General features: G+C 43.0%; 3 protein-coding genes across 4 annotated transcripts; all 3 read left to right on the top strand.

The window, feature by feature from the left end:
* Positions 1–21,397: 21,397 nt before the first annotated feature.
* On the top strand, positions 21,398–38,208 carry IL12B (interleukin 12B). Its single transcript, XM_056847907.1, has 8 exons — positions 21,398–21,479; positions 22,768–22,845; positions 26,518–26,781; positions 28,996–29,119; positions 31,363–31,559; positions 34,113–34,255; positions 34,370–34,515; positions 38,109–38,208. The coding sequence occupies exons 1-8, from the start codon at positions 21,398–21,400 to the stop codon at positions 38,206–38,208; spliced, it is 1,134 nt and encodes a 377-aa protein (XP_056703885.1).
* A 25,684-nt stretch (positions 38,209–63,892) lies between these two features.
* Positions 63,893–83,373, top strand: LOC130476057 (serine protease inhibitor Kazal-type 5-like). The gene is made up of 13 exons (XM_056847894.1): positions 63,893–63,950; positions 65,898–65,968; positions 67,161–67,217; positions 68,118–68,245; positions 69,290–69,341; positions 70,462–70,589; positions 70,866–70,917; positions 72,035–72,162; positions 73,550–73,601; positions 74,256–74,356; positions 79,301–79,449; positions 80,438–80,653; positions 83,345–83,373. The coding sequence occupies exons 1-13, from the start codon at positions 63,893–63,895 to the stop codon at positions 83,371–83,373; spliced, it is 1,221 nt and encodes a 406-aa protein (XP_056703872.1).
* A 1,695-nt stretch (positions 83,374–85,068) lies between these two features.
* On the top strand, positions 85,069–119,961 carry FBXO38 (F-box protein 38). 2 transcript variants are annotated; one of them, XM_056860483.1, is made up of 21 exons: positions 85,069–85,196; positions 88,193–88,326; positions 90,479–90,642; positions 92,055–92,220; positions 92,693–92,830; positions 94,008–94,145; positions 95,323–95,416; positions 96,256–96,386; positions 98,073–98,243; positions 99,738–99,880; positions 102,325–102,544; positions 103,234–103,353; positions 105,504–105,683; positions 108,253–108,942; positions 111,051–111,148; positions 111,694–111,796; positions 112,811–112,977; positions 113,995–114,140; positions 115,094–115,197; positions 116,791–116,904; positions 119,301–119,961. In XM_056860483.1, the coding sequence occupies exons 1-21, from the start codon at positions 85,069–85,071 to the stop codon at positions 119,477–119,479; spliced, it is 3,528 nt and encodes a 1,175-aa protein (XP_056716461.1). In that variant the 3' UTR covers positions 119,480–119,961. The 2 variants fall into 2 exon arrangements, with proteins under 2 accessions (XP_056716461.1, XP_056716453.1); XM_056860475.1 differs by having other exon boundaries at positions 111,048–111,148.
* Positions 119,962–134,522: the final 14,561 nt, after the last annotated feature.

Raw genomic sequence — 134,522 nt, 5'->3', positions numbered from 1 at the left:
TGAGGCAGAACTCAGCTCCCCTCTGCTCCTGTGTTCCCTCCGACATCTCATCCCCCTTCTCGAAGGCAATAGGATGCTGGAGCAGCACTCCTGTCAGTTCATTGTTGGGGCAGAGCCTGAGGAGGGCGGGGTTTGGGGAGGGGAGGGACTTCGATGCCATAGAGTCCAATGGCCAAAGCAGCCATTTTCTCTAGGTGAACTGATCTCTATCGGCTGGCGATCAGTTGTAATAGCAGGAGATCTCCAGCTAGTACCTGGAGGTTGGCAACCCTATTGGCTGATTTTCCCTTCAGGGGCAGGACAACCTTCTATCGGTCACTGTAACATTGTAAGTAGCCCAATTCCATGCATGCGGAGTTGCTTTCAATAAATTTACTGCAACAAGAGGACTTGCAAAAAAAAAAAAAAAACATTAACTAACCGTGGGCCTTCCAAAAGCAGAGAGACTCGCAGTATAAAATAACTAATTTATAGCCAGGGAAAGCACAACAGGCAGGGAGAAAGCAAGAGAAAGAAACATTGCTGGCTCTGAACAGTAGAGAGTATACAATACCACTCCCCCTAGAGATCAAATGGACTAAATGCACCAAATTTCAATGTTTACATTATGAAAAATGGTCACATGCAGTCACTTCTCCAGCACAATTTCATATTCCTGCACGCAGTCTACACATAGCCAACAGGATAACGTGAGAAAATGGCTCTGTCACCCTATTGTGTTCCCTTGACTTCAGAGTGAGTCATCACAGAAGAATGGGGAAGTTGCTCTCCCCATTTACGGTCTGAAAATAAAAATAGAGTTCCTTTGCCCAGTGCATATTTGAGAAGTTACTGTCACCGAAGTATATTTTGATGGGAGCACATGGAGCCCAGAAGGAATAATGTGGATGATGAAACCCAAATTCTGCTTACAACGCAAGTTAATTGGTACAATCTCTCTCTCTCTCTCTCTCTTTGAAATAAAAACAATGCCAGTGTGGTGTAGTGGTTAAGAGAGGTGGTTTGGAGCAGTGGACTCTTATCTGGAGAACCGGGTTTGATTCTCCATTCCTCCACATGAGCAATGGAGGCTAATCTGGTGAACCAGGTTGGTTTCCCCACTCCTACACGTAAGGCCTGCTGGGTGAGCTTGGGCCAGTCACAGTTCTCTTAGCGCTCTCTCGGCCCCACCTACCTCACAGGGTGTCTGTTGTGGGGAGGGGAGGGGAAGGTGATTGTAAGCCGGTTTGATTCTCCCTTACGTGGTAGAGAGAGTCAGCATATAAAAACCAACTCTTCTTCTTCTTCTGTGCCCTCATGTCAACAAATGCTTTTACTGCAGAGTGGAGAGAAAACAGAACATTATGCCACAGAGGTAGGGTTGTCAGCTCTGGGTTGAGAAATACCTGGAGATTTGGGGGGGGGGAGTCTGAGGAGGGCGGGGTTTGGAGAGTGGAGGGACTTCAATGCAATAGAGTCCAATTGCCATTTTCTCCAGGGGAACTGATTTCTATCGGTGGGAGATCAGTAGAAATAGCAAAAGATCTCCAGCCAAAACCTGGAGGTTGGCAACGCTACAAAGAGGCCATCTTCCAAACCTGTTGTTACCTCCAGGTAAACTGATCTCTGATTTCTGAAGATCAGTTGTAATTCCAGGAAAACTCTAGACCTTACCTGGAGGTTGGTAACACTTCATGTGCAGAGGGAGGGGAGAGAGTTCCAAAAGGCCAGAGCAGCTACGAAGAAGATTTTTGTATGTCCCCACCCCACCCCCCGACAAACTTCATCTATCATAGGTTCTACTCCTTGGCTGACCTCCATGTCTGACATTGAAGAATTAGTGAGTAAATACAGGTAGAAGCGTTGTTTCAAGTCCGTTTAGACTCAAAACTTGGAAGAAAAGGTGAAGAAGTTATTTTGCCAAGCAGATGTTCTATCCAGTAACTAGGGGTAAGATGGAGATCACAGATGGAGGAGGATGGGATATTTCTTGGCATTTTGTGGTTTTGGTGGCTGAAGAGAACAGCTGCATTCATTAGCATACTGGGGGTAAAAATTAACAGAAATATATAGGCTTTCCCACAGAAAAGGTTCTATTTCGGTGTAGGAAAAAAATCCTTCCTTATTCTTTGAGGTTTTCTGTGAAACTGGGGGGAGAGGTTGCACACAATAAACAAACTGATAATCCTAGATACCAAAACTGCGTTAGCCTTTTGCCACTGCATTACACTGGCTGCTCAGATTTAGCTTACAGTTCACCCATACCCCAAGAGCTTGTTGTAGAACTCCGTATTTATCCTTGTTGAATTGCATCTTGTTCACATCCAGACAACCAAAATCAGTTCCCCTGGAGAAAATGGCTGCTTTGGAGGGTGGACTTCATGGCAATGTACCCTGCTGAGGTCCCTCTCCTCCCCAAGCCCCACCCTCCCCAGGCTCCACCCCCCAAAATATCCAGGCATTCCCAACCCAGAGCTGGCAACCCTATATCCAATCAGGTACAGTAAAAGCATTGTACAGTAAAAGCATTGTTTGAAGAGTCGCTGGTGATTTCTGGCTTAACTGTATTTTTTATGGCAGATTTATAGTTTGGGGACCTGGTGCCATTTTTTGGTGTATGGTTGAAGTCTCCAGATATTTGAAAGAGGACCAAAAAAGGTCTTTAAAAACACATCTGAGTCAATGGAAGGTGAAAAGATCATTGAGTATCCTTAGCTAAAGATGTTGAGCACTAGATGTGGATTGGGGCTTGATGGACCTTGCCCTCCTCAAGCATGGTTTAGATCTTCCCACATCCCAATAGACTCTGAAAAACTATGGGTGTCACTAGGATTGTCAGCTTGCCTGCTATGGCAATGTTACCACTCCCGCCCAGCATCTGCTGGTGCTCAATAGAGCAGTGGGAGCAAAAGGAAGGGAAAACCAGTGTTGGTGTCACTGTGAAATCATTATTGGGTTCATACTTGGAAGTGACATCATGACTTCATGTGACGCTCTAGGAATTTCCCTTATCTCTGTGGTTTTGATGTCCTGGTGTCATGTAATGCCAATTTCCACAGACCCAAGGGTGGCCAGCCAAGGGATGGCTACCCTAGGTGGCACACAAGCCCCAACCCAAGCCAGGAAGCACACAGCCAATTCAGAGTCCTTTTGACCCAATGATGTGTGCCCACATATTGGATGTGTGCCCATTGACACTGCCAGTCTCCTCTAAAAGGCCTCCAGACCAGAGGTGCAATCCTGACAGTCTAGATCTTGACTATTCTTGTGTTTATCATTAATTGTCTGTCTTTAGCCAATGAATACACTGCAGCTGAAAAACAGAATTAGAGAATTTCATAGAAAATAAAGGCAGGACGAGTGACGGACAGAGCCATCATCTCTTTTCCCCTGCTGCCAGATTCTGCTGGGAGAGGGAAAGAAAACAGCACTAGCAAATCAGTATGAATGTTTCATAAGGAAAAAAGAGAGAGGGAATGTTGAGGTTTAAAAGGACAATTGGGATTGAAGGAGCAGAATCAGTTAGGTAAGGACAGAAGGTTAGAAGTTGACTGACAACAGAAGGCAAAAAAGAATAACTGGAGAGCAGCTGATTGAGAGTACGACAATACATTCTTAAGAATACTAGGGATTAAGCCCCATTGAACACACCTGAGTAGGATTCTGACTAGACTGGTTTAAGAGGGCTCTCTGAGTGCTCCTACCTCTCTGCTGATGAAGGGAGCTTCTGATGAAGGGAGCTTTGACTCTCAAAAGCTTATTCGCTGGAGATCTTGTTGGTCTTTAAGGTGCTACTGGACTCGAACCTTGTCCCTCTCTGCTGACCTTCTTAAAATGCTTTTCAGTTTTCGGGACCTGTTTCTCTTGCATTTCTAAATAGTGAGAAAACGTATGGAAATGGGGCCATAAATGGCCAGATCCCTTCACTGATATCTGCCCCACCTTTGTTCCTCATGGCATCTACTTTCCCTTCCCCGCTCTGTCTCTTGGGTCCTTTGCCTCTCAGGGTTGTGCCTCCTTATCCCTTTCCCTTCATTTCTATTCATGGTATGGAGATGAGTGTGTCCTTGAATAACAAACAGAGTGTTTTTGGATTAAGTTCTTCCCAAAACCTTGATATACCCCTACTCCTTGAAGACATGCTATGGAAGTGCTCTTCACACTCATACACTGTAACAATAGAGCACTACATAGAATCCCACAGAGGGATGCAAATAAAGAAGGCTGAACCATCATTAAAGTTGAACCATCCCATGGAACCTTTAAATATTTAAAGTCTCTCTCTCCAAGGTAAAAGGCTTAGGGCTCCTCAAAACAAAGTTACCATGTAACCTTGGCTTGGCTAAACCACAACTTTTTGCAGGAACCAAATGTACATAACCTGGAACAACAGCAGGTTCAGGATGTGGCGTCCTGATTATTGTTAGAGGCTAGCCAATGGGAACATATCTCTCCCATCTTAAAACAGTCACATTAGCTGCCAGTTTTGTCTGAATGTACAAGTTATGACCTTTAAAGCCCTTCACTACCTAGGACTCACATATCTAAAGGATCGTCTCTTCCTATATATTCCCATGTGCTGGGGTTGGCAACCAATCGGGGGTGTGGTGATAAGGGGAAATGTTTGTCTATTCTTCTCTGTCTCTGCCACTATCTAAAACTGCTCATTTCTCTCTCTCTCTCTCTCTCTCTCTCTCTCTCTCTCTCTCTCTCTCTCTCTCTCTCTCTCTCTCTCTCTCTCTCTCTCTCTCTCTCTCTTACACACACCTCTTCTCCATTCAGTTGGGAAAAGCAGGGATCTCCTCTTCCAAAGCCTGGTGGGCACTTAAACATAGTCATTTCCTTAAAAATAAGGTCCATTGAGGAGATATGTTACTAATCTGTTTGTCACAGGCTGTCCCTGGGCATGTCACTTTTGGTCAATTCCATAGAAAACAACAATTCACAGAAAACAACAATTCACAGTAACCAGATTTCAAACTCACAGGGGTATCGATGTATTCTGATTAGTTAATTTCAGCCATATTGGAACAGCAGGATGTAAATATTTAAATAAATAAATGATAAATGCACAATGGTTTCATAAAGCCCAAGTACTACTATAAATCTCATCACTGTCTCTTTTTCTTTAATAGCTTCAGTTTTCCAGTCTTTGCTTTTCAGACTTATTCCAGCCTCATAATCCTTCTATTCTGTACAATATGCTATAGTTCTTACATTGTTTCTCTTTTTTGTACTTTCTTTCACATTATTCCCTATGCCTGACTCTTCCCTCTGTCTCTATCCAATCCACAAGTTTATATGGTAAATTCACAGAGGCTAGGTCCATAAATGCCTACTAGCCATGATGGCTAAGGAGAAGTCTAATGCCAGTTGCTGGTGAGCAACAGTGGAGAAGGCCATTTCCTTCTTGCTTTTCTTGTGGGCTTCTCAGGGACATCTACATGGGAAACAGAATGCTATCTTAGATGGACATTTGGTCTCATCCAGGAGACATGATCTTATCGTAGATGGCCATATACTTATCTGTTCAGTTCTCCTCTGTTATACGTCATCCTGACAGTTGCCATTTCTTTATCAAACCTTCACCTTTGTCTTGTATGTTGCGTAGGGTGTGTACATCAAGATGCCATCCCACCAGTGTCCCAGTTTTGTAGAATGCGTTCATTGTTCTGGGAAGCTTCTGAGTCAGTCAAAGACACTCCCTGCCCAGTCCTCTGCTTTTAGATCATGACCTATATGTTGAGCATTTTTAAAGCCTACAAGAAGGGACCATATCACCCTTATGCTTTGTACAGCAACAATCACAGTTGTTGGCATTTAATAAATAATGAATAAAAAGATATTTTTTTTGTACCTGTGAAAATATTTTCCCTTATACCATAGCCAGAAATTCCCAGTTACATAATTAATATTCTCACTAACTGTCCTGGAATTTCTAGAAGTGGTAATAATAATAATGGTAATAATTAACACTGTTAAGAACTTTGGAAGAAAGTTAAGATAATTTCCCAGTAAATATTCTAATATTTTCCAGTAGAGGTTAGCTGAGAAAGATCCCTCATCATGAGAGGATCGTGGAACAGTCTGCATGTTTTGTGGAATAATTGGTAATGCCATTGAAATGAAAATCCAGTTGTGATTTTACTCTGTTGGTGTCATAAGGAAGCAGGATAAATTGATGCTTCATCTGTTGTTCTCTAAATTTCCCCTCAAAATTTATGATATCATAATGGAAAAACAGCCAGTCACATGAAAACTTTAATAAGAACTGTTTTCACATGTAAAAATTCCTTACTATGGATTACAACAAACTATCCAAGAATTTAGGAAGTTGCATTTACACAGACAAGCTTGTATTTCTTTACATGGGTTGAGAGGACATTTGGAAAATAAGCTCTATATAAGTATTAACTTTATTGTTGCATATTAAAGTAATAAAGATACCATGGGATGTGGAATGGTAGAGTATAGCCCGATCTCATCAGATCTCGGAAGCTAAGCAGGGTCAGTATTTGATGAGAGAACACCAAGGAAGACTTGGTAGAGCAGGGGTAGGGAACCTTTTTTCCGCCAAGGGTCATTTGGATATTTATAACATCATTCGCGGGCCATTCAAAATTATCAACTTAAAAATTAGCCGACCAAGCCCCAAGCAGGCAGCTGCCCCAGATGACATACACACCCCCGGCGCAGGCAAGCAGGTAGGCATCCAACCAGTGGCACACTCACCCACCTGGTGACACAGGATGGTCTGTTGCACCAGCCAGGCGTAGCCATCCAGCCACACACTGGAGTTGCTCCTGCTCCGCATAGTCGGGGACGAATTCCACAGCCGGCTCCTGCTACCTCTGCCTGCAGGGATGAAATGAAAACACACTGGCTAAGAACTCCCCTCCCCGCGCATTCTGGCCCTGCCCCCTTTAACCCCTCCATTGTTGCTACTTCTGCCCCCAGCCCTCTTGTAGTACAGAGGGAATACATTTCTCCAAGGCCCGGGTGGGAAAGGGTTAATACAGTATCTTGTGTGGTCCTAGCAGTTCCATAGCTAACGACTCTTCTGCAAGGGGGGGGGAAAGATTCCTTTTCTCGGCAAAACAAATTCACATCCGCCTTGAATAGAAGCTATTCCTGTCCGCGGGAGGGGGCGGATCACCAGTCTTAGATCCTTCTAAACTAGAGATCTGCCAGGACCCATGAATGGCCAGACCAAATGATTTTGAGGGCCTTAAACGCCCCTGGGCCTGACGTTCCCCACCCTTGTGGTAGAGGAAGGCAATGGCAAACCACCTCTGCTTAATCACTTGCCTTGAAAACCCTGTGGGGCTACCATACGTTTGCTGCAACTTGACAGCACTTTACACACACACACACACACACAAAGATTCCATATTATGTACAAATGTATGTATATGCATATGTACGTATGCGAGATGAAGATCCATAAATACATGCACGTCCTACATAAATACATGCATGTCCTTTCAGTATCAAAATGGAGGAATGTGGCAAGTTAATCAGATAACTATATTAATGGAGCATGTCTACTCAAAATCCTACTTAAGCCTATTCCGTAGAGCTTATATCCAGAAAAGTATTCTTAGGATTGCACTGCTACACATTTAAGGACACAAAGAACGACATGTCTCAAAGTATTTTTCTCTCGTTTTGGCTATTTCTCATATGTTGTAGAAAAAGGATTACATTGCCAGGTAAATCTCTGGTCTGGACAGAACTGACCATCCCTATCAAAATCAGCTGGAGTTAAATTCATTATGTTAGGCAGATTGTAAGCACTGTAGCACAGGAATTTTAGGGAGATATTAGAAGGAGCACAACATAATAGATTTGTGGGTTAATGTTATCAATTCTTTCAGGTCCAGAGAAAGTGAATGGCAGCTGTCCATTCACCAATGTACCTTATTACTTCTTTCATGGCTAACGTTTGCTTCCCAGTTGTTCATCTTTTTTATCACATCCTCATCTTACCAGTGCTAAGAACAGTAGACCATAGTTTTCCCTATCTTAAGGTAATTTATCTGTGGGTCAGGGTTTTTTTTTTTTTAGGGGGGCAAGAAGAGTAGGAAAACCTTTGCAAGGTAGATTCAATTTTGATTTCTATCAATGTGAATGTTAAAAGAACCAAATATTTGACTTTGGCAGCCCAGATAGGATATGTAAACTCCTTCACTCAGGCCGTGAATTTTTTCATTAGTAAATAATTCCCCTGCATTACCAGCATGACATCATGGTTTTTTTTGATGCTGTAATGCCCCAAAAGTCAACAGATACACTTCTAAGCACTCATCTCATTATCAGGATTTTGATGTGAGATGTGGGCTGATGAGAACGCTGCTTCTTGTTTGATGTTGACATATGATTTGAAACAGAAGCACTCCCGTTAAAAATGTACAGTTCTTTTGGCGTTGATTCAGAAGGACAAAGGCCTTATAGGGTCATTAAAAAGTGTGCACAAATATGAATGTAGAGAGGAGCAGAATTCCCCTCTCCATCATTTCTGCTTTTTGCTACTTTCCTTATCACGTTTGTGGGCATATGGGGTTTACTATCACCATGACAAAACATGGCTGAATCTGCAGATGAATTGTTGTTGGGGGTACATCCAGTGGGCATGCTCCTGCTCCCATCTATGCACACACAGTGCACTTTCATTTTTAAAATCTGCACAGTGCTCTAGACAAAGGCTTAAATGATATATTTTTGGTGTTTAGCACAGTGATTAAAGCATAAGAAAAGGACATTTTAATATTTGGATTACACATGGTACTGAGATGTTTGACGATCTACAAACAGAAGTTTTATCAGGGCCCAAATAATAAGTTTCCAATGGACCAAATCATTTTTCAATATTTCCAAACACCCAGTTTTACCCAGAACGAAGCTGGATTTGTAACACATGTCCAGAAATGTAACACCATTAGAAAATTTTATCAGAGCTGTGAAGTTAAGTTCTGATAAGAAGAAGAGTTGGTTTTTATATGCCAACTTTCTCTACCACTTAAGGGAGAATCAAACTGGCTTACAATCACCTTCCCTTCCCCTCCCCACAACAGACACCTTGTGAGGTGGGTGGGACTGAGAGAGCTCTAAGAGAGCTATGACTAGCCCAAGGTCACCCAGCTGGCTTCATATGGAGGAGTGGGAAACCCAGTTCACCAGATTAGTTTCCGCCCCTCATGTGGAGGAGTGGGGAATCAAACACAGTCCACTGCTCCAAACCATTGCCCTTAACCACTACACCATGCTGGCTCTCGTTAACCTCGGTCATGTAGCCTATATGTCTAGATGGGGGATAGTCATGGGCTTGACATTATCAGATGCGGAGTACTCAGATAATGTAATCCCTAAAGTACTGATTTCATCAAATACAGGATTTCTATTACAATGGCACTCAGCTCCACGAGAGGTTAATCAGAGACAGTGTGGTGTAGTGGCTCAAATCCTCTATTTCCGATGAAGCTGACTGGGTGACCTTGGGCCAAGTCCCTCTGTCCTGGAATAACCTACTTCACAGGTTTGGTGCAAGGTTTAGATAGAAGAGAGGAGAACCATGTATATCATCACAAGCTCCTCGGAGGAAGGGTGGGATACAAATGTACTAAATAATAAAGGACACCTTATCTCAATTCAGATCACCACTAAAAAAAGCCATGTGGACGTTGTCTGCATACAAGGCTAAAATGCCCAATTCCTCAGGGATTCTAGGCACAAGTGGGGGCAGATTTGCAACTGTTAGCTATGTCTCCCAAACATCTGTGCTTAAATATGGCATGGCACATACTAGACAGTCTTTATAAACAGCTCAAATAATATAGGCTCACAGCAATTAGAAATGTTCTTGTAAGTGACTGGGGATCCATCCACCATCAACCAGTGGCATAATAAAACATGAGCTATAGTATTCATGTAAAAGATTATTCACTGGGAAAGAAGAGCACCAGGGAAATATAAAATGAACAAATGTTTGAGCTTTGTCTTCCCTAACTAACATATGTAGAAAGAACATCTGGATTAGAAAGCCCTCTGCAACCTCATAACCTGCGTTTGTACTGATTTATTACAGAGAGTACACAAGTCTAGTTATGTCTTATCTGTACTATAAGCTGATGATGAAAGTAAGTCTGTTACATTTCACTTTGGACAGTGGCATGTTTCCTGCCTAGCATGAGTCCCTGCTATTTTAACTATTTTTAACTTGGACTGCTGGTGTTAGCCGATTTATGAGATTTTGCATGACTCAAAGAGTAAGTAAGCAAAAAGTAAGTTCATTTGTCTTGCTTCAGGAGGCGATAAGGGCTGAGATAAAGTTATAGCTTTACCGGGAATAGAGCCAAGAAGGCAGCAATTACCAGGGAGTTTGCACTCAGAGATGTGTGGGCCCTGATGATGATACTCTGGAAGCCAAATATGAGACAGCACTTACAGATCCGGAAGACGAATTAAGAAATTTTCCACATAGATGGGTCTTTAAAGTTCACCACTCAAATTATGCAGGAGTATGCTCTTAAACTAAACCTCTCTATATTAAATGGATCCTCATATGGGGATCATCCTGGGAAATATACCTATATGGCAGGTTCCAGAGCCAGTACTCTCAGTTATATGCTGGTAGGCTCTCAGCTAAGAATCTCAACGAACGTCTTCCAAATTATCCTCTATTTGGAGGGAGATCACTTCCCACTATGTCTCCAAATTTCTCTACGTAGTAGGGATTTTCATCTTAGAGCTCATCACCCAATGTCGGTATTAATCTCCGACCAAACAGGAAAGCGTATAAGACGGACAAATGATCTTCATTGTAAACTAAAAGTCCCCTTATCTGCAGAAGATGCACACTTCTATTGCTCAGCCTTTCTAAATCCAACTCCAGATCAAGATCCCTTGTCATTATATGGGAATTTTATTCAGAAGCTGAGACCTATCTGATATAACACAGGCCAGCAAAGGCCGGTGTCAGCTCCTAAATCCAAACCATGGTTCGATAGGGAATGTTGTGAGGCAAAAAAAGGCCCTCAAATGTGCTACAGCACATGGCAATCAGATTCAGGAGGCTCGGCAATCTCTTATAACACATAAAAAGACCTATAAAAAGCTAATAGCTTAGAAGAAAAGGGAGCATACTAGGGAATTGGTTCTCGTAGATTATCCGGGCTGTGCAACCGTAGTCTTGGTATTTTCTTTCCTGACGTTTCGCCAGCAGCTGTGGTCAGCATCTTCAGAGGAGTAACACTGAAGTGTTACTCCTCTGAAGATGCCGGCCACAGCTGCTGGCGAAACGTCAGGAAAGAAAATACCAAGACCACGGTTACACAGCCCGGATAACCTACGAGAACCAATGAACTCTGACCGTGAAAGCCTTCGACAATATACTAGGGAATCTTGGCAGACACTGTTTCAAGCAGCTAAAGAACATAACTTTCTGAGAGACTCATTACTGGACATATGCATATTGGGACAAAAAGTCCCAACTTCACATATACACTGATGGGATCTGTGCTGGCAGCAACAGACAAAGAAAGGGATCTTGGGGTGGTAGTGGATAGCTCAATGAAGATGTCAACCCAGTGTGCGGTTGCTGTAAAAAAGGCAAATTCCATGCTGGCTATAATTAGACGAGGAATAGAGAATAAAACTGCTGATATCATACTGCCCTTGTACAAATCTATGGTGAGACCACACTTGGAATACTGTGCACAGTTCTGGTCACCACACCTCAAAAAGGATATTACAGAGCTTGAGAAGGTGCAGAAAAGAGCAACCAAAATGATTAGGGGTCTAGAGCTACTGTCCTATGGGGAGCGGTTAAGACGCTTAGGGCTGTTTAGCTTGGAAAGAAGGCGGCTGAGGGGAGACATGATAGAGGTATGTAAAATTATGCATGGTTTGGAGAGAGTGGACAGGGAGAAGTTTTTCTCCCTCTCCCATAATACTAGAACACGGGGTCATCTGCTAAAGCTGGAGGATGAGAGATTAAAACAGATAAAAGGAAGTATTTTTTCACACAACGCATAGTTAAATTGTGGAACTCCCTGCCCCAGGATGTGGTGATAGCTGCCAGCTTGGAGGGCTTTAAGAGGGGAGTGGACATATTCATGGAGGAGAGGGGTATTCATGGCTGTTAATTAGAATGGATACTAGTCATGCTGCATACCTATTCTCTATAGTATCAGAGGAGCATGCCTATTATTTTGGGTGCGGTGGAACACAGGCAGGATGGTGCTGCTGCACTCGTCTTGTTTGTGGCTTCCTAGAGGCACCTGGTTGGCCACTGTGTGAACACACTGCTGGACTTGATGGGCCTTGGTCTGATCCAGCAGGGCCTTTCTTATGTTCTTATGACATAATTGGAAGGAGTCCTCACCATTAAGTTCCTTCATGGCCCCTGACAGATGGGTTTCTTTTTTCCAGAGCCTCTATGATGATGTATATCCTCAGTCACCACACACTCCAGACTTATCGCGTACTCCCCCTTGTCCACCAGTTATGTTAAAGGCAGTTGAGTCACTTATTAATCAGCTTCAACGGGGCAAAGCTCCTGGGTTTGTTGGAATACCCCCCGAGTTCATCAAGGAAAATATAGAATGGTGGGCACCTTTTTTATCTTCCTTATTTATGAACACTGATGCTATAGGGCAGATTCCTAGGGATTGGGGGTTAGCAAAAATTGTGCCTTTGCATAAAAAAGGCAGCAGAGAAGACCCCTCCAATTACAGGCCAATTAGCCTCCTAAATGTTTTTAGCAAAATATATGCAAGGCATTTGCTTGATAAATTCACCTGTTGGCTCGATCGAAAGAATATTCTAGCTACAGAACAGGCAAGCTTCAGGGAAGGGAGGCTGACAGTAGATCATTGCCTTACTTTGCAGCATCTTATAGAGAAATACCTTGCAATGGTTCGATCACTATGTGCTGCATTCATAGATTTCAGGATGGCTTTTGACTCAATATCTAGACCCCTACTCTGGTCCAAGCTAGAATCCTCAAATGTAGATAGAAGGCTCTTGCTGCTGATGCATGCCCTTCATGAGCAGTCAGTGCTAAGAGTTAGGTGTATCAGAGATGGGCATCTCACTGATCCTATAAACACCTATAGAGGAGTTATACAGGTCTGTCTTCTTGCTCCTATGCTGTTCACCTTCTATATAAACAACTTGGTTAGTTCTCTTAATGCACCATAACTACATCCACCCAAAATGGCGAATAGGCACATTTACGTTTTGCTTTATGCTGATGATGCTGTGATACTACCTAGGACTCCAGTGGGATTAAGGATAGTGCTCACAAGAGTGGCTGTGTTCTGTGAAAATGAACGATTAATGATCAACTATGAGAAAACAAAAAGTTATGGCTTTTGGTAAACACCCTATAAACAGGATTTGGAGTATCAATGGACAAAGATTGGAACAGATGTCTTGTTTTAAGTATCTAGGTATGATTATTCAGGTATCTGGATCTAAGATGGCCCATTATGCCTATGTTGCCAATCTAGGCACGAGAACAGCTGGCAATATAATTAAGTTCTTGTGGACAAAAGGGGCTCACTATGTCCTGGCCAGCCTTAAACTCTTCCAGGCAAAAATATTAGCTCAGATGTTCTATGGAACACACCTTAGTACTACACCTTCTTGCTTTACACCTCTTGAACTGGTGCAATCTAAGTTTCTTAGAGTTGCCCTTCAACTCCTGAGATGCATAAATTCGCTGATCTGATTGGAAACTGGTATGATGAGGGTAGAGGCAAAGGTCTGCTCTTTCTACATATGGTTTAGGATTAATCTTAATCCTAGAGGTCTTTTGCCACTGGTACTGAGTGACTCCTTCAGGTCAAGATGGATCATCGCTATAGGGGACAAATGAGATAGTTTGGGACTTGCTCCATCAGCACTTTTGCAAATGAGTATGGACCAGGCTAGACTAACTATAAATCAAAGTGTCAAAGATATCAAGCACCAAACAGTCCTCTTGAGATCTCCTGCATTTCTAGTGTCTCAATATTTCAGGTATATTCTAGCACCAGCTGCATATTTATAATCCCTGGAAAGGAACGCACATAGGAGGGCCTATACACTAGTTACATGTGCATCCCTACCATCAGACATATTAGAAGAGAGATTTAAGAAGATCCCCAGGGTGGAGAGACCTTGCCCCTGTAACGCAGGGGAGCTGGAAACCATTGAGCATGTATTTTTTAGATGTCTCCTCTATAAATTAGCCCCATTTCAATATTATTTACCCTTTGATTAGGGAAATGGGTGCTGGTTATGAGGGTGAATGGACCAAAAGGTTTTTGCTGGGAGATAACTCACCAATTACCACCCAGGTCGCAAAATACTGCACGGTAGCAATGAAGATACATCGCCTCAATGTACTCCCTTGATCTGTGGAAATGTAAAATTGGGTGATTCCTAATTTTTGTTGGCCTTGGTTGTAAACATATACATTGTATGGTCAGTTTCTGTTTTACCTGTTTTATCTGGCATACTAGCTGCAAATAAATGTATTTATTATTTATTCTTAATAACGAAGACCTTTTAGAATGCATTTATTTTGTTTCAAGGGTTCATAAAAAGTTGCCTGCCTTTCTGCTCTGGCATAGTATTTGCCCATTCATCTTTTTAAAAGAAAAAAGGGCAAAGCTTCCTCCCCTTGCAATTCAAGAACGTTTCGTCCTCTTCTAACCGGTAGTAGTAAAACTGATCAGACCAGAAGCCACCAGAAATTCAGTCCAGTCCAGTTTCACTACTCCATTAGCTCATATGGGATTACTAAGGGAAGCAGCTGCAATCAGGAATTCACAGGGTATTTTCCCCACTGTAAAGCCTTCCACCTAGCATTTATACAACTGTGCATCATACATCCAGTGTTGCACAGTGGCAATTAGGGTTGCCAGGTTCCTCTTTGCCACCGGCGGGAGGTTTTTTGGGTAGAGCCTGGGTAAAGCAGGGTTTGTGAAGGGGAGGAACTTCAATGCCATAGAGTCCAATTGCCAAAGGGCCATTTTCTCCAGGGGAACTGAACTCCATCTAGTACCTGGATGTTGGCAACCCTAGTGGCAATGCCCTAGCTGCATTAATGGTGATGTTGTTTAGAGGTGTAGATCAATTTCCACTGATTCCTCCTTCTGGCTGCAACCCTTCCTCACAACATTCAATGCTGTTCCCAAGAACCCAGTCACTTTTCAACTTTGGGGTGGGGGGGGAGAGATGTAAAATTACTGTGGTGGAGAAAGGAAAGAGGCAAAAATCACTTCCAAAATTTCACTCCATTTGTGTGTGTGTGTGTTTTAAATCCAACTCAATGTATGTACATACATTTGATTCTTACCTTTAAGGCCCTAAATAGCTTGGGGCAAGAGTACCCCCCCCCAAAAAAAACCCTCTCTGTTCCTGTGCTCTCCAGCTAGGGTTGCCAGCTCTGGGTTGGAGATTTGGGGGGTGGAGCCTAAGGAGGGCAAGGTTTGGAGAGGGGAGAGACTTCAGTGCCATAGTGTCCAATTGCCAAAGAGGCCATTTTCTTCAGGGGAACTGACCTCTGTTGCCTGGAGATCAGTTGTAATAGTGGGAGATCTCCAGCCACCACCCAGAGGCTCGCAACCCTATCTCCAGCCCACCATTTAAGATCTGCCTCTCAAGCCCTGTTGTCTGTGCCCCTGACTTCAGAGATGAAGTGGGTGGCAACTAGAGTCAGGGAATTTTCTATGGTGGAACCTTGCCCCTAGGGCACCCTCCCCCTGTTTTCTATTTTACTTTCCTTTAGGTGCCAGGCCATAACCCATCTTTTTAGCCAGGCTTAAATTGTGGGAGGGGTACCTTTTGAATGGCCTGTATCTGTTTTATGGATAGTTTTTTATGCTGTCCAAATGGATTGTTTTTAATGACTTGTTTTTAATGTGACGTTGTTTTAATTGTAAGCCTCCTTGAGCAGGACTCTGAAGCAGCAGCGTAGAAATACCTTAAAAACATACATATATCCATCTTAAATCTATTTTTATATTATCCAGACTTCCCTTGATACTTTATGTTGTATATGATTGCAGGTATTTGCCAACTGCATGCTGTTATTTCTGTTGACTTTTATTTCCTCCTGCTTCTATTATGAATCAGAAAATTCCTTCGTGGACAAATTTTCAAGATACACACATAACACTTCTGTGAGGGTCTTTGGCCAATAGGGAAGTAAAACTATTAAATTGAATGGAACTTTTCCCTTTCTATTATGCATACTATATTCTGGATTCCCAGTGAGGTCATACTAACACATGTATCCTTTTGTTTTGTATTGTATGGTATGTAGCCTGCAAGAGAATGAAGTAGGAAAGGAAATTCCGATTGCATCGCACAAATGTCAATCTAATAATCCAATTTCCTCTTAAGTGATTACTTGGGACTCCCAAACTTTTACTCAGCGGTTTCTTTTGCATTTAAATTTTACTGCTTGTAAAAAAAAAAAAAAAACAGCGGGAACTTACTCTGTGTGTTGAAACTCTGTGGCACAGTGGTCAAGTCAAGTATCTCTTTGGTTTCAGAACCCAGCATATAAAAGCAACCAATACTTAACAGCAATCAGATTTGTAAGAGCCACCTTCCCAGAAGCCAGAGCAAGCCGCAACCGGAAAAGGTAAGGAAGCCTTTAATTATACAGACACAGCAACTGGTCCAGTCAAAGTAATGTTGCTAATATCTGTCTCACATTATTAGAGCTAAGATAGTGGATGAAAGCATCCAACATATTTAAAGCAGTTAATACATTTTTGATACTATGATGGTTACTGATATTCTCAAAACTCTGTGATTTAAACTATCAGGAAAATGTACAGTGCAATTCTAAACACAGTTACTCCAGTCTAAATTTAGGATTGTCCTGTTAGAGGTGTTCTATCAGCAATACAGTGTGTGTGTGTGTGTGTGTGTGTGTGTGTGTGTGTGTGTGTGTGTGTGTGTGTGTGTGTGTAAAGAGCCATCAAGTCGCAGCCGACTTATGGCGACCCCTTTTTGGGGTTTTCATGGCAAGAGACTGACAGAGGTGGTTTGCCAGTGCCTTCTTCTGCACAGCAACCCTGGTATTCCTTGGTGGTCTCCCATCCGAATACTAAACAGGGCTGACCCTGCTTAGCTCCTGAGATCTGACGAGAGCAGGCTAGCCTGGGCCATCCAGGTCAGGACCAGCAATACAGTAGAGCTAATTATTGAGTACTAAGGAACAGCTTTTATGTAGAGGCTAGATCTAACCTGCTCAACACACTGAAAAACCAGATGACAAAAAAAAAACCTCCAAAAAAGTTACTTTTGATGTTGCTTCTCGGTTAAAAAGATTATTAAAACTAATGCTCCACTTGCTCTTACTGCCATTTATGCACACTAGTAATAATAATTTTGTTTTAATTCTCCTATAATCTATGATAACATTTTATTCTCAGATGCCAGAACAGAACTTTTATCACTACCATTTCTATTTTGTATCTGTTCTGCGTTTAGTTTTGTTTTCCTGTGAAGTATCAGGTAACCATTCACTACAAACATATGTAAAGTGGCCAATTAACATGGCTAAAACAAATATAGGACCTATTAAAACCTTACCTAGTAACTAGTAAACTCAATTTCTAAAAAGCCAGGAAAATTTAACAAAGGCCTTTTATGCAGGGATGTTTCCCCACGGTCAACCCCCTCCAACTTCTTTGTGGCTTCCTTTTGATAATGCATGCCTTTTCCGACCGTCAGAAGTCGCCTCGCTCTCCCCACACATTTTACATGCATTTTCCAGATTCTGGCTAAAAGAGCATCTGGAAAACACGGGCAAAACATGCAGGGAGAGCGAGGTGACCTCTGACGAGCGGGAAAGGCATGCATAATCAAAGGGAAGCCCCAAAGCAGTCAGCGAGGGTGACCATGGGGAAACATCCCTGCATAAAAGGATAATGATTATATAACCTCTGAAACAGGATCAGCCTTTGGCAGGAAGGAATGTCCGACAGTTGTGCCTAAGAGCATACAACAATGGCCCTGTCCTACATGTCACTACTACAACTTCTTTGCAGTTCAATTCAGTGCAATTTTACTTCTCTATTGAGCTAGCTCCCAGCCATTTGAGGCACCTAAGAATGACGCCAGCGTTGCAGTGCTGACTGCCAGATGTCCAGCAGTATCCAGAGTCATCAAGTCGGACAGCTGGAAATTTATTTATTTAATTTATTAGTCTGATAGCCCACCCTCCCCAGCCAAAGCCAGGCTCAGGGCGGCTCACACAGTAATATAGATACACAGCAAAACCGGATGAAACTTATTGAAACAATGATTAAAACCTGCCCTTTAAAATCAATAAATGGAAATCGGATATATCCAACGATGCACTTAATTGTGACATAGGGCCACAGCAGGACCTGCATGTAGTCCAATACTCCATAAGATGAAAGACATTCAGGTAGGGTAGAATAGGTAGGGTTGCCAAGTCCCTCTTCGCTACTGGCGGGAGGTTTTTGTGGCGGAGCCTGAGGAGGGCAGGGTTTGGGGAGGGGAGGGACTTAATGCCATAGAGGCCAATTGCCAAAGCAGCCATTTTCTCCAGGTGATCTGATATCTATCAGTAGGCTTGCCAACCTCCAGGTGGCACCTGGAGACCTTCTACTATTACAAGTTATCTCCAGGTGATAGAAATCAGTTCCCCTGGAGAAAATGGCTGCTTTGGCAATTAGACTCTATACCACTGAAGTCCCTTTCCTCCCCAAACCCCGACCTCCTCAGGTTCCACCCCAAAAATCTGCAGGTATTTCCCAACCTGGAGTTGGCAACCCTGTATATCAGCTGGAGATCAGTTATATTAGCAGGATGTCTCCAGCTAGTACCTGGAGGTTGGCAACCATAAGAGTAGGGTAGGGAGGCTAGCACTGATTAAAAAACCATAGCTGGCCTCAACCATAGGCCTGGTTGAATAGTTCTGTCTTGCAGGCCCAGCCAAACTCTTTAATGTCCTGCAGGGCCCTGGTCTCATTGGAGAGGCTATTTCACCAGACGGGCCAAAGCTGGACACTCGAGGCCAGCCGAACACAGAAAGCCTGGAGGCAGGCGTGTAGTTGAAGACTTGGAAAGATGGTGGCTTGAGGGGGGGGGGCTTGTTGTCTAGGTTATGCTGGTTAACTGAGCATTCCAGATAATCAAGTGCCAGATACCAAAAATTTTACTCTATGTAAAAATATATGTGTGCACAAAAGATCCCACTGGGTTATTGACGTGCCTGCGTGCCCGCACGTGGAAAGAGCCGCACTCAAGGGCTCAAAGAGCCGCATGCGGCTCGGGAGCCACACTTTTGCGACCCATGACCTAGGGGATTACCTGAGGAACTGCTTCCTCTAGGGTTGCCAGGACCCCCTTGGCCACCAGTGGGGGATGAGGGTAGGGTTGCCAGATCCAGGTTGGGAAACTGCTGGAGATTTGGGGGTGGAGCCTGGGGAGGACAGGAACCTCAGCTGGGTACAATGCCATGGAGTCCACCTTCCAAAGTATCCATTTTCTCCAGAGGAACTGATCTCTGTAGTCTGGAGATGAGCTGTAATTCTGGGGGATCCCTGGGTCCCATGTGGAGCCAGACATCCCTAGCTTCCTCCCCTACTGTCCAGCTTACCAGGTAAGCTCCTCTTCCCAAATCCTGCTCTCTGTGACCCTGCCTACCGAGGTAAGGCAAGTGACAACCAGAGACAGGGCTTTTTCAGTGGGGGGACCACATCTTTAGAGTGCCTTCCCTCATTTTACTATCTTTAAGGCACTGAAAGGTTCAATCTTTAGCTGTTCTTTTTGTGACCTGCCATTCATAGTTTTGTGAAATCTATTTTATGCTGTTGAATACTGGTTTTAGGCTATTTTATACTGTTTTATGTCTCTAGCAAGCTTTTTGTTTGCTTTATTGCTGGTTTTAATAGTGCTAATGTTTGTGCTTGTGGTTTTATGATTCTTGTACTATTTTTCCTTGTAAACTACCTCCTCTCCAGAGCATTTGAATTGTCTAAATAAATAATTTGTGATATGGGGGGTTATTAAATCATTTTCAAATAATTCAAATGGTGAAAAGATGGAGCACCATCTATGGGGGCTTTGTTTCTATAGCACCAAGAAGTCCCAGAAGGGAGTACTGAGTATTTTCAGCTCTACTTCATGGGACTTGTCTTCTTTAGTACTGCAAGTTCCCAGCTGGTTCCCAGCACTGTTGTAGACAGTGGGTGATACTGATCACAAATTGCAAGCAATCTGCTGATGACACAAACTATTTTTTAAACATCCGATTCAAGTACAACTAATGTCAGGATGTTTCTTTGGGCTAGATGGGATTAATAAATTGAAATGGAATACCAATAAGACAGAAGTGATGAAGGTCAAGAAGCATGTCAAGGAATCTGAATTTTGGGGTGTTCCCTGATCTTGATGGTATTAAAGGAGGAAGTGTGCACTCTGGAAATTTTCCTTGATTACTTGCTACTGAATTCTCAGGCGGTAGAAACTGAATTTCTTCCATTCCTTGGTTCAACTCAAACTTTTACTGTTCATGTGAGTTCTTTTAAGCTGATTTTTTTTTTTGCCTTCAAGTCACATCTGACTTATGGCGACCCCATAGGGCTTTCAAGGCAAGACATGTTCAGAGGTAGTTTGCCATTTCCAGCCTCTGTGTAGCAACCTTGGTATTCCTTGGTGGTCTCCCTTCCAAATAATGACCAGGGCAGACCATGTTTAGCTTCCAAGATTTGATGAGATTGGGCTAGCCTGGACTATCCAGGTGAGAGTTTATTTACAAACATTGAAATAATAGCCTTCAGGATTGATGCCTGTTTTTCTGGGTATTGGAATTAAGTAATTTGTCAAGTAGCTGGTAGAGTCATTATTTTCTTATGCTGATGACTCAGAATGTCTTTTGAATGTAAATGATCCAGTGATGTCTTGGATGAAGATTAGAACCTTGAAGTTTTTGTTAAGTTGCAGCCTGTTTATGGTTACTCCATAAAAAGGTTTCCAAGGCAAGAGACATGCAGAGGTCGTTTGCCATTTCCTGTGTAAGGATTCAAATGTCAGGATGGAAATGTTTGGTTTAAAGAAAAGCACTTCACAGCCAGCTTCAGCTTTCCTTCAAAACAGTTTGTCGTCATTTGCAAACTTCACTACCTCCTGAATCTTATCCCATAGATGCTTTTGATAAAGGAATCTTTGGCTTTACTATCCACTGAATAGTCAGCAAGCATGCAGATAAGGAAGTAGTAGGTACCTTCTGAGACAAGGAGATTTCTTCACATAAGCAAAGGAAGAAGGAAAGTCATTTACAGATTTTTACGCACCTTAGCTGAGCTCTGTACAGGCGTTAACAGATGCAGTAACTCTGATCCTTTCTGTGAATAATGTTTAATGTTAATTTCATTCACAGATGTCATTCCAGATTCTCATCCTATTTTCTGTACTCTGCTTTGCTGCTCATTCAGAAGCAAAATGGAAACTGCAGGACAATGGTAAGTCTGAATTATAGTAACTCAATGTTTGCAATGTATTTTCCAGCACTCCAGAGGCTGAACATGGCCTTCCATACATGATAGGAGTTTTTCATCTTCCCCTTCTGGCAGCAGACACCCTTGCCCTCTCTCATATCCCTCTAGTGCTTGGGAACCCTCCACACCAGGACTCCATGAATCACAAGGGACTACTGCTGTAGGAAAAACTGACCTCCATCACCTGGTGCACCCACAGAAGATGTTTTGGACATAGATCTCCCTGGATACCAGCCTACATAAGGGCATACCGTAGGAATACAACAGAGCAAGTTTAGCTCTGATTTAAAGACAAACATTAAGCTGTTTTAACTATTTGGTAGGAATGCCAACAACCTAGGGGGTGGGGGAATGTCCTGCCCCTTTAATGATGGCTTAAAGTGTGGGAATTGGCAGCCAAATTTTTTTCATGCAATTGAGGTCAATAATGTCACCTGCTAAACAACATCTCATCAAACCTGTACTAAGGGGAAGGACTATTTTTTTCTTCAGGTTGTTGGCAACGTGGGCCTTCTGGATTTTTGATGAATCCATGTGAGAGCCCAGAAAGTTTCTGTAAACATCTCATTCGTGCTCTAGCTGACACCAGAAACCACTCATTTCCCTATTCACAGTCCCCATATTTCATAAGTTTCAGTCTGCTTCAGCCAGAAAATAGAAAGACCACAGTGAGAAAAAATTGTGCAAATGCCAAAGCATCACAGAAATAATTTACACAACATTAGAGTGAAAGAGAGAGAGAGATTTTCAATGACATATCATTTGGTCACTATGTATGTGATAGTAATGACTTAACATGTAATACACACAACACTGAACATCCCAGTGAAAAGCCACATTAAAAGAAAAAATAAGTGTTTAGATTTGGGTTTCCAGCTCCGGGTTGAGAAATACCTGGAGATTTTTGAGGCAGAGCCTGAAGAGGGTGGGGTTTGGAGAAGGGAGGGGCTTCAATGCCATAGAGTCCAATTGGCAAAGTGGCCATTTTCTCCAGGTGAACTGATCTTGATCAACTGGAAATCAGTTATAATAGCAGGAGATCTCCAGCTACTACCTGGAGGTTGCCAATCCTAGTTTAGGTAGCAAGAGAATTTCTAAGGTTTAACATGCAGCAGCAAAGCATATTTGGAGCAATGTTCATGGATGATTTTCAAAAGGGAAATGAAAGCTAAACAGCTACTCACTGGCTGTCTCCCCACACCATCTTCTTCCAAGATATTATGAATCATTGTCTTGGTGTTCATTTTTCCAGTTTCTGTTGCTGTTACTTTGAGCTCATACAGACAACCAAATTATTTCATTGTAAGTTCTCTCTTCTATGGGAAGAATGGTATGTTACATCACCAAACTCAAGTGTTTACTGGGAAAATTAAGTGAAGCATTCATTTTTCAGGAGGAATTCGGTGGGTGTTAAAGGAAGCTTACGCCATCCCATGTCAACTGCAGCTTCTTGTGAATCCTCCTCTGAACCATTTTTCCACTATCTCCCACCCCCCACCCCCCCACCCCTGGTGGCTTGAAATAAGTAAGCTTATGGGGTGACCTGAGGGAAGAGATTGGAGGAGAGAGTGGCTAGGGTAAACACCCCCTCCCAGTTATTATTCCACAATCCTAGGACTAAGAACCCTTAGCACAATGTTTACTTTGGTTCTATATCCATCTGCTCAGTGACAAGAGAATGGCACATCAGCTGCCAATGTATGGTATAATGGTGATCTGCAATGGATCATAGGCTGTGTCTGTCGTGGTGTGGTGGTTAAGAGTGGTAGTTGGAGCGGGGTGGACTCTAATCTAGAGAAACAGGTTTGATTCCCCAGTCCTATACATAAAGCCAGCTGGGTGACTTTGGGCTAGCCACAGCTCTCTTGGAGCTCTGTCAGCCCCACCTACCTCACAGGGTGTCTGTTCTGGGGAGGGGAAAGGAAGGTGATTGTAAGCCAGTTTGATTCTCCCTTAAGTGGTAGAGAAAGTCGACATATAAAAACCAACTCTCCTTTTTCTTCTTCATCTTCTTCTTTTCACAGCAGGAAAGACAATTGACTCAAATTTGTTTGCACACAACATGTCCTACAGTTAAATACTTGGGATGCTTAGAATTATTTCAAGTATCTTCCAGGACAAGAGATGATGGGAGATGCGTTTCTGTCTGTCATTCCAGATACCTTCACATTCTGCACATGACAACCCAAGAACATCTGGGGTGCCTTCATTTGCAGCAACAGAACTCAGTTGTACCCAGCTTGCTGGGGGTAAAGTGTAGATGACTGGGGAAGGCAATGACAAACCACCCCATAAACATACACTGCTTAGTAAACGTTGTGATGTGGTATCACCCTTTGAGTCAGTAATGTCCCAGTGCTTGCCCTGGGGGATTACCTTTACCTATCAAGATTACCCTGAGATTCTCCTTGTACCTGTAAATTAGCCACTATAGCTGCCGCAGCTGCTCCTATGATTTGGTACATTACACCCCACCACACCTTGTCTATTGTGATCACTCCTTGAATCTAACATACTGTAGCCGGTAAGAGATGGGGAAATGAAAAGACCGAGCTTTGTCCAGCAAAAGAAGCTTTGTCCAGCAATTTTAAGTTAATGCCTGGCCTGCAATCTGGCAATATCTGCAGCATTACAAACTGCAGCCTACTGAGAATGAAAATACTCCAGGAGCAAGCTGATCTGAGTAGACCCTGAAGCGCTGAACGCACAAATTTACCACTCAGCTCAGACCAAGCCAATGGTGGCACAGAAGGAGGTGGCAGGTGACCCCTGTGTGGCAACCGCTGGCAGGGGCCAAGCTCAGCAGCTCCTTGAGCAATGCCTTCTAGGGCAGAGGCCCAGTGGGGAGTCTGGGGACATTCCCAGGAAGGTCAAAAGCCTGTCCATCCCTAATCAGAATATCCAGGCTGCCTTTTCCCGCTGGCCAAGACCATCAGAGGTAGGAAATGAAAGGAAGAGCAGGAACACACACTTTCCCTTCATTAGCAAATAGCAATAACTCACTCCCATAGAACAGACACTACTACAGTGAACATATGAACACCTGAAGCTGCTTTATACTGAATCAGACCCTTGGTCCATCAAAGTCAGTATTGTCTACTCCAACCGGCAGCAGCTCTCCAGGGTCTCAGGCAGAGGTCTTTCACATCACCTACTTGCCTAGTCCCTTTAACTGGAGATGCCAGGGATTGAACCTAGGACCTTCTGCATGCCAAGCAGATTCTCTACCACTGAGCCACAGTAGCACCTTAAAGACTAACAAAATGTCTGGCAGGGTATGAGCTTTTGTGAGCCACAGCTCACTTCTTCACATTCAGCTAGAATGTGTCACTATGGTGAAGTTCTTGTTGCTAAATTACTGTGAAAGTATTTAATTATTTTCTGCCTTCCTCGCTGAAACTCAAGGCATATCACAATATAAAACAATGTAATAAGAGAGCGTAAGACATCCAACAAACAATGCAGGATTACAAAAGTTACGGAAATGATACAGAAAGAAAAAGGTATCAGACATGATTTATGTAAGCAATGCAGAAAAGTAAGCGGCCATACAGTAAGAGCATGATTATACCTACAGTAAACATTGGACTAGACTAGAACCCCCTACTTTTTATAAAAAGCACCCCCCTGAACCATTCCATTTTACTTCAGCACTGTTCTTTTTATAAAAATGACTTCCTGAACATATTTTGTTTTTACACAATCTGTGGAATGATAAAAGTGTGGGAGCCTTCCTGACTTTGCCATGCAGGTCATTCCACAAAGTGGGAGCCAGAACAGTGAATGAATGCTCACGTACAGACAGTTGCAGATCTTACCTATTTGCATAGTAGCAGCTTCAGAAGTAGGGTTGCCAACCACCAGGTGGTAGCTGGAGGTCTCCTCCAGCCGACAGAGATCATTTCACCTGGAGAAAATGGCCGCTTTGGCAATTGGATTCTATGGCATTGAAGTCCCTCCCCTCCCCAACCCCCACCCTCCTCAGGCTCTGCCCCCAAAACTTCCTGCTGGTAGCGAAGAGAGATCTGGCAACCCTATTCAGAAGGCTTTGCTCAGATAAGTGAAGCTATCATGGTGGGGCATATTGCATGTCATTACTCAGTAGGCTTACGAAGTAATTTCATGCATAGGGTTGTGAACCTCCAGGCATTAGCTGGTAATCTCCTGCTATTACAACTGATCTTCAGCCGATAGAGATCAGTTCAACTGTACAAAATGGCCGCTTTGGTAATTGTACTCTGTGGTATTGAAATCCTTCCTCTCTTCAAACCCTGCCCTCCTCATACTCCACCCCAAAAACCTCCCACCAGTAGCGAAGAGGGACCTGACAACCCCATTCATACAGCCACTTGCCAAGTAGTAGGGGAAATTATATGATAAAACAGGTGCAAATGTGTGGTCAAATTAATAAATGTATTTGTCTAGCCCAAATCAGCCTTGTTATTCAAATATGCCAGTGTATGTCTGTATAGCCACGTAGCCACCAGAATTGTCTGGAAACTAACTCATTTGTCATGGAAGGTACTTAAAGATCTGTCTCCTGGCGCACATGCATGTGCTAATGTTGTCTGATGATGTCTTTACATCTTTAAGACATTATATTCAAGATAGAAATGAAGATGCAAAGTGATCAAAGTGATCAATGTTTTCAAGGAACATAATAATTCTGCACTAGAGCCAACATGATGTAGTGGTTAGTAGGATCTGGGAAACCCAGCTTCAAATCCCCACTCTGCCATGGAAACTTGGGCTAGTCACACACTCTCAGCCTCGACCCTGGCAAGTATTTGGATGGGAGACTCCAAGGAATACCAAGGACGTGAAGCAGAGGCAAGCAATGGCAAACCACTTCCAAACATCTTCTTGCCTCGAAAACCCTACGAGGTCACCATAACTCAGTTGTGACTTGATGGTGAAACACACACAATACCACACTGGAATATTAAGCTACTTGATTTGGCCAAAAAGTACTGGTTTTTTAAATTGTTTTTGCAATATTCAGTCTACATCATAGATTCAACGTGGACTTCTTCATCCCCATCTGAAAAAGTACATCTCTGCAATGTCTCTGGGAAGGACTACTGGATGAGAGACAACGAGACGGACAGACATCATGATAGCTGGGAAAGAGATGTGAAGGAGCCCCTAGATGCTGGCAATTTCACCTGTTGGAATAAAACCAATGGCCTTTTAAGTTACACTACTCTTTATGTTGCTAGGATAGGTGAAGGAAAGCTTATGCTTCATTCAGTTCTCGAAAGTGAAGGTAAGCCATATGTTTTCATTGCTGTTCACACAATGGCCAATTACCGCAATATACGTAAATAGCATGCTGCACAAATAATTGTTTTTTAAAAAATATTATCTTGCCTGTTGTTATTTCTGACTACCATATATTATCAAGCAGATTGTTATATGATAAAGATTAAAAGCTGAGTAAACCTTACATCATGGCCATCAATTTCCAGCATTCAGTGTCGAGTGTGTGTACAGCATGTAAATGGGATTGATGGCCAATCACTTTGTAAAAATAGATTCCTATGTGCTGCCGTGCACCGTGTGTGAGAAGAACACTGAAAAAAAGCAAATAACATGTTAACCCTTAAAATGAGGAGGATGCGACAAATCAGAAATGAATGGTCTTGCTACAAAAATGGCGCAAATTATGTACGATGGTAGTGAAAGAGCCCTCGATAGAACTGTTGATATTGTTAAAGTAGATAGAGAGTCAGAGGGCTTTTCTACATTTTCCTCCCTTTTAAGTTCCTGTTTCTTGTTCTGCACATTTTGCTTCCTCTAGTGGTCGATTTGATATCACACAGGTTTATGTCCAGCATAAAAACCTGTACTTTAAATCTGCAGGGAGATATGTGGACATAAACCTGTGTAATATTGAAATGAATGCTAGAGGGAGCAAAACGTGTGGAACTGACCCCCCTCCCAAAAAAAGAAACAAATTTACAAGAGAAAAAAAATAGAATGCAGAAAAGCCCAGCTTTAGTACCATTGCAAGAGTGTGACTCAGGGTCACTTCCAGGGGTAGTATTCACCCAATAGTTGTAAAGAGCTGGCCTAGTCTACCTTAGATAGGGTTTCCAGGTCTCTCTTTGCCACTGGCAGGAGGTTTTTGGGGCGGAGCCTGGGGAGGGGAGGGTTTGGGGAGGGGTGGGACTTCAATGCCATAGAGTCCAATTGCCAAAGCGGCCATTTTCTCCAGGTGAACTGATCTCTATCAGCTGGAGATCAGTTGTAATAGCAGGAGACCTCCAGCTAGTACTTGGAGGTTCTCAATCAAAAAAACAGCACCCACTTATTTTATATATCAAACACAAAGTGTAATAGCAATGAAGTGAAAAGATAATAGGAATGCCTAACTAACTAAGAGCATGCAAGAAGTATATACAAAACACATAAGGTACTGAACCAGACAGTCACAAACAGTTATATACAATATATACAAAAGCGAATCTACAGGAGTGGTCCCACAGGACATTTATGCAAGTCCGATAAATATATCATTGGAAACCTTTTAGGCACGAGATGGAACAGTCGGTCTATAGACTTGGTTTACAACAAGTGTAAAATCAGTTTCCTTTGTCTCATACGTAGTGTTGGAGCCGATGTGAATCCCTTAAAAGGATAACATAAAGCGTCTGATGGGGACCACAATATAAGTATTGTTCAGAACCTGGAGGTTGGCAACCCTAACCTTAGGGTTGTCAGTCCAGCGCTGGCAGCCAATGGGAGATTGTGGGGGATGGCAGACTACCTGAATCAGCATCGCATCGACCAAAATGTCACTTCTAGCATGAACCCAAAGGGACATCATCATGTTGGCACAACGTTCTACAATTCACTGAAAACTCTATGGTTGAACAACAGAGTTTTGGGTGAACCCTAGAGAGTCACAATAATGCAATGATGTCATTTCTGGTTCACCCCAGAAGTGGCATTGCAGTGTTGGCATAATGCTGAATTACCTACAACCCCCACCACTGCTGCCCTATAAAACAGCTGTGGGGAATAGGGGATCCAGGGAGAGAGGTTTCCCCCTGTAGTGGAAGACTTGGCTACTCTAGCCTATTTAGTTATTATTATATTGGGATCTCATTTAACAAACACCTTTGCTTGTATTAGGTTAGCAGAAAAGAATAGAAATACTCAGAAAATTAAAATTCAGAATTGTTTTAATTAATAGTGGTGGCCTCATATTGTCGGGGGGAGGGTATTATTTATAAATGATTTATGTAGAAAAAAATTATGCTGCCTCTCCAGGAACCTTCCTGGGCAGCTTACAAAAAATAAAATAATAAAAACAAAACATTAAAATATATTAATTAAAATGTAGCATTTATATTGATTAATTAATTACATATATATGTTATATATATAATTTAATATATTATATAATTATATATTATATATGTAAATTACATCCAGGTCAGGGCACTCTAAAATATACCTTTTTGTTTTATTCTAGGATCAGGCAAAAGGAACTTCAAATGTACAGCAAATAATTTTTCTGGGAATTTCACATGTTCGTGGATGATAGCTCCCCAAATCCAGAATCAGAGTCTAAAGTTTGCAGTCAGAAGTCTAAATATGTGAGACCCTGCTTTTTATATATTGTTACATGCAATTCTTTGTAGAAAATAGGTCCAGTGTGTATGGCAGAATATCGGGAATGTCTATAGGCAAATTATCGATGGGATCTCCATATTGATGGTTGATATTTTCTCTTACGTGAAAGGCTATAATACCACTGACCGTTCAGGGTAAGACTGGGGGAAGAAGAAGACATTAACATTCTGAAACTATTGCAGATAATGAAAATAGGGGCAGCCATGCCAAAATACGTGCATGCATACATTATATCTAGATCCCAACCTGGCCATTGTATGGATTGATAGAGGGAACAGGTTCAGAGGTGAGACATTTTTCTACAAACCAAGTGGAACCCCCACTTTTGCAGAAAAATCATAAACGTTTTAAAAAAACTTCTAGGGTATTAAAAGAACCTTGAAACCAGAGAAGTACTATCTGTGCAAGTGCTGACAACATCTGGTGTGACGTTTGGGCTGCTGTTGCTGCCGTTCTCTCCTCTCCCTTAATCACTAGGAGGGAATGAAGAGGGTCGCATGCTTGTCACTCAGACTCTTTCAGGAGAGGAGGGCTGCCTGTTCCAAGCCCTAATGGGCACTTTGACGGAGCTATTTCCTGATAGTTAAGGAGAAAGCTACCATTATGACACATTGCCATTCTTTGTCGCATAGGGTAGACCAGCATTTGCCAACCTGTGGGTCCACACCCAAAAGTGGATTGTGAAGTTTGAGAAGTGGCTCCCGTGCTTTTGCAGATTTATTGATTTGTGCATGCTCTATTTTTTGTTTTTAAGTGGGTCACCTTACCAAGTAACTTTGAACTTGTGCGTCATCATATCAAAATGGCAGAGAACCACTGGGGTAGACTGATCCATAGTAATGGATCAGTGATATCACCAGCATTCAGGTGCACTGGATTGCTGTGGTGCTATAGCGCTATAGCACAAATCTTAAAACATTAAAAAAAAGGGTGAAAAGAACGTGCCACAGAAAAAGGCAGGATGGAAAAGCAGCACTGTTTGAAATGGCCAGAGTGCTTCAAAGCACTTTAGAGACAGCTCATAGACGGATTCAAATGAGCTGTATGAAACGCCCATCTCTTTATCGCTTTACTCAGAAACAACCAATAAAGGATGACATTCGGTTGAGAACAGTAACCTTAAAGAGGCTTAAATCTATATACACTATAGAAACTACTGATGACAAACTATTTTATCTCTGTCCATTTCTATGTATGTCTGCCCCACTGTAACAGTTTGTTGTTAGAGCAACAATGCATGGTGTCTTGCGGTGTTTCTCAAAATCTCTTCTCTGGACTTTTCCAAGACGATGAATAAATTGGGAAATGCTCATAATAATTACTTAAGAGAAAATAACTGGAGAATCATAATTTGCCCAGTGTATGAGAAGCTACAACCCCTGTGCAATAAAAAGAATTTTCTGAAATGACAGTCTTCTAGAACCGTAAAGATTGACTTTTAATGTGACATAAGTTTATATGCACTAGAGTCCATGTCATCGAATGCACAGATTTATCCTCAGTTACCAGATACATTTACACAGACATCGCTCAAAAGTACAAGATAAGCACAGTGACCGTTCACAACTGAAATCATTGGTGATAACACAGTCTTTTATATCTATATAGATATAGATATATATGGATAATATAATATTTCACTCTGGAGGATGAGCAGGCAAACTAGACCCTAATGGTCTGACTGATGTTGTGAGATCCTGTAATAGTCTTGCCAGAGAAAATCTGCTGGCACCTTGGTTTGTTGAGGGCATAATCGCTGCCATCTCAGAATAATCTTTATGCAGCTGATGAAATGAACACAATCCTCAATCATTCATAGCACATTGGATCGTATATTGGATCGTATAGCACATTGGATCGTTCTGTGCATGCTGTACAGTCTCTGTTGCAGAGTCCCTTTCCTCTAGCACTTCTACTTCCACAAGAGCCCATTGAAAACCATTAAACTTGTGCAAACAGGAAGAGGAAGTATGCTCCATGGCAGAGACTATCTAGCATGCATGAAACTCATTCACAGAATCTAAGCCTTTGTCTTTACGGTGCCGCAAGATCTTTCATTGCTTTTGTTGCAACAGACTACCCCTTTGAAAACTATTTTCTGGATGCCTGTGACTAAAAATTCCATGTTGGAAACAGTATGAGTTTGCCAAATAGTTGGGGGGAAACTCACCATGCAATGCTGTCTCTTTTTTGAATTCATGGATAGGAATAATATTTCAGGAAGCATAACTTGTGAGGAACCCATAAGAGATACTACTACATTGAGAAAATACTCCGTTTCCTGCAAGAAAGAGAGATCCTGCCCAGCTGCTGAAGAGTACCAGCAAATTGAAATTTGTCTAGATGTTTTTGATAATAATCTATATGAAAATTACACTCTCAACTTCTTCATCAAAGATATCAGTGAGTAAAGCTGAAAGGGCCTTTTCTCAGTTTAGCAGAGTTGGAAAAAGTGCAAAAAGTATGATCCTTATTAAAGCAATAATTTCTTCTCATATTGTATTGTATATGTATTGTATTTTGGCACTATGTGCCAGTATAGACTCTTCTGTGATCCATTGTTAAGGTTTCCATAAGTGTTTGTGAAAAAGATTCTCACTTTCCAAATAATTTTTAAAAGGAAATTGGTTTTTTGAAATCATAATAATCTCTGGACAAAAGAAATCATTTTACTATATTAGTGATGCCCTGTAATGTTATCCAAGGAATCCTTTTTTTATATATCCAGGAAGACTGCTACACACTCACTTCATATAAATTAATACACACTTTCAGCCCATTTTACTCATACAGTTTCTAGCTCCTCCAGTTCAGATATATAAAGGAAAAGGTATACCTCCACAACAGAATGAGCTAGAGATTACTCATTCTGCTGTACTCATACCGCTGTGCAGGGGAGGAAACAGCCTCCATGACAGCCAAGCCTTACTAGAATTTAACTACATGGTTGTACTCTCCAAGGAAGTGGTAGAAGAGTGGAAACTTTTGTGAGATGGCATTCTGGCCAGCTGATAAGGTCCATTTTTAAAATGAATGTGGTGAGGGGAGGTGAAACAGCCCATCTGGGTAACAGTCTCTTCTGCAAGGGAATAGATCAGGGGACCCCAACCTTTTTGAGCCTGTGGGCTGCTTTGGAATTCTGATCCAGGGTGGTGGCCACGACTGCAAAATGGTTGCCATCAGAGGCACAGCCAACCGCAAAAACATCAGGTAGTGAGGTTACGCTTCAACATGTAGCTCTTCAACATGGCAAGCAGAAGCTCTGCTCAACAGGATGCCTTTTAAAATGAAGATACAAGAAATATTTTCTTGAATGGCCTTCAGTCACGAAGTGAAGATTTTTGTGCTGTGGTGGCAGCTGCTCCTGAAGCATTTCCCCCCCCCCCCAATATGTATAGCCAATCAGAAGCTCTGCTGGGCAAAATCCCCCACCTGGCCCCACTAGCGTTGCCAGGTCCCTCTTGGCAACCAGCGGGAGGTTTTAGGGGCGGAGCCTGAGGAGGTTGGGGTTTGGGGAGGGGAGGGACTTCAATGCCATAGAGTCCAATTGCCAAAGCAGCCATTTTCTCCAGGTGAATTGATCTCTGTCAGCTGGAGATCAGTTGTAATATCAGGAGATCTCCAGCTAGTACCTGAAGGTTGGCAACCCTAGGCCCCACCCAGCTTCTAAATACACTCGGTGGGCACAAGGAACAGTGTTACGTTCCATGGCACCCATGGGCACGGCATTGCAAACCCCTGGAATAGATCTTACAGCTTATTCTTACATATCTGATAGCAAATTCAAAACTTCCTTTTGCCACGTTTCCCGTCACATTTAAAATTTCTTCTTACGTTTACATTTCTAGCGAATGAACTCTCATTACTCTCATTTGCTTTGAGATCTTCATGTTTCCTTAGAAAATTGTAGTGTTAACATTCAAAAGCATTACTATGCAGTTAGAAAGATTGGCATTCAATGTAAATTCTACATGCCTTTAACTGCTAACCCCTGTAGCTTATTCCAGTATTTTTCCATTGTCATAAGCAAGTCCATATCATAATGCATTTGCATGCTTAAGCGAAATCTGTTAGCCGAAAAGCAATTCATTATGCAGTAGTGTTGGTAAAATGTGAAGGTGATAAAAGTGGTTGTGATGACACTTAATTGCTTGCAATTATTTTTCTTAAAGCACAGACTTTATGGTTGTGCTCCTTAGTATTTTAAAACATACACAAAGTGAGCAAAAGAAGAAAATATACTATGTAGTATGATGGGTAAAGCTGGATGGCTAAAGCTGGAGGGTAAGAGATTCAAAACAGATAAAAAGAAGTATTTTTTCACACAACGCATAGTTAAATTGTGGAACTCCCTGCCCCAGGATGTGGTGATGGCTGCCGGCTTGGAGGGCTTTAAGAGGGGAGTGGACATATTCATGGAGGAGAGGGGTATTCATGGCTGTTAGTTAGAATGGATACTAGTCATGCTGCATACCTATTCTCTCTAGTATCAGAGGAGCATGCCTATTATTTTGGGTGTGGTGGAACACAGGCAGGATGGTTTTGTTTGTGGCTTCCTAGAGGCACCTGGTTGGCCACTGTGTGAACAGACTGCTGGACTTGATGGGCCTTGGTCTGATCCAGCAGGGCCTTTTTTATGTTCTTATGGGGCAGTGGCTCAGTGGTAGAGCATCTGCTTGGCATGCAGACTGTCCCAGGTTCAATCCCTGGCATCTCCAGTTAAAGGGACTAGGCAAGTAGGTGATGTGAAAGACCTCTGCCTGAGACCCTGGAGAGCCGCTGTTGGTCTGAGTAGACAATACTGACTCTGATGGATAAGGGTCTGATTCAGTATAAGGCAGCTTCATGTGTTCTGTAGCAGTTAGCTAATACACATGGGCATTACAGCCCTAATTGAAATGTGGAAAGCTGAATACATTCATTTTAAACTAATGCTGATTGAATTGTGCCTTGCAGTAAAGCCTGATGTTACTGCGTGTGAAATAGCTGAGATATCCACGTCTTCCCAATTGTCTTGGAAACCCCCACAAACCTGGAGTACTCCAGTATCTTATTTTGGGCTGACATATCAGATTAAAAAAAAAGGAACCCAAGATCGGGTAATTCTTTTGTAACTATATTTTCTTCCTTTTACGGTATGTTGGTATATGTTTCATTTATGTTTATTGCCATTTTTCACATTTCATTAAAGTAAGTAATGCTTTCATTCTCAGATTTATGAGGTTGATAACCCTACACAACTGGAAAATGGAAATCTAGGCTGCAGTGATCGAATTCGTGGCAATGAAGTGTGCTATATCCGATCCAGGGACCGCTACAACAAGAATTCTGCTTGGAGTGAGTGGTCTCAGCCTTGCAGGTATAACTAATAATATTTAATAAATAGAAATTAAAAGCACTCTTGGAACATTTTGGTGGATTTGTACAAGCAAAGCGTACTTTTGGAGTATTTTGGTAACTATTTGAACTTGATTTGTTGTACATACAATGATTTTAAGAAGGATAAACCTCCCCTATGTAGTTTATTCCAGTTAACCCTTACAATATATTGTTGACTATTCTCTCATTCTTTCTTTCAACAGTAGAGGTACTTCTGTCTGATTGATACTCGGTTATTTACAGAAACAATTTTTGAAGTAATTTATTGTTATGAACAGTACCTACTTAATAATGATGCAGCCCACTCCTGAAGGGGGGTAGATCCGCAGCGGCCAGGAGGGGTGCAACTGCGTCAGGGGTTTCCCAGCCACTGCGGAGGCCAAAACAAAGGCTTTTTAAAACATAAAAATCCCCATTGCCTACAATTTGTCATACTTATACTTTGTATTTTGTTAGACTTACAATGGGGCTGCTCCAGCAAAAAAGGTGGTGCAGCACCAATGCAACTCAAGGGGATGTTCCTGGGACAAAAGAGGTGAGAAAGCTGCCTAAAGGCAGCTCCTCCCCCAGGAATCCCTGGGAATGCCCCTTCCACACACTGATGCAGGTTTTCCCTTCATGAAAAGCCCTGCCGATGTGGCTGCACTGGCGGTGGGGGCAGCACCCAGTCACCAGTGTGTTTGCCCCCACACTGGCTCCTTAAGAATTTCACACACCCCTTCAGGAATGGGCTCTTACTCTGGGGATTTCCAGCTTCTCTATGGGCGAAAACGCACAGTTGCTTTAACCTCCTTTATTCCCTGTTTCAGCCAGGATTCAGCCAGGATCAAACTCATGTTCGGCAAAACTCACACATTCGATCCTGGCTGAATCCTGGCACTTCTGAGAGCCAAGCCATCAATCAGTTTTCAGGTTCAGAAGGTCAGCGTTGCTGAGGACTACTGGAAAGAGCCAATTGGCAGGCTGGTGCCTCAGAGTCTGGGGGCTTCATTCATATCTGGGTGGCAAATGACATCCTGTGAACAGTCCTCTAACATAGTCATCAAAAATCTGATTTCAAGAGATTTACACGGTGCAGGGCGACCTTCAGTTTGACAGCAGGTTTTCATGGGGGGTGGGGTGATATTAGAGCCTGCCAAAGTCTCGACCAAGGCAGCTCTTCTGAAGGAGATTGCTCATCCATGCAGGTTAGGGAGTCTTCTTCAGAAGCCCGATCAGCAGCTGTTAAAGCTGGTGCTTTTAGTTGGAGGGTATATCCCTCTTGTGGGACTGGGTAAGCTCCAACTTTTAAATGACCCTTCTGCTATGCAAATTAGTCTTCCATTGGGTGATTGATTGGGAAAGTTGGTCAGACCAAGTTGGCTCCAATTATGCAACCTCTGCCTCAAAAGGGCCCCAACTATGGGGTCCTAACAAAACCAGTCAAAGATAGAAAAATGGGAGAAGGCACAGAGCTGTACATCTGAGCAAAGGCGAATAGCTGAAACCCAAAAAAACCAAATATCTATTCAGAAATCACCTATTTGGGTTTGGGCAGATTCCCAGGTTTTGGTATTCAGCCGAAAATAAACCCGAATATTGCTGAAACAGCTAATTTCAGATTTTCAGTTCGGGTTTACCGATATGCATAGCTCTAACTAGAAAACTGGCAGGCAATATCTCTGTTGTACGTAAGGGACAGGCAGAAAAGGAAGTAGCAATTATCCTTCATTGTCTGTAGAGGAAAATCTAGAACACTTTTATGACCGCAGAGCTTTTCTGAATCTTGCCAGAGATGCTAGTTGTTGTTGTTGGGGGGGGGGGGGTGCTGCTATTGCTTTTTTTGTTTTGTTTTTTGGAATATTGATAGTAAAATAACAGAGTCATCTTTGCTCAAGGTGTGCATACTCATTTCATAGTGTTCACAGGTTATGACAGTGTTTCCAAAACTTGCAAAATCTACTTTGTTGGAAAAGGTCTTGGGACAAAAGCAATGAGTGCATGATATCTGTGCCAAACTGTATTGTACCTGTAGTATCTCTCCAGCTTGAATATACATGTGCTTTAAATGAAAAAACAATAAATGCTCCCTGTAAGCTTCACACCCTCTGAGAAGTGTCAGACAATACTGGCAGACTGTGGGCCTTGGTTATGAACAGTCCATGATGACCTCACTTATTTTCATGTTGTCCATTTTCCACTTTCAAGTGCAAAGAGAGCCAGTGTGGTATAGTGGTTAAGAGCAGTTTGGAGTGGTGGACTCTGATCTGGAGAACTGGGTTTGATTCCCCACTCCTCCACATGAGTAGAAGAGACTAATCTGGTGAACTGGATTTGTTTCCTACACATGAAGCCAGCTGGATGACCTTGGGCTAGTCACACACTCTCAGCCCCACCTACCTCACAGGGTGTCTGTTGTGAGGAGGGGAAGGGAAGGTGATTGTAAGCTGGTTTGATTCTGCCTTAAGTGGTAGAGAAAGTTGGCATATTAAAATCAAACTCTTCTTCTTCTGTTCTTCTGTTTCTTCTCTCCTATCACTTGTCAGCTTTAGTCACAGTTTAGTATTAATTCTTCACCAGTGCCTAGGTTCTTATCTTAACCATACTTTAAATACTTTAAGGAGTACAAAAGAAGAAACTTCTATACCATTAATCATGGTTAGAATCAGTGGAGATGAAATGCTGGGCCATAGATAAAGTAAAAAAAAAAAAGGAAAAGAGGAAGAATTACATTTAGAGGAGAGAAGAAGAAACTCATAAGTACATAGAACATGGCTAAAAGATAGTAGCATTACATTGCATTAGGCTTGTATCTCTTTAAACTACCTCCTCTGTTATATGTTTGAATGTGTCTGACTCAATCTGCAGTTATATTTTACTTAGTCGCTAGTATGCTGAATATGCTATTCTAGGGTTACAAGCCCCAAGATGCTATTTCACACCACCGCTCAGTACAGTGGAGGGAGCAGGGGAAAAGCTGATGGCCCGATAGCATGACATCACTTCTGTAGAAAACTCAGAAATGGCATCATGCCTCTCAAGGAATTGCTGTAAATTCTGTGGTAAAAGCAGAAATTCCTAGAGAGGCATGATGTTATTTCCAGGTTTTCCTGGGAAGTGACATCATGCTATTGTTGATGGCCGCTGCAACCCATGTCTCACCACCCTAGTATCCTACTGGATGCCAGGCAGAGCCTGCAACCCTGTGCTGTTCGGTTGCATGCACTGATTTTACTTGGAGGGCAATCCTATGCAGAGTAACTCCAGTCTAAGTCTATTGACTTTAATGGGCCTAGCCCAATTGCACTATTAGTGTGTTTGCTACTCAACAGAATGTGTTTAGTTTTCAACCCACCCATGTGTGAGAGCCTTGAGTTACTTATATGATTAACAGCAAATATTTTACAACCTCCAGGTAAGGGGTCAGAATAGAATTCAGTAAAAGTGAGGAGCTGAATTCAAGGATAATCTAAGCAGAGAGGGGAATTTGGTTCTAGTTGCCAGGCAGAGGCAAACTCTTATCAAAGTTATCAAACATGTACATGGTGGGGATGCAGGTACCTTTTTTTGACAATGTTTCATTTTACTTTTCAGTCGTGAATCTCAAAAGAATGGCGAAAAGCGTCACACTCGTGATGTCAAAGAATACATAGTCCCATGCAATCGCAAAAGAATTAGAGCTGAAAATGCCTGAGGAAATGGGGCAGGGATTGGTTTTATAATTATTTGGTATTTATATTGGAATCAGTTGTACTTTTCATATTTTTATATATTTTATATTAGTAATTTAGTACTTCATGTTAGTAATTTATTATTATTTATGTAGTGCTATCAGTGGGCTTCTTTGTTAATTTATCGATTTTATACCGCTCTTCAATACAAATTTTCAGAATGGTGGACAATAGAAAAGAAATGCAATGTGTGAAAAGTCCTGAAGTATTTTCACAATTCTAGCTGAGAAACAGCCAGTGTCACACATTATGTACTTGCAGCAGGAAAAGACATTCTAACCAATGGCTGCTGTGCTCCACAACCATGACACAGAGAGGAAGAAAGAGCAAATACAGTAGAAAACGCTTTAATTTTTTTCACTGGCAGACCAGGCTAGCTGCTTGATCATTTAAAACTGCTCAAACTGAGTAATACACTACAGGAAATATTTCCCATATGTATATTTCTGGCCCTGCACCTGTTTCTTTCCTTCCTCTCCATGCTATGGGTTGGATCCTGCAGTACATTTCCACCAATGGAGGAGAGAGGTGTTTTCATTAGTTCTGCCTCCTCTTGCAGATTTCCTACTTCGTGCTGCTCCTGGAGAGGTCCTCTGCCCCTAGGTTTGCCAGGTCCCCCTTTGCCACCTGTGGAAGCTTCGTTGTAGTGGAGCTGGGGGAGGTAATCAGTGCAATCACGTCACATCCAGGATAGACCCAGAAGTGACAGTGATGCTCTAGCACATTCCTCCAAAACCTCTATGGATTACCCCAGAAGTGACATTAATCACACACCCCTCTTTGGCTGGCCAGCTTCCACCTGGCGGCCAGTTGAAGGGCGGCAGGAAGCCCCCTTAATTGCTGGGCAATTGCCTGCTATTACCTGGTATCTGGCAACCCATTTAATGACATTTGGGGCTGCAGCAGGAGAAGGAAGTTCTGTTCTACTGACAGCAGTCCCTTCAGTAAGTGGAGGTTTTCTGCACAATCCAAGCCATTGGTTGTCTAGGATTGCATTCAGTGTATCCCTTATGAAACAACTATATTATGTGTCAAAATATTGGCAGTTCCTAAAGATATAATTTACTTAATAAGTAGGTTTCGTTAAACACTATTGTTTTTGTTATGCATATGAATCAAGACTCGATGTTCCGTAACAGGGGAACAAAACTCAGGGAGGCTGGTGATTACCTCTGAGCTTCAAGAGGCTGTCACATAGAAGCAGCCACAGGGAATTGCTTTCTACTGTCCCTGTTAGAAAGTCTCTGCTACTGTTTTAGTTGACCTTATGTTTGTGGAGATGAATAGCCACCCGTTAGTGACAAAGAGGCCAATGGCTGCTACAATATTGCACCCATCCACAAGGGAAGTTTAGCCTAGCTTCAGCTTGGTACAAAGGCCTTTTAAAAGTTTACCCTTTTCTGCTGAGGTTGTCAAACTGACCCCCCTTCTCTGCTGAGCTGATTGTCTCCGTGCACCGAAATGAACATGTGGTGATGGCGGGGAATAGGTTGCTTACTCTGGCTTGGCAAATTCCAGGAGATACGAGGGCAGTGCCTGGGGAAGGCAGAGTTTAGTGTGAGGAGGGAACTCAGCAGGGTTGTAATGTCATAGAGTCCACCTTCCAAAGTAACCATTTTCTCCAGGGGGACAGATCTCTGTAGTCTGGAAATCAGTGGTAATTCTATGAGAATTCCAGGCCCCATGTAGAAGTTGGCAGCAGTAGGAGGGAATCAGAATCATGCTGGTTGGCTATGACCTCAGTTTCCACACATTCAAGCACACATATGTTTCTTCTTATGCTTTATCTGTACCCTGACAGATGGAAGACATCACCTTGTCCTTATCCCATCTGTACACACCACCAAGATGCAAGACTTGTGTCTTGTATTGATTTATTTGTATTGATTTATGCACAGTTGCTATTGTTATTGTTATTTACTACAAATTGGGCTTATTTTTACTGATAGGAAATATATAATATATTTTGATGGGGAGGGCTATTTTAATATTTTAAGAATAATATTTATTTTCCTTCCTGCACATGTAGGGATGTATTTTGTAACTGCATTTGTAACTTGTATTTATGTACTCTTTTATAACTTGGTAAGAAGATACAACTTTTATGAAAAATAAATGAATGCTCAGTATTAAAGGCTTCATCTGAACTGTGTTTGCTTCCATTGTTATTATTGCGCAAACATACACAACCTCCCAATTAGACATATATAAAGGTATTCTGTAGGGGAGTGCATTCAGTAAATCCAAACCAGAAAAAAACCCTGAAAAACACCTTTTCAGTATTATTTTTTTTTGGGGGGGGGGGGTTGCCAGTACAAAAATGGCAGCAATAAAAGGGAGCCAGAAAAGTGGGTCCCAAATAATACTGATTTTTGGGGCATTATTCTGGCCGCTTTGGCCCTACCACCATTTTTCCAGGTGGGGTTCTGACCTTGCAAAATGTGATATGAGGGCCCTACTCTGAGATCGCCACTGCTTGCCAGTTCCGACTGCCACGTGGAGGTTGGAGCCGGCAAGCAGTGGTGATACGCACTGCTGCATTTTTTGGGTTCAGGTTTAATAAACCCGAAAATTTTCAATTCTTTTGAAAAGCCAAATCAAGTATATTGGCTGTTCAGATTTTTCAAAAAATTCCAGGTTTATACCTGAACCTGAAAAATATCAATAAAAACCCCTAGTATTCTGTACCAATGTCCCCACTGATTTTATTCTTTATTTTTTCCCCTTGGGAAATTCTTAGAGATTTGGAGATGTACCCTGGGAGGGTGAGGTTTGAGAAGAGGAAGGAGCGAAACAGAGATGTGATGCTATGGAGTCTGCCCTCCAAAGCCATTATTTCCTGTAGGGGAACTGATCACTGTAGACTGAAGATCAGCTGTCATTCCAGGAAATGTCCTGGCCCCACATGGAGGTGTTATGGTATCCTAATAGGCCCTAAGCTACCCTGGTACACCCCACAAGGTGTTCAGGACTAGAACTAGTGTGCAAAGGATGGAACACTGCTGTACAGCCAGAGACAAAAGGGGTCTCCTGGCATCCATCTTGTTTGTGCCAGTGCTGCAGAAAGCTGACTGGGCTAAGTCCAGACTTGTTTTACCATGCTTCCTCCAAGAAGATACTGGAGTTGCAGGACAAGCAAAGGGACAATGGACAAGCATTTATCGTTTCTATACTTCTCTTGCTGTAGATTGCACACACCAAGCCAGATCTCATCAACTCCGTTCAAATGGACCTCTAATCCTGTCAGGTAGCCAGCCTAGCCTTCTGAATCACATCTTCTGGACCCCACCTCAATTTCCAATTCTAGAACTCAATGCTTGGGTTCTTAATTCTCAAGTATCCAGCCATTGTTTCTGATGACCTTACCTCTTGTTTCTATTCACTGTACCCGCTTAATCCAATCTTGAGCAATCAAGCCTTTGTCACTGGCAATGACCAGCCATTCCCAGACACTGCCAGGCATAGCCTCCAGCTACATTTAGGGGTATAAATATAGCCCCATTGGCTACAGTAAAATTGCTGCCATTTCCCCCTTGGACACAAAATGTGAGCCCTGCACTTGCGGGCAGTACCTCTTCCCCCCCTCCCCTCTTGCAGCTGCTAATCTGGACCTCGCTCTTTGGAAGGTAACTGTAACTCCCCCTGGGATCCTTTTATCCTTTTGGCCACCCCCTCAAACCTTTGCTTTCTTAGCTCTGTATGTATTGGGAATTTTTGAGTGTGCATGCAATGAAACTGATTACTTTTAATAAAATCCTTAAAATTCATAAAGCCTCTTTATTGGGAATTTTCCTCTGGTTTGCTCATATGGCATATAAAATTGTTTCAAAGATCCCCACACCAACCTCTTGCAAAAGCTCTATCAGTCTCCAGCTAATTTCCCTCAATAAAAGGAGACCCCCTGTACTTGGTGTAACAGAGGCTGATGGCCCTATGTGTATGCTAAGGCTGTTGAATTAAAAAAAATTCGGTATAGTTCGGATTCAGCCGAATTCAGCCCGTTTAGATTCGGGATATGCCGAAGTCCGAACTCCCCCACTTCGGATCCGTTCAATTCGGCGGGAATTCAAAGTTCGGGGAAAAATTCGGCCGAATAAAGCCATTAAAAACACAATCGCGCCTTTCCGCGGCTCTGGGGGGGCATTTTTGGGGTTAGAGGTCCCAAACTTTCGGCAGAGCTTCAAAGGACATTTATTGAAAGACTCCCCAAGTTTTGTAAAGATTAGGTCAGGGGGGGCTGAGATATGGGCCCTGAAAGGGGTCCCCCCACCCTTAATGTGCATCTCTCAGCAGAGCTTGCCGCCCACGCACAAAGCTCCCAGCCCCGACAACAGCTGAGAAATTTGCAAAACAACTGCAAAACAACTCAACCTTGTTAAACAACACCTTTGCAACACACAACTGAAACCTCCCCCCTCAAACCAGGGAGCGAGAGACTCGAGGGGGAACACACACCCCAGGCAGGACCGACGAAAGCCCCCTTTGGCTTCCCCCCCCCACCCACAGAAACTGCTCCCTCCCCACACACACACAGACTCTGCTTTCCCCCCACACACACACACATACACAGGAGAAAAATTATAGATTAAAGCCCCCAAAGGGGTCTTACTGTGGCTGTCTTCTGTTCCATCAAGAGGGGCTGAAGAGGACTTGTAATCCAAGATGATTCCAATTAGGCACGGAACGTTTTGCTCTGGAGAAGATGCACAGGATCGGCTGTCCCTTCATCCCAATAGGGAAAAGGGGAAAGGGGAAAGGGGAAAGCCCATATCTCGGGACCCCCTGACCCAATGTTCACAAAACTTGGGGGGTATCTTAAGAACACTGGTCTGAAACTCCGCTCAAAGTTTGGGATCTGCACCCCCAAAAATGCACCCCCTGCAGCCATGGAAAGAGAAAAGGGGGGGAGGCTATATTTCTGCCCCCACTGAACCCATCTTTACAAAACTTGGGTAGTATCTTAAGAATAATTGTCTGAAGCTATGCTAAAATTTTGGGGGCTATATCCCCAAAAAAGCGCCCCCTGCAGCCACATAAATGGAAAAGGGGGGAGGGAAAAGGGGGAGAGCCCATATCTCGAGACCCCCTGACCCAATGTTTACAAAACTTGGGGGGTATCTTAAGAACACTGGTCTGAAACTCCGCTCATAGTTTGGGGTCTGTACCCCCAAAAATGCGCCCCCTGCAGCCATGGAAAGAAAAAGGGGGGAGCCCATATCTCGGGACCCCCTGACCCAGTGTTTACAAAACTTGGGGGGTATCTTAAGAAGCTTCATCTGAAGCTCCAGTGAAAGTTTTGTGTCTGTACCCCAAAAAATACACCCCCTGCAGCCACAGAAAGGAGTGAATGTGCACAAGCACCCACACACACACACACACGAAGATTTCGCTCTCTCTCTCTCTCTCTCTCTGGCCGGGCCGCACATCAGCTGATTCCTCCAGTACTCAATCCTGACTGATTGGCCAGAAGAAGACCCAGCTTGGCCACCGATTGGCCGGGGGAGGAGAATGCTGCTTACTGACGGTTATGCTGCTTACTGATGGCCCCGAATTTGGCGAATTTATTCGTGAACTCCCGAACTCGCTGAATTCGGCCCCCCCGGTTGCCCGCCAGTTTTGAGTTCGGTTCCTCCCGAACTAAAAAACACCAAATCAGGGGAAATTCGGCTGATTTTCAGTTCGGGCCGAACCGAATCAACATCCCTAGTGTATGCACTAAGATGGTTTCTCTCAACCTCTTATCCAAAGCCATATACTACTATTGTAAATGGGTAGTGTTATTCCAAACTGAACTCTGCATATGGGTTGTAGTTTCTTGATGGGATTGGAAGTAGGCAGCCTTGGGAAGAAAACTTTCTCTGACCTCCAGAAATCAATAAGACATTAAACATAAATCGTATGAGCAAAACAGAGGAGGAGGAGATAAAATGGCTTTTGTTTGTTCTCTCTCTCCCTTTCTCTCCCCCCTCAAAGATACATATACCACAAGCACACGCACACATATGCACATACGGTTTCAAGTAGGGAGGGTGGAAGTGGAGGGAAGAAACAAAACTGAATATTGTCGAAGGCTGAATCCCAATATTTCTGGGCAAGAGACCATCAGCAGGCCCCCTTTAGCATCATCACATCCAATGCAGTATCTTAATGAGAAGCGCTCAAGGCAATGTACCTTTGAGCAAGTAGATAGCACCTTTCCTCAGGTCAGAATAAAGTTTTGTTTTTCAGGGGCAGGTTTAAGGCATAGGGTCTCTTCCCCCCAATAATACATACATTTGTGTATTTAAAACAAATGTATCCCACAATTCCAAAAGTTCAAGGAGGCATACAACCCATCATAAAAGAAAGCTATTGTAGAGCACTAGAGACAAAATCAAACCTCAGAGAACACCCACCCTCAAAGTATTTTATATATATACATAGACTCTAAGTCCACCAGTCCAGCGGTCCGTTTTCTCAGCCACAAGCTGAGCACAAGGAAATTGCTCTCACACGTAGACACTGTCAGTTTTGACAGACCTTCTGGAAGCAGGAGGAAAGGTGTGCCTGGACCCAGCCCTATTGCTGCCCAGAAAAATCACTGATATGATTACAGTTGACAGGAGAAATCATATGTTTGATGGTACATGCACAGCTCAGAACCCAATGGATGCACCTTTTGACCATGCTGCATTCTACCACTTATGGGAACACATCTAAAATGGCAACCCACGCGATGGCATTTCAAATTCTAAAAACAATTAACCTTATTTTTAAAAATTGGCCACAGAAATGGCTGAGCATTCATGAACATGAAGCTAGATGGGCTAAGAGCGACAAGAATAAAGAAAGCTGTTTGTGTTAAGGGGTATGTAGAGACCCTTTGTCGTTAACGTCCAAAGTTCTTCCCTTTCTAAAGGGACTGCAAAAGCAGGCATAAACAATTTAGAAATGCAGCCTCAGCCAATCTTTTAACTGAAATTGTTTGTCTAATTTATGGGCAGTAGCTTTTGCCATAGCAAAGGCTGTCTGTTGGATCTGTGAGAAAGGCCATTACGATTGTAATTAATTTACACTTCATGTGGCCAGTGAGCATGCTCTGCAGTGATAAGCCCTTGGAGGCACATGTTTGTAAACATGCAGGGATATGCAGTAGATGTGTGCCGGGGAGTCCTAATTAGTGGTAGCTTTCTCATAAGGGAGCCCATTCTTAGTGACACTTGATCAGGTAAGTGTAATTAATTGCAGTTGTCACAGGCTCAGCCCTTAGGTCTTGAATCTAATTTTGTCACTGGTGCATTGCTTCATTTTATTTTCTCCCCACGGTAATTGAGGTGAAAAAATAACAAGGCAAGAAATGGCCGAACTGATTTTAGTTTATTGAACAAGCAGCTTGGAACACAGTCTCCAGCATACAAGAACAAGTAAAATTGCCACAATTATTGGATGGGCCAAAGTCATCAATTCAAACCAGAAAGAAAATGTTCAGTCAGGACTTTCGACATGGCCCACTGTGTCTGTAATGAATTCTTCCACAAGATGCCCTGGAAGAGAGATCATATATATGCATTTTAAAATATTTTAATATTTTGATTGTTCGATACCTTGAGGACCCTGAGCTGGGTGGAAAGGCAGAATTAAAAAAAATTAAAAGCTGGAATTTAGCTGTATTGTTTAAGCTGTTTTCTCTGCGATATATACATGATCTTCAGAAGTAAGGTAGGGCAGTAATAAAAAGCACCATCGATGGATGATTAACCCAGCATATCACCTCATAGCTTTGCCCAACAAACAGATATTGTTGTATGTTATGTTATCTGAACCACAAACAGCTGACACGACGGGTGGGCATTGAAACACTTCATCCTGTGGCCTGTAGGAACACGGCTTCTGTAAATCAAACATGAAAATATCATTCAAATATAACATCTCTTGACTGCCTGACCTTACCTCAGCTATGAAATAAACATATCCCATTTTTCTCCTCATACTCCCCTCAACGGATGGGAGCTGAGGTCATATACCCTGTTCACTTCTACATCAGAAGAGAATTTTATATCACCAATTTCCTGAGAGAGCTGATATGATGAGGTACAGCGCCTACAGCATGGATGACCATCTACAAGCGGCACAGGCATTAGCACTTTAAGGCTAGGAATGTCCATAGACCTGGTAATGAGATAAAGTCAGGCCTGTCAGTACTACCATGTTGTGCTGTTGCTTATTCCTTGATTCACTAGATAAGAGGTAACCCATAGAAGAGTCTTTATCAAGGAGGGGTATGCAACCCCCACTATGTGTGCCAATAGTGGCACACTGGACCATTTTGCTAGGCAACCAGGGCCATGTCTCCACCCAAGCGACCAAGGCACTGGCAGTGCTGCCAGGGCAAGCAACGCAGGCAGGGGAAGGCAACAGGCATGGCTTACGCCCATCATTGCCTTTCAGATCTGCACAACCACCACAGGTCAGACCAAGATGAATCTCTGAGATGCTGGCAGTGCCACCAGGACTTGGCTTGCTCTGAATGTGTGTAGCCAAGTACCATCTTTGTCTTCTCTTCACCTCATTTTTGCTTGCCAGTGCAACATCTTCACTGGTATACACCGAATTGTTTTCACCGCTTTAGCCAAAAAGGTTGTCCACCCTTGTTATAGAGCATACCAGAGAGCACTCTAGGGATTTTGCTTGTATTACACTACCCCCCAAAAGGCACCACTGGCTTAGAGTTTTGGGAATGGGTGAGGAAAGCCTAGGTTCAGATTTCCACTTAGCTGTGAAGATTTAGAGTTTTCCTCAGAAAGCCACTAGCTCGTGTCTCAGAGCTGGTGTGAAACTTTCATGCTGCTTTGAACTTCCTCTTAGAAACAGATGACATGAGCTGATAGTGTTTCCCACATCTTGGGACAAAGCAAGTGAGCTACTGGTGTGATAAGTACCAGCTGCTACCACATGAGGGGGTGCTTACACAGGAATATTTATCATAATCTATTAAACTGACAGCCCTGACCTGGATGGCCCAGGCTAGCCTGATCTCGTCAGATCTCAGAAGCTAGGCAGGGTCAGCCCTGGTTAGTATTTGGATGGGAGACCACCAAGGAATACCAGGGTTGCTGTGCAGAGGAAGGCACTGGCAAACCACCTCTGTTAGTCTCTTGCCACGAAAACCACCAAAGGGGTCGCCATAAGTCAGCTGCGACTTGAAGGCACTTTACACACACACACATTAAACTGACAAGTCATGAAAGCAGATGCAATTGAGTTTCTGAACATTCCCCCCCCCAAGAAGGACGAAAATCAGTTGTGAATTGTTTGCAAACCTGACAAGAATTAAAACGTCTTTAAATTCTGAAAAACAACAATTTTAAAATTGAACTCGGAAGTTAACAACTGGCTAAAATTAGGCCATTAGAAAACAGTGTAACACATGCAAGGACATTGGGCATTTTAGTCAGAAATTTCTTGAAAGATGATAAAGACTTAGAAGTAGACTCACTTTCTTAACTTCAGCAGTAACATCTAGAATGAAAAGCAATGAGATGAATATAAATGGTACAGCAAAATAACATAAAGTATTTTCTAGCGCCTTGGAAAAACTAAGGATAAGGGCACAATCCTGGAAGGGGAGGGGATATGTGATATTTTATATAACTGTAAACTTAGGTGTTTCTTAATTCATGTCAATGGTCTTGGTCATTTCACCTGGATGAAAGATTATACTGGGAAGAGGGCACTCATAGGAAATACTTTACATCTAGCAAGTATGACTAGAACAGATGCTAGCCACGACATTTACATTTTATACTGACTGACAAGTAACTCCTGAAAATTCACCACTAAATATCAAGGCTGAGGCAGAGATGGCTTATGATGCCCCCCCACAACACACACACATGCCTCATTATACACATAATAGAAAATAATAAGGAATTATTTGCTAGTAAGCAGTGATTTTCAGCCCATTCTTGAGCTGACAGCATACGGAGATGGCGGGGAAGAGGTGCAGCTGCGCCTCTTCCTAAGCCGTTTCGTGTACGCCGGAAAACAAAAAGCCATCTCACGGCTTTTTTTGTTTTTGTTTTAACGGGGCCTCTCGCCCCATTGAAAACAGTGAGGCTGCGCCTGCTAAAAAGCAGGTGCAGCAACGCCGTTCTCACCGCCGGCGGCCAGGGCTGAAATGGGATAGGGATCTGCCTAACCGACGGCTCCTCCCCCGGAACGCTCCCGGAACGCCCCCATGCGCCGGCGCGGCCACTCTATGTCGTGGCCTGCACCACGGAGAGGCCGCGCCGGCGCAGGGGTGAGGTGCGCTCCCGCGGCTCTCGGCCGCCAGCGGGACTGGCCTCACCACCAGCGTAAGTGCGTGTAAATCCGTGATTACACGCACTTACGCTGGCTGCAAGGTCACGCCGCCTCCTAAGAGGTTTCAACCAGAAACCTCAGGAATGCACTGTTTGAGTGTCAGTGTAGCGAAGTGATGAACAGCAATCCTAAACAGTTTTGTGCCTTTCTATGCCCATTGACTTCAGTATACTTAGAAGGGTATATTTCAGCTGCTTTCTTCCCCCATTACATAACTTGGTTTGCCCTTCATTTTATGGTTCCCGCCTATCCCCATCTCTTTAGCAGTCTTTAACGCCAACTCTGAGACCACCTCACTGGAAATCTGCATTTCTTCTCCTTGAGGTCCTAGTTAATTTAACACACGCAAAGCATGGGTAAGATCAGAATACGCACCTGAGAAACAGAACACTGTTAGTGCAAGAAGCACAAAGTTACATGCGATCTTCATGGTCTTGCAGATTTCCTGTTTAGTGGAGTTTTCTTAAGAAATCTCCATACACTAGTATGAAGATATACAGATATACAGCCATGCACATATGTATTTATATGCAAACACAAAGGGGTGGGTGGGTGTTTGCTTGTGCCTTGTATTGTGAAATCTCTATGATAGAGTAACAAGTTCAGCACGAAACATGAGCATTCTTCTATGGCAGACCCCTTGTTCTTAAAAATGCTTCTGGAAAAGCTCATTCTTGATCTTTGCACCGTGATGATTTGAGCTTAATAAGCAAACACAAATCTATGCAACAGCCTCACCCTTCACAACAGATACCACTCAGTGTAGGACATTTGCTTTGCATGGTGAAGTTCCTAGGTCCAGTCACCAATATCTCCAGTTTTTTAAAAATATGGTAGGTGATATGAAAGATCTCTACCCATGATCCTGGAGAGCTGCTGCCAGTCAAAGTAGACAATAGTGGCCTTGATAGACCAGTAGTCTGACTCAGTATAAGGCAGCTTCATGTGCTCAAGGAGAACTGGAGACAGATAAGTACAATACGCAAATGGACAAAATTAGTAGGCTGATGACCTAAATTGTCTGTGTATTTAATGAGTTGTTTAAAGTAGAATGAATACTCCTTTATCTAATTAAAACTTTTTTAAAAAGAATTATTTCCACTTTTAAAATTTATTCCAAGTGGTTTTAAAATAATCTGAAAGAATGATTAATTGACATGTTTTTATTATTACTAACTCTCTTCTAAATTGTCCTTGGGATATTTGTAGAAGTGTAATGAAAATTTGCAAAAGGCTGTTTGAAACCAGCAGATTAGTTTTTTTGGGTTTTTTTAAATGCTAATAAAAGGCTGGCTCCACAATCCCTAAGCAGTTTCTCCATTGACCAATAGCACCTCAGTCTTGTCTGGATTGAGCTTCAATTTATTGGCCCTCATTACTTTTTCCAGGCACCTGTTCCAGACTTCCACAGACCCAACTGGCTTAGCTGTTATGGAGAAATAGACTGGATGTCATCTACATACTTATGGCACCTCACTCCACATTCCTTGATGAACTCTCCCACAGGTTTAATGTAGATGTTAAATAGCATGGGTGATATGATGGAACTCTGCGGAACCCCATAGCACAAAGGCCATGGGGCCAAGCAGCAGTCCCCCAGCACCACCGTCTGTAATCTGCTGTTGAAGTAAGAGCAGAACCACCAAAGCGTGGTGCCCCCAACTCCCAGCCCAGCCAGCTTCTCCAGAAGGATACCATGGCTGATGGTAACGAAAGTCACTGAGAGGTCCAGGAGAATCAACAGGGACATACTCACACATCACTCTTCTGGCAAAGGTCAACACTAAGGGTGACCAAGTCTGTTTCTGTCCCCAAACCAGGCCTAAATTGAGATTGAAATGGTCCAGATAACCCATGTCCTCCCAGGGTGCCTGAAGCTGTGTAGCAACCACCTTTTTCAGCACTTCAGTCATATCTAGATGACATTACTGCATTACACTCTATGGGAGGAAAGGCAGTATGGTGTAACCTGATCTCATCAGATCTTGGAAGCTAAGCAGGGTCAGCTCTGGTTAGTATTTGGATGGAAGACCACTAAGGAATACAGGGTTGCTATGCAGAGGAAGACACTGGCAAACCACCTCTGTTAGTCTCTTGCCTTGAAAACCCCATAAGGGGTCACCGTAAGTCGGCTGCGACTTGACAGCTCTTTACACACACAAACAATGCACTCTACATGCATTGAAGGCTGTTCAGAAGCTACAGTTGGTACAGAATACTGTGGACAGAATGTTGTCTGGAGTGGATTATAGGGATGATATCACTCCAGTGCTGTTCCATCTACACTGGCTCTCAGTTTGCTTCTAGACCCATTATTCAAGAGGGATTTTTCTGCACATGTAGTAGCATTATTCTGTGCTAAATGTTTCACAAACTGACTTAGATAAATGACTAGGGACTGTGGTCTATACTGCTGTGTATAGCTCACTGAAAGTAGGATCCTATTATGTAATTTTTGCACTGCTTAATGTGTCATACTTATGCTATGCTTCATTTCTTCCTTGGTGGTTCCAGATGTCTGCAATCCTAATTCATTGTTTATTGAATGTCCCATTTTGTTGAGTGTACTGACTCGCTATGTGTAATCCGTCTTGAGTCCCTGTGAAAAAGGTGGACTATAAATAATGAAAATACACGAATGAATAAATTTACAGTGCTGGTATTGACTTTTCAAGCCCTGTACAGCTTGGAGCAAGCATACTTGAAGGGATGCCTAACCCCATATGAACCAACCCACCCACTTCAGTCAACTTTGGAGGCCCTGCTTAAGGTGCCCCCACTATCTCAAGGTAGATGGATGGCAACCTGAGAAAAGGCCTTCTTGGTCATGGAACCAAACTTTGGAACGCCCTCTCCAGGGATATTGCTCTGTTTCCCTCTTTTGTCTTCCGCCAGCAGGTGAAGATATTTTTTTTGTACTACCTGCTACTCCTCCCTGTATGTTTGTGTTGATATGTGCCCTGGGGACCCTGTTTGGGTGGAAAAGCAGCATAGAAAGGTTTAAATAAATTAAATGAATGTCTTTCTGGAAATGGAGGAAGTGGGGAAGACAAAAAACTTGAGAGACTAGAAAACTAGCTCCTAGAAACTGATTTGGGGAGGGGAAACCTTATGAATGTATTGATTCATTGCAGATTATTCAGAGAAGATCTTGTGGTCAGTTATGAGTAAGAATCTGGTTTCAAAACAGCTTCAAAATTCAAGTTAATACTGAAGTGAATACTTTTCCAGAACTCATTATCAACACCCCAAGTCCATAGCTTACCGTATATACTCGTGTATAAGCCGAGTTTTTCAGCCCAAAAAAAGGGCTGAAAAAGCCGAACTCGGCTTATACACGGGTCAATACAGTAGGAGAGGGGAGGAGGGAGGGAGGAACTTACAGCTCGCAGCCTCACCCGGGAGCCTTTCTCCTGCCGGCAGGGGCCTGGAGGGGCCGACAGGAGGTCTCTGCCGGCTGCTCCGCCGCCGCCCAGGCGCCTGGGCGCCTTTCTTCTGCCGGCAGGGACCTTCCTGGGCTGGCAGGAGGCCCCTGCCGGCTGCGCCGCCGCCACCCACGCGCCCAAGCACCTTCCTCCGGCCGGCAGGGGCCTGGAAAGGCCTCCTGCTGGCCCAGGAAGGCCACGCCGCCGATTCGCCGCGTCTCCCGGTAAGTAGGGGGTTCAGGGGCTCTTCCCCCTCCCCCCCTTGGATGGCACTGGGGTCGGGGTGGGGCGGGGTGGGGCGGGAGGGCCTGGGAGGCCGGCGGGAGGGCGACCTGGGGCAGGGGCCCTGTGCTCTAAAATGGCAGCTGCCATTTTAGAGCGCAGCATTGCCGGTAAAGGGAATTTCTTATTGACCCTCGGCTTATACGCGGGTCAATAAGAAATTCCCTTTTCTGGCCTCAAATTTGGGGGGTCGGCTTATACTTGGGTCGGCTTATACCCGAGTATATACGGTATTCAGACTTGCTGTTGGAGTTGCCAGGTTCCTATACATATAAATAAACAATCTCTACTCTTCTTAACCATTCATAAAACTAAAGACTGATTAGTTCTTTCAATTTCATGCAATGTTTCACAGTAACACAATACTGCAATACAGCCATTATGAATGATATCTAGATAAATCATGACAAGAACCCTGTAAGATTGGTCAGTATTATTACATCCGTATTGTAGACAGAGGCTGAGGCAGAGGGGCTGGCCTGAAGTCACCTAGAAAATTTATGGCAAATATAGCATTTGAACAAGATATTTCCTAATTCTAAATTCAGTTTCTAAGCCAACATGCACATCTTGTGGGACACTGGCAATGCACCATGTAGTTTGTATGTCTGTGACTTTAGAGGGCTCCCATATCTGGTGTGCAAGCATGAGCCATCATGTCCAGATATCCATGCCAGTAAAGCCAACGACATCATTGCCCCCTGTTCTAGTAGGGATTTCTTGGGACCTTTCCAGATCCACTGGTTCAAAATAAAGTACTGGATCCCTCTAAGTAGGGCTGCCCTGACTTGGATGGTGCAGGCTAGCCCAATCTCATCAGATCTGGGAAGCTAAACAGGGTTGGCTCTGGTTAGTATTTTGATGGGAGACCATCAAGGAATTCCAGGATTGCTATGCAGAAGAAGGCAATGACGAACCACTTCTGTTGCCTGGAAAACCCTATGGAGTCGCCATAAGTCAGCTACTACTCGGCTCTTTACACACACATAAACACACACACAAGTACAGCTAATTCTATTTTTGTCCCTTTCCCATCCTCTTCCAATATGTGAAACTAGAGTGCCTTCCTAAGGTCTCCTGATATGTTCTGCTTCATATTCTTTTTAAGAGCTATTCAAACTTTTATAGCAAACAAAAGAACTTTATCGATGTAGCCTCAGAGTTATAGAACAGTCTCTCAAAGGATGTTCATTTATTTACCTATCTCCTAGCCATGAAAAAGAATATACAAACCATCTGTTTATGTGTGTTTGGGTTAAGGGAAACTAGGCTGAGTTATTGACTCTTGGGTTATATTTGTTACACTTACTTTTTTAGATTTCATGATATAGAATTATGTAATTAGAATATTAATATTCTTTCTTTTTTTCCTTTTTTTGTAAGCCACTCCAGGTACATGGAGAAGAACGATATACATTTTCAGAATACAGCTGAAAGTCTGTTGACATGAATGTGGGAAGGGGCATAATGCTCAGTCATGGGGCCATCATGTTTGATCATGCATAGTCATATTCACAGATATTATTTATTATACTTATATCATTTATTTATTTATTTATAAAGCACTTCTCTGTTCAAAAGATGGTGGATAACAAATATAAAACATTCTAAGATGATATAAATATCAAATAATTAACAATTAATTAACAAAACAATACCAGCTTTCAAGGTGGTTGTTTGGGGTTTTTTTGTTTTTGTTTTGTTAAAGATGGCAGGTGGGGCTGAGCAAGTGGAAAAGCCTCCATGTCAAGTTCTCCCCAGGCAAAAGGCAGCACCAGGCTGCAGCTCCCCCTCAAAGCCTGAGCAACCAGGTATGGGCCTGTGTTAAGGTTGCCATTTGCCAGCTAATCCACTCAGTTATCTACTACTGCTAATTGTTGAGCTGGGAGAAAGTGGGGGGATTATGTTTGAACCTGGAAGTGATGAGCAACAATCTAGAAATCCTAGAGTGATACCCGGAAGTGACATTACTTCCATGTTTAGAAACAATTCTGCCCTGCCATGATGAACAGCAAAACAGTGTAACAATTGTGCAGCATGTTGTCTTTGCCTGGAGGTTAAAGAGTTCCAAAAGATAGGTACGCCATTTAAATTCCAGTTTACAGACTTTACTAATTGTAACACACACAGAATTATTTATTGCCTTTTATGTCCATATAATAAGATTTATATTGGGGCTAGTACCGTATATACTCGCGTATAAGCCGAGTTTTTCAGCCCCAAAAATGGGCTGAAAAAGCCGGCCTCGGCTTATACGCGGGTCAATACGGGGGGAAGGAGGGAGGAGGGAGGAGGGAGGGGGGAAACTTACCGCCGTCGCCGCCGCCGGGCCCGTGCTGCTTCCTGCCGCCGGGAGCGGCCTGGGGCAGCCTCCTGCAGCCGCAGGAAAGCTGCCCCGGCCCCCCGGCCCCCGCCGCCATTTTTCCCGGGCGGGAGGGGCCTTGGGCAGCCTCCTGCAGCCGCAGGATGGCTGCCCAAGGCCCCCCGGCCCCCGCCGCCACTTTTCCCGGGCGGGAGGGGCCTTGGGCAGCCATCCTGTGGCTGCAGGAGGCTGCCCAAGCCCCCCCGCCCCCGCCGCCATTTTTCCCAGGCGGGAGGGGCCTTGGGCAGCCTCCTGCAGCCGCAGGATGGCTGCCCAAGGCCCCCCGGCCCCCGCCGCCACTTTTCCCGGGCGGGAGGGGCCTTGGGCAGCCATCCTGTGGCTGCAGGAGGCTGCCCAAGCCCCCCCCCGCCCCTGCCGCCATTTTTCCCAGGCGGGAGGGGCCTTGGGCAGCCTCCTGCAGCCGCAGGATGGCTGCCCCGGCCCTTCCCGCCCCCGCCGCCATTTTTCCCAGGCGGGAGGGGCCTTGGGCAGCCATCCTGCGGCTGCAGGAGGCTGCCCAAGGCCCCCCCCGCCCCCGCCGCCATTTTTTTCGGGCGGGAGGGGCCATGGGAAGCCTCCTGGAAGGCTGCCCCGGCCCTTCCCCCCCCGCCATTTTTTCCGGGCGGGAGGGGCCTTGGGCAGCCTCCTGCAGCCGCAGGAAGGCTGCTCCGGGTCCCCCTGGGCCTCGCCGCCGCTTCCTCCCGCCGGGAGCGGCCTGGGGCAGCCTCCTGCAGCCGCAGGAAGGCTGCCCAGGCCCCCCCGGGCCGCGCCGCCGCCGGACCCTCGCCGCTTGAGAGCCCTGTCAGGTAAGCCTGAGGGGGGGGAGAGGTTATAAGCCGACCCTCGGCTTATACGCGGGTGCCTAATTTCCCCCCATTTTGGGGGAGAAATTAGGCACCTCGGCTTATACGCGGGTCGGCTTATACATGGGTATATACGGTATGAGAGGGGTAAAGAGTAGAATCTTGGAATACAGGTCTAGGATCAGAGCCAGGGTGATGGATGCACCCCTGGTGGATCATTTTTGCAAGTTCGGGCACTCTGAGAACGATCTGCGTTTCTTTGTCATTTGGCATCTGAGGACAAGACAATTTGAGAAAACGGATGTGGAAAGATTATTGAGGAAGAAGGAAGCTTATTTTATACATTTATTTCAGACTATTACACCTCATGGACTGAATTTGGAGAACGATCTATCTTGTTTTATTTAGGGTAGGTTACTTTAAGAATGGATATATCTGTGTATCCACACCTGGGGCTAATTAGTAGAGCAATTGGTATAGAGCTGGACATACCAAATGGAAGACAGGGATCCTAACAAAAACAGAGAGACTATGCATTAAGCATTCATGGCAGAAGGTATTGTATTGTTTATGTAATGGTTTGTTTGTATGAAAGGTAATGTATTAGACTCTTATTACGGTGGTACATGTTTTAATGGTATTTGTATTTATATTTTTATCTTAGGCAATATGGCCTTAGCTAAATGCATTTAAAGGATGGAAACTGAGAAAGTGTATGCATGAAGCTATAGGTAATGAGTGAGTTTCTAAATTATTTTTGGAATATGCTTAGTATTGGTTTGTACATATTGAATATTTCTATTTATGAAAGGTGCCTGAAGGGGAATTGATGAAGATTAAGAACAGAAACAGCCGTCTTCCTCTTCAACCTTGAGTCTTACCTGTGACTTCAAGCTGTTTGTCCAAGCTGTGAATAGGACAGACATTGTTAGAAATATATGTTTGCTAAGATTGTATTATCTTGTAGTTAAGGCATTTTTAACTTTAGTTTGTTGTTATTTATTGCTGTATTGTATTCTTCATTGAAATTATGTGTATTATAGATTGGTATAGATAAAAAGGTAAAGGTCCCCTGTTCAAGCACCGGGTCATTCCTGACCCATGGGGTGACGTCACATCCCGACATTTACTAGACAGACTTTGTTTATGGGGTGGTGTGCCAGTGCCTTCCCCAGTCATCTTCCCTTTACCTCCAGCAAGCTGGGTACTCATTTCGCCGACCTTGGAAGGATGGAAGGCTGAGTCAACCTTGAGCCAGCTACCTGGAACCGACTTCCGTCAGGATCGAACTCAGGTCGTGAGCAGAGCTTTTGACTGCAGTACTGCAGCTTACCACTCTGCGTGCTTTTGGGTTGAACTAGTATTTGCACAGAAGTGTCTATTTGTTGCAACTACCTGGAGGATGGCAACCTTAGCCACAGAGGATCTAGCTACCTATTCTGAAGGACCCTCCCAGCAGAAAAGGTTGGTTGGAGACTACTGGAAGGGCCAGATGCAGCTTTTGGGAAGCTAGTTGACTGCTTGCAAAATCTCTTCAGTTTAAGTGGCTCCTAATCCCCTTTATGTACCCTGTTTATTCAAGTGATCATGAAGGATGACTATGAGAGATAGTGATCACAGAAGGGTAATACCCTTTGTTCTTAGAAAACTAAAAATGTGCACGTGCACTAATGGATGAATGCACTGCATGATCCTGGCATCCTGCATACCAGGGCTGGGGATGACAGCTGAAGGACTTTTCAAATTTTCTAAATTTCAAAAGCAGTTTGCTATGTACGGTGTTCAAGAAAAACAAACCCAAAGCCCTCTTAGAATCACAGAACTAGTTTCATTGTTCTTTGGGTCCTGACTTAGATTTCATCCCAAGAAGATAAGTCAGCATTCTAAAAGAAGCATGTGAACTATTACTCAGTTATACAAACCAGAAATATTGAAATATGTGGCACAGTGGAAGGATAAACTTAGCTTATCCCTCTGTTCCACTAATGCTTGAAGCAGAGTCTCTGTAATAAGTGATCTGCCTAAGTAACTTTTTAAACATCTAAAGTTAATAAAACAAATTAGTTTTTAAAATTTTGAGAAGATATTTTATATGTGTGTGGGGGGGGGGCTGTGGCTCAGTGGTAGAGCATCTGCTTGGCATGCAGAAGGTCCCAGGTTCAATCCCCGGCATCTCCAGTTAAGGGGACTAGGCAAGTAGGTGATGTGAAAGACCTCTGCCTGAGACCCTGGAGAGCCGCTGCGGGTCTGAGTAGACAATACTGACTTTGATGGACTGAGGGTCTGATTCATTATAAGGCAGTTTCAAGTGTTCATGTGAATATAAATTTCACATGCCACCTGTTTGCAGAAAGGCTTTGGGTTTATGGATTCGTTTCTCTTGTGTTAATGCTTATAACTGCATTTTTTTGTGCAGAAATGTAATATTTATACTGTATTTTCCCTCTAGATGTTACCAGCAATGGGGAACATGAGGTTTGTATTAGACTTTGCTCATTAGTGTAGGAGGCTGAAGTTGGTTCCCAGTTCCCAGTTCCTCATTCACATTTCCTACTTCCTGAATGATATTGAGGACAATTTAAAAGCTCTGCACCCCAAAATAAGGATTGGACCAGAATAAACTGAGAACTGGGAACCAACTTCAGCCTCCTCATTAGTGTTCACTTTTCCTCCAGTCAAGGGCTATTTGTCAGACCATTCAACAAAAAAACTTCTTCCTGGTAAACAATCAGTTTTCTTACTAGCATGTATAATTTCTTACAAATGCTGACAAGAGAACAACAATATACTGTTTATCCTTCTCAACTTGCCGTATGTTCTTTTTTCATCTGGCTAACTTTTGTTCAATGAGCAAATATTGAAAATAACAATAACCGTTTTAATTTTTCATGAGGAAACATCATGCTCCCCAAAGTTATCCGCATAACCAACCATCTCAGAAATTCATTGTAATAATTCTTTTAAGGGGAAAGATGGTTATTTGGAGTTTTATTTTATTTTCTGGTTTTAAATTTTGATTTGCAAGACACCTTACTACATGAAGAAAGGCAGGATAAAAATAAATTAAAAGTATGTCATAATTCAATATAGAACATTTTCCTTATTATTGTAGGATCCATGCAGTGTGTTGCCTAAAACCTTGAAGGGCTGCACAAAGGAATACGATCCAGTCTGTGGCCCAGACGGTGTGACGCATGGTAATAAATACATGCTGTGTCCAGCAAGACAGTTAAGCAAACTATTCTGAGCATTTGTTGCCAACAAAATAAATAATGGGACAATATTTACAGCGCTTTAAAATAATGGTCATTGAAAACAGGTAATAATGTATGGCTGGGATCCAGAGAGGCCCCTCCACGCGAGCAAAGCAATTACTGGGGCATACAGAGATGACTAAATTTTCCTGTTGGTGGCAGCATCTTTTATGTCATAGGGTGTTTGTTTTGGAGTAGCCTAAACTTTGCAGAGGGAGTGGTAATCTGCCACCAGCAGGAGGGAAACTGAAAAAGCCACAATGGGCACACAAAATATCACACAATGCTTAAGATCTCTGCCTATGTCTGCAGGGTTGTCAAGTGCCATCCTAGGACACCAAAGATTCCCTCTGGAGTCACCCTCCTAGAAGATTTTCACTCCTTCACGTTCAGAAGAACACAGGCAAGGTGCTTGAGTAGAACAGGTATCTTACTAATGTTCTACAGTAGCAGCACCAATCCCCATGTCATCTATCCACCTTCCTTAGCTGATACAGCTTGAATCTATGTTCTGCTGTACAGTCACAACACATGATTAAGTAATAGGCTCTACCTGTTGGTGGAAGAAGTCCCAGTGTGATGTAGTGGTTAAGACCAGTGGTTAGGAACGGTGGACTGTAATCTCGAGAACCAGGTTCGATTCCCCACTCCTCCACATGAGCGGTGGGGTCTAATCTGGTGAACCGGGTTGGTTTCCCCACTCCTCCACATGAAGCCAGCTGAGTGAACTTGGGCTAGTTACAGTTCTCTTAGAGCTCTCTCAGCCCCACCTACCTCACAGGGTGTCTGTTGTGGGGAGAGGAAGGGAAGGTGATTGTAAGCCAGTTTGATTCTCCCTTAAGTGGTAGAGAAAGTCAGCATATAAAAACCAGCTCTTCTTCTTAAAACCTCTACACTAGTGGCCATCACAAACAATTCCCTAGAACAATGAATCTCAGCTGTTTATTTTATAATGTCAGCAGATGTATTTGTTCTGAGTTCATTACAACACAATTCAGTTTCATTCGATGACCTTGAACAACATTTAAGAAGATAATAATTTCTCTGTTTACCAAAAACAATGGAAGGTGTCACAACAGTTGCAGTTTTATTTTTTATTTTATTTTACTTCCATTCTAAGGCAGAAGAAGGTTGCAATTAATATGCTTGGGGCTCCCAATGGCAACTTCTCTCCCAAGAAGAAGAAGCCATAAATAAATATCTGTAAGCAAGCAAGCCTGGGGGCAGTGGGATGTCGACTCTTTTATAAAGGTATTGAACAGGCATCTTCGGTAGCCTTTAATAGCCAAAGACTTTAAGTCTTAGGTTTCTTCTATTTAAACAAGGAGGGACCTGCAATAAACTTGCAAGGAGGATACATCCCATCCCCCCTGCATTTGCTTCCTCCCCTCTTCCCCACCCCTTCTCCATCACTCACCCTCCTCTTTCTCCTCCCACTACTTCTCTGCCATTCCCCCTTGCTGGACTGCTCCCATAGCTAGGGCCTCCACTCCTCCATCCCCAGCCCACCTCCAGCACTACCATCTGGTTAGGGTTGCCAACCTCCAGGTAGCAACTGGAGATCTCCTGTTATTACAACTGATCTCCAGCCGATAGAGATCAGTTCACCTGGAGAAAATGGCCGCTTTGTCAATTGGACTCTATGGCATTGAAGTCCCTCCCCTCCCCAAACCCTGCCCTCCTCAGGCTCCACCCCAAAAACTTCCCGCTGGTGGCGAAGAGGGACCTTGCAACCCTACATCTGGTGTCGGTGGGCAGCAGGGGCTCCCCCCTGCCCATGTCCAGCATTGCCAGCTCAGCAGGAGGATGTGATTATTTCTGCACCACGCACCTGTCTCCATTATTGCCAGCTTGGCAGGGGGGAGAGCAGCAACAACTCCAGCACCCCCTGCCCTCCCCCTTTACCCCAAACAACTAGCAGTGTGGGCTAGGGGCAGAATGGGGAGGTCAAGAGCAGGCAAGGCTGGTGGAGCAGTGGCGGTGGGGGCATGCAGTTGTTTCTTAAGCAGCAAGGAGGCCATCTTGGCCCGTTTATGGCAGGAACCATTCCAGGGCTGAAAGCGGCACTGTAACCATGCAGTGTGGCGCTTTTTGCACATGCACATTTTCACACAACCTGACTGAGTTCCATTACTGTTCCATCCTTGCTGGATAACTGCTCCACTCAGCACCCAGTTGTTAAAAAAGATAATGAAATCAGTCACAGATCATGTAAATCAATCATAAATAAATGTTGCATTTTAATAAAATTATACCCTTTCGTAGTCCTAGTGGTGCTAATGGCTGCTGATCAGTTTGAATGGATAGCATCTTTGTGCATGTGCAGTTTTGCTAAAACCCAGTACATATCTGTTTGGCAGGCATTCACAGCTGTTCAACACAAACTGAACAGGCTTGATGATTGGCTCACATCTAACCAACACCTTCAAACACAGTAAGTTTGACTTTTGAATACGTTCATGGTAATATTCAGTCCATCCTTAGTATCAAGCAAATCAGACCTCCAAATTGTGCCAGTCCTATAGTTTTAGGATTCATACCCCATAATGCTGGATTTACTGGCCAGAGGGAAATACATGTATGACTTTATTTATGAATTCAGATTCTGATCTAACTACAGTTCCCTTCCATTTGTCTATCTACTTCTGAGATAGGACATATTCTTAGTCCCCTCTCTCCTGGATTAAGTCTATCATATAATAGATATTCCACTCCTTATTGGTAACTGCATTAGAATGCTGGATCATAATTATGTCATCAAAATCTCTTTTCCTACTCCCCACTAGGGTTGTGGGGAAAAATTTGGGGGGAAATTTCGGTTTATTGGGCCCAATTTTGTTTTTGCTAAACCTGAAATAAGCTGAATACCCATACCAGTAAATTTCAGTATTCAGTATTTTCAGGTTTACCGAAAAATTCAGGCCCATTATAGTCTATGGGTTTTTTAAGCTCCTGGGGGGCATTTTTGGAGGTAGAGTCCCCAGATTTGCAACGGGGCTGCAACCTTAGATGGTCACCAAACTTTGGTGAACTTTGAAACAGGGGGTCCAATTTTATGGGCCCACAAAGAGGTCGCCTCCATCCTGCGGGCATTTGCAAGCCAAACTATCCATTGGTTTTCAGGTTCAAAAGTTTAGCATTGCCGAAGACTGGCAGAAAGAGCCAATTACAGGCTGGCACCTCAAAGTCTGGGGGCTGTCTTCGTTTCTGGGTCATTCTGCATGATGTCCATGCAAATAAGCTTCCAAATGGAGGGAAAAGGCTTAAATGCAAGAGAAAGAAGGCACAGAAAACATTTCTTTTGATGGCAAATGACATCCTGTGAGCAGTCCTTTATTGTGGTAATGAAAAATCTGATTCCAAGAGATGGTCACGGTGCAGGGAAACAATATTAGAGCCAGCCAAAGTCATGACCAAGGCAGCTCATGTTAAGGAGTTTGCTCATCTGTGCAGGTGAGGGGGTCTTCTTCAGAAGGCCCATGAGCAGCTGACAAAAACTTACGTCCTCCAGACTGGGTGAGCCTCATCTTTTAAAGTGCAGATTAGCTCACTGCTCTCAGTTGGTCAGACCAAGTTGGCTCCGATTACATGACCCCAACCTCAAAAGGGCCCCAACTATGGGGCCCTAACAAAACCATTTAAAAAAAGATAGAAAAAGGGGAGAAAGCACACAGCCGTGCCTCTGAGCAAAGGCGAATAGCTCAACCCGAAAAGCCAAATATCTATTTGGCTTTTTCAGGAATCGCCTATTCGGCTTCAGCTTTATTCCCAGGTTTTGGTATCTGGTATGAGCCCCGTGGCGCAGAGTGGTAAGCTGCAGTACTGCAGTCCAAGCTCTGCTCATGACCTGAGTTTGTTCCCGACGGAAGTCGGTTTCAGGTAGCTGGCTCAAGGTTGACTCAGCCTTCCATCCTTCCAAGGTCGGTAAAATGAGTACCCAGCTTGCTGGGGCGAAAGGGAAGATGACTGGGGAAGGCACTGACACACCACCCCATAAACAAAGTCTGTCTAGTAAGTGTTGGGATGTGACATCATCCCATGGGTCAGGAATGACCCGATGCTTGCACAAGGGACCTTTACCTTTTACCTTTTTTGGGTATCTGGTAAACCCGAATCCTGAAAATTACAGAAACAGCTAATTTCGGGTTTATTTTCAGCTTGAGTTTATTGATATACACAACCCTACTCCCCACTTCCAGTGAACAAATGGCCAAAACATCAGAAAAGGTATCAGTTATTGCTTCTTTTCCCCACAAGCCCCCTCTTATATATTATTCACAAAATCACCTGTATCAGTATTAGCCCATGATTTCATGCTGATTCCTTACTTTTTGGTTACCTTATTCTACTTACATAGCATTCCTCCCCACCTCCACATTTTATCCTCACAAGGATAAGGTAGGTTGGAGTGACTTGTACAGTGTGGTGTGGTGGTTAAGAGCAGCGGACTCGAATCTGGAGAACTGGGTTTGATTCCCCACTCCTCCACATGAGCGGCAGACTCTAATCTGGTGAACCAGGTTTGTTTCCCCACACCTTCCCATGAAGCCTGCTGGGTGACCTTGGGCTAGTCACATTTCTCTCAGAACTCTCTCAGCCCCACCTACCTCACAAGGTGTCTGTTGTGGGGAGGGGAAGGTGATTGTAAGCCGCTTTGAGACTCCTTAAAGGTAGAGAAAAGTGTGGTATAAAAATCAACACTTCTTTTTCTTCTACAAGGTCATCCAGTGAATTTATGGGTGAATGAGCATTTGAAGCTTTCTTGGTTTAGCCCAACATTTTAGCCATTATACCACACTCACTCTTGGCAGAAAGAGGGGAAAGGTGATGAATCAATAGGCAACTTTTGTGTATAAACCCAAAGACCTTACCTTAGATGTTTACCCTTGCACTGCAAATTATACATGCTTCCAAAAACAAGATTTAGGGGGAAATGAAGGCTTGAAGGGATGAAAGTGAAAAACACAATTACATGTAGTCCAAGAGAAATGAAGTAAACAAGTCTATTGTTAAAGAAGATTATTGTGCGCAACTTTGTCATAATTCTGGGAAAGAATGGTGTTTTCTATTGATGTGGGGTACTATAAATATGCACCAAAGCACATCTGCTTTCAGTAAGCTCATTTCAAGAGCAGAGCACTGGATGCATTTAAAGAGAGCAAGAGACTATTTTATTAACCATGAAGATCACAGCCACCTTGGCAATCCTTTCTCTAGCAAATTGTTGCTTCTTTTCAGGTAAGATATTACCCCGATACCTTTTTTCCCTATAAGCCACTTTTATTGTTCTGAGATATTTTGTCATCCACAGTGTCTGGTGGGGTTTCTCAATACCTCTCCTGAGACTACTGCTATTAGTTTCAGCTCAAGCCTTTGTGATATCCCTGACAATCAAGAGTTTCTCTAAAATTACATCTGCTCCTTCACATACACTATTGAATTGGTATTCTGATCTTGCAGGAGCACAAACTGTTAGTAAAGGATCCCTCCATGGTTCTTTTATCATGGACAGATCACTACCTGTAACTTCTACAAGACAAGAGATTGTATTAGGTCTACCATCCTCCAAGGCTCCAGATGGTTTCCTGAAGTCCTGCTGTATTACTGTGGTGCTCGAGCCAATCGCATCACGCTTCCAGATCACTTTCCCCCCCCCGCCCAATGGCGAACAGAGTTTGTGCCTCGCTCTCTGCCGTGAATGTGCTTTGTGTTGGTAGAGGCTGACCCATTTCTTGTATTCCCTCTTGGGCCAGCACGCTCATCCTAACTCACCTGAAGAAGCTGCATTTTTTTCGATGGCTGGAAGCCAAAAATCAACTGGTGTCCGTGGTGTTTTGTGGAGGGAATGAGAAATGCTCGATTTACTCTTCATATGGGGTGAACACAGGATGCAGCGGGCTCTGCTCAAATCGCATCGCAACATTGATGTGTTTGAGAAAATAGCCGCAGAGATGGCGTGGAAGGACCATCATCGCTCTGCGCTTGAGTGCCATACTAAAACCAAAGCGCTGCGTCGAGATTACAAGAGATTGTATGGAGAGGAGAGGCAGAAGGCTTAATTTCCCCCCCAAAAAAGCGGCGGCCCTCATCCTTTCGGAGCGGATCCGCTTCCCAGTTGGGCTGGCGTGGAAAAGGGCCAGAGGTCTCTCTGGCGGCGGATTCTCCGCCCGGCCATTGGGAGCTAGTCGAGCGAGGGAGCCACAGCAGTTCACCGACCAGCCAGGCCCTACCCACGGCCAGGAGCCCAGCTGCTCAGGAACTCCGGGGGCGGGCTGGAAAAGCAGGCCAGAGGGTGCTGAGTTGAGGAAGGGTGGGGGGATCGCAGAGGGAGGCTGGGTGGGGGTTTCCCTCATTCCCAGGGGAGGGTCGGAGGAGGAGGTCTGGTGCTCCTTGGCCATTGATGCACGAGAGGTTTTGCCTTGGGTTTGCACATTTCCAGATGCATTTTCCCCATCCAAATTCTCAGAACTCAACAGTAAGCGCCCCATGCAGGGTGTTGAGAATTCGGATGGGGGAAATGTGCATCTAGAGAGCGGAAAATCCAAGGCGAGACCTCCCAGGCATAACACACATTGGGAGGAAGGGAGCCTCCGCGTTTCAGGCAGGGACTGTTGGGGGGGTTATCTGGAGAGGAGAGGCAGCTAACTGGGCGGTGGCCCTGGGCAGCCCTCATCCTTCCCAGATGCACATTTTCCCCATCCAAATTCTCAGAACTCAACAGTAAGCGCCCCATGCAGGGTTTTGAGAATTCAGATGGGGAAAATGTGCATCTAGAGAGCAGCAAATCCAAGGCGAGACCTCCCAGGCATAACACACATTGGGAGGAAGGGAGCCTCCGGGTTTCAGGCAGGGACTGTTGGGGGGGGTTGTCTGGAGAGGAGAGGCAGCTAACCGGGCGGTGGCCCTGGGCAGCCCTTGTCCTTCCCAGATGCACATTTTCCCCATCCAAATTCTCAGAACTCAACTGTAAGCGCCCCATGCACGGTTTTGAGAATTCAGATGGGGAAAATGTGCATCTAGAGAGTAGCAAATCCAAGGCGAGACCTCCCAGGCATAAACAGCCGGCAACCTGGCTGGCCCGTTCGGTGCGTGGCTCCCTCCCTGGGTCTTATTCTGGCTTGAGGGAAGAGGAGCCGCTGCTGCCATTCTCCTTCCTCCCTGCCCTCTTCCCTACTTCTTTCCCAGCCAGCGGCATGGAAAAGCCCCAAGAGAGCCATAACGGCTTCTTGGAGCCGGGCGGCCCGGCCGAGCTGGAGGTGTGTGCAAAAGTCTGGGGGGGGGGGGCAAATGGAGCGAGGCAGGATCATGGGAAGAGTGGGCGGGATTAGGCGGATTTGGAGCAGTGAGTCATGAGCAGGAGCAGACGTAAGCAGCGCAGAGAAGTGCGCTGTTTCTCCCGTGAAAAATCAAAAATGCCTCGGGATGGGGGGGGAAGCTGCGCTGCCATGAAAAAGCTATTTAAATCGGTTTATTGTTTGCTCTGATTCGAAACCGAAACAAAATCCACCGTGAAAAATACCCCAAAGGAAATAACTTGAAATAGGCACACAATGCTGACCACTCCCGTAGCAAGCTACATCTGCTGGCAGCCGCACAAACTGAAACAAAAGGGGCGGTGTCTTCAACCAAGCACGAAACTCCCCCAGCCAGTCGCTGTTCTTGGGGGAGGGGTCATTGCCCATCATGAACCAAAGCAAAACTTCTTCATGGAATTCCGAGCCAAAAAATGTGCTGTAACAAAAAAGTACAGCGCAAAAGAGGTTTCAGTTGATGTGGGCATAATGCGGGTTTTGTTGCTCGGTTCAGGAAAACTCGGCGCTGCAATGAATAATCAAAAATTTGGAGCGCCTCAAATCAGACTTTAAACTGCAGCAAAGCTCCGTGAAAGTCTCCAAGTCTCCAAGACCATTGTTTTCTTCTTTATAAAATCTCCAAAATGCGCCTGAGTGATGGTGTTAAGGTAGGAAGAGAGAAATTGTGCCTTTCCTTGCTGGTAAATTCCCTTAGACCAAGCATTCCCTAGAAAGAACCCTGGTAACCAGCTGCCACCACTCAGTGCCTCCTGAAAACATCTAGACTGGCCCACTGAGAAGGAAGTTTTCCAGTGTAGTACTAGAGCAATCACAGAATACCTTAAAACCAACCCAGTAGCACCCATGCATTCTAGCACATGGGGAAGAGATTAAGATAAATATCTCAAAGAAACAGATTGTACTAAGTGAAGCAACAAAAAGGTCTATATAAAAAGGTTTATTGTAAAAGAGAAAAAAGGAAAGGGTGGTTGGGTTCAAAAAGGGCTGGGAAAAGGGCAAAACAAAATACAAGGGAAAGCACACAGCAACAATAGCACAAAGGTATTCAAATGAAAATCTCTAGGGGTCCAAGATCCCTGACACTCTAGGAGGCACTCTTAAGCCTTAGCAACTTTCAGGATTTCTGTCACAGAAGGTAGTTCTTAATACTTTATTAAATTATTTTTCAGGTGCTGATTATCTAAGCTGGAAGGTAAGTCCACACTTCGGTTAATAACATTTTTCAACTTTGTTATTTAGGACCTGAGCTCAACTTGTAGTGAATCCACCCATCACCTACCCATCTCTTTAAATTTGTATTTATCAACATACCTGTAGGGTTGCCAACCTCCTGGTAGGGCCTGGATATCTCTCGCTCTTACAACTGATCTCTAGACTACAGAGATCAGTTCTCCTGGAGAAAATGGCTGCTTTGGAGGGTGGACTGTATGGCATTGTATCATGCTGAGGTCCCTCCCCTTCCCAAATGCCACCCTCTCCAGGCTCCACCCCCCCCCCAAATCTCCACATATTTCCCAACCCAGAGATGGCAACTCTACTTACCTGGTATCATTGTATGCCCTGGCCAACATGATAATTCAGGAATCAGGTGTATCCAAAAAGCTAGGTATTTATACAGTTGAGCTTCTCAGGGATCAACGGGATCAAGTATGTAGCGTGGGGGTGTTTGGCTTAAAGGAACTTTTTCCGATCTTATTGTGGAGTGAATATAGATTGGTTGCAATCCCATTTTTTAGAAGATGCTGCATTACAAACTAACTGTACCGTTGTCAGTAGTCTTGGTGACTTTTGGATGAAAATATAGTGGAATAATAATGTTACATACAATTAGAAAACAAATGCTCACATAAAATATCCTGACTGTTTTTCATTTTATACTATAAGGGTGATGAGCCCTCTCTCACCACACCCACAACCTCCAAAATGCTATTTCCATTGCATCCTTATCAAGTTCACAAGTTATATGGGATAGGAGTTAATTGGTTTGCCCCTCAGTTCAGTGTAGCTCAAATGAAAACATTTCTTAATACCCAAAAAATTAATGGTTAGGTGTTAACTGTATTTGGAAATTTTTCTGTCATTTCTTTGTCAGGATATATGCAGTAAACATCCTCCACCAAAGAAGGGTGAGCCAATTATGTGCACAATGGAGTTTGATCCTATCTGTGGTAGTGATGGCCAAACGTACGGCAACAAGTGTCTTTTTTGTGCTGCCAGATGGTGAGTGGGACAACCAAACAAAAAGAACAGAACACTGTATATTATGCTAGAAATATTGATCACAGCCAGTATAGCTAAACTTAATAATAACACAAAAGGTCAGCGTCTTGTGCATGTTTACTAAAAAAGACTAACTACCAATAGTAAACTGCTAATATCAGGATTAAGTTGCACATAACAAGGCAGTGGAAATACCTCAACATCTGCAGGAAGCATAAATTGTGCCAAAGCTAGCGTACAAATTGCAACTGCAACTGATGAACACCGTTCAAAAGAACACAGAGACAATATTGAACCACAGTATAATACAGCTTAAATACACTATAACTGTAGAAACAATAAACACAGAATGACAGAAAATAAATATGCAACCAGTCCAGCAGTCAGAGATACTGTAGACCAAAACCAAAAAAGCAATTAGTCCAGAAAATTGTAGTGCTGTATAGCGAACATTAATTATTTTGTTGCACAACAACGTTGGAAAACTCTAATCAGAAAACGATGTGTGCAAATTGCCCAAAAGCAGGTCCAGTACAGCAGACGTTTCGGACGCTCCTTCTTCAGCGGAAAAGCTATACTAAAAACAAAAACGCAATCTTACACAAACATAGAAAGACAATCGACATTTGTAGAAATCAACATAAGCATGTAGACCTACCTTACTGGGGAGGCATGATAGCACACTTCCCAAGTACTACGCAAACAGCAGGTACAATGACTAATACAAAGACGAGGACTGAGAGATTAAAGCCCAACACAGGTGAACTCAATTAACAGCAGTGCTCTATGGAGGTATTGTTAAAGGAGCCAGAAGACATTACAAAAACAATCCACATTTAAAAAAAAAAAAAATTGAAGAATTGTTTGATTACATTTTGTTTTAATTTGCAAGGGCAACAGTGACTCATGTTAAAGCAGTTTAATAAGGGTACTTCATTGATCTATGTTTGGATGTTATGATGAACATGCCCACCTGTATAAATTGAATTTTCAACCATGTTCCTTGGTCTCTTGATGTCTGACCTTGTTCCATTTCTTTTCCAGGAAAAGTGGAGGCACTCTAACGATACGGTATAGAGGTGAATGTAAAGAGGATGTAAGTCTAGCAGTTATGTTTAGCTTTTATTGTATATACATATGAGCCCCAAGGCTTTCCCTGAAGTAGGTAAAAGTCCTCAATTATGTAGAAAACAGCAAAGATCTTTCAAATTAAAACACCCAGAACTGAGGACCCTGAGCTACATTAAAATTTGGTGTTAAAGCAGAATCCTTCCTACCTCTTCCCAACAACTAGCAAGTAAATTGCTACGGGGTCCATAACTTTGCAATGGGCTAGATTTGGGTTTGGAGTCTTGATGGCTCCAGAAAGTCTTGCTGTGAGATTTTAGCTCTGCTCCTTGCTATAGAGCTTTTCGGGGATCTATTTCCTCACCTCATGTTTAACATTTAGATGAAACTGCTGGATGAAGATTGTGCAGAGATCTGGAGTAAACTGCCTTCCATAGGCTGACACACAGATCTATTTCTCCCTTTGACTATGTGCTGAACATGCCAAACAGGTGTTAGACAAAAATGAACTGGATGAGGGAGAAACAATTTAAATTTAATCCACTAGAGACAGAGGTGCTCAGAAGATTATCAGGCCATACTGGATGGATTTGCACCCCTGTGTGATCAGTTCTGTAGCCTGCAAGTACTGCATACTTTTTTACCAGCTTTGGCTGGTATGTTCCTAACCCATGCAGGACATGCTTTGGCAATGTTTGTTAGATTACGGGAAACATTATGTATTGTTTGGCCTGAACACTAGTTCGAATGGAATCCTGCTTTCAAGAAGGTGCTGGGTTGCATTCTAGCTGTATAGTTGACAGTGGCCCTGGTGAAGTTCAAACATTTGGGGGAATAAACAATTTATTGTCAGGTGGTGGTGCAGTGTAGCCAGAGTAGTGTAGTGGTTAAGAGCTGTGGACTCTAATCTGGAGAACTAGATTTGATTCCCCACTCCTCCACATGAAGCCTGCTGTGTGACAGCGGGCCCGTGACAGTTCTCTCAAAACTCTCTCAGCCCCACCTACCTCACAAGGTGCCTGTAGTGGAGAGACACAAGGGAAGGCGATTGTAAGCCACTTTGAAACTCCTTACAGTAGAGAAAAGCGGGGTATAAAAAACAACTCTTCTAAATGAATGTGGACAGTTCTCCATCATTTCTTTGGCAGATAATATGCAATAAATATCCTCCACCAAACAAGGGTGAGACAGTTCTGTGCACAAAGGACTATCATCCTATCTGTGGTAGTGATGGCCATACATACGGCAATGAGTGTCTTTTTTGTGCTGCCAGATGGTGAGTAGGTAGAGGTTAACCAAGGTATGTAAATGCTTTTAACAAGGTATCGAAACTTTTGCTGGAAACAAACTACATTTTTTTAATGAAGAATGGATTGATTGCATTTCATGATAATCTGCAAAGGCAAGAGCAGCTCATATTACAGCAGTTTAATAAAGGTACTTCATTCATGTATCTTTGAATGTTACAATGGACATGCCTATCTGAATGAACAAGATTTCCAGCCATGGTCCTTAGTCTCTTGACATCTAACCTTATTCCATTCTTTTTCAGGAAGAGTGGAGGCACTCTAACAATACGGTATAGGGGTCAGTGTAAAGAGGAGGTAAATACATTGCCAATGGTTAACCTATATTGTGTGTGTGTGTGTACTTATGAGCCACAGAGGCTTTCCCTGAACTGGGAAATAGCCAACAAACATGTACAAAATAGCAAATATCTTTCAGAATAAAATACCTAGAAGTGGCCCCCTGGACTGCATGGGGGGGAAATGCATTAAAGTGAAAGTAGTATGTTCCCTAACCCTACCCAACCACTACTAACAAAATTCTTGAGGGTTGCAGGTGCCCCATAAGCTTAGAGTGGACTAGTTTAGGACTTTGAGATTTGATAGCTTCAAAAGGCGATGTTGTGCATTGTAGCTCTACTTCTTCCCGTGGACCTTTCAGGACTCTTATCCCCCCATGTATGGATGTTAATCTTCATGATGATTATTGTCCAAAGATTTGGACTGAGGTGCCCTCAATATGCTGACACCCAACTCTGTTGCTCCTTTTAATTGTGTGGTAATGTACTGAACAGGTGTTACAAGTTGGAGATTAATTTAATGAAGGAGGGGCTGTGACTCAGTAGCAGAGCATCTGCTTGGCATGCAGAAGATCCCAGGTTCAATCCCTGGCATCTCCAGTTGACGGGACCAGGCAAGTGGGTGATGTGAAAGACCTCAGCCTGAGACCCTGGAGAGCCACTGCCGGTCTGAGTGGACAATACTGACTTTGATGGACCAAGCCCCTGATTAAGCAGAAGGCAGTTTCATGTGTTCACGTGAGGGCTAAACAATTTACATTTAATACATGAAAGGCAGAGAGGCTCTTTGGGGGAGAGAAGTTCTTCCTTATCTTCTAATTCTACACAATTAATCTGGAACTTTTGTTAAATCTTGTGATAACTTTTGTTATACTGGTCAAAGACCACAATAAATTTTATATATATCTACACAATTAGAAGACAAAGACTCCTATAAAACATCCAGTCATACCAAGTGCTTTTTCCCAATCCATTCTTATCCAGTTCAACGGGACTTTATAAGATAGTTTATTGATTTGTACCTCAGGTCAATGCAGATCAACATGAAAAAATTTTCATGTACAAAAGTTTGATGCTTAAAATATTATTGAAAATGTTTAAAGGATGTGCACGTTTTTCTGTCATTTGTTTGGCAGGCTTTATGCAGCAAATATCCCATACCAACGAAGGGTGAGCCTATTTGGTGCACAGAGGAATACGATCCTATCTGTGGTAGTGATGGTGACATACACAGCAACAAATGTTATTTTTGTGTTGCCTGGAGGTGAGTTGGTTGTTGTCAAGTAATTCAGGAAAATGTTGGAAACTGTGCCAGAGCTTTTGCCGGTAACAAGCTATAGATTTAAAAAAAAATACTGAAAGGTGGATTGATTATATTTTGTGATACTTTTTATGGACAGAGATAGCTTGTATAAAAACCAACAAAATAAATAAAGATGTTTCATATATGTTAATAGATGTCTTTTGCACTTGGCATTAATATAGTGAGCCTGCTCTATAGAGATTAGGATTGCCAACCTCCAGGTACTAGGTGGAGATCTCCTGCTATTACAACTGATCTCCAGCTGATAGAGATCAGTTCACCTGGAGAAAATGGCCGCTTTGTCAATTGGATTTTATGGCATTGAAGTCTCTCCCCTCCTCAAACCCCGCCCTCCTGAACTCCACCCCAGAAACCTCCCACCGATGGCAAAGAGGGACCTGGCATCCCTAATAGAGATCCTGATGTCTCTAACCCCAGTTGTGCTTTAGGACAATCCTTAGCCCTCTGTGGATTGCAGTGAACACGCCCTTGGCAGTTCACTTGCTACCACAAGGGTAAAACCAAGTAAGCAAAACCAGGAAGGAATAGATGTGAGGCTGGGAGATGGGCTGCTTCATTTATTCCCCCAGGGGACTAACAAATGGCCAAGACACACAAACCTTTATTAGCATAATTACGATGTCATAATCATAGATCCATATCAAGTACACTTAAAGCATAATATAGATTAGACGGATACAATAAAATTCCACATAAACTAATATAAAATATACTAATTAAAAGTAGTTTTAATCTTAAGCACTTCTGCGAGATATTGGGCCACCGTCTTAGTTATTTCAGGGATCGAATTGGTCAAAAGAAACTGACATTTAAGATCATTATTCAAAAATCTTTTGGTAGCTAATAAAGTAACTAGCAATCTTTCCCGTAGACCTTCATAAAGAGGACATTCTAAAATTAAATGATCAATGGTGTCACTAGAGTTATTTTTGCAAGACCATAGACGTTTGTGCCTTGGAATCTGGGAATATCTACCAGAGAGCATCTTAGATGGAAAGGCATTTACCCTGGCCAATAGAAAAGCTCTACGTTGTAAAGGTACATTCAGAGTAGAAAAATAGCTAGCTGGCCAAGATACAACATCCGTATGCTGATTTCTCTGGCTCTTCTCTCCCATCTGGAATGCATACATGTTAAGTCCATCTCAACAAAATGACATTTTGCGCCTTACCACAAAATCACAAACAAGTGCATAATCACAAACAAGTCCATAACAAATGTACTTTTGGATGTTACAATAGAAACGCCAATCTGTTTCAGGGAGGGGGGGGAATCAGACATGTTTCTTAGTCTCTCAAAATGTAACCTTATTCCATTTCATTTTCAGAAAAAGTGGAGGCACTCTTACCATACGTCCTACACATGAATGTAAACGAAAGGTAAATCTAGTGCTTACATCTAGCCTTTATTAGATAAACATACATGCCATAAGACTTCTCCTGAAGTGAGAAATTGCTTAAAAGCATGTAGAAGTTATTTCAGACTAATTTATCTCCAAGTGAGGACGCTATGCTGGGTTAAGACCTTGTGTTAAAGGGAAAATAGTATGCTCCCTACCTACCTCTACCCAATAACTTCCATCTAAGCTGGTATTCATTGGGGTATTTTAGGGTTTAGTGACTCAAGCCCTAATCCTTCCCATAAGCACTTTTGTTAGGGATGGTAAGATGCTTTGTCTGCCACAAAAACCATTGTGTGATTGTATGAAGGAAGAGTATCATAATGCTTTTGTTGGGAAGGGGCTGCAGCATTAAGGAGCTTGCTCTGTCTCCCCTCTAGTTGCCCCAATGACAATGCCATGGGCCTCTTGTGCCAAAATATTGTAATTGTTTGTATCGGTGCTTTGGAATCTCCAGACCCAGACCAAGACATTTGCAAGTCATTGGAGCAATCACCCCAGACTCCTTTGCTTACGGCAGAGTGGGGGAGGCAGAGACCTTGCTCCCATTTCCCCTCCATTCACTAACTAGAGTAGTATGGGGCTACAGCTACACGGCTTTGCAAAGTGCTAAACCAAGGCTTGCATCCCCCAGAGCTCCGAACCACTCTTTTACAAGATGGTCACTATGTTTGTTGAGCAAGAGTATGGAGAGATGGGGAACCTGCTAGTCGCTTTCCCCCACCCGCAGCAAAGGTAGTATGGGTAATTTATCCCTCCCTCATGTAACCATGCAGTTTGAATGGAGGCAAGCCCCAAAGCTTCCATTCAGCCTGTCCATAGGCAAAGTGTTTGCTTCCTGGGATTTTCTTTTCCCTTTGAGGGCTGTATGGGGAACATTACAACTGGTCTCCAGCCAATAGAGATCAGTTCACCTGGAGAAAATAGCTGCTTTGACAATTGGATTCTATGACATCACTCCCCTCCCCAAACCCCGCCTTCCTCAGGCTCCGCCCCAAAAATCTCCAGGTATTTCTCAACCTGGAGCTGGCAACCCTACGCTTCTACCTTCATTCCCCCAGTGTAAACAACAAAAGTGATTTCTGGGAGAACCATGCCATTAGGTATGTCAGTATCATTATGTTCTGCACAGGAGTAAGCAGCTGAGATATATGAAGGAAAGGATTCCAGTGAAACATCTCTGTGTGGACTAAATACCCCTTTGCCTGTATTTCATTGTGAAAGAATCAGATGCATAATACTGAGCATTGTCAATGAAGTCCTATTAGATAGAAAATATTTGCAGGTTAAAGTTGGGCCCTTGGGTGTCTTCTGGCCTGTATCGAATGCAGAGGGGTTGATTTTTCACATTCTATTTGTAGGTGTTTAATTTTGAAAAATTTAAAAAGGAAAGGAAAATTCAACACCAACTGCCTCTCTCAACCCACACTGACAATATGTAGTTTGAGAGAGGAAGTTGGATGTTTTCCCATTTAAAAAAATAATTCAGAAATATGAAAAAGATCTGTCTATGAATAGCATAAAAGATAGCATAATACCTTTCCCTTGACACTTCCTGATCCTGTAATGGGACATCATTGGCTTAAAATAATATGTGGTGAAAAAGTGTTGGAATATCTGTCGTGGAGATATTCCTATATTTAGCAGAGTGCCTTAAGCTTAGCAGCAGCAGAAGCTACACATGCGTGCGTGTGTGAAAATAAAAGGAGCATCAGTCGTTTGCTCTAATCAAACTAAAGTACATTTATTGTTGAAATACACATTGGATAGGAAAGGACAAACAAGCGTCTCCTATCCTGATCTACCTTGCTAATTCTCTAGGTATAAAAGGGTATCTGCCTTCCACTCCACCTTGGGGTGGAAAATCCTGGACGCGCGGAGCGCCCGGCTCCTAGGTCTTGCTTGGGTGATGGGCAAAGGGCAAGAGAGAGAGAAGGGAAGTTTCCCTTTCAATACATCCTCTAAACATCAAAGGGGCAGGAAATGAGGGCAAGGTGTAACTAGAGATGACCTTCCCCTGTCCTGTCTATCTATCTGACTCTGTGGTCAGTTCCCCCTCTCAATGTGCAGGCAAGTGACACCGTCCTAGAAAGGGCAGATTTTCCAACAAAAAGGAGGCTAGGCAAGGGTTACCAACCAGAGAAATTCCTTCAATGCATGTTCCAAAGTATTCAGAGATGACAACAGCATTATTCAGAACATTTGGACTAAGAAGGTAGCTTTATGCTTAGATACTGGGGTATGTTTTCTTCTGTTATCTCATGGTGGAATCCTTGGCTTACCTGTTGATACTTTAAGCAATTTGCTGTGGTTAAAAACAGTGCTAGATTAGCTTCACAAATCAGTTCCCAGGCAGCATTTTATGTTCTGTAAGCAGCATTGTTACCAGGAGGATTTATAACCAAGACATGGCAGCGAACTCTTCAAACCCCACGAATGCTAATGATCAATGAGATCCTTATCGCTCTTGTCTCACCCTTCTTTCAATTCACAGCTTGGAACATTTCTGGTGACAAAAATCCTTCCATCAATACAGCATGAAGCCCTCACTTCTCCACTTCCACTTCAGACTGAAATGTTGTTTCTGGGAGAGGGCGGGGGGGGGGGGATCTGGGAAAACCAGCCTCCCATCACCAAAAATGATCCATAGGATCTAAGCCTATCTTGCCTTGGGTTCACAGAGAAAGGAGGGATAGAAATGAGTTTAATTAATTATAACATTAATGTTGCATATCACTCGAGTACAATCTTTACTTTGGTAAGACTGTTACCTCCAATAATGTAAAGCCTTATCTTCTTTTTAATTTTTTTTAAATGCTCTTACTCACTGATTGCTTTATTTCTGTAAGTATTTGTGCAATAACTCATTGGTATGGTAAATCTAACTCTTAATTTTCTCTTGGCATCTTTCCAGGGCAAATATCAGATACCTTATTGAAGAGAAAGAAGTATTATTCTTAAACAGAAGACCAGCTTGATGTCTTGATGCAAAATATTGTCTAAAGCAGTTTGTCTTGATTCCCTGATAGAATAAAGAAAATTCAACTAAATTATTTCTCTTTTGTTTTGTAATCAGCACAAACCCACCCTCTCTAGGTCCACCACCAAAACTCCAGGAATTTCCCAATCCAGAGTTGTCAAACTATGACTGAACTCCTGTTTGTTTTTTTCTGCTACAAACTATCCAGGATTATAATTAATCATTTTATCAAGATAATCTTTTAACCTTTTCTTCTTAATGATTTCCCCCCAATTTAATAGGTTTAGTTAAAAGACTACTGATATTACAATATTCATCAAAGCAGATACAAGATGCTTCCAAAAATTATCATAATGAATTAAAAGGCTAACTTACCTTGAAAATACAATGGAGAAGAATCATGTATGCTCTTGAAGGAAGGGCCTAATAAAATTGATAGGCTGATGTCAAAATCCATGGACAAAAGATGGGGGAAAGGTTAAGTAGCTCCTCTTCCACCACTATTATGTTGGCAAATCCCTCCAGTTAGGAAACAGAGGGGATATGTGCTAATGTGGCAAAGTAGGACACTCCCAACTTTCTTCAGTGGTCAGCAAGATCAGAAGGGAATGCATTAAATATATATGGGATGTATATATAATAGATTTTTAAAAAATATGCCCAATGCTCTATAAGTGATACAGGTTTGCAAGGTAGCTCACAATAAATAATAAAAGAAAAGCAATTAAATTAATAAACCATAAAATATTACAACCTTACAAACTTTCAGCCCAGAAGGAAACAAAATCATACTTCAATGCCAGTCAACTTGTCCTGAAACACATAACAAAATGACCTCTCCCCCGCCCCATTCCAACTAAACAAAGGCAAGGACTATAAGCAAGTATTGGCTTAGGTGCCAAGTGAGCCTCCACAGGCAGATCTACTAGTGGAGCACCGTGACAGACCCCTGTGGCCACCTATCATATTTCAGAAGGTGGGGAGCACACGGAGAAGGACCTGCCCAAAACTTTTTAGCTGTTGGGCAGAATCCTATGGAAAATTAAACAGGAGTCTAATGGCACTTCAAAAACTAACAAGATTTTATACCAACCAAAACATTTGTGGATCAAAGCCTACTTTGAGAGATGCTAATTCACAAAAAAAACATGCTAGAAGAAAAGCTAGTTAGTTTTGGGGTACCACTGGACTAGGGTTTCCAGTCTCCAGGTGGGGGCTGCAGATGTCCTGGAATTACAGCTGATCTCCAGACTACAGAGATCAGTTTGCCGGAGAAAATGGCTGCTTTGGAACGTGGGCTCTATAGCATTTATACCCCTCTGAAACCTATCTCCAATCCTACCCTCTCTAGGTCCACCACCAAAACCCCAGGAATTTCCCAATCCAGAGTTGTCAACCCTATGACTGAACTCCTGTCTGTTTTTTCTGCTACAAACTATCCAGGATATCTTTCTGGAATAATTAATATTTGTATTTACTAAAAATTCTGATAGTTTCCACCAGATTCCAGCACTAGGCAGAGGGAGAAACGTGTAGTGCCATTTGCCAGCATGTTCACCCATAAATAAGTAGGGTTGCCAGGTCCCTCTTCACTACCAGCAGGAGGTTTTTGGGGTGGAGCCTGAGGAGAGTCGGGTTTGTGGAGGGTAGGGACTTCAATGCCATAGAGTCTGATTGCCAAAGTGGCCATTTTCACCAGGTGAACTGATCTCTATCAGCTGGAGATCAGTTGCAATAGCAGGAGATCTCCAGCTAGTAATGTTTTTTAGAAGAAATAAGTAGTGAGCTAGAACATAGAATCATAGAGTTGGAAGGGGCCATACAGGCCATCTAGTCCAACCCCTAGCTTAATGCAGGATCAGCCTAGAGCATCCCTGACCAGTGTTTGTCCAGCCTCTGCTTAAAGACTGACAGTGAGGGGAAGCTCACCACCTCCCTAGGCAGCTGACTCCACTGTTGAACAACTCTTACTGTGAATTTCCCCCCCTACTATCTGTCACGGTCCTGACTGGGGTCTTCCTGTCTTGGTCAAATGCCGTGCTGTACTGCGGGTTTGTTTCTATGAGTGATGTCAAGCAGCCAGGCTCTTGACATGAGTTAGGCCTCTCGCTAATTAGTACTGCTTTATAGTTTCGTTTTCATGCACCGTACAAGCAGCTTGTTCTCCCATCCTCCCTCCCTGCTCCGACCTTGGGCCTCTAACAGGCCTCACAGTATTGTGGCTCGCCTACTCCCCTGCTTACAGCCCAGCCCTGTTATCTTTTGATTCTCAAGCTGCCTTACCCTGCACCTGGGATAGTGTCATGCTTAAAGTTATGCTTTGTAGTTCTGGCTGCCATTAGCAGCTTTGAATCCGTGTGGTGCTCATGCTGTATTCCTACGCGCTCTTCAATAAACGTTTACGGGCTTCATACTCATCTGTCTGAGCAAGTGACTTATTGGGATTGCCGAGGACAGCTGAAGAACCTCACACTATCCAGCCAATACCTTTCTGCCCGCAATTGCAACCCACTATAGTGAGGCCTATCCTCTGTTGCCAGCAGGAACAGCTCCCTTCCCTCCTCCAAGTGGCAGCCCTTCATGAAACACCAACTCTGGATTTTGCCTTTGATGGAAGACACTCACGCTGCTACCTAACGCCCTAAAGGGCTGGATTTCTGCATTGTTTACAATGAGCAGCTGCCCACTTTATTCCACAGCCGGCAAAGGGAAGCCCCGCCTCCAAGCAAGAGTCGCCTGTCAAGGTTTAGCTTTGAACGCTATAGGAAGTGGCGCATCCGCCACACAGCAAATGGCTACGGACTGAACGAGAGGGGCGGCAATGGGGTGCTGACCAAAGGGCTAGATGGTTCTGGGGCACGATTTCCGGTTCACAGTTGCAGGTCTTAGAACCATGTGCCCTGTGGGAGTGGTGGAAATACATAGGAAGGGATTCCCAGTGGGTCGCCGTGTTAGTCTGTCTGCAGAAGTAGAAAAGGGCCAGAGTCCAGTAGCACCTTAAAGACTAACAAAAACACTTTCTGGCAGGGTAGGAGCTTTCGGGAGCCACAGCTCACTTTTTCAGATACAGCTAGAATGTGAATCCACCTGTCTTTAAGTAGCAAAGCCCTTTAAATCCATCTGTCTTGTCTGAATTCACGCTCCTCTACTTAAAGACGGATGGATTCACATTCTAGCTGTATCTGAAGAAGTGAGCTGTGGCTCCCGAAAGCTCATACCCTACCAGAAAATATTTTTGTTAGTCTTTAAGGTGCTACTTTCAATTGAAAGCTCATACCCTACCAGAAAATATTTTTGTTACCCTTTAAGGTGCTACTGGACTCTTGCCCTTTTCTACTACATAGGAAGGGATTAATATTTAAAAAAAAATCAAATCAAACAGGCAGGAAGATTCCTTTCACTGGAGAGCTTTAAAACAATCATGTTCATTGCTTTTTTAAAAAAGTATTTTAAATGCTAAACAAGAATGACATTTTGCCTGGTAGCTCGTGTGTGCCTGTCGTGTGGTAGGGATGCTAGCATCCAGGAGGCACCTAGGGATCCCCCGGAATTACACCTCATCTCCAGACTACAGAGATCAGTTCCGCTGGAGAAAATAGATGCTTTGGAGAGATCCCCCGTCCTCCCCAGCCTCCACTCCCCAAACCTTCAGCTACGTAGCTGAAGAAGTGTGCTGTGGCTCACGAAAGCTCCTACCCTACCAGAAAATATTTTTGTTAGTCTTTAAGGTGCTACTGGACTCTGGCCCTTTAAAGAATATTTTCTGGCAGGGTAGGCGCTTTCGTGAGCCACAGCTCCCTTCTCCAGAGACCCTTTTCCCACTCACTCCTCCCTAGCCTCGCTCCACGCGTCAACCGGAAGTGAAGGCGGGCAGCCCACGTTGGTTTGCGTTCGTATCTCTTTGGAGGCCGGGCTCGGAAGGCCCCGGAAGCGGCCGGTGACGGAGCGGAAGCGGAAGCGCTGTGCAGCTCTGGGAGGAAGCGTCTCCGGTCGGAGCGGCGCCTCTCCTCACAGCCCCCATCACAAGAGGCCGGCTGTCGTAGGCAGGCCAGGTGAGAAGCGAGGCGCCGGTTTCCCTCCGGCCTCTCTTTCCCCCCTCCGGGGGCTGGGGCAGCTGGGCGCGTTTCCGAGCCAGGGCTGCCCTCTTCTTTTTCTCCTCGGGGGTGGGAGGCTGGAGAGACGGACGATAAACCCCCCCCCCCAATGCCCGTCTCGCCTGCTTCCCTTCTTCTGGCCCCCGGGGTATGGGGCCTTTTCCCAGCCGGGACTCAACAGTGTGGAAACAAACCCCACAGGCGTCCGAGGGGCAGTTCCCGCTGTGTTTGCTGAAGTTTGTGAAACTGGGCTTTTTATAAATATTGCCGAAGGCTTTCACGGTCAGAGTTCATTGGTTCTTGTAGGTTATCCGGGCTGTGTGACCGTGGTCTTGGAATTTTCTTTCCTGACGTTTCGCCAGCAGCTGTGGCAGGCATCTTCAGAGCAGTAACCCTGAAGGACAGTATCTCTCAGTGTCAAGTGTGTAGGAAGAGTAATATATAGTCAGAAAGGGGTTGGGTTGAGCTGAATCATTGTCCTGCACATTACCTTTGATACTTTTTGCAGGACAATGATTCAGCTCAACCCAACCCCTTTCTAACTATATGTTACTCTTCCTACACACTTGACACTGAGAGACAGTCCTTCAGTGTTACTCCTCTGAAGATGCCTGCCACAGCTGCTGGCGAAACGTCAGGAAAGAAAATACCAAGACCACGGTCACACAGCCCGGATAACCTACAAGAGCCAAGGGGCTTTTTATCTTGCTCTAGGGTGACGGGAAGCAGTGCGTGCACAGGTAAGAGTAGCTTGTCTAGGAGCGGGGAGATGTGGCTTCAACTCCCACTTAGTCGTGGGGCTCGCTGCTGACCTGGTCTCAGACTCTCTCTTCTCCTGTCTGCCTAACCTTCCTCACAGGGCTGTTGTGAAGACAAGCTGGAGCGAGAACCCGGAGCTGCTTCTGCGGAGAACTCCTTAGAGGAAGGGTGGGATACACATATCTGATAATTCACAGTGGGTAGCCGTGTTAGTCTGTCTGCAGTAGTAGAAAAGGGCAAGAGTCCCGTAGCACCTTAAAGACTAACAAAAATATTTTCTGGCAGGGTAGGAGCTTTCGGGAGCTGTGGCTCACGAAAGCTCATACCCTACCAGAAAATATTTTTGTTAGTCTTTAAGGTGCTACTGGACTCTTGCCCTTTTCCACATATCTGATAGGAAGACAGGAGAAGAGAGGCAAGCTTCCTTGTCTCTCCCAGCATATGTATTGTTTCTATTAGCTATGGACATGATACCTTCCTCTTCCTCAATCCCACCTTTTGTTACATAGCTTCAGTGGATTATAGCCTGACATTCCTTTATCTGTATAAAATGTTACAAAAGCTGATAAGCGGATTCCTTGGGTCAGGAATGGGTGTGGGTGGGGGGGAGCCTTTAGGATTATTACAGCTACTTCAGATTAAAACTGCGTTGCATACCTCTAGAATTTTGTTTGTAGCTTCCTTGTATTGTTAGTTTCTTCCCTGCTAAGACTTTGTATTTCTATTGTATTGTTGTTGTGGAGAAGCAGGTTTGAATACATTTAATAGTATAATGTAGGTCTTCTTATAAAAGCAACTCTGCCTTTCACTTTGGTGAATAATAGTGGCGAAAGAAACCATGTGTGAATGAAATAAAGCCTTTTGTTTTGCTGCGTGTATGTGAGATTTATTTAAGGTTTTTCATAAGAGGTGTCCTGCTCTGTCAGAGCAGTGGTCCATCTATTTCAACATTCCAGCAGCCAACCAGTTGCCTAAACAGGGCATAGAGACCAAGGCCTTTCCCTGAGGTTCCCTGCTAACAGTGGTATTCAGAGGCTTGCTATCTATGAATACGGAGGTTTCCTTTATTCACCATGACTAGTGGGCCTTTCCTCCAAGAGTCGGTCTAATCCCCTTATAAACATTATATATGGTTGTTATTATCACTACATCTGTTAGCAGTGAATTCTATAATTTAATCATTTGTCAAGTAAAAACTTACTTCCTTTTGTCCATCCTGGATATATTCCTTGGCTGCTGCCAAGTTCTAGTATGATGGGGGAGAGGAAAGAACTCTCCCTATCCACTTTTTCTACCTTGTGCATAATTTTATAAACCTTTGACATGTTGTGCAAGTAAACAAATTTTATTAATACAGTCAACGGCAGCTAGAAAAATACAACATATAACCTAAACCTAAAAATTACAAATTACAGTATATAAATGGAGTTTATGTGAACATCACATAACTTGGTATAACCCCCTTAATATTTAAAAATTGTAGAGTAATTCAGTTAATCTTATCCTAACGGTATGGCGTATTTTGATAGCTGCAGCACAAAACTTGATGGTCAGAAGTGAAAACAGTGGTTTTTCATCTGTTAACAGATGCTGTCAAAGATAGGACATTTTGGAGGACATTGATTCATAGGGTCACCATGAATCGGAAGCGACTTGACAGCACTTAACACACACACTCACACACACGAGCATCTTGGCCAAAAACACATCAGGTTGGCCAGGGAAATTGTTACCGGTAAGCAGAGGAGAAATAAACTTTGTGCGGACTTCCGTGTGCTAGTTGTCTTTTGTTCCTAAACTGGAAAGTCCTAGACTTTTTAACCTTTTCTTATAGGAAAGATACTCCTGTCCCTTAATAATCTTGGTTGCCCTTTTCTGTGCTTTTTCAAGCTCTTGCAATATTATTTGAGATACAGTGAGCAGAACTGTACACAGTATTCAAAGTGAGTCTGCATCATAGCTCTATACAAGGGCATAACAATATATTCAGTCCCCTTCCTAACAACCTCCAGCATGGAGTTCACCCTTTTCTATTGCTGCAATGCACTGAGTCAAAGTGTTCATTGCTTTGCCCACTACGGACTCCGGAGCTCTTTCCCTTTCAGTCTCTGCCGACTTCGGCCCCTTCAACATATATTTAAAATTATGATTTTTCCCCAGTGCAGATAGGGTTGCCAGGTCCCTCTTCACCACCGGTGGGAGGTTTTTGGGGCGGAGCCTAAGGAGTGTAGAGTTTGGGGCAGGACTTCAATGCCATAGAGTCCAATTGCCAAAGTGGCCATTTTCTCTAGGTGAACTGATCTCTGTTGGCTGGAGATCAGTTGTAATAGCAGGAGATCTCCGGCTAGTACCTGGAGGTTGGCAACCCTAAGTGCACATCACTTTACACTAGCCTACATTGAGTTTCATTTGCCACATTGTTAACTACTCACCAAGTTCAGGGAGGTCATAACATAGCAGTTCGCAATCTGCCTTGGGCTTCACTATCCTGAATAATGTGATATAATCTGCAAACTTGGCCACTACATAGCTCACCTCCAATTCCAGATCATTTATGAACAAATTAAATAGCACCAGATCAAATACTGATTCTTTTGGGATCCAATTGTTCACTTGTGTCCATTGCTAGAATTGCCCAAGTATTCCTACTCTCTGTTTCCTGCGTTTTAACCAGTTTTCAGTCCAGAAGAGGCCATTTCCTTTATCCCCTGACTATTGAGCTTTATCCGTAATCCTTGCTGAGGTACTTTGTTAAAAATATTTTGGAATTCCATGTATATAATGTCTACTGGATCACCCTTATCCAAATGATTCTAAGTCTTCCCTTTGGAAGCCTTCAATTCTGTACTCTCAATCAAACCTCCTTAAGGTAACTCAGGCTACTTATAACAGTAAATAAGAGCCAGTGTAGTGGGTAAGAGCAGCGGACTCTAATCTGGAGAACAGAGTTTGATTCCCCACTCCTCCACATGAAGCCTGCTGGGTGACCTTGAGCCAGTCACAGTTCTCTCAGAACTCTCAGCCCATGTGGAGGCAGGCAATGGCAAACCACCTCTAAATGTCCCTGTAGGGTCGCCATAAATTGGCTGTGACTTGATGGCCTTTTCACCACCACATAGCAGTAAAACAAACTAAGTGGTTGAAAAAGTAAGCGGCAGCTTTATGAAGGTATGTGGTAGACTGGATCAGATGTATAACAGGAAGATCAAGTTTCGGAGCCACCTTGTGCCTCTGTTAAAGTAAAATCAGAAGTTTGTCACAAATATTTTAGACTGTGTGTTGTCCCTTTAAATTTTTGTTCTCAAATATTGGCGGCTGATGAAAAGACTTTTAAAAACTTTTAATGGTTGTGCTCAAGATCTGATTTCCTTCTGACCAGAATGCTCCCACAGTATTTAGTTGTGACTGGTAGGTTCTGAGTGTGCTTCACATAAACATTATTTAAATTGTAGGTTCTTCGTATTTTATTATTCTTTAAATTTCATTGTTGTGTGGTGAGTCTTGTGTTTCCCTTTATATTTCATTGAAGTATTATATTCTCTCCCATTTTCTTTTTCAGATGCACACTGCCTGCCTGTGAGCACTGATCCATCTAATTGGCAAACATCAACAAAATGGGACCAAGGCGGAAAAATATGAAAATGTGTTCCACAAGCAGGGAAGTCCCTATATGTATCATAGTTGCTGAACCGAAGGACTATATGAACCAGCTTTCACATGAAGTGCTATGCCATATCTTTAGGTAGGTAAGAAGGTATTTGTTGCTTAGTTTCATTTCATGATAGTTTGATTCCCCCTCCCAATCTGCTCAAACCACAAAGTGCAACATCTAATGCCCTTTCACTTATACGGACAATTTTGGGAGACTATGTAGAAGTTAGTTTCTCCTGAAGGACTGCATGTACTGGCATTTTTGAAATTGCTCATACATATTATGAATCAGAAATAAAGGTTTTCTTGAAAGTATCGTGCTGTACCCATGAATCATTTGTGATTCTTCACATGTAGAAGCAATAAGTACTTCTTCAATATCAGCGTGATATCAAGGATCAGCTCTAAATGATTGTGCCATGACATGAAAATTAGTGTTAGAATTTATGTTGTACTGTTTGTACATCAGAGGCCTTTCAAACAGCAAGTTTACTGTAAGATTAGCCTGGAATAATGACATCTTGACGGCTGAGCAGTCCAATGATATGACATATTTGCAGACCTAAAGATATTCCTACTTGCTTACTTAGCACTGCTTTTTCTTTCCCCTCACCCTGTATGTTGATTCTTTTGACTGGAGTACACTGTGCAGCCGCATTGGAGTTTGGAAGGAATCATGTTTCTTTTTTTTTTAATTTTTTTTTTAATTTTATGTTTTAAGGGGTACAAAAAGGGAAAAAAAGGAAGGGGAAAAGATAAATCATGAATATATAAAAACATCGTTACAGTTTCGGTTAAAAAATAAGCTCATAGAGTACAACAAAGTATCGAACTAACATTGTACAGTTTATCTAATAAAATGGTATTTTAAAAATAAATATCTTTCATTTGTCAATATATCCTTTTGAAAGAAATATTAGCTGATCAATTACTTATCTGGAAGACATATAAGTATAAAATGACTCCCATTTTTCATTAAATTGTTCCATGGATTCATTAATCTTTGGATTTAGAATAAAAGTCATTTTTGCCATACTGGCGTAGTCTAAAAGCTTTTCTTTCCATTCTTCAATTTCTGGAGTAGACGTTTGTTTCCAAGTCCTTGCCAGGACCGTTCTTGCTGCTGTTGTGGCATATTTAAAAATATCATGAAGTTTCAAAGGCAAGTTTGGTGGCATGATACTGAGTAAATAATATTTGGGATCTTGTAATAGGAATCATGTTTCTTTGTTGATTTATTTAGTAGTTCAATTTCCCCCCAGCTCGTCTAGCTCAGGAGATTCCGTGCAGCTAACAAAATCCTACAAAGGCTAAGGGAACCCTGCTCTGAACACTGTCTGCCCATGAAGTGAAAGGATAGAGATCAGAACCTTCTTGAAGGTTTTCCAAATTAAAATTAAAACACAACAGGAATTCCACAACAGAAGCATGTCAGCTAAGAAAGCTCTATATCAGGGGTCCTCAAACTTTTTAAACGGGGCCAGTTCACTGTCCCTCAAACTGTTGGGGGCCGCCCCCCCTGCCCAAATGGGAAGGCAGCCAGGCCCCCAGGCAAAGAAAAGTTAACTTGCAGCAGGAGGACATGCCGCCCCTCCCCCAGGTGCCTCTCCATGGCCGACACTCCCCCCTTTGCTGGGCTGAGAGACCCCCACCGCCGCCACCCGCGCCCTCCTTTCCTGCCTCCTGGAGCGGGAGGTGGGCTGGGCTGGCCCCCTGCTTGGCAAAGAGCACCTGAGGGGAAGGGGGAAGGGCGCGGGAGGAGGCCGGCAGGAGACGGGGGTCTCTCAGCCCTCCCCTCCCCGGAAGCGCTGCTACCCAAGCCCCCAGCGCTCGCTCCCGCACTTGCTCACCCGCTCGCCTCGCTCCTGCTTGGCTTGCAGGCAGATGGGGATGTTCTTCTTCCAGCCCGGCATGGCTCCTTCAGGGCTGCGGCGGCTGCTGCGGGAGGAGGAGCAGCGGCGGCGAGGGGCACATTGCAGTCCAAGGCGGCGCCTCCTGTTCCCCGAGCCACGCGCCTGGGGAAAGGAAGGCGGCGGCGGCTCTTCAGGGCAGCCGCGGCGGGGAAGGCACAGAGGCGGCGGCTCCCGGGTAGGCGTGGGTGTCGCCGCTCTGCTGCTGCCGCTAACGCTTTATACGGCGAATGGCTGCCTTAGTTTGGGGAAAGGACGGGCGCGGCGGCGGCGGCTCCGGAGGGAGGAGGGGCCCAGGTCCAGGACCCTGACTGGTCGGATCCGGCCCGCGAGCCGTAGTTTGAGGACCCCTGCTCTATACTCTAGAGGCAGTTTTATTTCATGGGCAGATGGTGTTCAGCAAAGTAGAGTTCTGCTTGGCTTTGCCAATAAATATATTGTTGCTTTAGTGAGAAGTCATTATTAGTGAATGTGTTTTTGTGATAGGCCATTTTTCATCTTCCAGTAAATTGGACTGAGTGAAGATCTCTTATATAGTTAAAACCTAATGTTCACCATCCTCCTGTAAACGTAAGAGTTTGCCACAACAGTTATGACGACATTTTAGACCATTGGGTATTTGGAGAGTTTGCTGCTTACCTGCCTGTAAGGGGAAAATCAGACATAAATCTTATCCTGTTTTGTCAGACCTTGTCATCTTTTCAGGTTTTACCAAAGCGTTCACCGAATATTAACTGGAATTACGCCATCTCCAGCCAAGTTGCATTAGTTGTCAGTTTTTTAAAAGATTTTTACTTTATTTCAATAGAAACAGCAAATAGAAAAATATGGAAAAATAGAAAACAATGCAAAACAATACATTAAATGAAACAAGTTCTGAGTGGACATACAAAAATTTGATAAACTACAATAATTTTACTTGCAAATAAACTGTTATGTCAAGTTTCTACCCTCTTAATAATAGATCCTCTTAATTTTTTTTACTTACTTGTTCATTCTCGATATTGTTAATATTTTAACAATAATACTTGCCTTCACGTTATATTCACTGCTGAATTTGTCCTGTTATAAGTGTCTGTGGATGAATATAGCACCATATGGATTTTGTATTATGTAAGTAAAAACCTAGAAAAGATTCATTGCCGTTTCAGTCTGTCTCTCTCTCTCCCCCACCCAGGTACCTTCCCCTGCAGGATATCATGTGCATGGAATGCCTCTCCAGGAAGCTAAAAGAAGCAGTCACCCTATACTTGAGGGTGGTGAAAGTTGTGGATCTCTGTGCTGGCCGCTGGTGGGAATATATGCCTACTGGTTAGTGCTGCTCTTTCACTGGTACACTTTGATATATTGCTCGTGGCTATAATCAACTACTTTTATAAAGCACTTCTGGGGGTGGGGGGACTTTTATCTTTTTACTTTTCTGTAGTACTTTCAGCATATTGGGGGTTTTGCATTGATTTACGCATTATGCCATCTGTGGCTTGGTAGTGTGTAAATTAAGCTTGGGCTTGTTCACTCACTTCTTTGCCTTACAGACTCCAGTTGAGAGCCAGCATGGTGTAGTGGTTAAGAGTGGTGGACTCTAATCTGGAGAACCGGGTTTGATTCCCCACTCCTACGCATGAGTGGCGGACTCTAATCTGGTGAACAGGGTTGGCTTCCCCCCTCCTACACATGAAGCCTGCTGGGTGACCTTGGGCTAGTCACAGTTCTTTTCGAACTCTCTCAACCTCACCTACTTCACAAGGTGTCTGTAGTGGGGAGAGTAAGGGAAGGTGATTATAAGATGGTTTGATTCTCCTTAAAAGGTAGAGAAAATTGGTGATTTCTTTTGAACCAGAATGAACGAGGACTATCTGTCCCGTTCCTGTCCCCAGATTTTGTTACTTGAGTGGTTTGGGGAATGTGTGCGCCTTTTATTACGATGACAGAAATGATTGAGAAAAAATCAAATGGGAGTCCTGCAAAATTGGAAAGCTAGAGAAATGAGCAGCAGGTACATGGTGTGACACTTAGGAAGGACAGAATATGAGGGACAGTTGTTAAATCCACACACAGAAAATCAGGCATTCTCCAAAGTTGATACAAGAGAATTGCCAACGATAGCATAGAGTGTGCACTGTATGTTGGAGGGGAGCTTGAAGGATAATGAGTGCAGTAAATACATTTTCACTCCACATTGGTAAGGGAAAACAATTTGTACTCAGGTAGCCAAGGGCAAGACAGAAGTGATGAGGCAGGCATCCAGATTAAAATAGAAGGGAATCAATTTAAGGGTTGCCCTAGATCAGTGGTTCCCAAAGTGGGCAATACCCCCCGGGGGATGGTGGGATTACCTTGGGGGGCATTAAGAGGCAAAGAGGCAGCAGGGTAGCACTAGAGGTGGGCCCCTTCAACTGTTGTTCCCTAATTTACAGTAGATCAAGCTATGGTACCATGCTGGCAAATTTGGTGGAAACGATCAGAATTTTTTTCCAGACTTTGAAGAGTTGGTACCACTGGATCAAGTTCATCAGTTTTGTTGAAAAGTTTGTTTTATTTTGAATAAAACTAAAACTTTAGTTTTATTTTGAATAGATGTGTAATTAATTGTTACTGTTTTGAATTTTTATTGTTATCTTCTTCTTTTGTGTGTCATGCAAACCCCTATTTTGAACAATGCTTTTTATAGGGTAGGGTAGGGGGCGCTGGAGTTGAGTTTGTGGAACCAAGGGGGCTGTGGCCCCAAAGGTTTGGGAACCATAATGGGACTTTGAGTGATAGAGGCAGTGACTGGAATCTTTGCAGCATTTTTCGCATTAATCTAGGAGATGCCTGGGAGGCTGGAGCAAGTTTGTATCATTTCTAAAAAGACAATATGTGCTGTCTGTCCTTAAAAGAGGAAAGAAACCAGGCTCAAGGAATTCTAGGTTGGGTGTCTGCCTGAAAGCAGAATCTGTGTGTGAGCATGTGGGCAAGAATATAAGCCATCATAGGTTAGTGGGAGAAAAACGTGTCAAAAAACGTGTAACGTCTATTCAAATTGAACACTTTTGGTCTAATCGAACTATGTTTGCTAAGTATTAATTTCCTCATTGAAATATATGTGGTTTAAAAGTGTATGTGTTTAATGGCTAAATTAAACTTTGCCTTTTTGGCTTCAGGATTCCCTTTAAAACTTGACAAATCAGTCTTACCCTTTTCTTGTATGTAGTCAAATTGTGTGTGTGTGTGTCTGTTTGAGCTGCTGAGGAATTCTGAATTTCTGTGGCCTTACTTTTGAGGATGAGAATAACAGAGCAGAGGATATGGTATCTATCTGGTAGAGCATGTTAAACACTAAAATTAATGCAACAGGAATAGGTCTTGGCCTTGTATAGTCCCAAGGCTTGTCTTCTGTTTCTTAAAATCTGGACTGTAGGGCTTCCTTGCATGTGTAGACGCCTTGTTTTACATTCAGATAAAATATGTGTCATCTTCCCAGGCTTCACAGATTCCAGCTTCCTGACCCTCCTGAAGAAGATGCCAGACATTGAACAGCTCTATGGGCTTCACCCCAGGCATCTTGACAGGCGAAGAGTTCGTGGCTATGAAGCTTTTAGTATTCCTGGAGTCTTAGAGGCCTTGCAAGCTTGCCCAAATCTGCTAGTAAGTATTATATATTCAAAACAAAAAATGTTCATCATTGGCATTTATGATTCTTAATAATGCCTGGGGCGGTAATGAGAGGAACCGGGGAAGAAAAACTTCTATGAAAAGACAGATGGTGCCTTATTTCATTGTTAATGTTCAGTTCTTTTCAGTTAATTCCCTATGTCATCTGAGCAGCTGAGGCAATTGTAATTTTAAATTCAGCTACTACTTTACTTGGCAACTGTAGTCATCTCCTGCTTTAATCTGGAATTCTGCCCTAAAATCTCAGCTACGATAACCACAGAGCCAAAATTCCATGGCTGAGATTCATTGCACAAAGATCTGTGCTTATCTGCATAAATTTGTGTGATCTAACTTGGTTTGCGTGATCTGTGGATTACTTGCAGAATGAAGCATGGTGGGTCCAATATAATTTGGTGGCTGTAAAACTATGGGCAGCTGTTTTGTACAGGCTTAGAGAAAGATTGGGAACTATCACATGATGTTCATTCCAACTTTCACAGCTAGAAGCCTTTTTTCCCCCTTCAGGTTTATTAGCTGGCATTGCCTTTAAAAACAAAACAAAAACTAAAGCACACATATGCACGCACACCCTGATCTCTTCCTTTTTTCCCAACTATAAGGCCTGAAAATTACTGCTACTTAAAAAAAAGTTCAAATTGTGTGCACTGTGCAGCAGCTACCGCATTTTTACATTTGGTCTTTTGTGGTGTAATTGTAGCTGTGTGACACTTGCCATAGGAGTGTCTGAGCTCAAACTTGCTGTGCTTTTTTTAAATCATAGAATCATAGAGTTGGAAGGGACCACCAGGGTCACCTAGTCCAACCCCCTGCACAATGCAGGAAATTCACAACTACCTCCCCCCACATCCCCAGTGACCTCCTACTCCATGCCCAGAAAATGGCCAAGATCCCCTCCCTCTCATCATCTGCATAAGGTCATAGAAACAGCATTGCTGACAGTTGGCCATCTAGCCTCTTCTTAAAAACTTCCCAGGAAGGAGAGCTTACCACCTCCCAAGGAAGCCTGTTCCACTGAGGAACTGAGGATCTTTAAAACATGCCTTAAACTTAAAACATGGAATGGATTTATGGCACTGAATCTGTATCCTTAAGTGATGCTGGTGTTCTTGCTTCATTCTTAATTATTAGCTACCCTGGATTTATGAAAAGGCAAGGATAAAGCCACCCTCTCCCAATACAGGGCAGATCCATGAATTCTTACAGCAATAAGCCAGTAATTGCTTGAGGCACACAAGTGCAGTTTAACTTTTTTATTTGAAACAGGAGATCATATAATGAGTATTCTTGCTTCTGTGGTATAATGTAGTCATGGGAGGGCTTTTCTGGGTGGTGTTTTGCTTCGCTTCGCTTTACCTTCACTCTGTTCTATTTCTGTTGCTTAGGGTGTCGAGACTTCCCATCTAGAGCTGGTAGAAGCCATTTGGACGTACATGCCACAAGTCCACATCCTCGGGAAGTTTCGCAATCGCAACGGTGCCTTCCCGATCCCACCTGAAAACAAACTGAAAATACCAATAGGAGCAAAAATTCAGACTTTGCACCTAGTAGGTAAGAGTTTAATGAAGCACTTCTGCTCATTAGTGGATTCAGTTTTTTTTTTTTTGCAAAAGCCATAAAATTTGACTGGGATATAAGAATATAAGAGTAGCCGTGGTAAATCAGACCGATTTCCTGTTTCCAGCAGTGGCCAGTCGAATATAACAGGGAAGCCCCCAAACTCGGCCCGCAGATAACAGTCCTTGCCTGCTGATTGCTCCCCAGCACCTGGCAATCAGAGGAATTCCAATTTATTTATTCCAGTAACTTCATTTGTTCCAGGTTGTGCTTTGCCGCGTACTCATGTGATTTTGAAATGCCCGCTCTCGTATTTTCTTAGTCCCTGTGCTGTTTTGTTTGCCTTGGAGTACAAATCTGAAAATCTCTAAGAACACAGTTGCTTGGAGCGGTAGCAGAATTTTCATTCTTGAAATGTACTTTTGATCTTTGGACCTGACACTGCTTTACGTACCTGTCTTTTCAGGAGTTAATGTCCCCGACATCCCTTGTATCCCGATGCTGAGGCATCTGTATCTGAAGTGGGTGAGGCTCACCAAACCACAGCCTTTTAAAGATTTCCTTTGCATCAGCTTACGCACTTTTGTCATGAGGAATTGTGCAGGTAAAAAGAGTGAACGCCAGTCACATTTACTTGTATGGGGTTAGGGTTAGGGTTAGAAAGGCCTGTAATGCAGTGTTAACACTTGGGAAAGGACCGTGTATCAGAGCTAGCCTGTGTAGTATACTAGTCGTTAGAAGAAGAAGAAAAAGAAGAGTTGGTTTTTATATGCCGACTTTCTCTACCACTTAAAGGAGACTCAAACCGGCTTACAATCACCTTCCCCTTCCCACAACAGACACCTTGTGAGGTAGGTGGGGCTGAGAGAGCTCTAACAGAGCTGTAACTCACCCAAGGTCACCCAGCTGGCTTCATGTGTAGGAGTGGGGAAACAAATCTAGTTCACCAGATTAGCCTCCGCCGCTCACGTGGAGGAGTGGGGGATCAAACCCAGTTCTCCACATTAGAGTCCACCGTTCCAAACCACTGCTGTTAACCACTACACTACACTGGCTCGTTATTTGCTCTTCTGCCAATTTAGTGTCCTGAGAACTGAAATACGTCGTTGTTGGTGGTTTTGGAACTCCTGCCAGTTAGGGGGAGGGGAGGTTGGTGTAAAGGGAGATCAGAATTCTGGATTAATTAGTCCTCTGTGTGGTGTAAGCTTCTCCGATAGACATCCCGAATATTTGTATCCTGCCTTTTTGGTTACATAAAAATCTGTTAAACAATAATAAGTTAAAATCATGCCAGTTAAAATTCAAACGAGTGGATAACAATAAAAATGTAAACCGCCCATAGGAAGGAACATAAGCCCCCTCTAGATGGAGATATAAAGGCATGGATCCCATGGAGGATTTCCACAGACAGAAGGGATTTCCATCCTTGGAGCATGACATCCTCGCCTGCTCCCCCCTTCCTGCTACAGTCCAAAGTTCCCATCAAAATTTTTGCTTCTGGGGCATAAGGAAACCTCAGGAACAGCATGAGAGGGGAGTTGGAGGTCTACCATGGGAGGGGGAATCAGTGAAAACCATTCCTCCTCCATCCACAGAAATCCTCTGTGGGATCCAGCCCAAACACTAGCCTGTGCATGTTGTGTTTTGTGTGTTCTGGCACCTAGCCATATTCCCATGTGAATATGGCTGCTTAAAATGTCATAGAACATGCTGTGCCCTGAAATCACTGCTTATCTACCTACCGCGAGAAGGCTGACTGTTGGAAATTCTTTCTTTCATAGGACCCACAAACTCACTGAAGTACGTCCCCCTGGTCACAGGCTTGGCTTCTGCCCGAAACCTGGAACATCTAGAATTAGTTCGAGTTCCCTTCCTTGGAGGTCTTATCCAGCATGTTGTAGAAGACAGCTGGAGATCTGGTATGCAGTTTCTTGTTTGGGAATGAAAATAGCAAGCAGTTCACAAAACTGAGCTGTTTCCCATTAGTTTTTCACACTCTGTCTTATAAAAGTGAATGTTTCTTATAGGTAGTTCCAAAATGTGTCTTCATTAGTTTTTTTAATTTCTCATTTCTTCTGTTATGAATCAATATTTGAATTTTAAAATCCTGAATATTTTGCTTTAGGCTTAGGGTTGGTTCACCCGTGACTCTCTATATGCATTATACAGGCATTATTGTACAGGTGTAAAGTACACAAAGCCAAGGCTGTCCCCCCCACCCCAGTCTTGCACAATAATTGAACCATAAATTTCTTTCATACACAAGCGTGAAAGTATGCTGCTTTTCTAGGGTACAGTATGATTCTCTTTATTTATCAAGAAAGGGATGAGTAATATAGCATTGCTATTACTTTACTTAATGATACTGCTCATACAGCCAGTTCAGCTCTGAACAGTGTCACAGTAATATTAAAACTAAACGAAAGGAAAAAATAGATTTATTTATCCGTGTATTTATATGGATAAACAACAGAGGATTAAGAATTTTTAATCTTAATTGACTGGGGGGGGAAACTTGGCAAATGCCAATGTAATGTTAAAATCCACCCCTGCTAAAAGAAACCTCAGATTATCCCATTCACACATAGGGTCCCAGATAAAAGTTTTTATAGCATTGCTATTAATAATATAGTAACACTGCTTGGGAGTGTGACCCAGGAAGACTGCAGGCAACATTTGCTACTTGCAATTAATCTCTGTTAGATAAAAAGTGCATACTTCACAGTTTTAGAATATCAGTATCTGGTTTTTTTACTGCATGTACACAGTTCAGAAATAAAATAACACACCGCTGCCTTCTAGTCTGTGCTTCCATGGTAAAAAAAAAAGACACATGCTTGCATTTGAAATGTACAAAACACACAGTTCTTCCATCTCAGAGATGGGTGTTTTTTTCCAGAATAAGTAATACGTCAACACAAATCTGAGATGTTCCTGTTATCATTATTGCCATCAAGAGTTAATACAACCTAACTTAAAAGGAAGTGGATTTTTTTTGGTTTTTGTGTGTGTGTTTTTAAAAAACAATACTCTACACAGTTCTGTGGTGTGTCTTAATACTGCATAGTGTATTATTTCTCTTTCCTGTCAAATTAGGGGGGTTCAGAAATTTGCACACAATAGTTCTGGGAGCTTGCAAGAATGCTCTAGAAGTAGACCTCGGCTACCTCATCATAACTGCTGCACGAAGGTACTTGCATTATGTCACGGGTCTTCTCTTCCATTTTCTTTGCTAGTGAATCCCCTTGACGTTAGCAAATTCTACATTCCAGTTAAAACAGCTTAAGCTTCATACTAATGGTGATGGCATAAGAAAAGCCATGCTGGATCAAACCAAGGCCCATCAAGTCCAGTGGTCTGTTCACACAGTGGCCAACCAGGTGCTTCTAGGAAGCCTAGAAACAAGACCACTGCAGCAGCATTATCCTGCCTGTGTTCCAAAGCACCTAATATAATAGGCATGCTCCTCTGATTCTGGAGAGAATGGGTATGCAGCATGACTAGTATCAGTTTTGACTAGTAGCCATGGATAGCTCTATCCTCCATGAACATGTCCACTCCCCTCTTAAAGCCTTCCAAGTTGGCAGCCCTCACCATCTCCTGGGACAGGGAGTTCCACAGTCTAACTATGTGTTGTGTGAAGAACATGGCTTCTGTGCTCTGCTTCTAATTATGCCACAGTCCTTCCTTTCTTCTGAGACAAACGTGGACTCTGTCAAACAAATATAATAATATCTTTCTCAAAGAGTGCCATTGAATCATCTGTAATTTTCAAAGATAGTTGGCTGCAGTGTGTTGTCTCACAAGTGTATAATTGTACAAGCATCTGCTCCTTAGGCTTCAGTGAAGCAGCTTAAGAAAGTGCTTTTGCTATTACCTTAAGAACATTACAAGAACCCTGCTGGAATAGACCAGGGGTCAGTTTAGTCCAGCATCCTGTCTCTCACAAGATACCAATGCATATATTTTGTGTGTTCTGTGTATGGACGTTATGATTTTTTTTCATGCATTTCCCCCCCTACTTTTCAGGTTGCATGAAGTACGAATCCAGCCTTCCCTAACCAAAGATGGTGTATTCTCTGCACTAAAAATGGCAGAACTGGAGTTTCCACAGTTTGAAACCCTTCATCTGGGATACGTTGATGAGTTTTTGCTGCAGTGTATGAAAATCTTTCATTCTCTTTTGTATTACTGATCAGCTGTGGTGAAATTGGTGTGGGTTTTATCTGTTGATCTTAAGGATCACTGGAGTAAGGACAGGCAGATTTCCCTCGCTTCCATTCAGGGGGTATTCTGTTCCCTGGTTACTCTTGGATTCTTCTCTGATATTTTTTTTCATTCAGTTTCTTACTGTTTCATTTTGTACTCTGTAGTGCTGCACAGTCCTTGTCTCCTTAGTGTCCATGAAGACTGAGGACATAGAGAGGGCGGGGAGGCATGGGTGCATAATTTTGCAATTTCATAAATGGGTGTTCTAGGGGAAAGCATGTTTAGGTCTTTACGAGGTTTTATTTAAACACTTGAGTTCTGTCGAAGTGTGGATTCTTTGATGTGACTATATAAAAATTGAAAATAAGAGCAGATTGGAGATTTCACACTGTGTATAACAGCTCTCAAAAGGACAACTGATGGAAAGCAAAATTAAAGATAGAGAAACCTCAGATCTTCTCATGTGTGTGTGTGTGTGTGTGTGTATATATATATATATAATTTAATTTATATCCCACACTTTCCCAAGCAAGTCGGACTCAGGGTGGCTTCCAACAACAATATATATAATATAGGTTAAAACATAGAATTAAAACTATAATCACTAATAATATTAGAGAATAAACATATCTACATTACACAATGTGAATACATACAAACAAAAATTCTCTAGTGCCCTATACTTGGCAGACATCTGTAAAGATCCAGGTGTGTCTTTCCCTCATTCTCAGAATCACAAGATAACAGAATTGCATACTCATGTCACCCCTGCATGCCCATATAGACACACTTTCCTTGCTTGGACTTTAGGTTTAAAGGGTGGGTGTAGACACTAATAGAAGATGTGTGACATTCCAATAGATTTGGCTACCATTTCAAGAAGTGATGTGGGGGGACGGGGGACGAGTGTGGTGTAGTGGTTAAGAGCGGTGGTTTTGAGCGGTGGACTCTAATCTGGAAAACTGGGTTTGATTCTCCACTCCTACACATGAGCGGCAGATGCTAATCTGGTATACCGGGTTTCCCCACTCCTCCACATGATGCCAGCTGGGTGACCTCAGGCTAGTCAAACACTAGAGCTCTCTCAGCCCCACCTACCTTATAGCGTGTTTGTTGAGGGAGGGGAATGTGATTGTAAGCTGGTTTGATTCTTCCTTAAGTGGTAGAGAAAGTCAGCATATAAAAACCAACTCTTCTATTGGAACCCCACTAGGTAAAAAAGGCTAAGGGAAAAGACAATTTACGTTTCAATAGAAGGGTGGGGTATAGATTGAACTCCCTCCTCTCACCTTGTCCTTTTATGCTCCTAATTACATTGCCCCTCATCCCACCACTTCATAGGAAAGCAGAAGCAAGCCTAATCCTGCATGTGGAGTTGTTCACTGTCTCATCTGGTATAATGCAAGCATGGAGATTTTTTTGGGAATTGGACTATTAATTAGTGAGATCTCAAATAAAGGTTCGGTTGGTTCTGAAGCATCTTATTGTGTTTCTTTAAAGGCTTCATTCCACCTGTTTTGGCCCTGCTGTTTTCAGCAGGTCAGCCACAGGTAGCGTAATTGTAACCAGTGGCCAGACTGAATTTATATGGAAATGGTAGGAGTCCATTGCTAAAATCTCTGTTTTTCTGTATTTAGGTAAAATGATCAATGCAGATCTAGTGAAGTACGGCTTAGCTGATGTAGTTGAAAATCCAGGAATCATCACCGACATTGGAATGAAAGCGGTGAATGAAGTCTTCTCTTCCATTAAATATCTTGTCATATACAACTGTCCGCATCTACATAACCCAAGCAGTTGGATCACAGGTATTGCATCCATAAAAATGCAGCTGCATACTGGCTGACTGTAGTCCTTAATGTTATTATGGTCCGTGTGTAGTGTGTGAATATACGCCACACCTGTTAGAGACTTTGCACTGAACAACTTTCAAGGCTTTGCCTGTGAAACACTGGTCAGCCACAGAGTTCCCCAGGGTTAGAGAAACTCCTCTGCCTTTAACTCTTGATAATACAAAAATAATTTTGGGACTTGAGTCTGTTTTTTTTCTCTTTTGAGCTATCAGCAACTAAACAGGTCACCTATATAATCTTTTATCTTTTATTAAGCAAAGAAAAGATTCTTTTGGGGCAATATTCAGGATATAAAATTAATAAGCTTTAGACGAAAACAATTCTAAAGCATCTTTCGAGACAAGAAGAAGATGGGATAGAATCTATTACAGGATGCAAGGTGACAAAGTAATAAAATTCCACAAAAAATGAGGAAATGCATACTAATAATATTAGTGTTTCTAGCATTACTTATTCATATTATAACTGATGATAGTTTAAACTTAAGATTGATTTCTCATTGTCATGTGACTATTTCTAAATGTCTGATAGGTTACTCTAAATAAGAGATAAGCAACACCAGGTGCAAACAGCCAATCAGCAAGTGCATGTGAGATCATCTGAGATACCAAGATAAGAAGGCCAATCACAACCCTTAAAAAGCAATTATTCAAGCCTTTTTCTGTAATTCTTCCAACTAATTGTCCTAGACAAAGGATGCTCTAAGCCAGGGGTGGGGAACGTCAGGCCCGGGGGCCGTATAAGGCCCGCGAAATCATTTGGTCTGGCCCTTCATGGGTCCTGGCTTATCTCCAGCTCAGAAGGATGCTGCCCTGCCTGAATCTCTTGGGCCCAGCTGGGGACGGCAGAGCTCAAAAGCAAGTCGTTCTACGTGGCAGACACTTCAAGCCATCTCCAGTGGTGCCTCTTGGCTAAATGTTTGACCAAATATAGCAGGCTAATTTTTAAGTTTATAATTTTGTATGGCCCGCGAATGATGTCATAAATATCCAAATGGCCCTTGGCAGAAAAAAGGTTCCCCACCCCTGCTCTAAGCAACAGATGTGTTCATTGAACTTGCAAACTCAGCAAGAAAAAAAGATTGACATCATTGCTGCTGCAAGAAGTAGTCGTTCCAGTCCTACGATAGACACCTTCAGTATCATTATAACCCACTGATGTACATGGTCATCCAAAATGAAAGTAGTTCATTTTCGCATTTGAAGTACATAGTTACCTGAAGAAGTTTTCTCTAGTTATGTTTGAGCCTCTGTGGCTGTGCTTAAAAATGTAATTTTAATCTGAATTCAGTAATGTATGATGCATCAGAATAACAGAAAATACAGCTTTTTTAAGAGCAGTAACAGTGGAGAAACTCTTTGAAGTGGTGAGTGCATTTGGAAGGAATTGGTGGAAAATGCATTAGGTAAGGAACCTTTCATTAAGCCCACTTGTCTGCTTTTTCCATAGACCATTCAAGATGGACTCGGTTGTTTGATCTCACCTTGGTACGATGTCATGCAATAAAACTAGACTCTTTTAGTCAGTTTATTGAGTTACTGCCAAGCCTGGAGTTTATCTCTCTGGACCAGATGTTCCGGGAGCCTCCCAAGGTCAGTATTGTTGTTTTTAAATTTGCTCTGCATGTTAAAAAAAAAAAAGGCCTAAAATAACATGAAAAGACCTGTTCTGGCATGTACTTTTAAAACTTCTAATTAGTAGTTTTTCAGCTGAACTGGCTTTAAACAAATAATTAAAATAGTTGAGTGACTGGCTTGGGAACACAGTAATTCCTGAAAATGCAAACTAATTCACTTTCAGTTAATTATAATAGTAGTAAGGCAAGCATGGTGCAGATTATTAGACTACTTATCTAAAAAGAGGATGCACTGTTGCAAGGCTCTTATTTTACTAGACTTCTCATTGCCCTTTACATGTCACTTTGTCTCTGCACTTGATTTTGTTTTGATGCTTAAGAAATTATTATGCCAAGGACTCTCATAGTGTATTAAAATTGAACTGCACATACAGTGAGCAATGCTAGAAGATTATCACAAACCAGAGGGCTCTGACTAGATTGCATGTTTCTGTACATATCTTCGGTAATCAGCTCTCACACCTCTACAAGCCTGTCTGCATTTTCCTCCTTAAGTGCTTTGATGGTACTGTTTGAAGCCAGGAGGGAGGGAAGGGCAATGATATGCATTTGGGGAACCTGCAAGCCTTCTTCCTTCCTTGAAAATGGGTAGCTCTAAGCAGTGCTGTTTCTTCTTTTGGGGAGGCATCGCTGCCATTATGCCATCAGATGCTACCATTTGGTTCCTACACTCATCTCAGTCTTGTTATGCCTACCAACCAATACACCCCTGACAAGGGAAATGATTAAAGACAACCTTGGCGAACATACTGGAAATAAAACGGGAAAAAATCAAGAGTAATTGTCGAACATGCATGGATATTTATGTATTAATTTAGCATATTTATATTCTGCTTTTCTCTGCTTGTTGGGGGTAAAAGTGTAGATGACTGGGGAAGGCAATAGCAAACCACCCTGTAAACAAAGTCTTCCTAGCAAATGTCAGGACGTGACATCACTGCATGGGTCAGTAATGACCTGGTGCTTGCACAGGGCACTACCTTTACCTTTTTTCTCCTCAACAGGAGCCAAAGCAGAGCCAAAGCAGCTAACAATATACAAAGAGAAAGAACAAAAAAACAAAACAAAAAAGAGGAGAGGAGAGTCTTCTGATAATCAGTCAGGCCTTCTCTTTCCACTGGCTGGTCTTCTGCCCAGCTGTAGGCCTCATTCTCAGGCTAAGAGCTGAAGGACAAGAGTCCTTTGCCTTGTGCCTCTCTCCAGGCATGCCCGGGCTGCTAACTAGTTAGATCTTTCCCAGTCTCCCCCCCTCCCCGGATAAGAAACAATCAGCACAATTATTATCTGGAAATGTGATTGAGTGACAATATAGGACTTGGGGAAACAGGGACAGAGGAGAGGATTCCAAAAGGATGGGGATGGGGGCGGGGTGTCCAGAACCTGGGGAAAGAAAGGCAAGGCACTGCAACTGATGGGAAGAAAACGAGCTGGTATTCTCCCAAAATTTCTTTCACTTAGCTGCAAACCCTGTTCATGACCACATTTCTATACACATGCCCACCATTTGGTAGTCATCTCGTCAGCTAGCTTGTGTATATGCTTTATGAACCCATGTTGTGCTTCTGTATCCTAACAGTAATGGCTGGATAACAGCTCCCTAATCTTGACTGTAGATTGTCTCTTGACATTGAACTAAAAGTCAGTGGAGGCGCAACTTTTTGTCGAGCTACAGACAACTCGGATCAACTGGCTCGTAGGTTTCATCTCTCTAAACTGCCTTAACAGGCAGGACTTCTGGAACCTTTCTGTCCTCTGAAGACAGGAGCTTTGAGATGGCTGTGGAGAGAGATCAGAGATGGCTCACTCAGCGCTCAGGCACCATAACTGTAATTACAGCTGTGCCTATCAGTTTCAAAATGAAATAGTCCCAAATAGGATCCGGCAGCTCATTATGAGGTAAACTAGAGTAAAAAAAAGGGGGGGGACTGTGGGAAGACCTCTTAACAATACTGCTTCATGTTGGCCATCTTGGATAGCCTTCCCCAGTGCTTGTCAGTGCGGAATGGCCTGCCCTTTGAGTCTCTCTGTACAAGAAACAATATATTGGATCGATGCCAACTTCCTCCAACATCAGAACACACATGAACATACATGAAGCTGCCTTCTACTGAATCAGACCCTTGGTCCATCAAAGTCAGTATTGTCAAGTCAGACCGGCAGTGGCTCTCCAGGGTCTCAGGCTGAGGTCTTTCACATCACCTACTTGCCTAGTCCCTTTAACTGGAGGTGCTGGGGATTGAACCTGGGACCTTCTGCATGCCAAGCAGATGCTCTGTCATTGAGCCACAGCCCCTCCCCAAAAGATTTAGCAGAAGGAAGGACATTGATGATAATAGTGTGGTTTGTTTGTTTGTTTTGGAACCCTGTGTGAGTTGCCATTGCTCCTTGCTTGCGTTTCAGGGATGCGCTCGAGTAGGTCTGAGTGCCGGTACAGGGATTGGTGTTTCTTCTGCTTTGGTCAGCAATCAGAACTCCAACAATGAAAATGACAACAATAACAATCACCAGAACAACAATGCAAACATACATCATAACAACCACCAGCAGCCAAATGACCAGAATGAGGAGAATGAGTTGCGGCAGGAGGAACAGGCTGAAGAGCAGCAGATTGCAGCAGAGGGTAAATACACTTGAACGGTTTCACTTAGTGGTTTTTCACTGCTCCTTTACAATTATTGATGGTGTGTATTTAATACCTATAAACTGTTTATGGATAAATTGAGGGTTGTAAGTTTGTTTAAAGAATATTTTAATGTCAATAGGGAAAAATGAATTTTTAAAAAATTCACAGTTGCATCTCTAAAATGTCTGGTAACACATTTCTATTTCTAATATGTGCAAAGTCTTGCATAGTGTTCCTTTTCACCTGGCAACATTCTGGCTTTCTAGGCCAATACAGTGTTTTCCCACAATAATATGGCTTTAAACAAGCTCCTCATCTTTTTTCTTCTTAATAATGCCAACAAAACTTAGTGTTGCCTTTGGCACTGTAAACATCATAAATTTTCTGTAGCTAGAAAGTGAATACACATTAGTATTCTAGTGCCTTAGTTAAGATTCTTCATCTGCTTTTTGTTTGAGGGCCATACTTTATGTCCTGAAAATCCCCTGTAGATGCTTTTATAGTGCAGAGCCATCAAAAGTTAGAGCTAGATCTTCCAAATTACCCGAGAGGTGCTTTATGTGTTTTCCTGGACACAGACAGATGCTCTTCCCGGAGCTGAACTCCTTTGAAGCCTTGCAGTTTTGCGTGAATGGCTTCCGCTGACTCATCCTTCTTGTCTGGGCGGTTCTTATCTCCCTTTGCAGCACTGAATGATATGGAGGAGGTGGCACAGGAAGATGGAGTGGCTCTGGCAGAGAGCCAAAGCGAAGCCTCTGTGACAAATCAGGCACTTCTTCCCATGGAAGTTGATGAGGAGCAAGCAGGTAAGAACATCAGAAAGGCCATGCTGGATCAGACCAAGGCCCATCAAGTCCAGCAGTCTGTTCACACAGTGGCCAACCAGGTGCCTACAAACAAGACAGCTGCAGCAGCATTGTCTTGCCTGTGTTCCAAAGCATCAAATATAATAGGCATGCGCCTCTGATCATGGAGAGAATAGGCATGCATCACAACTAGTATCCATTCTGACTAATAGCCATGGATAGCCCTCACCTCCATGAACATGCCCACTCCCCTCTTAAAGCCTTCCAAGGTAACTCATGTCAGGTTCTTTCCCTTCCTCTTGCAGTTTCCATTAGCTCTCTGAATCTTTCTGCTATGGTATGTAGCAACAGATTTTATTTAGTGGAATATAAAATATTATGATGAACAATGACATAATTTTTAATCGGCAGTCATGGCTGAAATTAGTAACAGTAAGCTGTACTGAATGCTCATTTCAGATTTTCAAAGAGTTTCATTTTGAGATAGTGTAATCTTGCCTGTACTTTTGTAAGGCAGGCTCATCTCATCTCAGTATTGCTGATATGGGGACCGAGAGGATGGCATCCTTAAAGTTCATACAACATCCCTCCCTAATCCACTCAGCCACCACCTATCCTTAGTTACTACATGGCATTAGCTCTATCCAGATTGCGCAGGTTTCCCCTGTCTATTGTAAGTGTGCTGGGCAGTTGATTTTTGGGTTCTGTGTTTTATTACCAAATGCTCATATCATATAATGAGTAACTTTATTATGTGACACCTGCTCTGTTTTGGTTGGCCTTGAAAGGCCGTTTCGTCACTTTTGACAACTCACCCTTTGGTAGTGTAGAGATCCAGCAGAATGGGTGCTTGAATTATCCCAGCTATCCTTGCTGTCAACCACTTCATGTACAGCAGATGACGTTGGTCATAACGTTGCTGAAGAACAACTTATGATGTCTCTTTACTGAGAGCCAAAGCGGATATGATGCTGAGTGGAGAGAGTAGGCTAACTGGTTCCCTGCAGGCTGTTATCCCAGTCAAAATTGTGCACTTCCAGTGGCTTTTTTTCCCTGCAGGGAAAAAGAGGTGTGTCCCTGGTGGATTTACACCCCAACCCCAGAGCAGAAAAGTATCAGGGTGCAATTTAGATGTTGAACGTATGAGTAGCTCACAGGGAAAGAATTATGCATCCCTTCCCCTGCTGCTCTTCAAATCAAATTGAGGACCATTATTCCTGGACTGCAATAAAAACAGAAAAGTGGGTCTCCCTGAGAGCCACCATAGTGTAATGGTAAGATGTTGGACCAGGATCTGAGAGACCCAGGTTAGAATCCCCACCCTATCCTCATAGCTTCCTGGGTGACTTTGGGGCAGTCACACACTCTCAGCCGAACTTATCTCGCAGGGTTGTTGTTGTGAGACTGAAATGGAAGGAGAAGAGAATGATGTCATAAGCATCTTTGGGTCCCCAGTGGAGCAAAATTTAAAAAATAAAATTCATGCCCCAGTGAACCTCGAGGCTTTGCAAGTTTATTCTTTTTGTGCAAGTAAAAGTTCCATTTCTCTTTCTGTGTGTTCTAATCATAAGCAGATATGTTTGCCAGCCAAACCCTGGCTTACATCCAGCCAATGTTGTTGTTATTTGTTGTGGTGGTGTAGTGGCTAAGAGCGGTGGTTTGAAGCCGTGAACTCTGATCTGGAGAACCGAGTTTGATTCCCCACTCCTCCACATGAGCGGCGAAGGTTAATCTGGTGAACCAGGTTGGTTTCTCCACTCCTACACATGAAGCCTGCTGGTTGACCTTGGGCTAGTCACAGCTCTCTCAGCCCCACCTACCTCACAGGATGTCTGCTGTGGGGAGGGGAAGGGAAGGTAATTGGAAGCTGGTTTGATTCTTCATTAAGTGATAAAGTCAGCATATAAAAACCAACTCTTCTTCCTCTTCCTCCTCCACAATTGTTTGCCATTCTCTTGGTGGTTTCAGATAAGGATAAATGCAGTGGTTTGCCCCAGCGGGTATAACAGCAGATTGTCCAAAAGCCGGTTGGTCTGGCCCTATGCTTAGAATCCCAGGAAAAGGGAATAAGGTGCTTACTTAGCCAAGGCAAATCTGAACAGCACGGTCGCTGGCAAGAATACTGATCTATTGGTGGAACTCTTTTCCAGGGCCCAGTGGCCTTCAGCCTAATGTAAAGCTAGCACCTATTACTGTCCATGACTCAGATAGTGAAGATGAAGATGAGAACATGGCGACCTCGAGATCCTACATTACAAACAGCATTGCGCAAAGTTATTCAGATGGAGAAGAGAGAATCAGAGATCCTGTGGAAATCCGGGAACCTTCAGGTGAGCGTTTGGGTGTGTTCTCTTTCACGCGTGGAGTGAAAATAGTCCTTTTTGAGCTGTGAGCATATGACACATGAAAGGGGGATTACTATGGGATGTGGGTAAATTGACCCTATCTCTTCATTGGCAATCTTTGATATTTATGTAAAAAGACTGTGCCTGGCTTTTGTGATTGATTAAAAATCCAGCCTTAATGGAATCTTGCGGGTATCAAAAAAATGCATTTGTATCTCCTTCTTATCATGTTGGAGGAAAATACCATCAGTCCTACATCTTCCCCTTGGGCTTCTAGATCAGCCCTAGATCAGAACCTATCGAGTTCTGATGGAATCCTCTTCATGCTCTTGAGACTGTGGATCATTCAGTGAGGAATGGCAGCAGAGTACAGTTTATATCTGTTGTTTTGTAACATGCTTGAATTAGAGTGGGAATGCACAGAGAAGCTTTATACAGAAGTTTGATTGCAAATGGGTAAATGCTCTCTCAAGCTTTTCTGAGATTCACCAAGTCCATTTAAAAAAATTGAATGGTGATCTAGTGATCACAGGACATCCTCTTCAGAGATTATTGTAGTCTCCAGCTACCTTTATTGCTTCATTTGTTCTGTCTAATATGCAGCTAAAACCAGTCTGCTACTGGTTTTATATAATGTGTTTAATGATAATTCAGTATTAAAGATTTAAGGTTTTTTGTGTTGTAAAGTTAGCTCACTATCCAAACATTCTGGTAGTCCTACCTATTGTGACCAAGAGACTTTCTGTTAAAATATTACATTTCCTTTTCTTTACTACAGAATTTTTCTTCTACCTTCAATTTTTATTATTCCCACCTCTCAGATTTGCAGAAAATAAAGATACATAGAGTCCCACACTTTGCAACTCTGTCTCAAATATTGGGTGTGCTTGTAGTTGTCTTATGGAAAACAAATATATTTATATTATTAAATTCCATAAATATGACAAGTAAAACTCTTTTATATGCGAATGAGGTTATAAATGAGATGTAATTGTTAAATCAGTATATAAACCTTAGGTTTAATAGGAAAGTATCACATAATTTCAATTTCCCCCCAAAAAATGTTTCCAAATCCTCCTCGTGGCCTCAGAATTTCCAGAAATTCTACATCTCTAGTAATGTGTGGGTGTAACAAAGGGAAATAACCTATCGAAATCTGTTTGCTGTAAGCTATTCCAAGAAAGGCCCTGTGTAATTAAAATTCATATCAAATAAATGTAGGGTTGATACATGTGAACAGGGTGTTATACAGATAGGTACTCCTACAGACAGGTACTGTAGGAGACTGCTACAAATGTGATCTTCCTAAGTTTGGTTGACTGATACAGTTTGTTTTAAGAGACAGTTTCAGACTAGAGATGTGAAGGTCTAGAAAAAAACGGAAATATTCTGACCCCCCCTTTTTTTCCCTGCATTTTCCCGAGGCCTTGTTTTCAGTTTTTCCAATAGAAAAATTGGAAATTTGGGAGAGTACTAAAAAAAACCTCTGAAATAATGTCTCTTTTAGAATGAGTGAAATGCTTTTAAAGAAAAGGTGGGCGTGCTGTAGGCACATAAAGATCTTAAATATAAGATGCATTTCTGCACCTAGAAGGATACCTAACCTTCATGAGGGTATAGCCTGCAAGTCTTGCATTGCTTCCATGGCCCTTTTGACCTGATTCCTCTCTTATGGTTGATGTTTTCACTTCTCCCTCAAACCATTGTGACACATATACCTACAGATTGGGTATCAAGCAGCTTATCGCACGACCTTGCCAAGGGGGGAAAATGGTCAGAAGAGGTGGGGCAGAAACTGCACCAAAGAGCTTTTCCAAATGTTCAACTTACTCCTGATTTTCTTGGGAGACAACCCCAAATCACTGAAATCAATCTGGGCAGGGTTCTTCAGCCCTTCTGCCCTCCCGGTGCATTTTCACAAATGTGGAGTTAGTTTATTTTTTCCACATGCATCTTCAATAATGACCTCTCGCTAATTAGTAGCCACAGAAGGAATAAGACAGCATCTAGCTGGAACTGCATCTAACTGTGCAGATATTATTATTGACCCTTTGTAAGACCCTTATTTCTGACAAAATAATATATTCTGTGTTATTTAAAGCAGAACTGGTGTTTTCTGTTTAATTTCTGTTTAATTTCTATTTTTTCTACTTTTCAGATAGCAAAAAGTAAGTTTTATGGTGAACCAGCTTGTGGTTTTCTCTTAAGGACTGGTTACATTTGCAGTTTTGCTTGTAGAAAAGTAAGGTGTATATAACCTTTAAATTCCATAAATATTTCAAATATTGCAATTTTATATGCTAAGTTATAAATGATGCATTTTATGTTGTTAAAGCAGTAAAATTAGGTTTGATAGGACAGCAAATTTTACATGTATTTCAATTTTCCCCAAAATGTCCATTAACGCCCCTCCCCCCCCCCCAAAAAAAACCCAGGTTCTTTGCATGGCTTTAAAATTTCCAGAAATTTTACATCTCTGTACAGGACACTGCAAGTCTGGTTCGGGAAGTAACCTTTCTCATCACCTCCTAGTCCAATATTATTTTTGTTGCAGTGAGCGGCAAAGGTAAAGCTCCTCTGCGGAAGAGATGCAACGCCAGCCGGGTGAAGCTGTTCCTTTCGGAGGAGAGCAGCTGCGAAAAGGGCTGCCAAGTCACTAGCGAGCAGATCAAGGCCGATATGAAAGCAGCCAGCGACGTGACCGCAGAGAGGAATAAAAACAAAGACAGTTACCCTGGCAGTGGCGGTGCAGGGCCTCCAGGGACCTCGACCCCAACTGCTTCTCAGAGCCCTGATGACACAAGGACAGCTAACAGTTCCAGTGAGGCCCCCGTTGCAGAGGACCCTGGGAAGTGCCTCTGCAGAAGTGAAGGCTCCAACGAGAACGACAGTGAGGAGAGCGCTTTTTGCTCCAGGTGTTCCTGCTACGTATCCCAGAGCCAACAAAGGAGGACTAACGGGGTGTCTGATGACGAATGCCCCTCTACCAGTGGCACTGGTGGCATGAACGGACCAAACGTGGGAGGGGCAGAATTTTCACTCAGAACATTGCCGACCTGTGGCTCTTCAGGGGAGGCCAGCAATGAGAGGACTAATGAGAGAGTATCCGGGTCTGCTAATGGGCAACAGAGCACTACCCCACAGCATGGGAGGTATGAAATGGAGTTTACGGAAGATTACCCCCGCAGGCCCGTAACGAGAGCCAGAAGCAGACTTTCCCATGTGCCCCTCGTTTCTCAATCAGGTATGGCTGCGTTTACATAACTTTCATAACACGGAAGTAGTATATTTATCAGAGGAGGGGCTGGAACAAATATGGGAATGTCACTGTGAATCAAAAGGAGTAAACCATTGTCAGCTGACATGCATTTTCCCTACTATCATCCTTCCGGTTAAAAAAACCCTGCTGATTTATAGAAATAGAAAAATAATTGGTTGATGGAAGTGAACACATGAAGCTGCTTTATCCCGAATCAGACCCTCGGTCCATCAAAGTCAGTATTGTCTACCCAGACCGGCAGCAGCTCTCCAGGGTCTCAGGTAGGGGTCTTTCCCAGCACCTACTTGCCTGGTTCTTTTAACTGGAGATGCCGGGGATTGAACCTGGGACCTTCTGCATGCCAAGCAGATGTTCTACCACTGAGCTACGGGCCTTCCCATGGTGATAGGAGAGTTCTTGTTTTTTTGAGAATGCACCTGAAACTTCCCCATTAACGTAACAATCACGATCCCTGATTTTAGAAGGGTTTTCCACTTACAGAATAGAGGGTCTGTGATTTGTGTGGATTTCCTCGTTCAGCTTGCTGTGCTGTGTCCTATGCTGTTTATGAAAGTCCTCAGACCCTCAGGAGTAGCTTGTGCGGTGTGTGAGGGGGGGCATAGGGTGCTTCAGCAGGGAAGGGGGGCAGGGAAGAAAGGTGCATTCCACAAGCAGGGATGTGCTTTGGGAGCCAACAAATTAGGAATTCTGAAGAACTGTCCTTTATAAAATTAAAGTGGTGAGTCTCTCGTGCTTGCTCAACATACAGTGACTTCCTACTTCAGGCATTTCCATTCACAAATCATCTTCGCTTCATTATTGTGTGCAGACGGGATGTTTATGTAACAACCTACCCTCTTGTCTGCTTCAGTGAGCAGAATTTGGGTATGTGTCACTTTCCTGTAAATTTCAGGGGGAATGAGGTGAACCTGTGGGAGAAAAAGAACTGAGCCCAAACATGGTCCTCCCTCTTGTAGTATTGACAAGAGTACCTGTACTTCAGATTTGTTAGATCCTGCATCCCTGACATACATAACTCTGGCCTAGCAAGGCAAACTTGGCTTATGTTTGCAAGGTGTTTGATCATAGGATTACTGAGTTGGAAAGAACTCTAAAATCCTCAGATACTGGGAAATACACAGAAGCCATTGGCTTATTACTCTTTTGCCATACGTTCATATTTATAATGGTGGTGCCAGCTAAACAAGAAGGGTGTCATTCTGTTTTCAAGGATTCCACCTTCCTTCCTCTGAGCTCTGATCTAGCATTGCACGATTGGATGCATGGGCAGGTTTGCAGAATGAGTAGGTCACAAAAGTTTCTCAAGACTTCCCGATAGGACAACTCTGTTTCCACTTTGCGTCAAGTTCTGTGTCATCTGATTCAGTCTACTTCCGTTGTAGAAATCTTCTGTCCATCATCAGCACACTAAATTAATGTGATAATGCACAATACTTAAGCAAGTGTTTTGTTCTTTATGATGTTTGTTAGCTTGCTGTATTGTTTGTATTTTGCAAGCTTCAGTTCACTGCAGTGGTATGAAAATTTTCAAATTGCTGCAAGTAGATGATTGAATCCTAGAAGTTTAACACGTCGTTGGTCCTTGTTGAGCTGTGTAATCTAGCTTCTTTTGAACAGGCTTAATTTTGAATATTAGGCTTCATATTTATCTCTCTGTTAAACATATTTAGATCTGAATATGGCAGAAAGAAGAACATTATAGGCAAAGCGCATTGCTCACCTGACATTTGTTTTTCTTAAAGCCTGATGTTTAACATGTTTTGGGTGTAACGCCTCTAGAGTTAATGGGACTTGTTTTCTATTTAGGGTAGCACTTTTGGTTGGTGAGTCTACACTAGAGATTTCATGAAGTGCAGTTTTGGTGCAGTTTTAAAGAGCAAAACTACTTTCCCTTACATCAGTCATAAGTTCCTTTATCTTACTTATTCCACTATTCTGGAAGCATTCTTCGAGAAGACATTATTTTCTCCCCTAACTTCTAAACAGCCATTCAGGATATGATATTGCTATTTTGTGCAGAGATGACAAATTGACTTCAGTCTTCTTGTCACCCCCCAACCCCACCCCAGAAGCAACCAAACCAAAGCCCCGGCATTCAGTGAAACGAAAACGAACAGCAGACAAGTCCACAAGCACCAGTGATCCTGTGATTGAAGATGATCACATCCAGGTAAGGCCTCTTTTAGCTTTTTGACAATCTAAATGACTGGTTGCTCTTCAATACCACAAATTGTTTTTGTTGTGTTGACTGGCTGTATTTTTGGGGAAGGACGCCATCAAACTGAACAAAAAAATCATATTTCTATCTACAACTGACAACACTTCTGACAGCAGTTAATCTTGGAGGATTTCAGGCGTATTCTTCTATTTTTCTTTCCTGACATATTTTGTTCCTGAGCACTTTGGGCATAATGACTGTAAATACATATTTCCTTGCAATCTGAGATGATGACCGTCTCCCTTGCTGATAAGACTAATGGAAATACCAGCAGGAGAGAAGGAAGAAGAGAGGTCACAGTTCTACAGAATGTTGGATGCTCTCCATGTAGCCACTGAATTTGTGGAGTTCTGTGTTGTAGAACTTTGCCCCGTCTCTTGCAGTAAGAGAGAATAATTTTGATTGTGTTTTCACCTGACATTTACTGCCCATATTTCATTGTATGTGTATGTGGTCCATAAAGCAATCTTTAATTTTCAAAATAAATTCACTTCCAGGTCCTGACACTGAAATCCAAAAACCTTGTTGGGATCACATTGACAAACTGTGGCATAACAGACCTAGTGCTGAAAGACTGCCCTAAAATGATGTTTATTCACGGTATGTACGTTTGACTGTCAAGAGTTTGACCATTTTAATTGACTTTTTCCATCCAAGCTTGGCACATCTCCTGTCCTAAACTGTAGCGCATCATAGTTTCTCATTTAATTCTCTAAGCAGCAATGATTGGGGGAACACACAAATTCCGAGGAGATGCCCTTCTTTATCTTCATCTCCAGTTGGTACTGTCAGTCAGATAAAAGGTGGATGGTGCTCCGTAGACTGCTGCATTTCCACTGCCGCAGAAAGACTATCTGCTGTCATTTGTCAGCTGTTGAACTTTCTCCTTGACCCTGCACCTGTGGACTGTGTGCTGTTGCAGGGCGATCAGAGGTAGAGCTCCGCGAAGCAGAGCAGGGGAAGAGGCAAGAGAGCAGCGCAGACTCGAGGAATGCTTAGATTAGCTTTGTTACTCTTTCATTACAAGTTAGTTTACATTTCCTGATTCTGACCTAGCAAAGTAAGAAAGTGGAAAATTAAAGTCAACCAATATGGTGGTTTGCAAATGTTGGTAGGGACTGGCAATCCAGCAGGACAATTTTAACTTTATGCGACCAGCCTTTTGAGAGAGCCAGCGTGGTGTAGTGGTTTGGAGCAGTGGTTTGGAGCGGTGGACTCTGATCTGGAGAACTGGGCTTGATTCCCCGCTCCTCCACTTGAGTGGCGGAGGCTAATCTGGTGAACTGGATTTGTTTCCCCACTCCTACACAGGAAGCCAGCTGGGTGACCTTGGGCTAGTCACAGTTCTCTCAGCCCCACCCACCTCACAGGGTGTCTGTTATGGGGAGGGGAAGGGAAGGTGATTGTAAGCTAGTTTGAATCTTCCTTAAGTAGTAGAGAAGATCAGCATATAAAAACCAACTCTTCTTCTTTTCTTTTTCTTTTGTAATGGGGAAGATACGTTGTGGGTTAATGACATACGTATGTGGCTAAATCCAGCATTAAATCTTCACCTGCATTATCCTGTGTATGTATTGCTGAGTTACCAATGTTTTATTTCTTTGTCATTTGTAGCTACCAGGTGCCGTGTACTCAAGCACTTAATAGTAGAGAACGCGCCAATTGTCAATCGATTTGACTATGCTCAGTGCAAAAAACTTAATATGGATCAAGTGCTGGATCAAATTTTGCGGATGCCCCCCGAAAGAAACAGGATAATTTACCTTCGCCCAATGCAGCAGGTATAAAGACGGCTTTCCCTGAACTCAAACGAAGCTGCTTGTGTAGCTTCACTTCAGCCCTCTATTTCTTAATGTCAAAATTGCCTATATGGAAGTTAAGGCTGACCCTGAAAGCCAGATGACAGTGTTGCTGGCTTCATTCATTCTGAATCCCTCCCACCCGTCTTGAAGTACAGCATGCTGAGTACCTAATTCAGGGATTAGGTGTCTGTCTAATTTTGGAATTAAACTTCTTGAATTGAACAGGAACATTGTAAACATTTTGTTTCATCATGAAAAGTGTCTTTGCTGTTCAGACTAGGCTGGGTAGGATACTGTAGTGTTGCTAACACTTAGGGGCCTTATAGCACTGCCTGCAATAGTAACACAATGCAGCTTTGCACATTTATCGTAGTACTGATTCTTTGAGATGCTTGTTTCTCAGGCCGATGCCTGTACATCACTACAGGTAGAACAGCAGCTCACCTGATAAAGAAAACATTCAAACAGCCAAAACTGAACACTGCACATTTGCTGAATTTACCAAAGCATCCTTATTAATGGTGGTATTGTTAACTTCTGCCTTTTAGTTTGTGTCTGATACCGAAGGCAGCTCACATAATAATTGGCACTAAAAGATTCTAAAAATGTGAAGCACCCAAAATGTCCTGTACAACAAATAAAATAAGCAAAACTGTAGAAAGGTAGTTTATAAACCAAACCTGGTGACTCTGTCTTTATGTTACTGTAAACTAAGATTTGCTAGTTACCCTGTGCTTCTAGAAAGGTTAGCAAAGTTTTGTTAGAAAACTTGTGAAGAGCTTGTTCTATCATGCATTTGGCTCTGAAATTCTCCAGTGTGTCGGTCTTTTCACCCATTGCTTGCATTCTCTAAAGGTAGCCACATGATGGCATATTTTGTCAGGAAACTGGAATAATAAAGACCATATTATTATTATTATTATTTCATTTTATTTTTATAAATATATTTAAAAACTTTGCTCTTAGTTATAAGGCACAATGTACCTTTGTCCACAGGTTGACACACTGACTCTAGAACAGAAGATTTTTAGTGGCCCTTATCCATATCACATCTGTATAATCCATGAGTTCAGTAATCCTCCAAATGTTCGCAACAAGGTGCGCATTCGCAGCTGGATGGACACCATAGCAAACATTAATCAGTAAGTCCGTTTCTGCCTTTTTCTTTTTCTCTCTGAGTAGATATTACACAAGTGGGGACCCATGAGGAATTGTGTGTGGAGGGGGAAATCCCCTCTCCTGCGGCTCCCATCCCCCTGGCTGTTTCTGGCTAATCGCCCTGTCTGCTTACCCACTTCACCTCCCCTCCTTCCCACTTGCTAATCCTCCCTGACGGCTCAACTCCAGCTGTCGTTGTTTAGAGCCAGCGTGGCATAGTGGTTAAGAGCGGCGGGCTCTAATCTGGTGAACCTGGTTGGTTTCTCCCACTCCTCCTCATGAAGCCCACTGGGTGACCTTGGGCCAGTCACAGTTCTCTCCGAACTCTCTCAGCTCCACCTACCTCACAAGGTGCCTGTTGTGGGGAGAGGAAGGGAAGGCTTTGAAACTCCTTTAAGGTAGAGAAAATCAGGGTATAAAAACCAACTCTTCTTCTTTATGCAACACCTGCACGTACACAGGTGGGCCTATTAACTTGGGTGGGTGTACCTTAAGGTTGTTTTCCCCCCCTGCAAACCTGGGGCTTTCCAGCTTTACAAAATGCTGTATCATAGTCGAGGTTGGCCCTGTTGTGTGGAATTGCCTATCTGCGCAGGGGCTGTGGCTGTTAAATATAGGGATATTAAAAGTGCACAGAACAAAAACCTTATGTAGGTTTTGTTGAATTTTGTGGGATTGATTTCTAAGCTAGGTCTAAGGTATTGGTTGCCTGGCCCGGTATTTTTTGAGAGATGTGAATTGAAAAGATGTAATTGATGTATAATAAATGTTCCATTTGATATGTGCCAATATTTTCACCTTTACTGATGAATCCATGTGCTGTTCTGCAGAGATCAAACCAGTTTCCCACAAATAGGAAGTTGGTCTATAATCACAGCTTCTCGGGATGATGATTTTATCTCCCACTATCCTTATTGCTTCTTTCTCTTTTTCTTAGAGAGCTAATTAAATACGAGTTCTTCCCTGAAGCCACACGAACAGAAGAGGACTTGATAAAATATACCAAGTATCCCTGGGGAAGAGACATTTATACTCTTGAAGGTGAGTGTTATAGATAGAAAAGGACTGTGCATGCATTGTATAAAGAAAATTGTTTGTGTTATCTTGGATAATAAGAGAAGAGAGAGAGACATGGCCTTCTGCGTGGTAGAGTAAGAAGTTTGCCGGCAGAATGGTGGGGGCATAAGGCAACCTGTCGCCTCTCAGACAGGCGTATATCAGCTGCCAGACATGCAGATGTGAAAATGTTCCATCTGTCATTGGTATATAGCATAAATGCAAATTTGTGGTGCAACTTTTTTTTTTGAGATAGTCTGTGAAACTGGAGCTGTAGTCTTGCCTCAATGTTATGCCTGTCTTTCATTTTGATTCCATATGAAAATTCTGTAGAAACAGTGAACCTGTTTCTTCCTTGTAAGGCAACCAAGTGGTTCTGGGTTTGGACCATTGATTCACCAACAATAGCAAAGAAAGCTTTATTGAATATAAAAAAATAAGCAGAAAGGTTTAAAAACACAAGTTACAGATCTGTGGCAAATACAACATGAAAATAAGAAATCTGTCTAGCTAAGTACTTACTTAGAGATGTTACATAGCACAGCTGGTAATTAAGGCATGAGGTTTCTTAAGCATAGCATGAATCTGAATAACAGCATAACGGGAAGAAAGAAGGGGGTGGAGGAAAAAAGGTTCCCCACCCCTGACATAAACTAATTAACTGTAGCCTGGGAATACGACCTTGACTGGGCCTGCTGATGAGGCATCTGTGAATCCAAAAAACAGCACTGGGCCTCTGATGGAAATTTACAGGCTTACAAGCTAGAAAGAGACAAGATGGATTCCGTCTTGACAAATTCCTTACCTGTTCAGTTCAGGAATGTGTGATGTGTGTGGTGAGGATGCGGCTGCACCTGCTGGCCCCACCCTTCCTTGCGCCCAGGTTCCACTTATTTGAGGCGATCATCTGCTCGTGCTTTCAAATGCTCTCAGGCTATGAACACATAGCATATCTTCTGTGAAAATGCAGAGTACGGTATATCACTTGACCAGTGCCTTTGTGAACGGGCCACTGTGCAGATGCTGTCCTGAGCATGTGGTGAGAGCAGGGCTGGAAGGCACGATGCCTCCATTTCATAGGAAAAAAAAGATGGGGGAGAAACCTCTGATAGAAGACAGAAAAAATGTGCAAAGCACCAGAGGTTACAAGACATTTCTTTAATAACTTGTAGTTACTCCAAAATTGTACAGAGTAGTAGTAACACCAAAGGTTCAAATAAATTGCAAAACATGTATTACAGTATACAAACGATGAGCAAACGCAAAAAAACAAAAGTGTTGAGAATATAACACAGAACCAAACAGTGACAGGCCTGCCGGCTAGTATCCCATTTCAATACCCTTCTTCGGACTGTTAACTGTAGCTATCATCAGAAATGAGGTAATTATCCTTTATGACGCGTAGGTAATATGACACAATGAAGCCACGAATTCAATTAACACGTGCAGTGTAGACGGCTGTGAGCTGAACTCGGCCCAGGGCTTTTACTATCTGAACTAGCCTTTGAGTGAAGGCTGCGAGACAGTTGTAGGTGAAGGAGCAACAGAGCCGTGTGTTTTTTTCCTGTGCCTCTGCAGGTACCGTAGATGGGGCCCCCTACTCCATGATTACGGATTTCCCTTGGTTAAGATCTCTCAGAACAGCGGAGCCTAACGGCTACGCCAGATACGACTTTGAGGATGATGAAAAAAGTAAGTAGATATAAATATTCTACATTTAAAAAAAATGAAAATGCCTCCTTTCTGTCCAGTGGCTCGATGACTGTACATTCCTCCCTGCTCATTGGGTTTGAGAGCAAGACTTTGCTGTGTGCTCTGACAGTTAGGCAGCTTGTTCTGCCAGGGGTGTGAGCAGTTTGTTCTCTGCAGATTATTAAATGTATTAGGCTTTATTTTTTATGATTTTTTTAAATTTCGCTTTTCTTCTATAAGAGGTCCAAGGCAGCCCTTGTCTCCTGTGAGGCTCACGGGGCAACTTCACTGCTGACCTTTCAACACCAGTTGAAACAGTTTGGTTTAGAAGAGCATTTCTTGACTGCTGACCTGATATGTTAACATTGTTTGGCTGCTGAATTGGTGATTCTCTGTAATTTGTATTGGTTTTAGCTTTCGTGTGTGTTCACATGGGAAATTTGAGTGTTCTGATATGGGGAGGTGCCGTGGCTCAGTGTGTGGAGCATCTGCTTGGCATGCAGAAGGTCCCAGGTTCAATCCCCGGCATCTCCAGTTAAAGGGACCAGGCAAGTAGGTGAAGTGAAAGACCTCTGCTTGAGACCCTGAAGAGCCGCTGCCGGTCTGAGTAGACAATACTGACTTTGATGGACCAAGGGTCTGATTCATGTGAGATTTTTAATCTAGTTTATGGTTTTTGAGTGTCTGTGACACACAGCTTCCAGGTCTGCCCTCCAGACATCACTGCCAATCCTTGATCCCAGGGTGTGTATGTAAATTCCTAGAGACTCCAGCCAGTGAGTGGCCATGGATCCTCTGTGAGGAGGGAAGGAAAGGAGCTGGAGGAGGAGCGGTCAGCTCGTCATATAGGGGATAGAAATGGGGATAGGGATAGATATCCTGTGCTCGGCAAGTTAGATTGTTTCAAGGAGAAGTAGAGAAGTAATGAGGAAATAAAGGCAGAATCGGGAGATCAGCTAACTTTATCTCCTGAGCCTGAGTCCAAGGGTGAATGGGCTTGGGAAGCGTGGCGATTGAAGAGGTCAAACCCACGCTTCAGGTATTTTTGTCAGTGTGATAAAGGCAGTAGTGAAGGGACCAGATACCCCAGCATTTAGTGAGCCTTTCCCAGATAAACTCAATCTACGTCTCTCACCAGCAGAAACGTATTGCTCCTATGTTAGAAGGTGTCCATATGAGCCCAAAGGGGAGGGAGGAAGTACAAATCATCTCAGAAGCCACTGCTTTCCTCCCCAGATCCACTAGGTAACCTGAGTGAGTTTCCCAGCCACCTTTAGCTTTACTGACCACTCGCAAATAAACATTTATTAAATACTACCCTTCTCTCATCAGTCAGTCAGGATTTGGGATTCTGTTGCTGGACTGAGGGGAAAGTTTAAGAGCAGCTGTGTGGGATCTATTGATAGTTAATCCTTGATCAGCCCCTTAATTTGTCCGGGTTTCAGACTGACAGTCCCTGAGGAGCCCTCACAACCAGGAAATAAAAATCGGCCACAGCCATTGAGGATGGTGATGGGAAAAGAGGGTGGAAAAGGAACCTGGCTATCACGGTGTCAGCTGCTGCTGTATCGGCAGAGAATGTGGCAAATAGATTGCTAATAAACAAGTAAATTTAAAATACTAAAATCCACAAAAGAACTTTCTATACAGCAGCAGTAGACATGTACTTCTTGGTCATGGGCAACCTTAGTCAAACTAGTTATCACACTCCCTAGCAATAAATTGGCAGCTGAGAATAGAAGATGCGCTGGGCTCCAAAACAGACTGAGGGGAGAGACCAGAAGAGGGTTTCTGCCTATCCTTAAATCTGAATGGTGCATCTCATAGCAATGGCAGTTAAAGTCAGCATGCTTTCCAGTGAACTCCTCTTGTTTTCATTCTTTCTTGTACATCTTTCGACAACATATGTATTGGAATTTTATTTCTGCTATGCTGATTAAATTTGGCTTTCCTCACAAATTCTTAGATTAGAATTCTTTGTTCATCTCCCAGAACTAGGATTCTGACTACTGGCGTCCTTTCTACACCATTCTTTGTTGAGAGAGGCACTAGACAAAGTTGTCCCCTTTCTCCTCTTATTTTTGATCTATGTTTAGAACCTCTGACTTGTGCTGTCAGACAAAATAATAACATTCATGGCTTTGTACATAACTCTTTGGAATTTAAAATTATTCTTTATGCACACTGACATATTTTTGGATATTTGGAAGCCTTTTGTAGATGCTTAACTGTAGCCCTGCCAACATTGTTTTTATAGGGGTTTTTTTAATTTCTTTCTGTTTAGGGATTGCAATTTTTAAAAAAATATTAAAATTAAATAAATGTTATGCCTTATTTAAAAAAAGAACTTTAATAACCGCCACTTGCTTCCATTCTCTCTTCCTGCACATTATTAGCTACAATTTATGCTCCTCGGAGAAAAGGGCAGCTGTCAGCGGACATCTGCATGGAAACGATAGGCGAAGAGATCTCCGAGCTTCGTCAGATGAAGAAAGGTGTGTTCCAGAGGGTGGTAGCGATCTTCATCCATTACTGCGATGTTAATGGGGAGCCAGTAGAAGATGACTACATTTGAATGGAATCGCCTGTAGACATCCGGCCCTTCCTCCCTTTTGACTGGCACGCCAGCAGCAAAAGCGAGTGGATTTCTTCCACTGCCTTAGTGCACTGAGAGGTCTTGGAACTTGTGTGTTTCGCAATTGCCCCCAATGCCTACTGGAATAGAGTTTGTAGTACATGTATAATGAGAAGTTGCGTCAAATACTGAGGACTCTACATAGGAAAAAAAAAACCTTCCTAAAGTTGACTTTATTTCATATGTTTATATAACAAAATTTAATTTAAGTTCCATTTTAATGAAGGCGACTGATGGCAAAGGAGAAGAAAAAGTTTGTATTTCTTAGCCTGTATGATTCATAGCAGTATTTTTTTTTTTTTTTTGTCCGTCACAAGCAAGCCCCATATGCTATGTTCAGGAGTCACAGGAGTCTTTTAATCTGTGCCTTTTTTCCTCTTGAGCATCGAAGAGTCCAATCTGAGTAAATCTGTTCAACACTCCTTGAGTCTTGTGCATTTTTCAAGGGGAGCTGCTTTGGAGGAGTTAAACCAGTGCAGAATGACAGTAGTGGGAAGAGCAGCCATTGAAACGATCTGCAGAAAATTGTCACTGGTTTATTCCTTTTATTGAAAAAACACTTGAAGGCAGCCTGCTATTTCAGAATTTACCCACTTAAAAAGACGTGTGGTCCAGATTGTGCGAAATTAATAAAAAGCAATAAATTCAATGTGAGGCTGCTCATGTTAATTTTGCCTAAATTCTGCAGTGCTCATTTTGCCTCCAAGTGAACCATCTGTGGAAATTGTGTAGTAGTCATCTGTTCCCTGGATTATGGAGTAATAATTGTAGCTGTTTACAAGAGCAGCTAAGGCAAGGGGGTACAAATCACACAGGTGATAACAGTCGACACATGGACATTCTAACAACCACTGCAATGAACTAAATTCAGCAGTATTGGACATCAGCAGTCACTGACCAGTTTCTGGGCTGGATGATGCGTGTGTGTGTATATGTGTAAAATGCCATCAAGTCGCAGCCAATTTATGGTGACCCTATAGGGTTTTAAGGTAAGTGATTAAGCTGAGGTGATTTGCCATTGCCTGCCTCTGCAAAGTCTTCCTTGGTGGTCTCCCATCCACAAACCAGCCCTGCTTAGCTTCTGAGATCTGTCAAGATTAGGCTATACTATACTATCTAGGGTTGCCAACCACCAGGTAGTAGCTGGAGATCTCCTTCTATTACAACTGATCTCCAGCCGATAGAGATCAGTTCACCTGGAGAAAAATGGCCACTTTGGCGATTGGACTCTATGGCATTGAAGTCCCTCCCCAAACCCCACCCTCATCAGACTCTGCCCCAAAAATCTCCTGCCAGTGGCGAAGAGGGACCTGGCAACCTTATCCTCATTCCCTGGCTAGATGATAGGTATTAGTTCAGTGGCTCTTCTGTTAATTTTTGGGATAGGTACAAGATATAGATACCTTCACGTTGAACAAAGCTGCTGAAAAACAACAACACGCTGGCACATTAAACAAATTGGCTCTATTTGCCAATATACATCTTCAAACCAAGAACCACATTAACAATTCAATAGATATACAAAGGGCAGAACTCATGCGCAAACCAAACACTGTGTTAGCAATACAATACCAGCCAAAGGGTAGAGCTCATACCGTTCTTAAAGCTGCACACACCCCAGCTTTTCCCAGCACTGTTATCTGGATACTTCTCAGCACTGGCTTCTAATTTAAAGAAAAGAAATGTAACTAGACTCTTCTAACAAGCAACGGACTTTCATTTATATAAACACATTGCAACCCTGTTAACTATATTCTACTGTAATGGAATGTAATTCCTTTTTGGATGCATGCAGCTTTAAGAACCGTATGAGCTCTACCCCTTGGCTGGTATTGTATTGCTCACGCGGGGTGCTTGGTTTGTGCATGAACTCTACCCTTTGTATATCTATTGAATTGTTAATGTGGTGCTTGGTTTGAAGATGTATATTGGCAAATAGAGCCAATTTGTTTAATGTGCCAGCGTGTTGTTTTTTTGCAACCTTTGGGACAGGGCCATGGCTCAGTGGCAGAGCTCTCCTGAGAAAGGTCCCAGCATTGGCTAGTAGATGATATGAAAGCCCTCTGTCTGAGGGCACTTTCATACACCCTGAACAATGCACTTTCAGTCCACTTTCAATGCACTTTAATGATGGTTTGCAAGTGAATTTTGCCATTTCACGTGGTAAAATCCAGCTGCAAAGTGCATTGAAAGTGAATTGAAAGTGCATTATTCAGTATGTGCGAAAGCTCCCTCTGACTCTGGAGAGCTGCTGCTAGTTGAAGTAAATACTTACTTTGTTAGCTAGCAGCTTAATTAACTTCTTTATATTAAGATTTTTTTCATCCATTAAATTAGGTGAACTTTTTTCTTATAATGAAAGTTAGAAAGAGATGGGAATTGTTTGTGTTGCTGGGCTGTATTGTGCAAAATGAAATATAGTATAATGCATCCTTTATCTTAGCCTTGAGATATTCACAAATGCTTGCATAATTACACATCTGCATAAACATTTAAAAAGAGCTGTATGTTGATGGAGCACGGTAACAATTCAAGTTCAAATGAAAAGATGCAGTGGCTAGTAGTAATTAGATGTGAATACATTTCCTGTTCAGCAGACAAAACCAGCAAATAATTTGAGTCCAATTGTGTTGTCCATTATTTGCATTTCTAGAGTTATATGCTTTGGGGTGAGTCTGAAGCAACAGCTGTATTTTTAATGCGTGAATTAGTATGACTGAGTGGATTTCAGAGTGAGAGAGAAACCAGGCTGCAGATTGTGCCCAGAATTTAGTATCTTGCAAACCTCAGTTTTGGTTTGAATCTGAGGCCTATCCCTTCCTCCATCCCGATACTTCTTTTACAAAAGTTCAGCAAATAATTTGCAAGTTTTGCAGAGTTTTTAAAATTTCCCAAACCAAAGCCATTGTGTTTTCATTATTGGCATGATCTCCATACTACTCAACCCCCTGAGTGACCTATAATTGAATTTCAAATGTTGATTTCCTCTAAAGGATTCCATTTGTGTCAGTCTCGTTAAATGTTCATGGACCAAGCACATGTAAGACACCTTTGAACACTCACGAACACATGAAGCTGCCTTATACTAAACCAGACCCTTGGTCCATCAAAGTCAGAATTGTCTACTCAGACCAGCAGTGGCTCTCCAGGGTCTCAGGCAGAGATCTTTCACATCACCGACTTGCCTAGTCCCTTTAACTGGAGATGCTGGGGATTGAACCTGGGACCTTCTGCATGCAAAGCAGAGGCTCTCCCACTGAGCCACAGCCCCTCCTTTGCTTGAAGCTTACAAAGTTAATTCTTCCAGTTCATTGTTCCTATGCAAACAAATTACAAATAGCTTCAAGTTCAAAGCTATTAGAATCAAAAGAATTAGAGCCGCTGCTATCACAGGTTCAGTGGAAATCTGTTTTCAGCCATCAGATGTTCACACTTTGAAACTTCTTACCTTATACAACAGAAGCAGTGTTCCGGACTGTGCAAACAAGGCCCTTTGCACGCGCTGAGACATTGTGGCTGTCCAGACATGTATTTATTACGCATGCAGAGTTGCCTTGTGGTTTCCTCATTCTGGGTTCAAGTACTCGCTAGAGTTCAACAAGCATACTATTGTTGTTGTTTATTGTTGTAAACACCAAAAGTGAGCTCAAAAACCTGGTTACAATGGGCTACAAAAAGTGACAGATGCTACAGAAATCCACATAGTCAGCATCTACTGCAGAGTTGATGGATGGGCTATCTGGCCTCACGGTTTGACTGCAGGTGACCTATACCATGACTCGTCTATAATCTGAACACTTATAGATATTTTATGTTTAGACTAATGTCACTTCCTCCTTTATACCACTTCCATGTTTACCTGCAAGGCACTGAAAATCATGGATATTAGATGTGTTTGTTTATGTAGGGGAGGGCATTATCATCCCGACCACACTTGAATCTCCCTCGTATGCATTGAATCACTGGGTTGTTGTTGTTTTTCCTTTGTCTTTTCTGTGCCCCTTCTGGGCAGATTTTATAGATGTTATAAAAACTTGTTGCTAAATTATAGTAAATTTTTTAATATGTATGGCCAAGGGCTAGTAAAAGCAACTCCTTTCCCTCCACACAAAACCTGTTCGTAGGTGAGCGGGATTTCGAAATTGTGTGTTACTTTATTGGGGCAAGAAGCTATCCAGTGTGCAAGCTAATCATGCATGTGCAAATTTGCCTAGTTTAAATGATTTATAGAATGCAAAATTCAGTTTACTCCCCCTTCCAAAACATTTTGCAGGTTCCTGTTGTGAAGCTTACATTACAGTTTTAGGGCAAATCTCCAGTTAGTAAATTACATTGGTTTCAGAGATGGGATTTTGTATTTACAAACTTTGATTTGCTGTCATACACCTTTAGGAAACTAAGTTGTGTTTTCCTGAGTGTATTTAGTCTGTGTGTGTGTGCCATCAAGTCACAGCTGACTTATGGAGAGCCCATAGGGTTTTCAAGGCAAGAAAAGTTCAGAGGTGGTTTGCCATTGCCTGCCTCTGTATGGGCTGAGAGAGTTCGGAGAAAACTGTGACTAGCCCAAGGTCACCCAGGAGGCTTCATGTGGAGTGGAGAATCGAACTCGGTTCTCCTGATTAAAGTCTACCACTCGTGGAGGAGCAGGGAATCAAACCCAGTTCTCCAGATTAGGGTCTGCTGGCAGTCTTTGAGTTAATGTTATTAATGAAAACTAATAACATGGGAGATACAAAACAAACCTTGGCATGATAAAATCTGGAGAATTCACCATCTGATGACAAAATCCAAATGCTGAAAACCATTTATCAGCATTAGTGAAAATCATCTTCAACAGTTCCAAAGATAGTTTATATATTTTGTCTCATTTCAAATTAAGGAAATTGAAGACCCAGTGGGCAGGGCACATTACTTGAATTATTTCTGCTTGATTTACCATTTAAAGTGGTGTTTGTTTAATATAAATATGTTGGGTGAGAGAGAGCTTCCTACATCCCAGCCCAGTAAGTGATGGTTGAAAAATATTTCAGCATTCCCCCATGTCTGAAACGTTATGTTTCTTCCTTACACACACCCTTATTCATAAATCAGTGACAACCATGTCTTAGTCTTTGCATGTTGTGTCCCACCTTGAGGGTCGTGGCTCAGTGGTAGAACATCTGCTTGGCATGCAGGAGGTCCCAGGTTCAATCCCTGGCATCTCCTGTTACAGGGTCTAGACAAGTAGGTGATGTGAAAGACCTCTGCCTGAGACCCTGGAGAGCCGCTGCCAGTCTGAGTAGACAATACTGACTTTGATGGACCAAAGGGTCCAATTCAGTAGAAGGCAGTTTCATGCGTTCAAGTCCAAAAGGCAAGGGAGGGTCTTCATTTAATTCAACTATTAACACACTGTCCCGTCCAACCACTAGATGGAGCTGCATTATAAAATTTAATGGCTTTTAAAAATCTTTCTGATATCTGTATATACTGTTCCTATAAAAACATTTAAAACAGGGGAAAGTGAAGTATTAAAATCAGTGCAGAATGTTTTTTTCTCCCTGGAGTTGTAATATAAAAATCTCTACAAACAGCTTTTCCGTTACTATATCTTGTATTTGACAGCAAGAATGTCCTGCTCAGCAAAAGAGATTTGGTTTTTTTTGTTAGTTTGTTCTTGGTGAATGATGTTGTTATTGGTAGGTTCTGTCAGTGAAAGTAGCTATTGGGACTTCACAATTGATGCCAGTTATTTGCAGAATGAGACTGCGCAAAGAAACCCAGGCTGAAGAATTATTTTTGGTTTATCTTGGTGCTTTTATACACACAATTTTATACTCCAAGATACGTAAAGGAGAGGACATATTTTCAATGATGAGCTCCGTTGTTCTAATCCAGAGTATAAGAATTGCATTCAAAATGTTTGTTTGAACTATAGTTCCCAAACAACAGTCTGTGGTTGCTATATTCTACTAAATGTGTCACTTCGACACCTACTGGGTCCGCACAGTGGGATAACTGCTTTTCTTGAACTGCTTCGTGGGGTATGGAAGGGAAAAGTACCAGCAAAGAGCCAAGCAGGAAAGCAAGACAGGTATCCTTTAGCGATGAGCCTCTTGCCTGACCGCCCCAGCAGGGGAAATCACAGGAAAGCTGCCGGGGACGTGGCATCATCAGCCAGTCGCCCAAGAGCCCTCCACTACCAAGAGCCGTTTCCATGATTACCAAGCATGTAGCTCTGAATATCTGAGTAGGGCTGAAAGAAGGATAATAAAGAGGCAGGATAAACTCAGAAGAAGGCGACATGGCACAGCATAGACCATGAGGCCTGTATTGTTTGTTTGTTTGCCCTCAATTCCCAGCCAGGCTGGGCTCAGAGCAAATTACACTATCTAAAACACATAAACACATTAAAACATCGACCTAAAACATCCTATTAACAAACAAAGATGGCAGTTAAAAAACCCCAGTTGCCACTGTGAAGGTGGGTTGCAGCAGATCACCCCCACAGATGGCAGAATGGGGGGGGGGGTAGGATGGGAGGGCCAGCCATAGTGGATAACTCACGGCTGCCCTCAGTTATAGGCCTGGTAGAATAGTTCCATTTTACAGCGGGACTCCTGAAGGTCCTGCAGGGCCCTGATGTCATGGGGGAGACTATTCCACCAGGCCAGGGCCAGGGCCAAAAAGGACATCCGCACAAAAAGAGGACATCTGCACATCCTTCGGGCCAGGGAGTGTAACGCCCTCTGAGGGGAGTACCAAGAGAGGCGGTCCTGCAGATACTATGGTCCCAGCCCATTGTTGAACCAGACAGCCTGGGAATCGGATGTGTGATGAAAACACAGTCCAAAGGAAGGGAAGGGAAAGAAGAAGACTAGGGTTGTGCGAAAAAACAACAACAGTAAATTCTGGGTTTGGGTTTATTGGGCTCATTTTTTTCCAGTAAACCAGGAATAAGCCGAATACCCATTTCGATATTTGGCTTATTTCCGAGTTTGCTAAAAAATTCAGGCCCATTGTAGTCTATGGGGATTTTTTCCCTGACGCTCCTGTGGGGTTGTTTTCAGAGGTAGAGTTCCCAAATTTTCAGGGTAGCTTCAAGGAACTCTCCTTGCATGAACCCCAAAGTTTGGTGAAGATTGGGTCAGAGGGGCAGATTTTATGGGGTCCAGAAGGGGTCACCCCCTCCTCCATGCATTTTAAAGTTTACAATGTTTTTCTATGGGGAATGGGGGCTCCCCCTTCCAGACCCCACAAAATCAGACCCCCTGCCCCAAACAATACCAAACTTCAGGGTTCATGCAAGGAGAGTCCCTTGAAGCTACCCTGAAAAATTGGGAACTCTACTTTGAAAAATGCTCCCCCAGGAGAATTTTAAAATTACTTACTTCTCACAGTTTGTAATGGCTGCCTGCTTCAAAACTCAGTTTCCCATGAATCTTTGCAATGGTCCTGCACAATCATGCATACCCATTGCAAGGATTCACAAAAAACTGAGTTTTCAAGCAGGCGGCCATTACAGACTGTGAAAAGTAAGTAATTTAAAATTCTCCTGGGGGGCATTTTTTTGAGGTAGAGTCACCAAATTTGCAGCATAGCTGCACGGGACTCGCCTTGCATGAACCCCAAAGTTTGGTAACGTTTGGGACAGGGAATCCAATTTTATGGGGACTGGAAGGGGTAGCCCCCCTCCTCCATAGAGAAATATAGTAAAGTTTACAATTCTTCTCTATGGAGGAGGGGGGTGATCCCTTCCAGAACCCATACAATTTGACCCCTTGACCCAATAGTCACCAAACTTTGAGGTTCATGCAAGGAGAGTCTCTTGAAGCTACCATGAAAATTTGGGAACTCCACCTCCAAAAATCTCTCCCCCAGAGCTCATTTAAAAAATTCCCATAGGGAAAAGCCTAGGGAAAGCCAAAGCACTGTTTGGCAATTGCCTATTTGGCTTTGGCTTTATTCCCAGGTTTTGGTATCTGGTAAAACTAAAACCTGAATATTGCCAAAACGACTAATTTCTGGTTGATTTTCAGTTTGGGTTTATCAATACGCATAACCCTAAAGAAGACAGATGAGAGTAATATCATCACGTCAAGAGGAGGATTGATGGAAGAAGCAGTGGGCATCGAATCGAAAGTAGGACCCCACATAACAAGGAGGGGAAATTTCCGTATACTTTCCCAACGGTTGGTGGTTATTTTACTGATAATTTAATGTTTCCAATAAAATGTTTTTAAAACAGTTAAAAATTGGGGTGACGACCAAAGCAAGAATACAGGAAGCTCCCTCTGCCATCTCCACACACAACCAAGGCCAGGTGGGGCTGTGCACTACAAATTACATTTTTCTTAAATTTATAAAGTGTAACCCACTAAATCTGGATCACACAGAAACATTCACTCTGGGGTTCCTTTTTCTATGGAGTGAGCAGGTCCATGACTCCCACCTGAGGCCATACGCTGCAGAATTTGCTTGACCATAATAACAGTCACCTGCTTCACATTAGCAATAACAGAATATTGAATTTGAATTTGAATTTGATTAATTGGACATAACGACAAATAAAAACATCATCACACATTAAGCTTCCCAGGTCTCTGGCCATCCACACAACAGGGCAGTGGGGTGAAAATGGGCGAGGGATAGTCGTGGCATCATCCCAGTGAAAACCTGGAAGTGATATTATGGCATTGGCATGATGCTCTAGGATCCTCCAAAGGCTCTATAATAAAACCATCAAGTTTTTGGGGGGATCCTACAGTATCACAACAACACAGTGATGTCATGTCTGGGTTTTCACAAGTGACAGCACACCATTGGTGTGATGTCATTCCCCCCCCCCCATCTTGGCCATTTCCCTCTCCCACTGGTTGTCCACCAATGGCTGGCAAACCTACCACACATACACCCCCTCAGTTAAAAAAAAAACACTGCAAACCATCTATAGCAACCAAATCTGGACAGGAAAGCATCTCACAAAAGGAAAAAAAACACCTTGTACAATAGTGCTTAGAAAACCTACTTTGTTTCCTTACAGTTAATCCCCTTGCACAAGAATGATATTAGATATATAAATCCTGAAGTATAATTAAAACGAGCCTATGACTATTTTTTCTTTGTAGTTTGTGGCCTTCCATCTCCCCTACTGAACTGGATGTCCAGCCAGTGCTTTGCCTGGTAAGCTTTTCCTAGTGACTCCTGGGCATGAAATCCTCCTTCTCCTCTGTGATTTGTATAGTAATTAAACAAACACAACCACTTTAACATTGATTAATCCACTTTGCTTTGTAACAGCCTCTCATAACCTCCACTGATAGTTTACCAGTTAAGATAAACCACATTTATTTGCAGAGAGATTATGGAGAGAGGAATTAAGTTACCTGAAATACAACCAAGGCAAACCTGGGAATGCTCCTACATGTCTGTTAGGGCTGCCAACCTCCCCGTATGAGCTGGAGATCTCCTGCTATTACAACTGATCTCCAGCTGATAGAGAAAATGGCCACTTTGGCAATTGGACTCTATGGCATCGAAGTCCTTCCCATCTCCAAACCCGGTCCTCCTCAGGCTGCGCCCCAAAATCTCCCACCGGTGGCAAAGAGGGACCCTAATGTCTGTAGCTGCCTTCTCCCTTTCAGCAATGGGGGCCTCTTCTGGCATGCTAACAGTTCATACTGAGCCGAAAGCCCTCCTCTTCTGCAATAAAAGTGTAGCTGAGGGTGGCACAGCCATCCATCAGGACCATCAGCACAACTGGAGCTGGGCCAGTGCCCATCATTGAGGCCCAAGGAGTCCACCCACCATCAAGGCCTCTTGTTATTAGCTAACGGAGTTCTTCGCTTTTATAATGGCAACTTTTGGATGAAAGGCTGGTTGGTCTTAACCAATCACAGCCTGACAACCACAACTGTCACCAGGCAGACTTTGATGCAGTCATAGGTGAATGACTAGAACAGGGAGTTAGCAGGGAAGTTCCTTGTGGTTCTGCAAAAATCTCATAGTCACTAAAATAATCCCTACCAACTCATGCACTTCTAGGTCGAGAAGCTGGATTTATGATGTCCATTAACATTTGGGGAAAGAACATGGAAGGGGATTGTCCTATAAAAATACTGTGAGTGACCACCATATTTAAAATGCAGTCCTAACAATATTGAAGTACCTCCTCATGGCAGTTTTTTCAGTGAACCAATGCTTCTTTCTCCAACTCCGAGGGAGTTCTTGTGTCACCCCTTGGCAAATGAAGCAGCCTCCCCACAGAGGGGGAAAACCAATAACAGTGTCTGTTCTTTTTTTCCTCCGAGCTGAAGACATCTTGCTGAGACATTTTGTTTTGTTTTTTGGCTTTGCATTCTTTGGCTCTGGGACCTATTTATAACCCACTTAAAATACAATCATCCTCACATCACTCACAAAACAAAAGCTGAGGTGTGGTGTTTCAGGATGGTTCATTCGCTATTAAAGCTGATGTGCCTTAAATGTATCTGGGACTCAGAGTCAGAAGCCAGAGCATGGGCGTGCATATAGTATGGGATTGCATATAGTATCACAAACTACAGTGCAGTGATTATTGTGGTGAAGCAGGCTGCTTGGATTTTAGGCAGAAAGAGTAAAACGTGCTTCTAAATCCATAGCAGGGAAAGAATGTGAACCAAATCCCATGGGCTTTGGTGGGGGGAGTAAGAGGAAAACAGAATTTGGATTCTTGCTACCTTAGCTTCAGAAATATCCTTAAGTAGTTTTTCTTCTTCTATTTATGTATAATAGTTATAGCTAGTATAACTATTTACATACCGGTAATAGCTTTCATATCAACATATCTAATTCTGACTGTAGTTCCAGAATGTGCATTTAAAAAATCCATACAATGGGGCTATATATGGCTTGAAGGGGTTATTCTGCAAACCCAAGGGAATCACCAGGTTTGCAGATACATCCAAAAACTGTAAAATAAAAATCAGGGATTTTTTAAAAGGCTGCACACCAAAGAAGTAATGTCTACACTTGCACAGATTTTGTAACTTAAACACAACAGGTCTTGTGATATAAGGTTGTAAGATTTTGACCTCCATTTTGGGTGTTGCCTAGCAGCCCTATAACCATTGCCTGTGCAAACAATAAAAAGGCAGCCAGAGTAGGCTGAAGGAATCAGAAAAATAATGGCAAATCTGTTTCCAAAAACTTTCCTTCAGTTTCCCCTCAAAGCCACACCCGATCAGTTGGCTGGAAGCAGCAGCAGCTGGGGTAAAGAGGCAGTCTTGGACCAAAAGTACTTCGTCTCCCCACCCCTACCCCCACCCCTAGCAGATGAGGAGACTGGGCTTAGGGGGAAGTGCCTTCTGCTTTCAGCCTGCATCAGTAGGGTTGCCAACTTCCAGGTAGTAGCTGGAGATCTCCTTCTATTACAACTGATTTCCCTCCAATAGAGATCAGTTCACCTGGAAAAAATGGCTGCTTTGGCAATTGAACTCTAGTCATAGAAAAGAGCAAGAGTCCAGTAGCATCTTAAAGACTAACACAATGTCTGGCAGGGTCACAGCTCACTTCTTCAGATACTTCAGATAAGTAGTCATGTTTCCTTCAAGAATCAGTGGACATATGATTAGTGGACGTATATGGTCACAAGGCAAGGGGGGAATGGGTCTTCCTTGCCTCTTTCATGGAAGTGTTGTTCTGAGACAATTTTAGAAAATCTTATCTTTGTTCTTCTAAGTGGTTTCCCAGTGTGTTGAACTAATGGTAACTCACTGAGTATAATATTCGTGTTGAAAAAGCTGAGAAATCAGCAGCATCTTTCTTGTGGTCTTTCCTTCAGTTCTGGAATCTCCTTACATCTGTCTGCTAAAAGATCATTGAAATAGAACTTTTCCGTGTTCTTTGCAATTTTTGGCTTATGGCCTTAGATGTTTTCAGCTTGAATATCCATCTGTGGGTGATTACTGATAAGTGATTTTGGCTGTTCACAGGATCTGGAGGAGGTGATAACTGGTGAAAAGCACTGAGTAGGATCCACGCAGGGGGCTACATTTTCATCAGTAAAAGAGTAAACATCTTGCGGTACATCACAGCCTGATTATTTCAATTCAGCTGATGTAGCAGACATAGTCCTGAGCTTATTACTAGGGTTGCCGACCTCCAGGTACTAGCTGGAGATCTCCTGCTATTACAACTGATCTCCAGCCGATAGAGATCAGTTCACCTGGAGAAAATGGCCGCTTTGGCAATTGGACTCTATGGCATTGAAGAACCTCCCCTCCCCAAACCCCACCATCCTCAGGTTCCACCCAAAAAGCCTCTCGCCAGTTGCAAAGAGGGACCTGGCAACCCTACTTATTACTCGTTTTTAGATATTTCATGATAATTGATTGGGATCACTTATTGTATTGTGGATCACTTATTGTATTGTATGCCAATAAAGGTCTTGAATTGAATTGATAATTGATTGGTGTGTGTGTGTGTGGGGGGAAGCTTATAAAATGTATCTAGTGTTGGGATAGACAACTTCTGTATTATTGGAAGTCATGCTACTGTTTTTGACATTAGTTCAAAGCTAGAAGAATATCTGGCCAAACAACCAGACCCCTTTCCAGTCTTTAAAATAAAGTATTTGGTACTGAGGAGCTTTACAGTTAGAGACCTCATGCACTCAGTGAGTGGCTTGAGTACTGAATAAAAACAGGAGAAAGTATCTGGAGTCTTTCTAATGTACTTCTGGTGGTGGTGGGGGAACCCTTGTAGTAGTTAAGAGCGGTGGTTTAGAGCGGTGGACTCTGATCTGGAGAACCAGGTTTGATTCCCCACTCCTCCACATGAAGCCAGCTGGGTGACCTTGGGCTAGTCACAGCTCTCTCAGCCCCACCTACCTCACAGGGTGTCTGTTGTGGGGAGGGGAAGGTGACTGTAAGCCGGTTTGATTCTCCCTTAAGTGGTAGAGCAAGTTGGCATATAAAAACCAACTCTTCTTCTTCTTCTTCTGAAATTTAGTATGGTGGCAGGGTAGGTCAGATGCATTTGTTTTATAAGTCAGTCCCACACTGTCAGCCTAACCTACCTCACAAGGTTGTTGAGGATAAAATGAAGAAGCGGATAACAATGTAAGTTATTTTGAGTCCCCACTGGGGAGGAAGGCAGGATGTAAATGAACTAAGTAAATAAACAATAAATATTTATATGTGATCACTATTATTACCCCAGTGTTGAGGTTGGGAGTAAGCGGGTGGAGGGGAGAGAGAGGGACTACCTGGATTACAGGGTCTCTTAGCTGCTATACTTACAGTGCAGTCCTACACAGAATCATGCCATTATAAAACAACTGATTTCAATGGGTTTAGATAACTCTGCACAGGGCTACACTGTCAGTTCCCTACTTTGTGGTTGCAAATTTAGCCAAGAAAGATCCAATGGAACAAAGTCAGTTTCAGAGATTTTCCTCTTCTGACTTGTAGATGACGAACCACAATAGGTTTTGCTCGAGATAACGAGACAGATTTCTGATTTTCCCAAATTTGGCCCAAGAATGATCAGTTGTGGCAAAAATGAATGATAAAGCCCCATCCAAAAGTTATGCTAAGTTGGCAGATTCAGCAAATTTCAGACATTCCTAAGGGATCATACTACATAAGCACTAGACAATTCTATAGCCATCTTTGGCTCTTTGCTATCTTCATTGTACTTGTTTTCAATCAAAACACAACTCAGTGTATGAGATCAGCCATAAATGTGCTAAAATTAATCCACTGACTGATTACCCTAATCATTTTGTTTGCATTTTTATGCAATGAGCGTGCACTATTTTAATGCTTACTATGTTTAGTTCAAAAAAGCAGTGTGGTGTGAGTCATCGATCACTTAAGTCAACATACATGTACTTAACATCAAGTTAGCTTTAGTTAAAAGAGTACTTTTCTTACAGGAGGTGGGGAATAAGACTGCCACAATATTGCATTGGTGTTTACACTGAGTGCCACTTCTCATTTGTGTATCATTAGGCTCTTGTACCATTAAACAAGATTGCAGCAGTGACCGATCCATTTCCAGGAAAGAGATACATCAGCTAGTGGGAGTTTGTTCCAGCCCAGGATGAGGACAGTGGGGTAATGGGTACACATCACGTACACAGAGTAGTATGAGGGTAGAGCCAACAGGAAATGCTCTATTTATCTTAGGTGCAGAACTCTTCAGTGTTATCTAAATTAACCAACATATAAAAGTATTTTTATTTTCCAGTCATGATTAATCTGGTAACCTTGACTGTTTTCCCTAGCATTGCACTGACACATGACATCACTTCCAGTGCAAAACCAGAAGTGATGTCGTAACACTGTAGGATTTGACCAAAACTCAATGGTTAAACCATAGAGTTTGGGGCAAATCCTAGAACATCACCTCAATTCAGTTGAGCACTGGAAGTGATATTGTGTGTTGGCATGATGCTGGGACGCCCCCCCCCCCATTTTCCCATGCTGTCCTGTGAAGCAGCAGTGGGGAATAGTGGGACAATGCAAGAAGGTCTCCCACTGTAGTGGGAGACCTCCCTTCAATGAGGAACTCAGCATATGATTTGTCATCCCTCACAGCTTCCACAGAGGCTTGTGATAATGTTATTGCAAGCTTTTTAAAATGATGCCTCAAAACGCATAAGTGTGGAATTTTTTTTAGCTAAGACAAATTTTAATGAAAACAGCAATTAGTCTCCAAATAGCTGTTGCGTAGGGTGGCCAGGTGCCTGGTGGTGCCGGGCAACCCCCCGGCAATTTGCCCCTTTGCCCGCCGCCCAGCTAACAGTCAGTGGGCAAACATGCACGCGTGTACACGCTGCTGCAGGTCACTTCTGGTTAACAACTGTGCCTTAAAAGTCTCCCACCGGAGGAGAGGTAGGACCTGGCAACCCTACTGTTGCTCTATGCTTCCTCTGTCTGCTGATGAGCCCCAGAACTGCTTCCTTCCAGTCACACAACCCTTTGGTTCCTACTCAGGTTGACTAACTCATATTGCTTTC

Source organism: Euleptes europaea, chromosome 1 (assembly GCF_029931775.1).
Source record: "Euleptes europaea isolate rEulEur1 chromosome 1, rEulEur1.hap1, whole genome shotgun sequence".
Lineage (NCBI taxonomy): Eukaryota > Metazoa > Chordata > Lepidosauria > Squamata > Sphaerodactylidae > Euleptes > Euleptes europaea.
This window is presented reverse-complemented; position numbering and strand designations above follow the sequence as displayed.

What these genes read in the sequence shown, in the direction of transcription:
- IL12B (XM_056847907.1), top strand. Translation starts at nt 21,398, where the DNA reads ATGTCATTCCAGATTCTCATCCTATTTTCTGTACTCTGCTTTGCTGCT. An exon ending in TTCAGTTCTCGAAAGTGAAG is followed by an intron (nt 26,782 to 28,995) that starts GTAAGCCATATG and finishes GTTTTATTCTAG; the next exon opens with GATCAGGCAAAAGGAACTTC. An exon ending in GCAGTCAGAAGTCTAAATAT is followed by an intron (nt 29,120 to 31,362) that starts GTGAGACCCTGC and finishes ATTCATGGATAG; the next exon opens with GAATAATATTTCAGGAAGCA.
- LOC130476057 (XM_056847894.1), top strand. Translation starts at nt 63,893, where the DNA reads ATGAAGATCACAGCCACCTTGGCAATCCTTTCTCTAGCAAATTGTTGC. An exon ending in TATTTTTGTGTTGCCTGGAG is followed by an intron (nt 72,163 to 73,549) that starts GTGAGTTGGTTG and finishes TTTCATTTTCAG; the next exon opens with AAAAAGTGGAGGCACTCTTA. An exon ending in CACATGAATGTAAACGAAAG is followed by an intron (nt 73,602 to 74,255) that starts GTAAATCTAGTG and finishes TGCATCCCCCAG; the next exon opens with AGCTCCGAACCACTCTTTTA.
- FBXO38 (XM_056860475.1), top strand. Translation starts at nt 85,069, where the DNA reads ATGGGACCAAGGCGGAAAAATATGAAAATGTGTTCCACAAGCAGGGAA. An exon ending in TTGAAGATGATCACATCCAG is followed by an intron (nt 111,149 to 111,693) that starts GTAAGGCCTCTT and finishes ATTCACTTCCAG; the next exon opens with GTCCTGACACTGAAATCCAA. An exon ending in TAAAATGATGTTTATTCACG is followed by an intron (nt 111,797 to 112,810) that starts GTATGTACGTTT and finishes TGTCATTTGTAG; the next exon opens with CTACCAGGTGCCGTGTACTC.